General features: G+C 36.9%; 4 protein-coding genes across 11 annotated transcripts in view; all 4 read right to left on the minus strand.

The window, feature by feature from the left end:
* Positions 1–13,359: 13,359 nt before the first annotated feature.
* LOC122318526 (calcium-transporting ATPase 12, plasma membrane-type-like) lies at positions 13,360–35,994 on the minus strand. Of its 4 annotated transcripts, none has more exons than XM_043135955.1 (5): positions 35,181–35,994; positions 34,475–34,570; positions 20,720–20,807; positions 14,629–17,986; positions 13,360–14,127 (listed from the first exon to the last, which is right to left on the minus strand). In XM_043135955.1, the coding sequence occupies exons 3-5, from the start codon at positions 20,784–20,786 to the stop codon at positions 14,103–14,105; spliced, it is 3,450 nt and encodes a 1,149-aa protein (XP_042991889.1). In that variant the 5' UTR covers positions 20,787–20,807; positions 34,475–34,570; positions 35,181–35,994; the 3' UTR covers positions 13,360–14,102. The 4 variants fall into 4 exon arrangements, with proteins under 4 accessions (XP_042991889.1, XP_042991891.1, XP_042991890.1 ...); XM_043135958.1 differs by lacking the exon at positions 13,360–14,127 and having other exon boundaries at positions 14,811–14,836; positions 15,027–17,986; XM_043135957.1 differs by lacking the exon at positions 34,475–34,570.
* Positions 35,995–43,201: 7,207 nt separating this feature from the next.
* On the minus strand, positions 43,202–46,572 carry LOC122318527 (calmodulin-like protein 11). Its single transcript, XM_043135959.1, has 4 exons — positions 46,346–46,572; positions 45,741–45,898; positions 45,511–45,588; positions 43,202–43,632 (listed from the first exon to the last, which is right to left on the minus strand). Exons 1-4 carry the CDS (start codon positions 46,419–46,421, stop codon positions 43,498–43,500), a joined length of 447 nt encoding a protein of 148 aa, XP_042991893.1. The 5' UTR covers positions 46,422–46,572; the 3' UTR covers positions 43,202–43,497.
* Positions 46,573–48,153: 1,581 nt separating this feature from the next.
* Positions 48,154–97,523, minus strand: LOC122318706 (2-methyl-6-phytyl-1,4-hydroquinone methyltransferase, chloroplastic-like). 3 transcript variants are annotated; one of them, XM_043136278.1, is made up of 5 exons: positions 95,000–97,512; positions 94,198–94,737; positions 93,194–93,500; positions 91,896–92,098; positions 91,473–91,817 (listed from the first exon to the last, which is right to left on the minus strand). In XM_043136278.1, exons 1-4 carry the CDS (start codon positions 95,053–95,055, stop codon positions 92,009–92,011), a joined length of 993 nt encoding a protein of 330 aa, XP_042992212.1. In that variant the 5' UTR covers positions 95,056–97,512; the 3' UTR covers positions 91,473–91,817; positions 91,896–92,008. The 3 variants fall into 3 exon arrangements, with proteins under 3 accessions (XP_042992214.1, XP_042992212.1, XP_042992213.1); XM_043136279.1 differs by having other exon boundaries at positions 94,198–97,510; XM_043136280.1 differs by lacking the exons at positions 91,473–91,817; positions 91,896–92,098; positions 93,194–93,500 and adding an exon at positions 48,154–48,563 and having other exon boundaries at positions 95,000–97,523.
* Positions 97,524–143,484: 45,961 nt separating this feature from the next.
* LOC122317889 (receptor like protein 22-like) overlaps positions 143,485–144,179 on the minus strand; it is a 4,135-nt gene continuing 3,440 nt past the window's right edge. For 2 of the 3 annotated variants that reach the window (XM_043134941.1, XM_043134939.1), the window contains exons 2-3: positions 143,980–144,179; positions 143,486–143,831 (exon numbers count right to left, since the gene is read on the minus strand). The exon at positions 143,980–144,179 is cut by the window's right edge. In XM_043134941.1, the coding sequence (XP_042990875.1) occupies positions 144,020–144,179 (160 nt within the window). In that variant the 3' untranslated portion in view covers positions 143,486–143,831; positions 143,980–144,019. Of the gene's footprint in view, positions 143,840–143,979 lie in introns of all 3 variants that reach the window. The other variant, XM_043134940.1, reaches the window with a different exon arrangement.

The raw sequence follows: 144,179 nt of genomic DNA on the forward strand, positions 1-144,179 counted from the left end.
TTGTATTGTTAACTCTTTAAAATAAAATATTCATTATAGAAACAAAGTAAATGATGGTTAGAAACGATGTAATATGTCTATTTTATGATCTTAATTGAAACAATATGACTATTAGATCTTTATCTTGTTCTGTAGAGTCAATCTCTAGTGGTGAGTTAGACGGAGAGCTAGGAACAAGTAGAGATGAGATGCAAACTTTCTTCCTATTCGGTGACATAATTTCGAAATACTGATACATTCTTTACATAAAATTTTTGTCATAAAATGTAATATGAATACATAACTAATCAATCATCTATATTAGTTTCATTTAACTATTCGCCCTAATCATTTGTAGATGCTTTAGATCACTTAATATTTTGCTCAATTGTCACATCAACAATTTCAACCTCAATATCTTCAATTATATAATGGAATCATCACATATTGACTCAAATCAAAAACAATTAAAGATGGGCTGACTCTTTTTGTATGCTTATTGAATAGAAGAATCATCTTCTTCATCATCTTGTCCTTCAAGCCCAAGGATAACATCATATATATTTCTTGAAAAAGAAATTTGTACTACTTGCCATTGATTTTCTAACTCCAATTCATCTAACTAGAATAATAGAGATGCTTGGGAAGCCAAAATAAAATGATCATCTTCATACTATTTTTTTTATGTATTAATACTCAAAAAATAGTTATCACTGAAGAATCCTACTCGAGGACTGCTTAAATCCCACCAATCACACCTAAATAGATACACCACAAGCTCCCTCAAATATCTAATTTCAATTATATCGACAATAACCTCATAGAAATTAATATTTTCTCTGTCATGACTTCTTTCGACTAGGAAATCACTATTTTGTATTTTCCTATAACATTCTTGATCCATTTTGTGATACTTACTTCCCTGAGAAATACATACAGAATATTGAGCAGCCTGTCTCAAGGGACCACGCGCCAATGCATACAATTCATTCGATATATTGTTTAGACTATTCGCATATATTTGTACAACCTATATATTGAATAAAGAATATATTATATGAAAAATAAATAATCAATATTATTGTTTTGGCAATTTAGTCTCGCATTTGTAATTTCATTACCGGTTGTTCAAATCATTTCGTGAACTTCTCTCATGTTTCTTGTTTATATCATTTACTTCCAATTCTTTGAACACATTAATATGGTCACTAAAATTGATGATTACCACAAATCTTTTATATTCTTATAATTTGTTTAAATAAATCACAATATTAATTAATAAAAAATCACAACTTACTTCAAATAGTTCTCTATCTCAAAGCAATTCTTCAACATGTACAATTGAACTTTCTTGAACTCTCTTCCACACAAATCATAACCTTGCATTGCACCAAGTGGATGTAGTTGTTGGAAAAATACAGAAAATTCATTTCATTGTCTTGCTTGGTCAATATCAAAGTTTCTTTTCTGCTAATCAAATCTCGTGTCAACCCAGTGGAAGTATTTGGAACAGAAGGTATGCCATTCATCGTCAATATATGTTTATGCAATTGAACCTTTTGGGCGAGCTACCCTTTGTGCATTTCAACTTCCCAATAAATCGTTCAATGGGATACATCCATCTAAACTAGACTAGTTCTGCAAGTCAAGCCTCACGTGACAAATAAACAGCTTGGTGAACTATGACGTCGAATGACGATAGATAAATACTCTCCAGTTTACACAATATTATAGCAATTTCACATTTCATATGATCTAAAACTTCTACATTCAACATCTTAACACATAAGCTTTTAAAAAATACACCCAACTCAGTCAAAACCATGCGTACATCTCTCCTCAAGTACCCATGAGTACCAACAGGTAAGATACGTTGTAAAAATACATGACAATCATGATTTTTTAATATAATAATTTTCCAATCATTTGTTCACACACATATTGTTAGATATGAGATATAACCATCTGGCAATTCAATCTTCATTAGCCACTCACAAAATGTAGCCATTTCGTTCCTTAACAATATATACCACCCAATCGACATGTAGATAGACGAATCATTTTGTTGCAAGTGCATTTTCGGTCTTATTCCCAATCGTTTCAAATCATTTCTTGAGTTTAATGTATAATTTGTTTTGCCTTCAATTGACATCAATGTTTTCAACACGGACTCGCATATATTTTTTTCAATATGCATAACATTGAAACTATGCTACAATTTTAACCTCGACTAGTATGGGAGTTTGAAAAATATACTCTTCTTTATCCAATTCAACTCATTCGTAGTTCATTTTCTCTTTCGTTGCTTTTTAACAAATACATTACAACCGACATCTACAAATTGAGTAAGTATATATTTGCTAGACAAATATAGTGGATGGTGCCTCCATTCAACAATGCCATCAAACATCCTAGAATTTCCACGCCATTTATGGTCACCAGGTAAAAATCGACGATAACCCATAAAACATAATTTCCTTCCATATGTAAGCCATTCAAATTTGGTATATTTGTTATAAGTTGGATATATCATTTTCTCCTTAGTACTCCAACTTAACAAGTTTCCGTAAGTAGGAAAATCATTTATTGTCCATAACACGGTACGTGCATCTTGAACGACTTGTCTATTGATGAATCAAATGTGACAATCCAAATTTTCTACAAATCTTTCAATTCTACAATCAATGGCTATAAGTGTACGTCTATATTATTTCCCAGTGATCTCAAACATGGAATGAGCAAACCCATAATAAAATATGGATCTTTCATACACTTCCACGGTGGTAGATTATATAACATAAGTACAATTGACCAAGTACTATGACTAGTACTCATGTTCCCAAATGGATTAAATCCATCTGTTGCCAACTTAAGTCGCATATTACGACGTTCTTCAGTAAACCAAGAGTGTTCTAAATCAAATTCCTTCCGAACTTGGGAGTCAGTAGGATGTGACAAGACACCATCATTCTTGACTTTGGACAATGAGTACCATGTCATGTCTACAACCGTTGTGCATGACATAAATAATCATTGTAATCTAAGTATCAATAGAAAGTGGCGTACAACCTTTCGCGGCACATTCTACTTATCAGATATCCATTTTGATTCATGACAAATGAGACACTTGTTCAATTGCTTATTCTCTCGTCAAAATAATATACAGTTATTCTTACATGCATGTATTACATTATAATCAAATCCACGTGGTAATCAAACTCGAGTCCTCGTCTCAATTGTTTTGATTCAAAGAATTTAGGAAGTAAAGTATTAACTAATTAATTTATTTTTATCACATTTTATATTTAATAATAATAAATCGAACTAAATTTTTAAATTACAAAAAACACCTATATATTTGGTGAGAGAAGTGAGAAATGAGTATTATAGTGTTTGGCTAAGTACTGTACACCCACATATTTGGTGAGTTACTGCAGTTAATGTCTAAATTTATAAAAACATGCCTAATTCAATGTGGGGTGTTTGAAGTGTCTTGTTAGTTAAATTTGATTAAAGTTGTATTTTAGCCAAGCCTATGAGAGTGCTCTTAGTATATATTTTTGTAAATATTCATTTATTATATTTTATAACTAATGTTGCATATATATTTTATTTTTTAAATTTTAGGTTGATAATGCCTTATAGGGGAAGTAAGTGTTGCAGATCAGGCTAATCTTCCATCCAAACAGTTCGAGATAGGACTATTTTAGCAGTGTCAGGTAAAGATTTTTGACTTCCCGACTCTTATCTGGGAAGGTTATTCCTTGTCATCAGTCTTCAACAATCGTAATTGAGCACTAATCCTAGATTAGAAGGACGAAACATGGGACCTCATGTCTTATATTGACATCATCTCTGAGTTCTATAAAAAGCTAGGTGGTGCCAGCCCAAATGACAGAGGTGCATACATGATCTTTATCCTGAGGAGCTTCAGTTATATTTCCAATAGACGGACTCGCTGATTTTATCGATATTCCTAGACTATGTACTACAAATCTGAACATGGTGCTTAGAGAGTCTCTAGCTTCGGGTGATGGGGAGACGTCTGAGGATGAGAGATATGTTTATACTGATGAGCTCAATGTGCACACTGATCATGAGGAGAGGGACTTGGTTGTTAGTCCTGATGCTCCTCTATATAATAGGACAAAGAGTATCAAGTAGGCAAATCTATCTGCTTTCTTTAAGATCATAAATTTGATCATCGCCAACAATATTGACCCTCGGCAGCACAAGACATAAGTTGGCATGGATCGGACGAAATTTATGATACGCATCACTTGTTGCGTTCCTATCAACCTTGTAAGGTATATCTTTGATAGGATTCAATCAGAGACCCGGTACATTACGATGAATATATTGTCATTCGGGATCTTGATCACACAATTTCTGCTACATGTCGAGGTCATGCCAAATATTGCCAAGCTTGTTTGGGAGCCAATGGGACTAATCAACAACTCCACCCTGTTACGAAGCACGGGATACTTGAGACTTTGTTCTCGCAGACCTATTCCAGACCCGATTGATACTTAGAGAGATGCATAACTGGGAGATCGTGGAATATCAGCTAATGAGACATCCACGCAAACCAAGGCATCACACACAACTACACGTGAGGAGATGGCTGATATAGTGTGTGCAGAGATTAGCGTACAGACATTAGTAGTGATCGATATAGTGCATACAGAGATTCGTATTGTCATGTCTAAGTTACGTACAGAGATTAATGCTAGCATCCCTGACTTACGTACAAAGATTGAAGCCATTTCTACGACTTAGTTCATGATCAGTACTTGACTGACATAGCTAAAGACACGGTTAGCTGCAGTCGAGGATGTGTGCAAAGAGTTGGGATCTTAGTAGTTTCTATCTTTTATTTACATTTCTTTTATTTATTGGTATGGACAATATTTGATGTTTTGTAAATATGATTTAATCATGAATTAATTCTTTTTTGTCTTTTCTAAATTAATTATTGATTTATATTATTTCTATTATTTAATTTATAACTTTATCCATAAGAATAATTATACTTGTTATTCCTACACATTACACATATTTTATTTTACTTTTTCATTTTGTCTATACCAAGTATGTGGTATATGAATGATAAGTAGAACAATTTAATTAGTTTTAAAAAATAAAATTAAATTAAAATTAAAATTAATAAAAAAAATAAATTTAAAATATGTAAAGTAGCATTCCTCTAATCACATTTCGAACACTTTATTTTACATTTGAGTATTGATTAACGTACCATTCAAACAATATAGCAATATGTTCGAACGGTAAGTCAGTGTCTCGCTAAATTTATTGACTTAACCAACTAATTTCCCATTCGATCATATATAATGTTTGTTCGAACCTTGTTTAACCTTGGCATTCGAATGTTATTGTATATTGTTTGAACAATAAGTCAATATCTTACTAAATTTTTTCACTTAACGCGCCAAATTGTCATTCGACCATATATAATTTTTGTTCAAATATTTATTTTATTTTATTCAAATGTTTTTTTGTGGATGTTCAAATGAGAATTTTATTAGGGAAGTCCCTACATATACCATTTGAACATGTTTGAATGGTAAACACCTTTCGTCATTTTCTAGGAATGAAATTTAAATTTTGTCCTATATCTCATTTTTTGGAACGATTTTCATTTCATCCCAAACAAAAATCGTCCCAAAAATGAATTTTTGTTATAGTGTTATGATTCAAGCAAGATGACTTAGTGGTGCCATGCATATTGTAATTCCATAAACATAAAACTCCTATATATTACGAACACGTTAAAACTATAGTTAGAAACATAGCATATGCCTCCTGTTATGCCTCAAGACTTGATGAATATATAGGGTTAGAATAGAAACTGAGTAAAAGATAATTAGCTTTTAACATTCAGACCATAGGACATAATATTCAAACGTTGATAGCAAAGAGTTGGCCAAATCTTATAAATTAAGCAAACACATTGGTATCTTATGGTCTCACAATTGATACAAGAGTATCTCTATAAGGAGAGTTCCAGTCCTTGTTTAGGAGAGTTCAAAGTGAAGCTTGATGGAAGAAATAGAAGATCGGTGGACCAACCTGAGGCTTACGGAGGAAGAAGAAGAAGTTATTGAATTCCCTTAAGGATGTGAAGAAGAAATACATCATAAGGGAGAGAGAAGTCTTATCGGAAATATATGTTCAGACCGAGCGGTGGGAAAGGAAGTTATAGCTAATGCAATGGGGAAGATATGGAGAATAAGCAAACGAGCTGTGTTCCAAGAGGTAGAAAAAAATATCTTTGATATCACGTTTGCCAATCATGCTGATAGACAGAGGGTTTTGGATGAAAAACCATGGCTCTTTGCCAATGTATTATTTATGATTCTGCCTTACAACGGGAATTTACAACTCGGGAAAATGCATGCTGATAAAGAAGTGTTCTGGCTACAAATCCATAACCTACCATTAGGATTTATGACGGAAGAATGGGGAAAGCGCATAGGAGCATCGGTAGGGAATGTGTTAGACGTAGACGTAGATGAGAACGGGATAGGATGGGGCAAATGCCTGAGGGTGAAGGCCGAAATGAACCTACAGAAGCCCATAGCCAAAGGTAGAACCATAATGGCAAATGTAAAAAAGGTATGGCTTAGTTTCAAATACGAGAAGCTCCCTAAGATATGCCTTAGCTGCGGGTGGATTTTACATGGTGAAAATAGCTGCCTGAAGGAAGTGGGAGGCAACCAAGTTTCCATCTCCCAGTTTGGTTCATGGCTACGAGCAGAGGACAATTACAGACGGCGTCCATTCTTTATTCCCTCAAATGGCAACTTAAACAGAGGGGAGGATGGACGGCAGGATCCTACAAAGGAAGCTGGATGTAGCGAAACAAAGGGGTCTATCAGAAGTAATGCAAGCAGGAGACAAACAAAGGATCTAGGCCATGAGCAAAATAGAGAAAGAGCTAACGGCAGTGAGAACTACGGCCTCAGAGGAGGGATGGCGTCAGTGGATACTCAGCAAAGGAATTTGGCGGGAGATGGAGGAAAGATTGCTGTAGAGGTCGAGGCTGATGGGACATGGTATAGGGCGACTCAAAGAGTAGGTAAGAACCTACACAATGAAGGCAACATGCATAAGGATGAGGTACATGCAGGGCGGGAAACAATTGAAAGACCAAGGGGCTTGATTGTAACGGGCTCGGCAAATGAGGCCTTGGAAAAGCCCAATGACAAAAACGGGCCCATCAACCAGACACAAGAAAGGCTACATGATGAAGGGGAAAGGCCTGTGCGGGAAATGACTATATTCAATAGCCAGCTTATAGCAAGTGATCAAACAGAAGGAGTAAGAAATTCTAACCCAGGTAGTCGTAGGTGGAAACGTCAAGCAAGAGGCCAAGGATCAACTTCAATGGAGGGAGGCTTGTGACCGGGGATTAAGAGACTAGCAGTGATCAATGAGGAGGCCCATGTTGCACCAGTGAAGAAGAGAAGAGGTAAGAATTATGGTTTTAGAAGCAATGTGATCATCACTACTGAATCGGTGAAGGCTGGTGACCAACCCCACCGAATGCCATGAAAATACTAAGCTGGAACTGTCGGGGGCTTGGGAACCCCCGAACAGTTCGTAGCCTTTTTTTTCAAATAAAGGAAAAAGCTCCCGATTTGGTTTTCCTGATGGAAACCAAACTATCTCAAGTTAGACCCACTAAGGTGGTTAGGAAGGCCAGGTATGAGTGTTGTGTAGCAATAAATGCAGTAGGGAGGAGTGGTGGGTTGATGCTCATGTGGAAGCAAGAAGTTCAATTGGAGTTAGTTAACTATTCTCAAAGACACATTAACGTGTTAATGAAGAATGAATAGGACAACTTAAGTTGGCTACTAACATGTTTTTATGGACACCCCGAAACAAACAAGTGGAAGGAAGCATGGCAGCTACTGCAGTCCTTTAATCCTAATGATATGGGGTGGGGACTAATAGGAGACTTTAATGAGATTTTGTCCCATGATGAAAAGGTAGGAGGAAGGGTTAGATCAGAAAACCAAATGAGGTTATTTAGAGAGATGGTCGAAAATAGTAATTTATTTGATCTAGGATGGAAGGGGGCCAAATATACATGGTGTAACAGACATGAGAATGAAACCTTCACTAAGGAGAGACTAGATAGAGGTTTGGCAAACAAAAGATGGATGGAGATCTTTCTAGATACTAAAGTCAGTACCATGATGGCATTATATTCAGATCATAGGCCTATTCTACTTGAGGGCACTAGTGGAAGGGGGAAGGGGACACAATTTCATTACCGCTTCAAGTATGAGATGAACTGGACTAAGGAGGAAGGTTGCAAAGATACAGTAGCTGAAGTATGGCAAAGAGAAGTTCACCAATTAAGGCAAACCAGCAGGTTGCAAAGAAACTTGGAGATGTGTAGCAAAAAGCTTTAGAAATGGAGTAGAGATCTAAGAAGAAATAGACTAGCAACCATAAAACAGAAAATAGATGAAATCAAACAGTTGTGAGAGGAAGAGAGCAGATAATATGAGTGATCTCAAAAGACTACAATCTGAGGTTGGCTTTTTACTAGACCAGGAGGATGCAAGATGGAAACAAAGGGCCAAAGTCCATTAGCTGACACAAGGGGATAGAAATACTAAGTTCTATCATGCTTGTGTCAACCAAAGGAGAAAAAAGAACTCAATAAAACAGATTATGGATCGAGATGGAAGAGTGTTGTGCTCAAAGGAGGAGGTGGCAACAGGGTTCAGGCTTCATTTCAACCCGGTGTACCAATCCTCTAATCCAACTGAAAGGGCTATACAACAATGTCTGAATGGTGTAGAACACAAGATTTCTCGGAGTAAGAGGGAACAAATGGATAAAGAATTTACTTCAGATGAAGTTGTTGCTGCTCTTAAACAAATGTCTCCATTTAAATCCCAGGGCCAAATGGATTCAGTGCAGGCTTTTACCAAGATCATTGGGATATAATTGGTTCTGATGTGGTGCAAGCTACTCTAGACTTTTTCAGAACTGGTGAGATGCCAATAGGGCTGAATCATACACTCATAGCTCTAATTCCCAAGACAAATGCCCCCAGATCAATAAATGACTACAGGCCTATCCGTCTTTGCAATGTTTGGTATAAACTAATTTCGAAGGTCTTGGAAAATAGATTGAAATCAGTGCTACATGATGTCATTTCTTGGAACCAAAGTGCATTCTTACCTGGCAGACTAATCATTGATAACATTATGGTTGCTTATGAGCTCTTGCATACTATGCAAGCTAGGAAAAAAGGAAGAGAAGGCAGCATGGCCATCAAATTGGATATGTCAAAGCCATATGATAGAGTGGAATAGAATTTTCTGCAAACAATGCTCTCTAAGCTAGTATTCAGTGACAATTGGAGGAAATTAATCATGGCTTGTGTAAACTTTGTTTCCTACTTAGTAGTAGTGAATGGGATCCCAGGAGACATCATTTGGCCAACAAGAGGATTAAGGCAAGGGGACCCTCTTTCCCCTTACCTTTTCCTTCTATGTGCAGAAGGATTGAGCACCCTTCTAAAGCAAGCTAAAGCAAAAGGCCACATTAAAGGTGTAGCTGCTACAAGGGGAGGCAAAAGAATCAACCACCTTTTGTTTGCTAAAGATTGTGTGATGTTTTGCAGGTCAAAGATAGAGGAATGGACCATCATTGTCCATTTGTTAAAAATCTATGAGAAAGCATCTAGACAGACCTTGAACAGGCAGAAAACTTCCATTCTATTCAGCTCAAACACTAACAATGATGCAAAAGAGTGCATTTCCCAACATGCTGAAGGTGTAATTTGTGATAGCTATAACAAATACTTGGGTTTGCCCACCATGGTAGAAAAATCCAAGTATAACACGTTCAGAGACCTAAAAGAAAAGATTTGGAAAAGGATCAATAGTTGGAAGACCTCATTTTTGTCTTCTGTAGGGAAGGAAATCATGATCAAAAGTGTACTGCAAGCCATATCAACTTACACAATGAGTGTATTTAAGTTGCCAAAGATGCTTCTCAAAGAAATTGAAACTATGATTGCTAAATTCTGGTGGAACCACAAAAAGGAAGGCAGGGGTATTCATTGGAAAAGCTGGAACAAACTTGGAGCAGCAAAGGGCAAGGGGGGACTAGGATTCCATGATCTCATCTGTTTCAATAGAACTATTTTAGCCAAGCAAGGGTGGAGAATCTTACAAGAACCCTCTTCATTGATGGCTCAAATATTCAAAGAAAAGTACTTCAAATCAGGCAACTTGATGGAGCCACAAGTAGGCTACTGCCCATCTCAAATCTGGAGGAGCTTGATGTCAGTGATGGATTTGATAAAGGCTGGGTTTGTATGGAGAGTTGACAATGGAAAGAGCATTAGAGTTTGGAAAGACAAATGGGTGCCTATACCTTCCACATTTTAGATTCAATCACCTATCAAGATATTGGACTATAATGCAACTGTCAATGAGCTTATTGAATGTGAAAGCAAGACCTAGAAAAAAGAGTTGGTGCAAGCCATTTTCAATCAAGAAGAAGCCCAAAGTATTTGCAGTATACTTATTAGTATAAAAGGGATGGATGATAAAGTAATATGAGGGCTATCGGAGAAAGGGATATTTTCAGTAAAGAGTGCTTATTATACAGATTTGGAGAAAAAGAAACAGAAGACAGGAGAAACATCAAATGGTGATCAAAATGAAAGGTTATGAGGGAAAGTATGGAAATTAACAAACTCGGGCAAGGTAAAACAGTTTTTGTGGAAAGTTCTCAATGGAATATTACCCACAAGGAGCAATCTCTTCAAGAGAAGGATAATTGATAACTCAACATGCCCTATCTGTAACAAAGAAAAAAAAAACAGCCTTACATGTGCTTTGGGTCTGCCCTGCTTTAGTAGATGTGTGGAGTGAGGATTGCAGCCCAGTCAAAAAGTGGAGAAGGAACTATGCTGATTTCATGTCACTATGATCAGATTTACATTCTAAGTTAGAAGAAGGACAGCTCCACATAATAGCTAAGGTGCTTCATGGCTTATGGAGGAGAAGAAACGACATGGTTTTTGAAGGAAAGTTCAAAGGTCCTTTTGTTTTGTTTCAGCAGGCAATATAAGAAGTAGAGGCAATCACTTTGGCTCAAGAAAAGCCTAGAGAGAGTCAAGCAAGTCCAACAGAATTGATAAGAACAATGTGGAGACCCCCAAGACCTGATTATATGAAGCTAAATGTGGATGCAGTCATGGATACAAAAAAGGGAAAGATGGGAATCGGTGTTGTAGTGAGGGACTTCAGAGGAGAGGTTCATGTGGTAGTAGCTGCTCCCAAACAAATAGTTAAGAATGCTAGTGTAGCTGAGAGTTTGGTCATGCTTCGTGCTATTCTTTTGTGCAACTTGGACTCAAACAAGTACAATTGGAAGGAGATGCAAATATGGTAGTGGAAGTAATCAACTCTAATTCATACAACTCTTCATGGGATGGGCAAGTGAGAGAGGACATCAAATCTATAGTGCATACCTAGCCAAGGTGGTCAGTATCCTTTACAGGGAGAGGTGGTAACAAAGCAGCACATGTAGCTTCGAAATTAGCTCTATCCTTAAGTATTGAATGTGTATGGATGGAGAAGGTACCAACATCCTCCCTGATGTTATTTCGGACAAGTCTAGTATTGTATTATCAGTTTAATGAAGTAAAGTTCCATTTCAATTAAAAAAAAAAAAAAAAAAAAGCAAACACATTGGTATTCAGATAGAAACGCTTATTATATACACATTGACCAAAAAAGATATGAGGTCTTCTACAATTACTTAAGAAATCATCCGAAAAAGTTTCCTGACGGTGTTTTTTATTTTTTTATTTTTTTTATTTTTATGCAGTTTTTAATCATTACAAATATTAAAAAAAATAAAAAATACAATATTATTTAAAAGCAGTTCCTCAATCATTAAGTTAAAAAAAAAAAACTCGAAACACATATTCTAGACAAATAGCATTCCTGAAAGTAAAATACTAAATTCCCACTTCCAACTCCCGGAGCTACCACTGTCAAAAAAATTATTTTTAATTTTTTTTTAACGCATAATAATTGAAGAATTTTTTTTTCTAATGATGTTGTAATTTTTTTAAAATAAAATTTAAAAATGTCAGAAAGATAAACAATTTTTTTTTAAATATATAATTTTAGCCGGTAGCAGTATCTGTAGTGTCATCCTTTCTGAAAAGATATTGCATGTTGCAGACTGCGACGAGGCGCAACTGATGCGTGTGTTAAATTCTGACATGTCTGGAAACATGTGCTTAGCATATATGGTCATTGTTTAATCGTCGGTAGTACATGCCTTTCAAATATCGAATCAGTCTCTGGGGCGGAAAATATCTCCATATCACTTGGCATGAGAGGCAGATTCACTTTGGAATGCAACCTGTGACACGCCCATCTGTCTAACACTACCTGATGTATGGGCATGCCAATCACATGATAAATGTTCCCTACTTACTATATGATAGTTAAGCTATTCATGTTAAATAGATAATATATTGGACTAGAGAAAAAGATTTGAATGATATACTAGAGAAAAAGATTTGCTACAATTTTTTTTTTTTTTTATAGAAGTCATCATTGTGCTCCATTGCCATATATCACATAGGTGATGGGCACACACCTGTATCGGATTTGCTTGGCACCCCTACCCACTTTCCATCGTGTATACATATACCCACACATATAGATATATATTTTTAGTATGTGAACTTAAAAAACCAGAGTCCAGACTCCTACTCTTCCTATTTCTTCCTTTACCCTCTTTTCCTCGTCTTCTCCTTCTCTTCCTATTTCTTCCTCCTTTATCTTTTTTCGTCATCATTTTTCTCTTATTTTTTACTTCTTCCTCCTTTTCCTTGGCCATCATCACTTGCCTTTGATACGGTGAATTTGAGACACATGGCTATAAGGTCCATTATCGAGCTTCTTGGTAGCACAATCAATATCACCTGCACTATCAACAGTGACCCCAAGATGGTATTGCAGGTGGGAGTTCTACATGAGAAGTACTTGTGTACAGTCACTTGTCCCTTTACCCTTAGGCTATTAAACTCATTTTAACTTATCTCATCTAATCATTATAATTTTTTCAACTTCTAACATAAAATATAATAAACAATTCAATTTTTCAAATTCTAAAATAATAATAATATTAAAAAAATAATATTTTATTCAACTTTCATCTTAACTCAACTCATTATCCAAACCAACTTATCATTATAAGAATTCTTCTAAGAATTTGAGACTATTTTAAACCAAGTTAATTCTTCTTATCTTAGTCACAAAGTTCTTCAAAAAACTCAATAAAATCCCCTGGAAACGACAATGCAAAAAATACATGGTAAAACAATCATATAATCTAAGTCAACACACGTACAAATTACAAACCACACCAAACTTGCTACTCACGAATCCACAAGAACTTGATAATGTAGATACCATAGAAGAGTAACTTCAAAACTCGAAACATTCACACATTACAGCCACAAACACCGTACTCATTCTCTCTAAATTACACACAAGCATCACTCATGTTGTTCGCCTGAGTGATGAGCAAATTCGAAAAATTGGTCATCATCACTAACTTGCTGCACTTGGACAAACTTAGTAGTTTTCTTATCACCAATCATGTGGTTGAAACACCTTGGTGGATCATCAACTTAGTAATGCTGTCTGTGCTGGGTCCCCGACCAGTGTGGCAGCTGTGTATAACCGCAGTTTGTATAAAGAATTGGAGAGAAACTTTTTATATAGATAATGAATTCGATATAATCTCAATCCATCATAGTTGACTTGTCTATAGTCGGTCATTGTTCGAGTAATTTCGTCCACCTAAACTGCTTCAAGACTTGATGTTTCACAAACAATAAAGAGAGGTTGCTCTCGCACTTATGGTCGAAATTTAGCTCTACTTCTGATCACGTATGTGGTTTTGGGTGCTTGAAAGTCTACTCGTCTTTACCATATACTAACCATCTGGACATGCATAAATATTTTTTATTCCGTCACTAAGTTTGTGTCAATTGTCAACTCAATGCTTGGGATCAGCTGTCTGGAGCTCAATTTAGGTCATCGATCTGGAGCTTGAAACCGGCTGTATAAAAGCATTAGGACACCAAGCAGTCACATGAGCAAAGTTACATTCCCAGTGGCTTTAGAGCGGATATTAAGACTTTGAAAAATATTACATGCTACACCATCTTCTCACTACTATCCTCCTATGTTGGAGTGTTATTATCCATCAACTCTTGAATTTGTTATTTGCAAAAACAAAAATTGATTTAATGATTGATGGAAAATAACACATCAAGACGGTGGAATGAGAGTGGGATGAAAGTGTAAAGCATATCTCAAATATTATCACTGCAAGAAAAAAAGGCTTTTTGCGTCCTTTAAATTCGTTGCAAAAAAACACACAAAATACATCGCAAGCATTTGTTAGCAATGCATTTTGTGTTTTTTACGACAAATTTAAGTGACGCAAAAAACCATTTTCCTTGTAGTGTATACCCACTAAGTTAAAGAAGAAAAATGTTGAAATTCTATAAAGCCACCTAAAGAAGCTACTTGCGCATGTTGTGCTTTAGGTCCTTACCTTTCCCCACATCCAATTCCAAGCCTAGAGGAAGAGGGTCCCATTTGATTAAACAACCGCAATATCCTCTTCATTCTAGCTGCTGCTCTCTTAACGTAATTGAGGAACGGTTTATCTGGAACAGTTATTAACTTCACCATCCAACCAATTGGCCAAGATAGAGCTCCAATTGCAATGCAAACTCCCCACTGCAACCCATTCAATCTTACTGTATTTGCAAACTTCTTTAGAAATTCCACCATAACAACTTGAAGAATAATTGTAATTCCCACAATTCCAAGAAATAAACGGTTTTTATGAATTCCCTTGAAAACATTTTGCTTTTCCATGCTTCTTGAATTGAACTCGTTAAAAACTTGGCAGAGAACAAATGTATTGAAAATAAGTGTATCCTTTACCTCCTCGTTAACATTGAATATAGACTCACCCTTGAACTGTAAAGTCAAGAGGACTGATATTTGGAACAAGGCTTGCGCTAAGAGGTTTCTCCACATGATATTTGTTATTAGAGGTGCTGTTCGACCGACAGGGGACCTCTGCATTAACTCATCAGTAGGCCGTTCTGTAGCAAGAGCCAAAGCTCCTAGTGTGTCCATGATGAGATTTACCCACAACAACTGGACTGCTGTTAGGGGAACCTTTCCTGCAGAAACTGCTGCAATAAAGTTTATAACAAGAGCTGCCACATTCACTGTCAATTGAAACTGGATAAACTTCTGGATGTTATTATAAACACAACGTCCCCAACGTAAAACTGTGGCAACAGAAGTGAAGTCATCATCCAAGATAACAATATCCGAGCTCTCCTTCGCCACTTCGGTACCTTGAATGCCCATGGAAAGCCCTATATCAGCTTCTTTCAATGCAGGCGCATCATTCGTGCCATCTCCAGTGACTGCAACCACATGGCCTTTTTGTTTCAAGCACTGTACCATCAGAAGCTTGTCAAATGGGGACGACCTTGCCATCACACGGATCATCTCGACTTTCTCCATTCTCTCTTCGTGCGTATAATTTCGAAAGTCAGCACCACTTACCACTTCGTTACCATTTACTTGGTGATTAGGGTCTAGTATACCGCATTCTGTAGCTATAGCTTTTGCTGTGAAAACATTGTCTCCTGTGATCATTTTGATGTCCACTCCAGCGAGTCTGCAAGTTTCCACCGCCTTCTTGACACCTGGTCGGCATGGATCCTTGAGACCAACAATCCCTAGCAAGGTTAAGCCTTCTTTTCGTAGTTGGTGCTTGCTTTCATCCTTGTGGCATCCCATCTCTTCTTCTGATATTTCCTTATGAGCAAAAGCAATACATCGGAGGCTGCTAGCAGCCATGCCTTGGATTATTTTCTCAATCTTAAACCTATCTCCATCTAGGGACTTCGTGATCCCACTACTTTCACAATAGCTTGAACACATTGCTAGGATTATCTCAGCAGCTCCTTTCCAGTGCACATGGATGGTGTTATCAGCACTTTTCCTTATTGCAACCCCACTCCGTTTCTTGTCAGAGTTGAAGGTTTCGACGTGAAGAATTCTATACCCTTGCTTTAGCTTTTCCACATCCATACCCAATTGCAAAATCGCCCAAGAGAGAAGTGCTTTCTCAGTTGGACTGCCAGAAATTTCAGGTCCAGATCCTGATGCAGGTATGTAGACAGTTCCAGTTGTGTTCAAACCGACTCCTTGGTGTAATAATGAAACAACATTTGCTGCATCTACAAGTGTAGAATCTTCTTCGATGGAATCTTGACCAAGCCAAAACTTGGACACTTTCATCTCATTCAATGTCAAAGTACCAGTTTTATCTGTGCAGATAATTGTTGCTGAACCCATTGTTTCGCAGGCAGAAAGTTTTCTGACCATTGCCTGATCAGCCATCATTCTCTTCATGGAGTAAGCAAGTGTTAGCGTGACAGCCAATGGCAAACCTTCAGGAATTGCCACTACCACAATGGTGACTGCAGCAGCAACAATGCGCACAACCGCATTGAATACATCATCTAAATCTGTTTGGCTACCATTGTATTCTTTTTTTCCATTCTTATCTTGTGTGTTCCCGGTAAAATAACGGATTAACAAGACTACAAGAACTAAAAAAGCAACTACAAGGCCTATCTTGCCAATAGAAGAGGTTAATTTGTCTAACCTTGCTTGTAATGGAGTCCTTTCATTGGAATCACCAGATATTGAGCTCATCATTTCACCCCATGCAGTGTTCATGCCAACAGATGTAACCAGCATTCGGCCATACCCATCTGCCACCTTAGAACCGGAGAACAAGAATGGGTTCTCAGTGGAGTTTACTTCAACAGGATCACTCTCACCTGTCATGCTTGACTCATTTATCAGCAAAGAATGTCCGTCTAAAAACAATCCGTCAGCTGGAATCTGATCGCCTATATTCAGGAAGATGACATCTCCAACCACAATGTCAAAGATGGAGATCTTGTGGCGACGTGCATCTCTAAGAACATCAACTTTTATGTTGTTGCTTAGTTTTGATAATTTATCAAATTGCCTCTCCTGTCTGAAGTTACTGAGGGCAGAGACAACCACCACTAGAAAGACTGCTACGAAAATGCTTCCCCCTTCATACCAGCCATCCTGCACTCCATGTGTTTTGATGCCAAAACCAAGGGACAGGGTTGCACAGACCAGTAGGATGAGAATGGTGGTGTCTTTGAAAGCCTCCAGCACAAAAAATAAGAACCCTTTTGGAGGAGGCCTGCGGTAAGTGTTTGTACCAAACATTTCATGCCGCCTGCTGATTTCATGATCATTGCCATATATTCCATTCTCAGGGTCAGTATAGAGAGCAGCAGCGATCTTTCCTACGCCTCCAAGCCTGAGAAGCGCTGTTAAATCTTTTTCTTTCACAATTTCAGTGAGAGCCAATTGATCAATGGTGGGGTACAAGGAATCTGGCAAACATTCATTTTCACCATGGTTGGAGCTGCTAGGTTCAACTTTGGGGGCGGTGTGAAAGGGAGACTTCAAAATCACAGAATCATGACTGTTCTGTTCAGTTTGGATCTCTCTAGTAAGGGAAACCATGAACCGGATAGAACCGATCACAAGACAAGCAATGCGCCACCGCTTTTGAGCTTTGGTTATATCTGTAGAAGTGATCAGGTCTTGGTGCAATTCACAACTAGTTCCACCGTACTGGGAGCAGCTTGGTTGAATGGCAAGGGTAGAGTAAAATTGAGAATTGATTTCTCTGGCAAGGGACACCACAAAGCGGATGGAACAGATTGCTATGCGCCACCGCTTCTGGGCTCTAATTATGATGGTAGAAGTATTGATGGTATCGAGCAGCAACGAGCCATAATTAGCATAATTCGAACGATTGCTTCCTGTCATGGTATCGGGAAAAGATATGAATTTGGAGCAGATAGGAAAGAAATTCATTCTTTCACATAGCTAACTGCGTTCTTATAATAAGGAGAAATACTTGCTGTCGTCGATAAACAATTTCTGTCGTCAGTAAAAGTCGTGAAATCATTTTTAAAAAATAAATAAATAAAAAATTTATATAAAAAATTATTATTATTTAATAATAAACTCTTTTCTTTTTCAAAACAATTACACTAACAAATTTCACGACCAACTGTACCTAACTAAACAAAAAGAAAAATGAAATACTTCTAATTAATAATTTGTACAATTATTTAATAAAATAATATTATTTTAAATTTTATTTTGACTTTTTTTTTTTATTTGTTGTGTTTAAATATTATAAAAAACTATTATCATATTTAAAATAGTTTCACTACCCAACCATGGGCATGGGAAACGTGTGCGGCACTCCTCGAGTTATTTTTGTCCTTTGACACGGTATAATTTCTTTACAGAATTATTGAATCATTCATCGGTTATTTACCCACTTTTGTGCTACAGCGGGCTGCCTTTTACGCATCATTCCTCACTCACTCCTTGCCCCGATGAGTTTTCCACTAAGGGAGAAGCTCCAGCAGGCGGGTGGGATTCTAACTTCAACATCAGCCTATACAAATCTTCCATATCAGACCTGTACCAAATTAAAATTTACACTCACATGCACGTGATTTTATTTTATTTTTCATCTCCTCTTCTCTCTCCCCCAATAACCCCGACGCCTGAAACCCCCTTTCTCATTCTCTCTATCTCTAAAATACGCTCTTTTTCTCTCTAAAATACACCTGCCACATTCTCTTGCTTGAAACTTCTATCTACCCAATGCCTCTTTTCTGTGTCTAAATATTTTTAGATCATTTTCTGCGTGCGGGAGAAGTAGTAGAAAATCATCTATGTAATGTTTCATAGCAGAAAATTATCTAAATGTAAACGCTGTAAATATATAGCAAAAAATCATCACTTAATCCATAACAGAAAATCATCTAAATATAAACGCTTTGTGAAAAGATGAACTCTTCTTTGAAATAAAACCCATTGGTGCTTCTCTCTTAGTCCAATATATATCTTAAGCTTCTCTGTCATTGTTCCAGACCAGTTTTGGGGGGATGGGTGCTACCACTTTTGTTTACATTGGTCTGGGGCTTATTTGGTTCGCTGTTCTTTCTAATTGCAATTAGAAAGCTGTTTGGATTAATCGCTATTTTAATTTTCCCATGTGAAGATGTAAAATTGCTAGACAATCTCAAATTATTCTTGAGAGAGAGGGGATTGCAGCGTCGGGGGTGGGGGGAGGGAAGGGAAAATATGGAAAAGTAAAATGATCATGTGCACAAGGGTGTAAATTTTAGGTTGGTCCACGTACTACGTATCAAATTTATGTTGGCTGGTATTAAAATTGGATCCACACCAGACCGTTTTGGAGCTTTTTCCTTCCAATAATTCTTCATGTATTCCTTTTTTTTTTTTTTTAACTTGACGAAGAGCCGTTTGTTTTATTGGTCGGTAGCCGAATTAAAATAGAAGGGTTGAAGTTTGAACCTAATATTATCTTTTGTTTCGGACATTTTAGAATCAGAAAAGAGAAATGTTGGGGCCCCGAATTTCAAAGTGTTTACCGAATGTTTTTTTTTTTTTTTCCATTTAGTGACTAAGTAAATTTTTTTAAGTGATGTTGTAATTTTTTCTTAAATATTTAAGAATATAAAAAAATAAATCAAAAAAATCAAAAATCAAAAAGAATATTTGATGAGAATTCGGACTACAACTTTCAGTAAAATTTTTCAGTAAATGTAGCACCGCTAGTTGAAAAATGCTAATATACCTCTTATATATATCTTCTTCTTTTAACCGTTTATATATTTAATTTAAAAAAAAATATTAATCATTAAAAAAATGATTTTAATATTGTTTTTATTTTTAAAAAATATTTAAATATGTTAAAAAATATAATAAATAAATAAATTTGTGCCAGTGGGCACAGCGGTCAAAGCTGGCGTGCCTTACAACCACCCTTTAGAATTTGGGCAAGAGACAAGAGTCACATGGCAGGCCTGTGTTCCGTGCTGGATGCATGCAGCCTTACTTTGTTGACTGAACAAAAAATGACAATTTTGTCTTTCAGGGTGGCTCCTCTCTGGTGGATGCTTTTCGAAGTCTTTATCAAATTTGGAAATGAGTGGAAAAAAAAATCCAGTTTTGGACAATTGCCCCATAACCAAAAATATATATATATATATTCTACGCTTCCAAACAGTCCTATCGTGAATTTGTTATCCGAGAAAATAAACAGTGAGTACCCATTTTTTTTCCATTTGGTCGTCGTGGTTTAGGTTGGATTTAGATATTGGGTTGGGTTGAGTTGAATAAAATATTGTTAAAATATATTTTTTAAATATTATAAGTGTTAGAATTTGAAAAAGTTAAATTTTTTATTATATTTTATATAAAAATTTAAAAAATGTGTATGGAAATTTAAAAAAAGTATGGAAATTTGAAAAAGTTAAATTTTTTATTATATTTTATATAGAAATTTTAAAAAGTATATAGAGATTTAAAAAAAGTGTAATGATTAGATGAAGTGAGTTGAAGAGACTGCAGAAAATCGTGTTCCATGAGCTGGAAAAGGCCTATGACAGCCAGAGTTTCCATCGTAATAAAAGCTCTCAGCTCATTTATCAATGAAAGACACATACCTTGTAATTTCCGTTGCTGGTAGACCGAGTCCAAGGGGGGCCGGAATCTGTGGATTGCATGTCCCATCAACTTCCTGGCACCTTCCTCCTACATTGATAATTAGAATTTCTTAGAACAAGTGGGATCCATGATCGACAACGTGCATCGTCCTTCTTGTTTGAATATGGGTGAAGATTACTAGTATGCATCGAGGATGACAAAAACAATGTCCTTTATCAGTTCGGTGGCCAATTAAAATACTGTTTGGATTTAAAGACTTCCACTTGTAAACTTCTCAGAAATTTCCCATCCATGGAATGGAAAAACTTGCTGACCAAGAAGCTTGTGTTTTAAAACCAATAATATGGGTACCCTTGAGCTCAATGACTTGTGTTTTTAAACCAATAGTTCCACCTTCGTGCTTTCTACATCATGTGCTCAATAACTCAACACCATTTGTCACGTTCAGGAACGGTGAAGGATTCTAGGTCATCACATTTATTTTTTGGGGGGGTTTGGTTACATTTCAATGATTTCATAGCTGTGGAATGCAGCAAAGAGGGCAAAAGACAAATTAAACAAAAGGGCTTTCGGCTCCTACTCCCACTCAATCACGCTGGCATCAAATGGCAGACCAATAATCCTTAACCGTTGATCATCTTATCAGAAGTTAGAAACTAGAATGACAGGGAGGCTTGAGCTACCAACCAACCAACCTTCTTATTAAAATATCAGTGGGTATCAACAACTATATAGAAATCTTTGTACCTAACCCGCTTCATGAGGTAAAACTAAAAGCCAACTAAAAGTCTGGAATCACACTCAAATTCCTATTTTATATTTTTATCTACTTCTTTATTACATGACCTTTCAGCTAGGGCACTACTACATTTAATAATATGCATCGTTTTTCTTGCATAATCCGTACACGTCACTAAATACCAAATAGCTATAAATTATCACGGAGTTGAGACAGTTGGCAAATATCACTTTCCAGGGGAAAAGTTAGACCCTTTTAATTGACAAACGAAACTGCCGAGAAACTTCAGGAGGGACTGACTTATTATTAAGGGTCACTATTGTATTGTGGCAGATGTCTGACAGGAGATAGGAAAAAGAAAGAAGCGACATACACCCACCTTACCCATCATTTAAGAATGAGCAAGTCCCTATTTATTTTAACTTCCCCAGACAAGACAAGATTTGAATATAAACATAGCGAGAAAACGAATGAACCTGAATTCAGTTTTTAACACAGAAAGATAATCTGACTTTCAAATGGAACATCAAGATACTTTAAGAGTTCAGATAAATGCAGATGTTTGCATTTCAACATGTTATCCTTCAAACTATTAGCAGCCTAAGTGAGGCAGAACCATTGCCCCATCCCTTGTTCGTGAAACAATAAATAAAAAACTGCACCTAAAACCAGTTGGCTCATGCTACCCCATCATTAAAACAACACAATCTCCACAAACTGCACCACAAAATCTCCATTACAAAATCTCCACAAAAATCAATCAATGAAGTAAAATCTCAGCTGTCATGTGCATAGCAGATTGCATTAAGTAATGATTATCACTGTGATTAGACACAAAATCCAAATTGATGTTTCCAACTAAACTTAACTTGATTAAAGTGATCAAAATCGAAGGAATGCATTGTAAGGAAAATACCCCACTAAATCAAATTAATCAGGTTGAGGTTTGCTTTCCAAAGCACACCAAAAAGCCACACCAAATGCCATTAAAACCCAAACAAGCCAAGCAAAAAGTTTTTTGATAGGTAAGAGAAATCAAGCCATAACACCAGACTTAGTGATATTAATACTACATTTATTTATAGTGATATTAATACTAATGTATATACTAATATATTAAGTTAACTATACTACTATACATTAGTATTAGTATACATTAGTATTAACACATTGGTATTAATATTAGTATAAATATTAGTTAAAGTTATGCTGATTACTGATTAGTATAACTATATAATAGTATTAGTATTACTATATCACTGATTCACTATAGTATCATATAGACTTATAGTGTTACAGTATTAGTATAACTATTAATACTATAATGATTTATATAGCTATTTATATATAGACTTAAAGTGAATTACTAATACTAATAGACATAAAATGTAATTAATATACTAATATACATTAGTATGTATTTATCAAATATTCAAAAGGAATATGTTGATAATTTTAATTTATTAGGCCATAAAACGTTATTAATATATATTTTATATAGAAAGCATATGATCAATTAAATTTTCATGCTTAAGATTAAACTTTTATTTTATAAACCATAATAATATTATCTTATAAATAATTATAATTTATATTATAATTTTTATTATTATATATATTATATATAAATAGAGGGTCCAATAAAATAAAAATGGTACAATAAAATAAATACAAGACAATTAAAAATACTACAACTAAATATTAATAAAAGAAAATGATTAAACCCGACAACAATTATATTATTAAATACAAAGCAATTTAAATACAAAACAATAACTAATACCATTATAGTATTAGTGTTACTACTACATATAGTGATATTAATACTATAATTCTATATTAGACTACTAGTATTAGTATATATATATTAGTATTAGTTATAGCTATATAATATATCAGACTATATAATAGTATTAATATTAGACTATTAGTATAGCTATATATTAGTATTAGTGTATACGTGATTATTTAGTATAGTGATTTATATACTAATTTATAAATAGACTTAAAAGTATATTACCAATAGTAATATTGTATTAGACTATTAGTATCATTATAAATATTAGTATTAATTATAGTGATTATAATAACTATATATTAGTATTTGTTAATATTTAATTGTTATAGTGAGTTTAGTTTATTATAACTATATTATTGATAGACTATAGTGATTATTTTATACATGATTATTTAGTATAGTGATTTATAAACTATATAGATATTAGTATTAATTATAGTGTTTAGAATAATTATATATTAGTATTTGTTAATTGTTATAGTGAGTTCAGTTTATTATAACTATATTATTGATAGACTATATTGATAGTATTAGTATAGTAATTTATTATTAGTATTACTATATCATTATTTTATATGTGATTATTTAGTATAATGATTTATATACTAATTTATACATAGACTTAAAGTATAATTCTAATAGTAATATAGTATTAGACTATTAGTATTTAGTATTAGGTCATAAAATGTAAATTGTATTAATATAAATTATATATATTACTATATAATTTATATTAATACTATATAGTCTTATGTACTTATCAAAAAAAATATCAAGAGTTTTAAGTTTATTAGATCATCAAAATTTAGTAATAATATTTGAGTTATTTTCTTTCTTTTTTGATTCTTACTTCTTATGATAAAATGTTATTAATAAATAATATATAGTTAAAGCATATGATCAATTAAATTTTCATGTTTAAGATTCAACTTTCATTTTATAAATTATAATAACATTATCTTATATATAATTATAATTTATATTATATATAAAAATTATATATAATATAAAACATATTATATATAATATTTAAAAAATAAATAAATAATATATTAAACAATACTGGTCTGGTCTGGTCAAAAAATAGCCAAAATCGAAACCTGACTGATTCTGGCCAATTTTCCATTTCCAGAAACCAGGACCTGACCCAACCAGACCAGTCCAAAACCAGCACAACAGAGCCGGTCCGGACCCCTTTTTTAGGTTTTTCTTACATCCCTATTTAAGATAGAAATTACTTAATTGATAGAAACGAATAATTTTACGTATAGTCATGAAATATGTATCATATAGTCATTTTGAAAAAGAGTGAAGTCTATTATTAAAAAATTAATTTTTTTATGTAAGTCAACATTTATTCACTTTTTTCAAAATAATTACACAATGCTTGCAACTATCATTTCTCAATAGAAATTTAACAATAATAAAACATGATAAATAACGTTGAAAAAAACTTTAAAATAATATAAGTAATTAATGTTTGATGGTTAAAAAAGGATTGAAATAGCAATAAAATAGTCATTTACAATAATAAAAGCATTAACCAAACAAAATAAATTAAAAAGCAAGTAAAATCATTGATTTAGTATAAAACGAAAAAGAAATCTCCCACTAAGAATAAAATGTTCAAATAAATGAAGAAAAAAAGTAATACTTTAACTTTGCTACGGTTTGGGAAGCCAACTGTAGTAAAGTTGAAGTTGGCCTCTAAAATGAGAAGCGAGATGCAAGATGGGTTTACTCGTTTTTCTTCAAAATTTGGCTAAAAAGGTAATATAGGAAGCCGGATGCAAATGCTCATACAGCTGAATTTGAAGATGCAAATGCTCATGAGTGAGGGTATGTCAAAGTCTCAACCCAACAAAAAAACCGAACCAGGATCTAAAGGTTTCATCTAATTCATGTTGGATCAATGTGCAGGACAAAATTAATGTTCAAAAACATTGAGCAAAACTCTCAACAATCTTCAAATCTTGGTTTTTCTTTTGGTCTCAGACTCTCACAGGCTAATGACTCAAGTTAAATGGAAAATACCAAAATAAATTTCACCGTCATATGTGAGTTTTTTTCTCTCTAGATAGACAATTTCTAGATCCATCCCCCTGCGGTTTCAACCTCTGCCCACAAATCTGCTGTCGGCAGGGTCATCTAAGATGGCTGGAAATAATAGTTAAGCATAGACTTTGAAGACATTGGTGGTTAATGCAGCAAAAGTAGCGGTTATAGCATGGTCCAAAGGATTCCAGCAGACAATATATACAAAAGAGTCCAGGTTTCCTGCTCATTATGTAGGCACCAAGGAGACCTCCTGGTGTTTGTAGGATGGCCTCAAAAGGCAAAGGAAAAAAGAACTTTAGGTCGAACCAGAGATCAAAGGACAACGGATTGAATGCTCAAAGTCTAACAGGGTAGGTGGGAAATCAAACAGAGAGAGCTGACAAATTGAACAAGGATAAAGGTCTAGCAGGCCCTTCCAACAGTCAAGATATTGAAGTAGGCAAAGGGACTTCTAAGGGAGTTCCTAATCTGAGTCTGAACCCAGAGAAGGGTTATAACAATTAGGAGCAAGCAATCCAAGAAAATGTTTGTGGTATGGAGGGGAAGGTGGCATAAAATGGGGTTTTGATTGTAATTAGGATAACGCAAGAAACCAAAACAGAGGAAGGGGAAATATGCACAAATTGAAAGGAGACATTAAAAAGGGGACAAATTGTAACACGAGTTCCATTCAATCCAAAAGTAGCCCAATTATGGTTGAGGTGGCGTCTCCGAAGGACGATACGGAGGGGCAGCTTGAGGTTCAAGTTTCACATGAGAACACAGTTAAGGGTCTTAGCTACTCAAAACTCTTTTATCTTCTAGACAAGATTAAGCTGACGAGCAAGATTAATTATGAAAATCCTTTATGTGCCTTTAAGAAGGAAATCAGGTTAAAGAAGAGGAAGAATACTGGCTCAGGCCAAACAACCTCCAACCACGTAACTCCCATCATTCCTGATATCATAATTTGGAAAATTAGAGGTGGAGGTAATTTGGCTCCTACTGGTAGACAGAAAGCTGGCCAGGCAATACTTGGCAAACCACAAAATTTCCAAAAAAAATTATTTGACAAGTAATAAGAAACTTTATTCCCAAGAATAGGCAAAGCCCAAGTACATGGGACGTATACAAAGGAAATACCTACATCTCTCTAAAAACAAAAGAAAATCTAAAACAAATTCTGAAAGTTAACATCACATATACAAAGGAAATACCTGCATCTCTCTAAAAACAAAAGAAAATCTAAAACAAATTCTGAAAGTTAACATCATCCATTACAAGAGAATTAGCCCACAAACACAAAGTACCAAAGAAAAAATCCCTAAGTTCTCCCATTGAACGTTATTTGTCTTCAAAACATTTCCTATTCCTTTCAAGCCATAGACACCACATGAGACATGAAGGAATCATCTTCCAAATATCAACAACATACTTTCCTCCCTTTGATCCATACCAACCTGCCAATAGCTCCACCACATCCTTAGGCATCACTAGAGAAAACCTGTCCGATTAAAAACCTCATTCCACAAAAACATGGCCACTTCACAAGTGAAGAAAAAGATGATTAGCAGATTCTCCATCCTTCTTGCACATGACACACCAATCAGCTATGTACATGCCTCTCCTCCTAAGATTATCAGTTGTCAAAACTTTGCCAAGGGATGCCACCCAACTGAAAAAAGCCACTTTGGAAGGAACCTTCACTCTCCAAATATTTTTCCAAGGAAACTCACAGCTCCTGTGACAGGTTAATATGCTGCAAAAAGAAGAAACAAAGAACTTGGAATTTCCTGTATGAACCCACAGCATGCTGTCCTCCCTTCCTCACAATAAACTCTTTCCAAAAAAGCAGTAACATCATCTACTTCCCAATCATCGGCATCCCTAATAAAATCAACATTCTACTGAATATTATTATCAATGCATGAGACAGAATGTTCCACAGCCCCAGTTTGATCCCTTGCAATCCTAAAAAGAGAGGGAAAGTCCGACTTAAGCATAGAATCCCCACACCAAATGTCATGTCAAAAAATAATTATCTTCCCATCACCTTCAATTTAATATGATTAGAAAATTCCCCCCAACCTTTTCAAATGAACTTCCACAAACTCACCCCATACGCACATCTACTTCTTTTGAGCACCAACCTCCCCACATACGTCCATATTTTACATCAATAACATTTTTCCATAAGGCATTCTCTCCAAGTGATATCTCCAAAGCCATTTCCCAAGTAGTGCTCTATTAAACAATCTCAAGTTTTTTATTTCCAACCAACCACAATTAATCGGTTGACAAACCTTTTTCCAACTAACGAAATGGAATTTTTTTTTCTTCTCCTTTACCACTCCCACCCCACAAAAAATTCCAATATAAACTCTCAATTCTTCTTTCTACCATTGCTGGCAAATTAACAAAAAAAAAAAAAAAAGGTAGGAAGATTAGACAAAGTACTTTTTATCAAAGTTAATCTTCCCCCTTTAGACAAGTAAATCATTTTCCAACCAGCTAACCTTTCTTCAATTTTCTCTATCACCCCATCCCAAATGGTAACTGATTTATATGAAGCCCCCAATGGAAGACCGAGATATCTCATAGGAAGCGAAGAAATTCTACACCCAATATATTGGCCAGGTTTGAAATATTCTGAATGGAACACACAGGAACTATTTCAGATTTGGATAAATTAACTCTTAACACCAAGACAGTTTCAAAACACAGCAGAGCTCTTAAAGCACAAAGATGATCAGAATTGGGCTCCCTAAATTTCCAAAATTTCTCATTATGTCATTCCCAAACATCACTTAAACACAAAAAACTTTTCTAATTCAAATTTTAATCTTTTCATCTAATCATTACTCAAACACAAAAATAATACAAATTTTACAAACTTCAAAACGAAAATAATATTATAAAATATATTCAAACAACTTTTTAACTTTATCTATCCACTTTCACCAACTTCAATACAATACTTATTTTAAAAAATATTTGTATTCAACTTTTTCTCACTCCTTTCCCAAAAACCTAATCTCAAACATATTCTCACAATTTTCAAATATTTCCAAACATTCCAAAGAAAAATATTTCTTATAAAAAAAATGTTTTTTTTCTTATAAAAAAAAAAAATATTTCCAAACATTTTTGGCAAACAAACATGCCCTGTTTTACAGAAATTCCAAACTTAGCTAGTGTCTTTACAAATGGGATTAGCTCTAATTTCATCTTATGAGATTACCTTCAGTTTTTAAGACTTCATACGTTATGGTTTATGATTTCAATAATATGAGGCAATTTATTATGTGAAGTCTCGTACCAAGTCGCGAAAGTACATAACATTCCTAATCTACAAGAAGGGGTGTTACAAGAACATACTACACCACAGTATTTCAAGTCAAATGGCCATCATGTGGATAGCCAGCCACCCTATTTGGCCATGCTTGCGCAATAAAAAGTCAATTATATTGAGATGAAGCCCCAACAATAGAGAAGCAGCTCAAAGCATCACAGATGCCTTCAGTCCAATTCTATTCAACCAAACCCCCTCATGTATGACAAAGCACAAGGGAGCTTGGTGGTAAAGGAAAATTGGAGAGACAAAGGATCACTCAAAATGTCCACCTCAAAAGCGTCTAAAACGTTTATGAGGTTGAGAATAATTAGGACCTTGAGGGCAAGGATCCTTAAAGGGTCCTGGATGTTAGGACAAGTTTTCCTTTAACCTAGGTTGGAGAAACTTTCCTCCAACCCATCTATAAATATGGCAAATCTTCATTAAGCATGTGAGACACATGATTTTCTAAAAGTCTAACTAAAAAAGATGTCATGTGTCCGTTCATTAAAAAAGTATGATTTCATATGTTCAAGGGCCACGTGAGAATTCTTTAAATGGGTTGGAGAAATTTCCTCCAATCCAATTTGGAGGAAAGCTTTGTCTGAGGCTCTTGAGTTGTTATATCTATAGGCGTGATATTTCAGCTGCATGGTTATCATGGAATGCCTGGCCATAGAAGTGTGATTTAATTAGAAGCCTTTTAATATTTGAATAAGGAGATACTTCTCCATTGTTGATTTAGTTTCCTACAGAGTTTCAAACCTTATCTTGATGCTAATTTGTTATTTATAAGAAGTAGGAGTCTAAATTCTTGTGCTATTCAGATTGGATTCTTCAATAAAATCAAGCAAAACATATTGTAAAGCAATTCTTTGCTTTGGAAGGTTGACGAGTCCTCCACCTTAATATTCCTAAACCCAACCCATACCATCACTCGCATAGTATAAAATCCAATAAATAGAGTCCCATGCACTGTACATGCACCTATCTCTTCAAGCCTAGGCTTTTTTGTTTTTAGCTCTCTTTTTACCTTCAGCATGCCGCAGCCTCATCTTCCACCATGAGACATAGCAAGGCCACCATCATCTCTTCCTTCCTCCTAGTCACAACCACCGTCATCCCTCCATTGCATCGTGATCAATTTTGTGTCAGAAATTTTAGGAAACAACACTACGAGGTAAATAGCTTGATCATTAATTAGGATTAACATAAGTTAGCTAGTTATATATATTATTATTAAAGCCAGTTCTTTGAAAACCAGTATTTATGTACCACGCATGTCATGATATTTGCAAACATGTCATTCATCATATTTCATTTCACATATTATAATTATGTATGTATTATACATCTCATGCATCTTACGTTGCATAAGACGCATAAGCTTTCATAAGATCAAGTGTAAGATACGCTTAGAACAGTTAGTCAGATGGTCATTTAGATGCGTGATACCAATGCAATTTATGGATGGATGTGCAAGCCACGGAACTAAGCATGGTCCAATGGAATACTATTAGCGGCTCCCCTTGCGGCCGAAGGATGTGGGGCCGGTGCACAGCCTTGCACACAGGGTTAAGTGTGTGGGCCAATATGACAAGTAAGATAAGTCATGCATATCATAACATACGTATGAACAGTCATATTTTAAGTTCTCAATCTGAAATATTTTATGAAAAAACTTATGTTTAAGTATTTTTACGTTATGATAGGATTTTTCCTAAGTCATCAACTAATTTTAGTTGTTTTATGTTTTTAAACCACCATAGGTCTTCTTAATATTTATAAAGGTTGAGCTGCAAGATAGAACTTAGTCTAGGGACGCATGACAATAGCCTAGATCATGTACATAGATTGTTATGGTACGGACTTTCATAAATTTTAATAAATGCTTCCATGCACTCTGGTTTATGATTCAGTTTTTTAATACAAAACGACTCTATTTATTATAAGGAATCTTTGTACTTGGTGCTTCCTTTAGAATTGAAAATATATATATATTTTTAAGTCAGGTTCAGTAGTAGCACTGTGGCTCCCGTGATTTTCTAAAAAAAATAATGTCTTTCTTAACGGTGGGGAGTGAGGCGTTGCAGTTTTGCTAGAAACTCACAAATGGCCTAGAATCCCTAGCCCTAGCAAATTCTTGCTAGCAGCCGCTCACCCCAAGAAGGCCTTGCCTGCCACCCCTTATACCATCAACAAACCCTAAATCTTCTTTCTTTTTAAACAAATTTTATTGATCAAAGAATAGGCATAGCCAGGTACAATGCAAAGAATGCCCTAACTATGTAGGCACAATAGAGACAAGAAAGTCATGTAGATCCAGACCATTAAAATCGACGACAATGGCCCAAGTACATAGGGTTCTAATAAAAAAAGCTTTTAGTTCCTCTAGCGATCTCTCCTTGTCTTCGAACGTCCAATCATTGCTCTCCTGCCACAACCACCACATGATGCCTATAGGGACCATCCTCCACATAGCTTTAACCTGTTGTTGAATGGCTCTTAGATTTGTCTAGCTGGCCAAAATTGTCACCACTGTCTTAGGCATAACCCAAGCAAAGTCTAGTCTACTGAACACCTCATTCCATAGCCCTCTAGCTGTCTCACAGTATAGTAGAAGATGGTCCACAGATTCACCTCCGTTCCTACACATGCAACACCAATCTGCAATGATCACCCTACGTTTCCTCAAATTGTCGTTTGTGAGGATCTTACACAAAGTCCCAAGGAAGCTATCCACACAAAGAATGCTACTTTGGGAGTCGCCTTATGTCTAAGTCTTCTCCATGTAAATTGAATATTGGGCTCTTGTGTGAGGGACTTATAAAAAGAGCAAATTGAGAAAGAGCCTTTACTTGCAGGTATCCACCATAACATATCTTCTTGCAAGTTGCTCGGTTTTATGGAGTACAAAAGGCTTCAAAACGGCTCATTTCCCAATCTTGTGCCGCTCAACTAAAATTGATATTTCACTGGATTTGCTCCCCCGATATCACCATGACTTCAGCCACTGAAACATCTTTGGCACTTGCAACCGGGAAAAGTGAAGGAAACAAATCCTTTAGAGCACTGTTACCATACCAAATATCACTCCAGAATTTAATCTTCGAACCCTCACCCAAACAAAATCTTGTGTGTCAAGTAAAGACCCCCCATCCTCTTCTTATGTGTTTTCATAACCCCACTCCATATGCCCCTCTCACTTCTTTAGTACACCATCAATAAGCCTCCATATTTGCTCTCAATCACCAACTTCCATAGGACTCTTGATTCCTTATTGTATCTCCACAACCATTTTCCAAATAATGCCTGATTAAAGATTCTCATATTTCTAATGCCCAAAAAACCATTGGAGATATGGCTACATACCTTCTCCCACCTAACTAGGTGGAATTTGACCTCCTCACCCACTCCACTCCACTCCACAAGAAATCACGATCAGCAAACCCTAAATCTTCCAAGAAACAACACCATATCAGCCGGCACACATATATTCAAGAAAGACCCAAACTTTTTGAAAGCCCTAATCACTAGTAAAGCTGCAGCACACTCCCTAAAAATTATCCAATGGCTGTCACTTAAGCTATGTTCCTTAGAGTCCTCAATTCAGAAAAAACAACCCCGCAGAAACCCTATCACTCTGCCACTCACAAGAAGCCTTGAGATTTTAAACTATAGCAAACCCTAGCATCTATATCTTGGTCAATAGGAGCTGCCACCCCTTCTCCCTCATCCAACCCCAATTTTCTTTCAACAAAATTAACCCCAAGATTCTGTGTTGTGTGACCCCTTTTTCTCCTTGCAAAACCCTACAGTTTCCAATCTTCGAGAACCAAGAACAGCCAAGAAAACAATCCTCAGACTCTGCCATCCCTTTCCATCTATTCTTTCTTGAGTTTCAACAATCAAGGACTTCAAGATTCGAAGAATACTTATTGATCGTGTAGTAACTAATACTTTCAGTTACTTTTCTTCATTGGATCGACTATACTCATCAAACTCACCAAGTTATGGATTGACCAATAAATCTGTCAGTTTCCAAAGCCTAGGAGAGCCAACTGGTCATGTTTATACCATGATTTCAAAAGGGAATCACACAGTATACACACATGCTTTACCACATCAAAAAGGCCATCTGAATGCTGTTACTAGACTGGAGATACCGGGGAGGGGGGGTGGGGGTAAATTCCTCAAAAAGCACCTAAAATAGGATGTCATGCAAATTACACATGCCATAATACAAATACGTGCATAGGCATACCATAACAGTGAAACTCAAAGCAAGCTATGGCCACATGATACTGTCCATGTTAACAGCATAAAGGGAAACCAGAAAAAGAAAAGCTTTGGCAGCAAAACGTACTTACCTGAGACCTAGAACCTGATTTTTATTAATTCCTCTCATTAGAGTTAAACCTAAAACAACCCTCCCGACCATATGTTAGTATGCATGTTTACATCACATCACTGGATCAAAATTTAGAGCTTTTACCTGCTGTGCAACTGAGAACCTTAGCGAACGGACAAAATAGAATTAAACCATAGAACAGGCACTTTGACAGTCACCATTGAGCATATTATAGCACACCATGTGTTTCTTTTACATGTCAAGGGCATGATCTGTCTTCTAGGTTAAAGGATCAATGTTTAGATAGAAATTGATATTATGATATATATGTGATTTATATAGGTGCATGTTGATGTGATTGTTGATTGTTTGCACAAAACTAAGTGGTAAGCAACTATGATCATACCCTTCTAGCTAATTTTGTAAACAAAAATGCTCTTTTAGCGAAGCTATATGATATGTACCTGCTTTGAAAGATATACTATGCATAGACTGTTCATTAGAAGCCCATGTTACATGTACCCTATCATTTTTTTTTTTTTTTGATAAGTAAGAAGTAAATGTACCCTATCATTATTATATAACATGATGAATACAATGGAATAAATTGTATGCTTTTACTTGCCATCATATACTTATTGTATCATTATATATTAAAGGAATGAAAGATGGAAAAATGAAGGGAAAAGGGGAAAGGAAAAGGAAAGATTTGAAAGAATAAGGAAAGGATAAGATTAAGATCGGACAGAAAATGAATGCAAGAGATAAATGTTTTTCGAAAAGGGGCTATAACAATGATTATTTACGGTACCAGAGATAAAGGGTGGACTGCAATGCCTGGAATGGCTCACCAGCAGCGCACCTAGTTATGCCCATGACAGAGGATGATCAAGTTCTGGCCATCAGTGGATTAAAGGAAAAAAAATGTATATGTAACTATATAAATGAACTAAAAGTGATTGAAAATGCTCTTTTATAACTTACTTATACAAAAAAAGGGCCTAGACTATTAGAACAGTTTTAATTTAGGTTTTAATATGTGATTTTGTGAATTAACACAAGATTTGAAAAAAAATTTATATGCTACCTATAACTCTCTTTTATTTAATAAAGTTTGGTTGTTTTCGTTTTATGGAATCTTTTATACCCGGCTTGTAAGAAAATTGTTTTAAAAGTGAGAAGCATTCCTAACCAGGGAGGGGGTATTACATAACATGTCGCAATAATCTATCAAAGAAGAATGAAGCTTATAGACAAGCAGTTTATTGTAGAAAAAAACAACAGTACATTGGGCCTACAGTTTCATGTGCCCAATGATTGGCTAGCTAAAACTCAACCAAGAAATGCAACAAGCTGTAACACAATACACGTGCTCATTTCAAGTGAACATTTTTTTTTTTTTTGATAAGTTCATTTCAAGTGAACATTGTAACAGAATAAAGGAATGGTATACAATTGATGTGCAACCAAAATAGGAAATATTGATGTTCCTTACCAACACCTTCTGGAATCTAATGCCGCAAAAAAGTGGAGAACTATAGAGGCAACAAGCTTCGTGCTTATAGGTTGGCTGCTAATTCATTTTCAGTTCCTGGCATTAGTTAGATGGTATGAAGCAAAACGCACTTATCAAAAGAATAAAGCAAAACGCAATTATCAAAAGAATGAAGCAAAACGCTAAAAGTAATAGCCTCAAAGAACATCCATAGCTACGGACTCCCAAAGAGTAGTTAACAACCTCAACAAATCAAAATGAGACTCCAAAGGGAGATAGAAAGGTTGCGAAGGAGATTATTCCTATAGATCTAATATTTTCTCCCAAAAAATTCACGTGCTAGCCATAGCTGTCCAAGAGTATCCGGGTGCCAGATTACCCAATGAGCTTTTTTAAAATACAACGTAAAAAGTAATTCCTACGATGGATGAGTATTTTTGTATTAAAAACAAAAAGAAAATCACACAACTTATCATCAAAATCATTCCTATGGCCTCAAGTTTCTGTACAATTGAACAAGAAGTTCATCTGCACAACAATCCAAGTTATGCCATGGTAAACGCCAATAAATACTCATCAAACATGGCGACCAATTAATCCGTCTTACCACCACAAAACACTAATGTTCTTCACTCGAACACGCTTTAAATCTTTCCTACTCTTTTTCATGCTAAATCAGGGAAAACAAAATTTCAACCAAACTTACCTTTGCGGCAGACCAGCTTCAAGAGCAGCGTTTCTGATTTTTCCGCCACCACCTACTTCAAAACATTCAGGATCAGAGCCGAGCAATTCGCTCGCCCTATAATTCGTTGGAGCTAAAGCCCGCGAATTCAATTGATCCAATAGAATCAGATCAACCCACGTACTCCTATCCAGGACCGACGCCAAATAAATTAACTTCCTAAGGTCCTTCGGAATCACCCGCCTTTCCCTGACGGCAATCCGCGCATCTCGGAAAGGCGTCGCGCACTTGTCCCTGGCGAACCCGATGCACTTGTCCTTCGCCATCACGAAACAACCCTCCATTTCTCGCTCTTCGCACCGATCTCGTTCTCTTAGATCCGTCGGTTTCCGGCCGATCACTGCGTGCCACCAGGGGGGTTTGCATTTGTCGGACGCCGCGAGGGCGCACCCGACTCTTGCCCCGCTTTCGCACTGCTGGACGATTTTGGACTGGCAGGCTTGGAGCGCGGAGGTCCAGGCTCGGGAGTCCCGGAATGCGAGGAGGTAGGGCCCGGCAGTGGGATCGTCGGCGGGGCCGGCATGGATGGGACCACGGAGCAAGGGGAGCGGGCGCTCGAACGTGATGACTGTAGAAGCGGCTGAGTAGTCGTCGAGATTTGGTGACGCAGGAGTACCCATAAGTTCGATTAAAGGATCGACTGGATTAGAAATTGTGTGTAGAGGTTCGAGGAACTGAGGAAGAACTCACTGAGGAAAGCTCAGAAACGTCGAGGAAAGTCCAGAAACCCCGGCTATCGATTGCCCATCCGGATTCCGAGCACAGCATCTCCGCGCTGCGTATGGTAATAAAGTATTAAAGTTATAAACCTCGATCTTTTACATAATTAGTGAACTTATTAACGTATCTTTTAAATTAAAATATAAAAATTAAAAGATTTTTCCTCTAACCGTATCCATACATTCTTCACTCATTCACTTTACTTTCTCTCTATAAAACATATATTTGAACTCCAGCAACATCTAGGATTATTCATCCGGGTTCCAACCCGGAAACTTAGGTACACCCGAACTGCAATCCGAATTTCAAATCTGGACCGAAACCCGGATCGGGTTAAGCCGGGTCAGATCCGGTCCGGAATCCAGATGTATCCAGATTTTGAAAAAACCAGATTCCGAGTTCCGGATTGAACCCGATTTTTTTTTCCTGTTAGCAAATTACAAGCACAACAGAGCCATAATCTTCACTCTTCAGTGCCAACATTTTTTTTTTACTCGAATGTAAACATCTTTGAAAAATGCGTGAAGCAGTGCTGTCACAATAATGACATTATACGAACTTCTACAATTGTTCTTGTAGCTTTTGTGGATAAACATAAGAGGGTGATCAACATTTGAGTTAACCATCTTTACCAGAGAGAAGCATTTCTAAATTGCATTCTCTGTTTGGATGCTTCCACTGTTAAATTGGTAAGTTAAATCATACTCTCCCCATCACCTATAAGTACATAGAGGTTAAAGGGGTAAATTTTAAACCCCCCTTCCCAAAAAAAAAAAAAAAAAGAAGAAAAAAGAAAAAAATGGATCTAAAACTATCAGCTATTAGCTCAAATCAAGTAACTCAAATTAAGCCAAAAACCTGTGCTACTTGCTTACTCCTTACAATCATAAACTACCAAAAAATACAAGAAAGAAAAGGTCAATGCCACCATTGGCCCACAAAATTGCCGCTGTTGGCGCTTCGCAGATATGTAAGCTCACTCTTTTTTCTGGGTTGTCTTGCACCCAAAGCAGGGGAAGTACTAAATCCCATCTAACCTCTCAACATGAGAACATGAGCTTCTTTTTCATCAACATGCTTTTCCTTTCTTAGTACTTAATTCGACTAACAGATAAGACTTCAAGTCTCTGCAATCACATATACAGAATACATTATATCACCAACCATACCAAAAAAGGAAAAAAAAAAAAACTAAAAATTACCCCTTTAAAGTCAACGCCATCACCACATTAGTGTTAATTGGCCAATGAACAAAATTTGCACACGTATTTTACTAATTTGTCCATACCCTAGCATCACACAAATACTCTACATATATATATTTTTTAAATGAGTGATGTTTGCAAAAGGTTAAACTCATTCCAAAAAATCTTATGTCTCCATGGCTCACTTGATTTTGCATGACCCCAATCAAAATTTCTTACAACTCAATATTAACCAACTTCAGTGGATGCATACTCAATATTAACCAACTCAATATATGTTGGCATGGGAAGTGAAAAGTGAGCAAGTATATTCCTGCAATGTAATGGTTTCTCCCTAAAGTTTTCATCTTTCATGCTTAGAAACCCAAGAAATTCTCCCAAAATCAATAATCTGAAATACTTGCTAAACCCAGATTGGGAAAAAAAAACAATTATAATATTAAGTGAGCATAAGTTTTCATGCATGGGTCATCAATAATTTGAACTACTTATTAACCCAAATTCAAAATCACACAAATATTTAGAAAAAAAGAAAATGCAGATCTGAACTAAGAAAAAAGATTTCCTTTAGATGACTCGAGACACAGATATATTCAGATCTAAAAAAAACATTGTTTGTTCCTGAGTGGAAAAATAGAGAGGACATCTAAAATTGTTCAGATATAAGGAAAAACAGAGGCAACATTTCGACTCCGATCTGTACCCAAAAAATAAAAAATAAAAACTGTTCAAAATTTTTAGACAGATATTTGTAAGAAATTTCGACTCAGAAAGCAAAACACTTAGACAAAAATACTCATGTAAAACAGAAACCAAAATGACTCAGATCTAAACAAAATCTCTAGTTCATGTGTACTTTCTATAAAAATGTAATGATACTATAAAACTTCCCGTGTACTTTCTAGTTCATTTGTTATAATTAGGTATGTTCTTGTATATACTTTTTGTGTACGAGGACAACCTTTTCATTATGTTTCAACAAACTTTACTTTTACCAATTAAAAACGTAATACCATAAAACTTTTACTAATGTTTTGAGACAAAGGTAGCAAAATGCTACCACAGCTAGCCCTGCAAACGATGAACCATGTAAAGCTGCTAAAGTTATATATTGAAAATCTGATCCTGATTTCATTTTCTAAGTGATGATACAAAAACATACCTAGAACACCTCCAGCAAATACATCTTGCCAATGGTGCCAATAGTCATTTAAAAAGCAATAAAGAACAAGAACCAAATGATAAAAAAAAAAAAAAAAAAAAAAAAAAAAAAAAAAAAACCCCACTAAGATAGAAAAAGAGAAATCCCAAAAAAAAACCTTAAAACTCCCATTCGGCAAATCACTAGATCTATCCAAGCACAGAGAGACCCAGTTCACCAAATCACTAGATCTATCACATTTAAATTCATTGTTCACAGATCAGGAGAGAGACTTACCGAGAGGGAGAGAGAGAGGGTTTTTCTGCATCGACACTAGATTGAAGACTCTCAGACTGCGGGATCCCAAGCTCAAGCTCGACGACAGAGAGATTGTGGTCACTAGTGGGGGAGTTGGGGAGTGAAGAACGAAGGAGATTAAGAGGGTGGCTAGGGTTTTGTGTGTTAGAGAGAGAGAGAGAGAGAGAGAGAGAGAGAGGACTTGGGAAGTTGGGAGACCGGGTCACAGGAGACGAGGCTTTACGGTTTTTTGAAGCTTTTATACAAACCCGGGTTTCATACCCAGGTCCGGACCGGATGTATCCGGTTTTGCAAATGCGGAGTCCGACCCGGATTTCATCCGGGCCGAAAACCGCAACCGGAAATCCGATTTTCCGGGTTCCGGGCCAGATCGGATAAAAACCAGCCCGGATGAACAGCCCTAGCAACATCTACACAACTCTTCCTCCGACGATTAGTTGGAAATAATTTGTGTTTTGGGAAGAAAAACGAGTGAGAATGGAGAAAGATGATCGACGATGAAGGCCACGTTGTTGTTCTGGTCATTGCCGCGTTAGGAAGTTTTGGATATTGGATTTAGATAGAAATTAACAGTTAAGTAAAATATTATTATATTATTATTTTTTAATATTATTATTATTATTATGAGATTTAACAATATTAATTAATAGTGAATTTGTGTGTCAATGAAATGGAAAGATAAAATTAAACAGCAATACAAAGTGGAACAAATTTGATTGAAGACCTTTCATTCAACACATAATATTCAATCATATGAATTTACTTTGCTTAATAACCAATGGTTTGTAAATTTCAAAGGAGTGGAGGCTGTGTTTATTTCAGTATATTTGCATAACCAATCACTTTTATAAAGTCTAAATATAACATTAAATTTATTTCAATATATTTGAATAACTTTATTTCAATATAAAGTTTACTTCAGTGGAAGTTCTTAGAACTCGTTTGAATTCAGAGAGTGTTTTATCTCATCTCATTTCATATTTCTCATCTCATATTACTTAATTATTATAATTTTTTTAAACTCTTATACAAAATATAATAAACAATATAATTTTTTTAAATCTCTATTCAACTTTTTCAAATACCAAAATAATAATAATATTAAAAAATGATATTCTAACAATATTTTATTCAACTTTTAACTTTTATCTAAAACCATTATATCTTATCTCTGAATCCAAACGAACCCAAAAATCTCTCTCTAGATCTCTATGAATTCTTCTATGTAATTCTAATGGTGGCATAATTTGCTGTCTTTTATTCAAATTGAAGCCTAGTTGAATATAATTGCATTGTAGTGGGTTGTGTTTTTATGTATATCAATTAGGGTAGGATTTTTTTCACACGTGTTTGTGCCCGCAGTTATATGAGAATCTATTTAAGGCATAGACAACTTAAATCTAGAAGTTTGCCTAATGAGGCAACTCATGACCATTTAGGGCTTGTTTAGAAACACGACTATTCTCATGTATTCTTAAATATTTCTTTTTCAAATATCACTGGAATAAAAAGTACTTTCAATTTTTAATTTTTAATTTTTAATTTTTTTATCTAATCATTACAACTTTATAATATTTTTATTTATTTTTCTTTCTTATTTCTTAAAACCTTATAAAACATCTTAAATCAAACTATTTGATTGTTATTCACAATTTTATTACTATTTAAAATATTATGATATATTTGTAGTATCTAAACAACCCATTAATCCTTCACTTTCCTTCATCATGTTCTCACTTAGAGCCTTTTAACATAAAAGTACCTTAACGAGTCCATAAACAATAATAGCCTATAATTATGACTCCACAGTAATCATTTTAATCATTCCTCTACCGCCATGTCACTTCACGCAATCTCACATTACCCATTTTCCTTGAACTATCAATATCGTTATAAAGCCTAACTTACATGTACTCTAGCCGACTTGACTCCTCAAGCTAGCTAACATGATAAAATCCTATCATATATATTACATCCATCCATCACTAATACTAATGCACTCCCAAAATCAGCAAGCCTATGTTCATCTTAGAGATCAAACCATGGCATGTATGTAGCCAATGCCTTGATCTTCTGATCATTGCATAATCATCTATACTCCCGAACTATCTCTTATTGATACTCATGAAATTTGTAACCTTTCTCACATACCACCTTATTGCATGCAATTATATGTTGCCATTTAGTGAATATATCATTCTACGTTCAAACCTAGCTACAAGGCATGCTCAATTTGTGACTATTCATTTAATCCATATGATCAACTAGTCTTTAAAGTTCATAACTTACCACACCTTGCCTTTGCCAATCTAATTCATATCATTCTTAACCTGCATATGATCAACCTAAAGTCATCTACGTAGAGCATCAAGGGGGAGATCGAGATGAGTTCGACTTGGTGCTTCCCCTTCTAATGACTATCATTCTATATATATACTATATATATGCTGCCCGAAATACCAATGATCACTTGGTACAAGCTTGTCCATGCAATTAAAACATCTTAGCCGTGGGTCGCGTGGAATGATCTCTAACATACATTGAATCACTCACTGCATCAATTAACACATATTCTTTGTACAACCCGTGCATATCCATGCAATATAGTACAATAAGATCAACCACAACAAGCACACACTCTATTCGTTCATAAAACTGAATCTTAATTTAAGTATCACAACTATGAATTCATGGCATTATCACCTATCCTTCTTTCCCTCCCTTAAGCTATAATAACAACAACCAAATCCCTTAACAAAAGAGAAAGAGAAGGGCGTTACCGAGGGCGGAAGCTTGCTCCAATGAGTGGTGGAGGTGCATTGCTTAATTACTAGGGTTGAATTGGCTTGACTTCAGTGCTTAACAGGTTTGTGTATTGAGGTAAGGTGCGTGAGGGCTAGGGATTCAGTTTAGGGGGAAAAGAATGAGGCTTATTTGGTTTTATAATGTGGGGAAACTAGGGATATAGGGGTGGCAAGCCTAGGGATTCTTAGTTGAGGATAGAGTTTGAAATAGGTAGGAGTTATAGTTGCTCATTTGTCTGTTAAATTAAACTCAACTCATCTCAAATTAATTATTGATGAAACTTACTATTGTTTTAACTTCACATAAAAAAGTTAAGACTTATTTCAACCTAAAAAATTAAACACATCTCAATAAAATCCACAAAATACTATTATTCATAACTCAATTCAACTCATTTAACATCTAAACTTAGCATTAAGAGTTGTGTTTTGAGCAGAGTTGAAATTTGAATGTGACTTGGAATTGGACTATGCAGGGGGATTTGGCTAGGGCTTTAGTGGGTTTGGCTTTATGGGCTATTTGTGGGTTTTGGCAAAGAAATCTTTGAGCTTGCCCAGCTCCTAATGGGCCGGCGAACACTCCTCCCTAAATCAAAATCTAATTCTAGGTCCAATTCTATCTACCGACTAATAAATCTCCAACCAATAGACACAATTAGCCTCATAGCCTAAGTTCTACTTCTTACCCTAATTAACTACCTTCAATAAATAAAAACCCTAAATAGAGTGATATCCTAGCTTTCCTAAAACTTAAGCCTCAAGAAGCCTGAGGCTAATGATGCTACCCTCCGGTCATGTACAAATGGTGCACATTGCCCTGGTCCTTAGAGTCAATGCCATCCAATTTGCGCTGTTCCACGGACTAGTCATGACTCATTGGCATCACCTGTATCACCTGACTAGCGATAACACAATCACCTATACTCATCAATAGACTAGTGCAGTACGTCGTCTGGCGTTGTCGATGTAGGGAGGAGCTCAGATCCAAGGACCATGCTCATGGTGCACTGGATTGAGGAGCAGTGCGTGTGACAAATGACAGTGATTCGGGGAGCAGTGCGTGTGACAAATGACAGTGATTCGGGGACTAGTGCGTACATCGAGAGCATTGGTCCAGGGACCAGTGCTTTGCAAAATGGACCAATCCTAAGGACTAGAGCTTTGCTTTAAGGACCACTGGTTGAAGTGAAGCTGGCCTGATCGAGGACCATTGGTTGAAACTGAGCTGGCCAAAGGATGTGTCAGGGTTCGTGAAATCAAGCATTTGGCTCGCGCATGCCGTCCACAATAGTTCTAGTAGAAAGGGCTAAAGACCTTTTTCTTTTTACAAAAGATATTTTTTCTTTTTCATGTACTATATGTATGAGTACCAAGGCTAGCTCTCCAAGCCATGAACTTTGAATTAGCGAACTGTTTTTTTCTTTTGTTCTTCTATTTGCATGTGGATGCATGAAAAGAACTTTATTTTATTTTTATTTTTTGTTTTCCAACGACTAAGGAGCACACACTCCTTATAAGCTCATTACAAATGGATTGAGGACTAGAAGATTTAGTGATAAATGAGTATCAAATTTGAAATTTTCGAATCTCTAATACATTTTTTCTTTACCAATTTTTATATTTATTATGCATTAATCACATGAGGAGTGCTACATTTAAAAAAATAAAAAAATTATACAATAGTAATCTCACAAACTGACGTAATTTTATTTAATCTGTTAGATTTCACTTTATAATAAAATTAACTTTATAATTTGACAAATCACGTTAAACCACATTAGTTTGTAGAATTGCTTTTATGTAATCACATAGACTTGATTGATCCATCTAAAACCATTCATAAGTTTATGCAAATTACAATGCTTGCACAGATTGTAATCTTCCTAGCTTCTTAATACGCCTCTGCATGAAAACATTGAGGGAGGTTTACACAAACTCTACTTTTTATCAAGTTTACTTACTAAATTTTCATTCAAACTAATTCTAAAACATGTGGCAAGCGTACTTTCAAATTGAAATCACTAGCATTAACGAAAGGAAAGGCATGGGGGCATTAAACATTCATGACTCTATTTTTATTACGTTTTAAATCAACTGAGCATCATCATCCTTGCAAACTCTTCATAGCTGACTTGACCATCACCATCTAAATCAGCCTCTTTAATCATCTGCTCAGCCTCTTCGTCTGTCAATCTCTCCCCCAAATTTATCATTACATGTCTCAGCTACATAACAAAAAGTGTCTTTGTTTAGTCAAGGTAGGTATATATGGTAATAACTGATTATGGCAGCCATGTTCAAATTCATAATTTGAAGCTGAAATAAAAGCCCGAACAAATTAATCATTATTAATGGAGATACTTTTATGTCATGTTCACATTGACATTCATTTGAAAATATCTAAAACTACTTAAGAACAGTATATTCCCAAACAGGCTAAACTCAATATGGCCGGGTGAATGTTATAGAAATGTGAAACTGTACGTGCGTGCTAGGAGAGGGTTTGCTAGAAATGAACGGGGGAAGCTTGTTGTGGTCTTTTCTCATTACCATGGAGAATGAACCAATACTTGAAGGGCACAACTTAGAGTAGGCCTGTGCAAAAATGAGCCTGGCCCGCTCAAACCGATAGGCCTGACCCTACCAGTGCGATAAAAGCGGGTTAAAATCAGAAGCGGGTCATCCAATTATTATAACGGGCGAAACCGAAGCATTTAACCATACCCGTAGGCCGTATCTCCCTTCAGAAAACGTAGACCTCTCTCTCTTTCTCTCTCCCTCCTCGATCACGCCTGCAGAAACCGAGTCTCTCTCTCTCCTTGATCACGCCTCAAGCAACAGAGTCTCTCTCTCTCCTCGATCGTGTCTCCAAGCAATCGAGTACTCCAAGCAAACACTTCAGCTGCCTACAGAAACCCTAGCTAGTGGCATTCTCCATCACTATTCTCTGTCGTAGTCTCCATCAGCATTCTCCTTTGCTGTTCACCATCATCGTTCGGCCAAAGCTCCAAGATCAAGTCGATTTGCTGAGGCATGTTTCGTTTCTCATGCTCCAAATTTCTCTGTCAAAACTATGGAGAAGAACCACTGGACTTTTCTTGCTCCGTATCAATGGCTTCATACAACTACTCATTATACAATTATCCGATAAGTTGACCTGAAATTATCGGCATCTTTGGGGAGAAAAGAAGGGAACCCAGGGGTGAAGTAGACTCCGAGACATTTTGGGGCTCTGCGCTTGGTGTGCTTTGGGGGTGGTGCCAGTGCCAAGATGGGTGAGAGGGCGAGCATCTTTGTGGGTGTACCGGATTGGAGCACAAGCAATGCGCAGTTGTGGTAAGGCAGTAGGCGGCTCTACGTGAGAAAGGGAGAAGCAGGGAGATGAGGAAAAATATAAATCTAAAAACCGATAGTTTTACCCGACCCGAACCATTACGGGTCTAGTCGGATTGTTTCTGATGCGTCTGGGTCACGGGTCACCTCAGGTCGGGCCAATATATTACTTGGGTGGGTCATTGCACTGGCCTAACTTAGAGGAATTTTGGGTGAACTGCAGCTGTACTAAGGTTTTTTTTTAATATTTTGGTTGAATTGAATTCCAAGTTGAGAGTTAAGTGATTATATATGTGGGAAAGGTTACACATGTCCCATGGTTCGTGATCAGGAATTCTTATGACGTGAAAAGCCATAATATACGTCAAAGAACATAAAAATAAATCTAAAAAAATAACTCAATAATATTTTTAATATCATTGTGTCAGCTTCATGACCTAAGTTTTCAAGATAAGAAACAAATTGAGTACATACAGAGGAAAGGCAGATAAGAGAGGAGTGTGAGAGGCGTAAAGGTTAATAAAAATGTGGAAGTCATTTGCAGACAACTTTTGTTGTCTTTCATATTTTATCTTTGGGTAAATTTGTTCCTAATCATAAGTGAGGATTAACAATAAAATTATGAAATATTGCTAGCTAGCGTACGTTAGTACGCTCGAACGCGTGAGGACTGTTGGTGGATTTTGGATTGATACACCCAAGAGATCAAAGTGTAAGAGAAAACAGAGAGATCAAGAGCGTTTTATATGTTCAACGCAGGCAAGCCTTACCTCATTAGCTGAAATATATCCATCTTGATCCCTGTCAAAAACTTTGAAGGCTTCTTTTAGCTCATCGGCAACATTTTCCTAGTAGAATCATATCCTCATCAACATCATCTAACAAATATTTAAGAAGCTATAAAGATAAGACAAACCTCCAAATTAAAATTAATAATTTCCCTTGTAAAATATTTATATAACATGGACATCTATATATTATAATATTGCAACGTACATACCTTCATTTTTCTTGCCATAATATTCAAGAATTCCTCAAAGTCTATGGTCCCATTTCCATCAGCATCAACTTCACCAATCATGTCTCGAACTTCTTCTTTTGTGGGGTTTTCATTCAATGACTGAATGATCGTTGCCAATTCCTCCATAGTAATGTACCCTACAGCATATATATACAAATCAGAATAAGTCAAACAGAGCCTATGAACCAAACAAAACGTATGTATTGTTTCTGGTGCATGAAGTGACTAGTCATACAGCGTCATTTCTGGTGCATGCATGCCCGCGTTTTTTAATAATATCAAATACTCAATAAATATTGTGGAACTCATTTCATATATTTATCTCTTTCCAATTGAGAATATCGGTAAGGAATTTAAGGGGATTTTCATTATGGGTATTTTTGAAGTATTCGCTTGAAGATTTCATTCTATGAATTTTGCTGGGCGTGCGTGCATACGTGCTATTGAAAATTCAAAGGCCAAAATCGCCTATCTCAAATATAGAATTCCTAAAGTACTGCCAAATATTGATCGTAAAACGATGAACCATGCATTACACACAATATCAAGAACTAATAACAGAGAGATGATTGGTAGAAACACACCGTCCGAGTCCTTGTCAATGAGACAAAAGGCTTCTCGGAACTCTGCCACCTGATCTTCTGTCAATTTGTCTGCCATGCTAGCTGGGTTTAAAGCTTTGATACTGTACGTAATCAACTGAGAGACACAGAGCTGCTGCTTAATTTCCAAGGGGAGGAAACTGCTGGGGTTTTCAAGAAAGAATGGTTTATTAAAACTGGGTTTTGGAGTATATATAAGATATAAGTTTCTCCATTCAAAGCATGCAGTATGAAATATATAATATTGTAATGGTCAAACACGCGTGCGAGAAATTCCCATTCAGCCTTGGAGTCTTGGAGATTTTCTAGAAGAAGTACTGAGTCTTGGATCAATGGCTCAACAATAGAAATTTCTATATTATATTTATGGCTGGCCTCCTATCGACCATGAGCCTTAATCTTATTGTCAACACGACCATGACTTTGATTTGCATCTTTTTATTTGAACTCGGAAAAAGGATACGCTCTAGTACTTAATAATTCTTGGGGTTGAATATACTCATTGGTTTGAATATAAATGAGTAATTATTTTATTCTGGAGTCAATCTAGAAAATATACAATCTACATTAGTATTAATGTGGCACGATTTAATTTACAAGATTTAAATTTGTAACTTTAAAAAAAGAAAAATTAAATCTTGCTACATTAACGGTATATGCATCCCATGTGTGTACTCCACACCGACTTATAAATTGAATTTAAGAATATAAAAAACCCATTTGAAAGATGAATGGTCGTGTTGAAAAATGATAAAAGTTAATTATGTGGATCAAACATGCAGTAGTTGGGGTCATATTTTAGTGAAAATATCATTGAATAAGTTGGGTTAAAAATTGGAAGGACGTGATTTACTCATTTAATCATCTCAATAGATCTCGTCCATTCATTTTCATAATATAACACATACAAGTGATTTTTTTCATAGGATCTAAGCGCCCTAAACTATTTGAATCATATGATTCGGTAAAAAAATATACTTACAATAATATAAATGAAAGTGAAAGATCATAGATTTCTTGCATAAATGAAAGTGACGATCTAGGAAAAAAAAAAAAATGAAAGTGACGATAATAGACCATTTATTCAATATTAAATGGTCACGTGAACTCGTCGTTTTCGAGCGATTCTAATTTTTCAAACGAAGCAGGCTACCGAGAAAAAGTCTCAACATAACGCTGCACTAAATAGATATTGAAAGCAGTACTAGCCTTGAAGTTTGATAATGTATTTAAATGATTGACTGAAATACTCATTTAGTATTAGGTTTTGGAATTTTTTTGCCGAAAAAATTTCTGGTTATAAAAACAGTATAAATAGATTAAGGCCCAGTTTAAATAGTGAGTTGAGTTGAGATGAAAATTTAAAATATTATTTTTTAATATTATTATTATTTTAAAATTTAAAAAAGTTGAATTGGAATTTAAAAATTTTGAATTTTTTATTATATTTTGTGTTGGAAGTTGAAAAAATTATAATAATTAGATGAGTTGAGTTGAGTTGGACTAGACTTGGTAACCAAACAATGCCGAAATCCTCAATTTTTTTTTATTGTTAAATTTACTAGTAGGAGGCGAACATCCCAGACTCCCTTTTATATAAAGATGATTTGAAATTAAAAAAATAAAAAATAAAAGAAGAAGTGATGATTTCAAAACATCACCATAGAAGACAAGTCCTCGGACCTCGGGATGAGCAAAACTGCTTGAACCCAAAGGTGAGCAAAGAGCGCTTGGAACTTGGGGCAAGCAAAGAGCGTTTGGACTTAGGGCAATCAACAACATCTCGGACATAAGGCAAATAAAAGTGTTTGCACTCGCGAGCAAAGAATGCTCACACTCCAAGGCAAGCAAAACTACTAAAACTCAGGGGTACTCAGCAAAGAGTGTTCAAACCTAAGGGAGAGCAATGAGTGCTCACACCTCAGGGTGAGTAAAGACAACTTGAACCCTTGGACGAACAACAACAGATCACACACAAGGAAAGCAAAAGTTTGTGAAAAGCTGTAGTGCTCGCCACAATGAGCACCATTAACAAGCATAAAGATTTAGAAAGGGCAACCAAAAGAGCTCGAGGTGATGGATGAGTGAGAAAAAGCACCCACAGCCAAAAAGGTGAGCAAAACTATTCACCGCCTCAAATATTGGGGCAAGCAAAGAGAGCTTGTACCCCAAGTGAGCAAATTTTACTCGAACTTGGGGGCAAGTAACATTAGCTTGAACCCAAGCAAGTGCTATAAAGAGTAATGGTGCTCGCTACCAAGGCAAGTACAAGATGGCAAAGTGTTCTTCTGATGCGAGCACCGTAGGGGGGCAAGCAAAAGTGACCAACCTGGGGGGTCGTACCCGAGGTGAGCATCATGAGGAGAAACAAAGCTAGCCCCCTTGAAGAGCAAAAATGCTTGACTCCTCGACGTGCACCATGACAGAGCATGAGGGCTTGACCAAGGGCGAGCAAAAGTGCTCCTTTGGGTGGAGGGGCCAATAAAAGTGCCAAGAACCAAAAGTGCTCTCACCCTAGAGCAAGCAAAAAGAGCTCCTCACCCTGGGCGAGCAAAGAATGCTCAAACCTCAGGGCGAGCAGCAATAACTCAAACCTTGGGGCCAGCAATAATAGATCAAACTTGAGGCGAACACTGGTGAAGGAAATGCCTCGTGGATGAGCATGAAGGTTCGTCTAGGGGCAAGCAAAAGTGTAGCACACGTTGGAAAATGCTACCCCCAGTGCAAGCACAATGGAGGGGCTAACAAAGTGTTTGACCTGGAGGTCGACCAAAAAGTACTCATCACCTAGGAACTTGGCAAGCACAATAGGCAACAAAAGTGCTCAGGGGGTCACGTTGACGCAGTTCAATATCGCAATGTCCATCTCTAATGTGGATTGCTACATGGTCCATCCTTTATATGCTTGTGGGTGCCGTTATCCATCTTTACCATGGCTGTGAGTTGCATCGTGGTTTTGGGATCTCTTAACTTTGCCATGGATCATTGGGTTGATGCTACCATGGTCTAGGGGTCCCGTGGGTCACTAGGTCAAGTTTGTCTTGGGATCTCTTAACTGTCTCGTGGGTCATTGGGTCCACGATGTCATGGGTTGGGTTGGGTGTAACGTAGTTCACACTAAGCTCCTGGGATCTCTAAACTTTGTCTTAGGTCATTGGGTTGACTCCACCATGGGATCTCTTAGATGCTTCCGTTGGTAAGTTTTTCAAGAGATTTATGGTTTTTGCTTGTGGAGATTTCTTGTATGGTTCTGGAGATTTTTAGTTGTCGATAGTTCTAGAGATTCCAACTTGATTTGGGTCAACATTGTTTCAATCTAATTTAATTTGTTGTAGGGGTATTTTAGTCCATTTGGATATGTAGCTAGGGGTCTCTTGCAGGGGCATTTTGGTTGGATTAGCATTTGTAGAAAGGGTGTTTCAGTCTAACATTGAATTTGTAAAGGGGCATTTTGGTCCATGTTCACATAAAATTTTAAACTAACTCTTTTATTGTAAATAGAGATAGTTTAACAGAAATGGTCACTCTATATATTTATTGCCAATAACCATGATGGGCACGAACTTAGAGATCGTTTGATTTCTTAGAATATCTCAATATATATATATATATTTATGAATAGTGATAAAATATTTTAAGTTAAAATATTTGATTGTGTTGAAATGAGAAAGAAAAAGTTGAATAAAAAATTATAAAATAAAAAAATTGTTTGAATATTATGATTTTTTAATTTTTTTCCTGACATTTTTAAAAATAGTATTATTTTTAATGTTTGTTTGGGAGTTTGAGAAATTTATGATAATTAGGTAATGATTAGATAAAAAAGTTAAAAATTTAAAATTGAAAAATATTTTATGTTTGAGTAATATTTGGAAAGGAAATATTTGAAAATATATGAGAATAATTGTATTACCAAATAGACCCTTAATTAGCACTAGAATTGCAACACTTCTCCAGATAGTTCGTGTATGTTTGGGGCACAGAGGAAAACTTTATATATTACACTCATTCTGTGTTTATAGTTTTTATCCATTAGGTGACATTACAAATAAATTTTTTAATTTTTTATTAAAAACAATTAATAATCTAAGTTTGGATTGAGAGGAGCTCTCAACCCATCTCATCTCATCTCATCATAATAATTTTCATAAATTTCTACACAAAATATAATAAATAATTTAATTTTTTCAAATTTTAAAATTATAATATTAAAAAATAATATTATAATAATATTTTATTCAACTTTTAACTTTCATCTCAACTAATCTTATCTTATCTCAACTCACTATCCAAATATAACTTAAGAGTGATGAAAAGTGTGATTTTACATAGTGAGATATTATATAGGGTGCAGAGTGCTAGCATGCAGGTAGTATTGCTCTTAATTGACAAATCCCCAAGATTCTTTGCAGTTTCATCTCGCCAATTTTATTTTTCTTTATCAAAATTCTTGACATTCTTGTATTCTCTATTTCTTAAAATAACATAAGAACTTTATTTTGCTTTCCCGACGACGAATTTCGTCCTTCCAATCCATATCGTCTGTAATCCAATACAAGATAAATGGGTTATTTGCAGCGAAAAATCCTGGATCAGATACTTGAAAATCCCCACAAAATGTTCTTCATGAATAGCGACAAAATATAAAAATCCAATTCATGGAAAATAATTGTACCCTTTTGGTCGAGCCATTTATAAATTACACAGCATGACAATTTCACAAGCAAATTAAGAAAACTCTAGTAACATAACAGTTTCGTAAGGAAATCAAATTAAGATGCCATTTGGATGTTTAGTTAAGATAAAGTGAGATGAAAGTTAAAAATTTAATAAAATATTGTTAAAAATAAATAAAAAAATAAAAAAGAAAATAAATAAAAAAATAAAAAAGAAAATAAATAAATAAATGAAAAACAAAAAAAACTTTTTGTTCTTGTCGGGATTGGTCCCGTGTTACATCCACCAATATATACCTAGCTAGCTACCATGTTCTCAAAATAAAGAAAAAATCTTCACAACTTCTCAACACCCCACATTTTATATTTTTTTTTAATTTTTATTATTTTATTTTTTATTAAATATTTAATATATAAATAATGAATAAAAGAATTAAATTAATTTAAAAAGAATAAATTAAAAAAATATATTAAAAAAAAATTAAAAAATTAAAAAAAAGTGGAGTGTAGTATGTTGGGAGGTTGTGTAACATTTCCCCTCAGGGTAAGAAGTCAACTAAATTGCCCTAGTACTTCACCTGTGGCGCAGCCTAGTCCTTTTTATCTGCTATCGGCCTCAATATCATACGCATTACAAGAAAATTAAATTTTTGTAATTAAATTATTTATAACTATAAGATTATTTATGATTAATTTTAATTAAAAATAATTATTTCGTTAGAATTAACTAATTGTAAATAATTAATTTTCTTATAATAAGAGTTATATTTAGATGTTGAGTTAAGTTGATATGAGTTTAATTTTTTATAAATAGTAATAAGTTGAAATAGTAGAGTAAATTTTATGAAATCTATCTAAAATAAATTTATATGTATTTATGAAAAATTAAAAAAATACGAGTCTCACTAATAATTGAAAAGTTATTATAATAATTAGATAATTAACTTATTAAATCTTTTAGTAATAAATAGCAAAAATCAAACATAAATTCCCGTAAAATATAATTTTTTGTTGTGAGTGAATGACTATGAGGCCCTTGTCCATGTGACGGTCAGTTTCACACTCAATGAATTATTTTAGTATGCGTAATTTATTCACAACGGATAGCTCAACCTCTTTTTTAGATGTTGCTAATAGGAGAGGTTTTCTCAACCATGTTAAATTCTTGTTGCTAATTTTGTTTTTAGTTTTACAATATTTTCTACTACATTTTATATGCAAACTTTTTCTTATTAGAAATTTATAAAAAAAATTAAAAAAATTGAAAATAAAAAGACAACACTATCATGCCCACATTTTATTCCATTATTTATGTACATATTATTTAATAAGTACTACAAAGATATTGTGCAGGAGAAAAATAAAAAATATACTCACCCACCTTCATTGTTCCATCATATAGAAGGAAAAACACGAGAAAGAGAGAGAGGAAGTCAGGAATCTTTGACATTTTGTCACTGACATGTTCCATAATACAATAGTGTAAGCCTAGTTGAGTTATTTCCATATAAGATAAGTTTGTGTGTTTTGATGTTAAAATAAATTTAAAATAAAATCCAACTGAGAGGAGCTGATCTCATTCAAGGATCCAAACGTAGCCTAAAAGTTTTACAGGTATGATTACTATAAAAGTTTTATACTTGTACACACAGGACCATTCAATACAACTAAGCGATTACACAATAAGTTTGTACTCTCCAAAATTTTCAACACATTATTTGTTGGTAAACTAGTTACACTACAACAAATAAGCTTATTTCTGGCGACTTATGTTCGCTGAAAATATGTATTTATGACTAAAAATATTTTACTATTTCAGTATAAAAAATCGTCACAAATACTTCTGACCACCTCTATTCACAATTTTTTTTTCTTTTTTGTTGCATTTTTTTAAATTGTATTGGCTTTTTTCTACTTATATCAAATGAGCTTCTTTTCCTTCTTCATAATAAATAAAATGTGTCTTTTTCTCACAAGCATTGAAGAATTAATTGAAATTTTATAGATTTCATTCCCAGCAAGTAAAATTTTTCTTGGCCAATAGTAAATTTTTCAATAAGTCAAATGTTGAATTCCTCATCTAAAATTTATATACACTTCATTTTTTAAGTTTATAAAATCTATAAACGATAAGCATTATTGTTGAAGTTTGCTAATGTCATTAAGAAAAGCAGAAGGTCCAAAAGAACCCACCAAACTATTTCTTTCAATTGTATATAAGATACACAATGCCTCATATTTCTAGAAGGTGTTGATTTTACTTCCTATAGCTTTGTAGAACCAAGACTATTTGATGAATCCAAGCCATTATTGTCACCATTTCCCCATTTGTTAGACCACAGGCAAATCATTCTCATCCCGAAATGAAAAACGAATCACATGTACAAGAAAATCGAGGTAAATCCAGCAACTCCACAACCATAAGCATTCCACAACATGACCACTGTTGCGCCTAAATTCTGACTCAAATTAATGAACCAAAAATTTAGTGCAGTTTTACCTGCAAGTATACAGGTGTTGTAGTATCTTACAGGATCGAATCCACAGGGATTGACTTTTGTGATAAAGAAAATAAATTCAGACAATGAAACGAAATTACTAAAAGAAACGTGCAATCAGATGAAGATTGATAAAATAACTAAATCAAACTAAAATGATAAAATGAATTAATATGGAGAAAGACTAAGGTTTTGAGGATTCGTTTAATAATTTATGATATTGTTTCCGATCGATTTATTTCAATTAAACTAGAATAATGATTCCGTTTAATTGGAAGATTTAGCATTTAAGATCAAGAAAAAATAGTCGCTTATGATTGAGCGTGAACGATTGATGATTAAAACATTTACAAATCTATTTGAATACCACAGGGATTCCTCAAGCATTCACTGTATTCGGAAATCATAATGAATCAAGATGAGTATATAGATAATTAAAATATCCAATAATAAAATTCTTCAATCGATCAAGCTCACAGAATAAATTTTACGTGGATCCGAAAACAATATTTAAATCATTAAACTTTACCTTTAACCTTAGTATGAAAATTTAGCCAAATATATTTATTACAAGTACGATAGAAATCACATAAATATTCTTCATTACAAAATTAAAATAAAACACACCAATCAATACTAGAAAAAAAAATCCTCCAAAGAAAACAAAGATGCAGAGAAGATAGAGTTAAAAACTCCCTCCAGTCCGTAAAAATCCAGCTTCTGATGTTCCCGCCGACTGACTCCAAAATGTTTAATTCCCAGCTTGACACTTATACTCCTCCTCTTTACTTCTCTCAATACTTCCCTCTCTATGTCCCTCTGAAAAAGAAAATAAAATCCAGCTGTTGCCTCCAGAAAATTCAAGAATCAGCATATGTCAACTCCAACTCATGCACCGACTCTTCCTAGAGAATAAACCCACCGACTTTGCTTTCTTTCACTCACCCAATTTCCTTCCACGTACCCCTCACTCTCAGCACAACATCTCCTCACTTCCTTCTTTCTCTCACCGACTTCCTACCTCTCCAATTCTCTCAACTCCCCACGTACATCTCTATGTCCTTCTTTGAAAAATTAATCCCAGCTGACACTCACTATAGACTTCCACGTCTCACTCTCCCTCTCTCCAACCGACCTTACACAGCACCCACCAATTATGATCTCTCAACTTTTAACTCCAGCAAATCATGCACCGACTCTACTATCTCTTCTCTCTCTCTCTCTCTACTTATGACCAACATACCTCAACTCCTCTCTATCTCCCACGTAACCTGTCCCTCAACTCCTACACCCACCGATTGCCTTCTTTCTTTCTTTCCTTTTTTTTTTTTTTTTTTTTTTTTTTTTTAGCACCACACAACTCTCTCTTCTTTAGACTCCCACGTGAAGATGTATAACTCCCTTAATGCAATTTAAGCACGGCACGACACTTTCCTTTTTTTTTTTTTTTTTTTTTTTTTTTTTTTTTTTTTCTGCACGTCTCCCTTTCTACAAGTCAAGCACGGCTCCTTCTCTACTCACCCACTCTCTCGTACCTACTGCACCGTTCAGCAACATATATATATATAATAGCTGCCTCAAGTTGGTATCGATTCCTCCAATCCCAATTGCAGCCGACTTCTTATAAACAATAACCACCAACTTTCTAAAGTGTCCCTCTCCACAAGTCAAGCACGGCAATCTTCATTCCAATTCTGTCCACTTTAACTGCACCAACCGACATGAGAGCTTCCAAATATTTGATTGATCTGCTTACCACGTTTACAACACCGAAATGTAGCTTTCAGTCTTCACCTCTTATCAACATAAAAGTCAAGCTAAATAACAAGAAGTTGCCACCTCAAGCCTTATGTTCATACTCCACCAAAAGTCTTCGTCTTTTTTTTTTTTAACTGTTGAAGTACACCGCTTTCTTCATGTAAATTTTATTTGAACTGAAAATAAGAGATAAAAATAGCATTCAAATACAAATTAAAAGAAAAATAGATTATCAAAAATAGACTATATATGTGAGGAAATATTGTCCCATTAAATTATAGTTATAAAATTAAGCATAAACATGATATCAATCAATTAAAAATCACAACTCATATTTATGCTTATTAACTATTTTTCCATCTAAAACCAATAATAGTGTCATGAAGAATTTAAAATACATTGGTTTTAAATAGCTAAAACATGCAATATTTCAGCTCAATCAACCACAAACTACAGATAAGAAACATTAATAAAATAAGAGCCAACAGAGATCCCTTTAAAACATTGATAGACCATTCAATAATCAAATCATGCTTAGAAGATTATAAAAAAAATCTAAATAAAACCAGAGCAGTATCAACCTAGACAAAACAAGTATACAACATAATACCATAGTAACAAATTATTGTTTACATCTCAAGTAGCAGCATGTAACTTACTCACACCTAAAGAAGCTCTTCACTTCATTCAGAACATTGCAAGGATCAAAATAATGACATGATGCTCCTCTAGCTCCACTTTTGCCAAAAGAATCAGCAATACTATTGACTTTTCAAAATACATGGTAAACCCAAATAGAAAAGAATGCCACAAAACTTATTATGTCCTCCCAAACATCCAGAATAGACAAATATACGCCCCTTTTGAAGGTTAGCCAATTCACAATTAGTAAGGAATTAGGAAAAAATAAAGCAGTCATGATCTATTGAAGCAATCATGTCCTCCAAAAATAAATGTTACCTAAATTATTCATTCCTTCTCTCTCTCTCTCTCTCTCTCTCTCTCTCTCTCTGTGTGTTGATGCACTGGCAGGAATCTATTGAAGAAAGCCTCACAAATATTTAGAATTGAGTTACATAACAGAGTACAGAGCTCCAATGTTCGGATGTCATCCTTATGGGTAATACATCCGAATCCAAAATGTCATGACATGATCATCTATCTAACAAATTATTCTTAAGTTGATGAAGAAGAAATTGAAGAAAGCTCTTGGACCTGTCTTGTTGGGTGGAATAGAACCTCTGCTAAAATTTACCTGAGTTGCACTCTATGTAGTGCCAGATAAGCAACAAGTCGATAAACCACCAACATCAAGCCCATGATGGCCATTAGTAGCTAGCTTTCAAACAAAAGATACTATAGAGTCCATAAATCATGGGAGACAATTAAATTTGAAAGTTTGAAAGACGTTAATTACCATTAGTGTACTGATATTCAAGTGTTCTTGTTTCATCCTCCCAAACTTTCCATTTTCTCATCTGCAAGACGATCAAACAAAAATATATAATTTAGAGATTGATGATCCAGATCCAAGTAACCAACATATTCCCTAGATCCAAATCTATTAGTGATTTGCATCTAACTCTTGTCCATCTAGAAACCAAGAATCTTATCATTACAAACCAAAAACCAATGACCGATGTCATGAGTAATGTAACAGTCTGTTAGAAATTCAATGGTGGAATTTTAACAGATTTTAAGAATCTCATGAAAACCCCATAAGTTTTCACAAATCGTCCAATCGCACATGCTTTAGTCTGTCAACTCAGTTAGTGTTATAACTCACATGGTGATAGAATTGCGATTTTAATTATTTGAGGTAGTTATAAATGTTAGAATACGTTATGGTTTATGCCACTAGACTCAATTGATTATTTAGGATTTTATGGCGCAATAACTTATTTTGATAATTTTGGACGAAACGCCAATTTGAAACTATGAAATTATTTTTAGGGGCACTTTAGGGTTGAGTTTTGCTAAACTATTTTCATTGTAAGTTAATATGAATATTTAGGATTTTTCAGTACTAAGTTTATTATGCATTTTTTCGAAGTGAATTGTAATCTTAATAAGTGTACTAAGTGTAATGTTTTCAAAATTATAGTGTGAAATGTCCAAATTAGGTTAGAAAAGTTTTATTTGGACACTTGGCAAGATCTTAGCCACACAATGAATAAAATTAGACACTTGGCACAAAAATGAACTATTAGATGGATTTGTGAAATAAATCAAGATGTAAGATCATACCCCCTAAGCAATTCTTTTTTTCATCTGATCGAGCAGATTGTGTCAGACCAAAGGGGGTTTCAACCCTAGCGAGACCCTAAATAGTTGGAATCCAATTGAAACTTCAAAAACTTGGTTGAAAACTGAAATCCTAAAGTTGGCCTCCAAACCCATTTTTATCTGATTTCTAGCATTGTATTTAATCACTTGATTAAATCACTTTTACATACTATTAATTTATCAAATTTTTGTTATGACATCATTATCCAACCTTTTAAATCTTAAAAATTTTATTGGGTTAAGAAAAATTAGATTTGGACTTGATAGCATCTCAAACCCTAACCAAACCCCCACAAATTGAAGCCCACTTAGTTGATGCCCACCAACGCCCACGAAATTAGCCACCTTGGCAAAATTTCTTAATGAAGTTCCTCCCTCACATGCAAACTATCTACTGCCCTTGGCTGCACCCAATAGTGCCTTTATGTGAAGGAGAATCCACCTCATCTACCTCCATACCTCACAGCTTCTGTAGACAGTCCTTTGCTCCTCACTATTCTCTACTTTATGTCACATAGCCACCTCCAATAAAGGGTCATTCAAGCCCATATCTCCCACCTCCAGAAGTCTAAAGTCGTGCAAGACACATTTCTTTCTCTTTCATCACTTCTTCACCCCATTCTTAGAGAGAAATCCAAAAAAGCTCTCTCGTCCAGATTTCTGGATTTTTTACGTGGAGATTTTTGACCATTTATAAGTATTTTTACATTATGAATCCTTCATAAAAGTTATTCATGTTTGAGTATAGTTTCCATAAAAATATTATCAGTCTCATTCCATGGTCATTGGTCAGTCAAAAGTATTTTTAACCATGTAAAGGTCATTCTAGGCGTGAAACTAGAGAGTCTGTTATGTTGTGGAACTTTTGACCAAGCTAATGGATATATCTTGGTCCGAAACGTTTATGAAATGTTGTTAGCATGTGTTTATGAGTGTTAATTGAGGTTTTTTTGCATGAATAAAGCTTTTGATAATAGATTTTCTTAGATCTAGAAACTTGAAAATTGGAAGTAGAAAAACATTTTTTATTGTGAGAAAGTTTGAATATTTCGTGGTTTGATCCTACTCAAGACTTTGATATTTTTATATGATGATCCTAAGTCTCTTATTTTCATTTTAGGATGTTATTTTGAAGATATTTATTATTAGTTTCAAAGATATGATTTTTGTATGCAAGAGGATTTCGATTAGGCCCAAGATTTGATTTTTTGGGTTAAATCCATGTTTTATTGATTTTTAGCCATGTGATTTTAAGTTTGATGACTGTATCTTCTTTAGAACACATTTTTAAACCATGTGATGTTTTAGTTTAAAGATCTCATCTTTTTAAGCCTAGATTAAGAGATTGATCAAAGCTAGTAAAGAAAAAAGTTTCTGTTTTTGGACTAAGTGTAAAACCAAAAACTCCAAGTATTATTTTGTGCTTTTGGTGACTTTAGTTTGATTTAAAGCATGGTTGATCTTAGGATGATGTTATGAATATATTAGAAGTAAGATTGTAAAGGCAAAAATTAGCTAGGATTAGGTGACTAAATGATAAGGTTTATCTTATCATTATTTGATAAAATTTAGATGAATGATAAGGTTTATCTTATCATTCTTTGATTAAATTTGGATGAATGTAAAATAAGTATTGATTTGTATTTAAACAATATTGAGTTTATCTAGAAGTCTTAGGTGTTGTTTAGATAAGTCTTTGAGGTTAAAATTGAGTTCTGAAAGATTGGTATTTATTAAGAAGAAAGCTGAATAGAGTTTGGTCAATAACAAAAGATATTATCGCGAAATGTTAGCAGTCCATCGGAACACATTTTCGCGTCTGTTGCTAACCGTCAGCAGAGTCCTACTGCGACTAGAACTCTTTCCAGACTTTCTATTTAAAGGGATTCGGTTTTGTATCTTTTTAAGGACTTTGAGTCACGAATTTCAGAGAGGATATTCTGAGCATTTATGAGAGAAAATTCACTTGAGAATTTTCATGGCTTTTTTCATATCTTCTTGAGTGTGATCATGCTTTGAGTGTGAAGGAACATCGATTGGATTTCAGCCTCTGAAGTTCTAGAAGGGAAGTCAACATTTGAAGATCGCTAGAGGTTCTGGCTGCTACTGCGGTAGAAGACAAACTGGTCGTTTGTTTAGGCAAGTAAGAGAGTCGAATTGCAAAGATTTTATAATTGATTATTGCTTGTAATTGTTCTTCAAATAATAAGATTGACTTTTCTGGGTTTAGCTGCCTCATAGGGTTTTACCTTTAAAGAGTTCTTTAAAAGGTTTTCCTTTGTAACCAATCGTTGTGTCTTGTAAGTTTGATTATTTATTTTAAAGTATTTGATTCGTTTCATAATCTTGATAATTGAGATCTAACTTATTTGTTCAAGGAAATTGGTAGACAATTTCGTGGTTTTACAGGAGTACATTGGAAATTTCAATTGGCATCAGAGCATGGTTCACTCATTCGAGTGTGATCCGTGCCCTTGTAGATCATGTCGACGTCATTATACGTTCCACCATACTTTGATGGGGAAAACTATGCTTATTGGAAAGTTCGTATGAGAGCTTTTTTCAAGTCTTTGGATGAACGTGTATGCATTTGGTTGAACGAGGATGGACTAAACCCGAGACATCTATAGATACTTGGACAAAAGATGAAATCAACAATTGCAATTTGAATAGCAAAGGACTTAACGCTATTTTCATGGCGGTATCCTCCGAAGAATTTAAAAGAATCTCCATGTGTGAAATTGTTAAAGAAGTTTGAGATATTTTGGATGTTACACATGAAGGCACAAGAATAGTAAAAAATTCGAAATTGCAAATGCTAACCTCAAAATTTGAAAAGATTAAAATGTTGAACGACGAAAATTTTAATGATTTTTATGCCAAACTGAATGATATTGTGAATTCCAAGTTTAATCTCGGCGAGAAGGTGGAGGATTCAAGGATTGTGAGGAAAATTCTAAGGTCTTTACTTGAAAGATTTCGACCCAAAGTTATCGCTATTGAAGAAAGTAAAGATCTTGATGCAATAAGGGTAGAAGAACCAGTAGGTTCTTTACAAACGTATGAATCTTCGCTTCCTCAAGCAAGAAAATATAAGTTTATTGCCTTAAAAACTATAGAAGAAAATTAAGATGATTTTTCTAATGAAGAAAATATTAACAATGATGATATAGATCTCATAGTAAGAAAGTTCAAAAAATTCATGTTTAATAAAAAGTATAGTGGAAAGAAAGAAAGAGGTAAAGAATTTTCTACAAAGAAAAATTATTTTGAAAAATGGAATAAAGCTGATAAAGTAAAGTGTCATGAATATTCTAGTTATGGTCATATAAGAATTGAATGTCCAAATTTTAAGAAAAGTAAAGGAAAAACATTGAATGTCACACTTAGTGATAGTTCAGAATCTAAAATTTCAAGTTCATTATCTGATTATGACAATACTTTTGTGGCTTTTTTTACTGTTGTTAATAATTTTTCTGATATTGAGCTAACAAAATCTAAAAATGATGATGACAATAGTGATTTGGAGGTTGCTCTAGTTGTGCATGATCATGAGTTGAGTTTACAATAAACTTACAATGATGTGTGTGAAGAAGTGATCAAATTAAAGAAACTCAACAAGAAGCTGTACAAGAAATTCACTAATATAGAGAGTGAGAAAAATAACTTGTCCGAGGCATTCAAAATTTCTGATATTGAAATAGCAAGATTAAGGAATCAAAAAATTGCATTAGAAAAGGAATTGGAAAAGGTTCAAGAAAAAACAACAACACAGAAACTAGAAGAGATGTTGAGTTTTCAAAAATCTAGTTGTGATCGCACGGGTTTGGGGTATATGACTTCCCAAGGTATGGAACTTAAAGACTCATCATCCTTTACCACCTCATCAAAAGATATCATTTTTGTTAAAGGAAGTCAAGATGAGGAAACTCTAAAGAAGGCTGTGTCTACAACTCATGTTCCAAAAGCCTCACATGATAGATTAATGACAAAGAAGCCCAACCATGGTAAGTCCAAAGGTAAGTTTATTCCTATTTGTCATTATTGTGGTGTTGTTGGTCATATAAGACCAAACTGCTTTAACTTGAATAAAGTGAAGAAAAATGTATGTGAAAGAAATCCAAAAGGGAAAGGAAATAGTCTAGAGAATCAAGTTTGTGATACGAGTCAACAAATCAATTTTTTAAGTCTCAAAATTGGTAAAATAGCAGATTTTTGCTTTCAAAATAAAGAAAAGATCATATAAAGTGATGTTGATAAAAAGAATAGACCAAAATTTAAACCAAAGTAGGTGGTCAAAGAGGATGCCATGTCACATTAATGGAGAGGACTACTTGCATGTTCTTGCATCATTTATATTATTGCATTAGCCTAGGACATGCATTTTATTTTTCTGTTTTGTTTTATGTTTTTGTTTTTCAGTTTTAAATAAGAAAAATATAATATAAAAAAGAAAAACAATTCTGGTTTGGTTCAAATCTTTTCTTTAAGGAAAGTGCATGCTTGATTTGTCAAAATTTGAGCATTTGTGTTCTCACATAATAAATTCCTGAACATATGCATCCTTGTTTTTTGTGCGATTCACTTTGTGCATACTAACCCTATAAATTATCTTGGCAAAGTTCATTTTCAATGCACAGTGAGAAACTTATATGTATGTCTTTTATAATTAAAATTCACATCATTTAATGAGATGCTCATCAAAGAGAGAGTTCATACCTTGAATTGACTAATACTAGTTGAATCTAGTACATCAATAAAGAGCTCTCCTCTTACCAAATACAAAGAGTTGATCCATATAGAAAAAGTCGGTGTTAATTCATTACGGAAAAAGACAAATACCCTACATGGATCTATCTTCATAAGTCTTTATAGAAAGAATCGTTGCTCTAATCATTGTGGAAAAAGATGAGCAACAAAAATGGACATAAAAAAGGGATTGTGCAAACTAGTGTTTGGAGGAGATGCTCATGTATCTAGGCCTTAGCATAAAGTTTGACTTTTAAGGTGAAGCAACAAACTCTTATGAGCATCTATAAGAAGCAATCTTTCATGAATAAAGGTATCAAAAAAATATATATTGAAGAAAGGAGTTCATAAAATGCTATGTTATAAGTATACTCACTCACACAATCACATGAACTTTGAAATTGATGATCTTATGAGGAGTGAACATCTATAGTGATTGTTGCAAATAAAAGGGTGTATTTTATTGAATTTGTTTTGTGAGTTACACTATGTTTGAACCAAGATGAATTTAGGCATGTTACTTGCCCTATTGCTTTATATAAAAAATTAAAAAAAAAAGTTTTTTTTTGGTTTGTTTGATATATGAGCCTAAATATGTATTTTTGGTCTCTTATGCTGGTGTTGCAGTAGTCCCAGTGGGACTCTTTTTCCTCGGGCACGTGCCTAGGCACACGGCACTTATGTGCCTTATGTTTTTTTCTTTCTTGTGTCTCATACATGGGCCAACCTCCTACCCCCTTTCTCTCTTATTTTGCATGGCATCCAGCTCTCTCACACATTTCCTCCCCTTTTGAGACCCAACCAAATCATTCATTCACTCATATCACTAGTTAGACTTTTGAAATTCTGAAGATCATCCAGTGCTATTCATCTTTGCATCCTAATCAAGGTAAGGCTTATGTGATTTTCGGACTTCTGAAATTTCTAGGGTTGATATGTTTTTGAGCCGATTTATGAGGGGTTATTCATTATATGTGATTTATTTGGTTGGGTTGCGTTGAAATCACTATGGTTGCTCAGTTGAGCATTTTGTTTGCATGAATTGAGGACCTTTTTTGAGTGGGTTCTTGATCTTTGTCATTCGGTTTTCATGGTATGCCCACCAAGTGTTTGTTTTTTTGTCTCAACCAAATTGTCTCAATCTTTTGCTCATTGTTTAACATCCATTCATGCTCATACATCATGTACATTTAATCCATGAAAAATTGGCACATGAGAGTTGGTCATTAAGTCCTTCTTAGTGTCTTCATCTTGGCACACATAAGTGATATTTACTCTATTTTCTATCTTGTCAGATTAGTGATAAAAAGGGAGAGTATTGGAAGAGCAAATTGGAATATCTTGATATTGTGAAATTTAGGGAGAGTTTGAGTAAGTGGGAGTTTAATGAATTTGCTGAAAATAAAAAAGGGGTGAACTATATACTTTAGGGGGAGCAGAAGAATATTGAGGGGGAGAACTAAATATTGAACATGGTTATTGATGATGACTAGAACACTTTCTTTTTGTAGGTTTACATTACATCTAACATTTGATTATTATTGAAACTAGTTTCAAGGAATGTTCTATGTCATTTCTTATCATTACTGTATTAAGATATTTTTCACGAGATCTTGGTCTGCTGGTTGTTTTTGTCTTAGGTACACACTACATTCATCAAGTTGGTTTTGTGACCGATCCTCCAAAGGGAAGATTATATATGCAAAACATTCATCAAGTTGGTTTTCCCACCAATCCGCCAAAGGAGGAGATTGTAAAGGCAAAAATTGGCTAAGATTAGATGATTAAATGATAAGGTTTATCTTATTATTATTTGATTAAATTTGGATGAATGATAAGGTTTATCTTATCATTATTTGATTAAATTTGGATGAATGTAAAATAAGTATTGATTTGTATCTAAACAATATTGATTCTATCTATAAGTCTTAGGTGTTGTTTAGATAAGTCTTTGAGGTTAAAATCGAGTTCTGGAAGATTGGTATTTATCAAGAAGAAAGCTAAACAGAGTTTAGTCAATAACAGAAGATATTATCGTGAAATGTTAGCAGTCCGTCGGAACACATTTTCACGTTTGTTGCTAACCGTTAGCAAAGTCCTATTGCAACTAGAACTCTTTCCAGACTTTATATTTAAAGGGATTCGGTTTTGTATCTTTTCAAGGACTTTGAGCCATGAATTTCAGAGAGGATATTCTGAGCATTTATGAGAGAAAATTCACTTGAGAATTGTGATGACCCGCTTTTACGTGTATTTTCACTGAAGGGTTGTTTTTAATTTAATTAATATATTAGTTTATTTATTTTGAATTAATGTGTTTTAAATTGGTTTTTAATTTATTTGATGTGTTTATTTTATTTAGTCGTTTTACGGTTTTTAAAATCGTTTTCGGCGGATCAGTTTTGGTTTCCGGAGTGAGGACTGGACCTCATTTCTTTTCCCTCATCTTTTCTTTTCTTTTCTCTTTTTCCTTTTTCTTTTTCCTTTTCCTTCTTTTTCTTTCTTTTTCTTTTTTTTCTTCTTCTTTCTTCTTCCTCCTCTCCCGCGTACGCAGCAGCCCCCTTTTCTCTCCATCCCGTCACTGCCCCTTTGACCGGCCGGTTCTCCGCCGTCCGGCCACCGTTTGATGCACCGTCACCACCATTCTCTTCCCCTTCCACCATAGATCATCCCCACCAATTTTCAGAGCCATCGGACCAGCCGTTTGCTTTCGAGAGCCGCCGGAAGTGGCTGCACCTGCTCTGTTTTTGCCCCTGTCGCCGGAACTGTTTTCTGCCCAGACCGCCGCCGTCCGGTCACCATTTGGCTCGCCGCCGGTGTCGTTCGAACCCCCTCCCTCCGGCGCACCTTCCCACCAAATATCTCCCCCATCCGGCCGGCCGTTTGGCCGGAAGAGCCATTTCTTTCCCCACGGATTTTACTCCGATCCGCCGCCGTCTCTCCACCTCCGGCCACCATTTCTTCACCACTTCATCACCGACTCCTTGCCGTCCTAACCCACCTATTTCCGGCCTCCAACGACCACCGGAACAGCTCCTACGAGCTTGCTTTCCGATTTGAGTTTTCCGGCCTATTTCCGGCGTTTTCGCCGCCACCCACGGCCAACCACTACTTCCAATAGCTTCACAATCATCCCTAAACCATTCCCTATCAATCCTAAGCCCTGGTTTGTCCCCGTTCAAAAATGGGTAATTTATTACCCACGGACACAGTGTAAATTACACTGTTACGTTGCTTTTCCTCCGCCGTTTGCAACGCCGCGAGCTTTCTAAAAATACCGTATAGCGCTGTAAGTATTTTCCAAACCCTATTTACAGATTTAAATATATATTGCTCATTCAATAAATATTTGTTGTTGGTTGTTGATTCCGGACTGAGTCCGAGGAGTTTCGGGGGTCGGATGGATGGAGGACGGAGTTGTCTGTTTTATTGATTTATGTTGTTGGATTATTTTATTATGCATTGATATGGCATTTCATGGTGCATGCACATGTGTTTGTGGGATTTGTGTGAAAAGCCTGTGTATTGGCGTGAGTGGTTTTACGGGTGCGTGTGTATCACGAGCCCAAGCCGGGATGGGTTATTATCTCGGTGGAGCTCCTCTGGTCACTCGGGAGCGGAATAAACTGAGTGATGTCCCCTGAGTTGTCGAGAGCGATGACGGGAGCGGGGCTAGGGGATGCTTGGCTACGAACGCGCCGGGCGCGGAACCGGGCATCGCCCTACTCACCGACTCCGTGGCCCTTTGCTGGCGAGGGCTAGAGGATGCTTGGCTACGCACGCGCGGGGCGCGGAACTGGGCATCGCTTGTTAGGTGTCACATGCGTGGTGGTACTCTGCGGTGTGACACTGGAGCCAGGGTGTGCGGATGACCCCTAGGGGAGGTCATGGTGCATACGGTTAAAAATTGGATAATGGTTTGTGAGGCCAAATGGGACTTTTGGCGTGGGCCAGATGGACTTCTGGCGAGATATTGGGCCGGATGGACTTCCGGCGAGATATTGGGCCAAATGTGACTTTTGGCGTGTTTTTTGGAAAGGATGTGTTTTTGGGCCAAATGGGTTTTTTTTGGCGTGTGTGAAAAACTTGGGTTTTTGTGGGCTTTGTGCATTGGGCATGTTTCATGCATCTTGTATGAGTTTTATGTGTTTTTATCTGGTAGTGTTTGGGTTTTACTTACCTGCGGTACCATTCGTGGTTCCGTAGCTTTTGGTGCAGAGTTAGAGGACGAAGAGGAGGAGGCTGAGCCCGAGGATGCGGCTCCGCCGGGTTGCTAATGCTATCTTTATATTTGTTTAAAACTGTATTTGTGTTTTGTAATATTTTATCTATGTACGTTTTAAACAGCTTGTATTACGTTAAGAAAAATTCTGGTACTTAGTTATGACTTTCTTTATCCGCTGCGAGTTTCTCTGTACACATCTGTTGCCTTGCACACACTCGGCACCCGACGATGGGATGGTGACCCGGGTTGTCACCATCCGGACGTCTCAATTTTCCCGTGTTCGGGCGTGGGGATTTTGGGGGCGTCACAAGAATTTTCATGGGGCTTTTCATATCTTCTTGAGTGTGATCATGCTTTGAGTGTGAAGGAATATCGATTGGATTTCAGCCTCTGGAGTTCCAGAAGGAAAGTCAATATTTGAAAATCGCCAGAGGTTCTAGCTGTTACTGCGGTAGAAGACAAACGGGTCATTTGTCTACGCAAGTAAGAGAATCGAATTGCAAAGATTTTGTAATTAATTATTGCTTGTAATTGTTCTTCAAATAATGAAATTGAATTTCTTGGATTTGGCTGCCCCGTAGGGTTTTACCTTTAAAGAGTTCTTTAAAGGGTTTTCCTTCGTAATCAATTGTTGTGTCTTGCAAGTTTGATTATTTATTTTAAAGTATTTGATTCGTTTCATAATCTTGATAATTGAGATCTAACTTATTTGTTCAAAGAAATTGGTAGACAATTTCGTGGTTTTACAGGGGTATGTTGGGAATTTCAAAGATTTGGTTTTTTAAAATTTTTGGAGATGTTTTGATTTATATTTAAAACTTGTAATTCAAGGGTTAGGATCTTTTTACAAAAAGTTTGTTGTTGATTATTAGATTTTTCTAAATAGATGTTTTAAGTATGGTTTTGAACTTAGGATAGGAAGATTTTTGTTGCAAAATTTTGATTTAAGCATGAGTTTTGAAGTTGGTAAGAATTGCAACAAAAAAGATAAATGGCCTATGGATGTTTCGGCCATAGTGTATTTTTTATAGTTGTGATTTGTTTCAAACTTTTCTGAGTTGGTATTTGAGTTTATGGCAAAATTTACATGAGGAATATAAATTTTGAAAATTTTTGGAGTTAGGATGTAAAATCCTTAAGTTATGGGTAAAATAATATTTTTTTCACATGTAGAGGGTAAAATGGTAATTTTACTCTAAGTTAGTTTGTTTTCATATTTCTAATGGTTTGTGATTAAATTTATAATTTTTTTAGAATCACTATTTTTAGTTCCTCATGTTTCGCGCTTTATTCTTGTAGAACGCGAAGATCGAGGTAAGTTAACTCTTAACTTACTATTAGTTTGCTATGTATGTGTGATGGATAAGGGAACTACAGTTTATATATGTATATTACCATATATTTCATGCCATGACACATCATTACATGTTTATCTGCTATGCATGATTTATTCTGTCATGAATATTTACTTGTTACACAATCTATTTTGTCATGTATTGTTGTATGTTATAAGTATGCCAAGTTAAGTATGTCATATGTTACATGTATGTCATATCATGTAATATTCATTATTGCAAGTATGTCATGTTAAGTATGATATCTGTTACATGTTAGGTCATGTTATGAAATGTTTCCATCTCAAATAAGTTATGTCTTTTGAGTTACATTTAAGTCAGTTATGTCTAGGATACTTGCGATGTAATCATTATGATTGTCCGAGCATCTCCATTTTTAATTCACATGAGGTACTTTTGGCGAAATTATTTTAATTGTCAGAATGTAGTTCAAATTCAGTTATGCAGATATTCCTGGCGTAATCATTCTGATTGTTAGAGCATCTTATTTAAAATACTCGTGATGTAATCATTCTGTTTGTCAGAGTATTACTATGTACTCTTGGTGTAATCATTCTGATTGCTAGGGTATGTGATTTAAAATACTCATGATGTAATCATTCTGATTGTCAGAGTATTACTAGGTACTCCTTATGTAATCATTCTGATTGCTAAGGTACATGATTTAAAATACTCGTGATGTAATCATTTTGATTATAAGAGCATTACTATGTACTCTTAGTGTAATCATTCTGATTGTTAGGGTAAGCAATTTAAAATACTCATGATGGAATCATTCTGATTATCTGAATATCTCTAATGGAATATGTTGGGCAGAATCATTCTGATTGTTCACTATTCCTGACGAAATGACTGGCAAAATCATTTTGATTGTCAGAATTAAAGTCTAAATTCATGTTAAGAAGTTGAGTTTAAGTAGTTAATGAAGCAAGATTCCAAGTTTATATTAAGTCAAGTTTCACACCAAGTGCATGTTAAGTCAAGTTTCATTTCAAGTTCATGTTAAGTCAAGTTTCAGATCAAGTCGTGTTATGTTATGTTATATTCATGTTCATGTTAAGTTTTAAGTTCATGTTCATATCATGTTATGTTCATGTTTATGTTATGTTTAAGCTCATGTTCATGCTATGTTATGTTCATGTTCACATTAAGTTTCAAGCTCATGTTCATATCATGTTATGTTCACGTTTATATTATGTTCAAGTTCACGTTCATGTCATGTTATGTTTACGTATATGTTATGTTTCAAGTTCACATTCATGTTATGTTGCTAGTCCATGTTATGTTTTAAATTCAAGTTCATGTCATTTCAAGTCAAGTTTAGTTCATTTCAGTTCAGGTTATGTCAATTATGCCATGCTATATGTCAAGTTATGCTATGCTTACTTAAAACTTTAATTATACATTCATGCTTTTACTACCATGCATGCATAATTAACTTGTGTGGGAGTTTCCTGTTAACTTACTGAGATTTGTAATTAAATCTCACTATGATAGTCCTAACTACCATTCCCCCCAATGGTAGGCGATATGTCAGGATCAAAGTAGGGAGTAGACATTGGTAGACTGGAGAAGGTTTACTAGACGCCACAGACACGATGCGGAGCTTACAACTTCCATAGTTAGTCTTTGGATAGTATTCTAGCCTCGTTAGTCGAGTTACTCGACGAACTTCCTCAATAGTATATTTTGGTAATGTAAATATGGAGTGTGATCTCCCATGTTTCTGAGATTATAGTCTTCTGAGATTCGTACTGAAATCATGAATGTTTATTTTGTTAAGTATGCTTGGATTACGATTTAACTATTTGGGATATTATAAGTTTGGTGCATAGTATTGCTCAAAAAGAAATTATCTACTGCGAATATTGCATAATGCTAGATGCATGTTAGGAATATTGCATGTTATATGTTATGAACGGGAGCAGGTAATCTTGCGTTTTGATGCTTCAGATGTCCGTTCTATCCCAAGCAGAATCTGAGGACGTCACAAGTAAGCGAGCAAATATGGTAACCAACACAGCAAAATCCACCAACCAAAAAGAAAGCAATATGGAGATCCTCATCTCAAACCTTCAAAAAACACAGCAACCGTTCCTCCAAAAACAAAGCCTAGAAATACTAGTACTAGAGGTGTGTCGCCTCTAGTATGATCAAGAATTCCAGCTCAAATTCCAGACTTTTCCAATGAGACACCTCCTAATATAAGAACAGATAATGCCACCTGTTTTATAAGTGTGACCTAAACATTCCTGAAAAATGAAAAGCACTCTGTAAACACATTGTCTGACATTTTAGGCCATCCTTAAATTCATAATTTTAGTAGATTTTTAGCCCAAAAAGATGGAGCTTGTTCTCTAAGGGAACTGTTTGCAGTCAATGGATTCCTGTATGCTTGAGATATCAGAAGTTGAGGGAGGAGCAGTGGGGTTAAGAGAGGAAATGGGTAAGGAGGGAGAAGTGAGAGCAGGAAGGGTTGAAGGTAAGGTAGGTAGTTCACTATCATACTCTAGAGAGGAAGAGTTTGTAGCTTGAAAAGGAGTAGGGAGCCTTACATTGATGTAAAATGGAGGATTGGACGAGACACTGATCTTGGAGGGTAGGTTGGATTGAGAATGCTCCTTAGTAGGAAAATATTTCTCATCAAAGATCACATGTCAAGAGAGGTAGACTCTGTTGGTGTTGCTGTCAAGATATCGATACCTTGCATGATTATACCCAAGGAAGATACAAACTTTGGACCTGAATTCAAGTTTATGATTGGAGTAAGGGCAAAGAAGAGGACAACATTTACAGCCGAACACATGGAACACAGTGTAGTTGGGAGCGTGATCGAACAATTTCTCATGGGGAGATATGTGATTTAGGACTGCAGTGGGGATTCTTTTAATGGTGCATATTGCAATGAGGAAAGCATCTACCTAGCACTTGTTGGAAAGACCAAAACGAGCAAGAAGTGTCAAACCAACTTCAAGGATGTGTCTAAGTTTCCTTTAAGCAAGACCATTCTATTGTGAGGTGTGTGGGCAAGATTTACGATGAAGAATGCCATTAGACTAGAGCCCTTTAATTTTGTAAGGGAATTGATTTCCCACAAAGAGTTTGAATTTAACAAAGGACTCAAAGGCATTAGCTTTGGACTTCCGAGGGTAAAACCAAACATATTGGAAAAATTCATCAACAAAGATGATATAATATTTGCAGCCGCTAACTGAAGTGATGGGTGAAGTCCAAATGTCAAAGTGAATTATTCAAATGGAGCATGAGAAATAAGTGTAGATGCTGTGAATGGTAATTGCTTACTTTTTTCAAGAGGACAAGAATTACAAAAGAAGTCCATATAGTGAGAAGTGCTTGAGACAAGCAAATTGTGATATTTTATTTCTGACCCCTACCCCCCCAGATTCCACTTTGGATCAAACGGATATCTAAAGCGCCGAGACATGCAACACAAATTTACCTGCATGAGATATAAGATGCAATATTACTATCATGCATCTAGCATTATGCAATATTCGTAGTGGATAATTTTTTTTTGAGCAATACTATGCACCGAACTTATAATATCTCAAATAGTTAAATTATAATTCAAGCATACTTAACAAAATAAACATCCATAATTTCAGTACGAGTCTCAGAAGACTGTAATATCAAAAATATGGGAAACCAGACTTCATATTTATATGACCAAAATACACTATTGAGGAAGTTCATTGAGTAACTCGACTAACGAGGCCATAATACTATTCAAAAACTACCTATGGAAGTCGTAAGTTTCGCATAGTGTTTGCGTCGTCTAGTCAACCTCCTCCAGTCTACCAGTGTCTGCTCCCTGCTCTGATCCTGACACATCGCCTACCGTTAGGGGAGAATGGTAGTTGGGACTACCACGGTGAGATTTGATTACAAATAGCAGTAATTTAATAGAAAACTCCCACATAGGTTAATGATGCATGCATGGCAGTAAAAGCATAAATGCATAATTAAAGTCGTAAGTAAGCATAACATAACTTGATATATAGTATGACATAACTGACATAACCTGAACTGAAACGTGAACTGAACTTGACTTGACATTACATGAACTTGAATTTAAAACATAACATAGACTAGCAACATAACAAGAATGTAAACTTGAAACATAACATGAACTTGAAACATAGCATGAGCGTGAACATACATAATATAAACATGAACTTGAACTTAACATAAACCTGAGCATAACATGACATAAATGTGAACTTGAGATATAATGTGAACATGAACATGAATTTGAACATAACATGTACGTGAATATAACATGACATGAACATGAACTTGAAACATAACGTGAACATGAACATAACATGAACATGAGTTTGGATATAACATAAACATGAACATAACATGATATGAACATGAACTTGAAACTTAACGTGAACATAAACATAACATAACATGAACGTGAACTTGAGCATAACATAAACATGAACATAACATGATATGAACATGAACTTGAAACTTAAATGTAAACATGAACATAACATGTATGTGAACATGACATAACCTAACGGCAGATTATACTCCTTCACCGTAGTACTCGGCAGTAAATAACCTTGACCACAGTACCAGTCAGTGCGTAACATACTGCTGTAGTATGACAAATTATACTCCTTCACCACAGTACTTGGTAGCGCATAGCCTTGACCACAGTACCAGGCAGCAAGTATTATCCTTGACCGTAACATAACTTAACATAAGGTAGATCATACTCATTCACCGTAGTATTCGGCAGCGCATAGCCTTGACCGCAGTACCAGGTAGTGCTTATTATTCTTGACCATAACATAACTTAACATAACGGTAGATTATACTCTTTCACCGTAGTATTAGGCAGCAAATAGCCTTGACCACAGTACCAAGTAGTGTGTCACATCCTTCTGTTGTATGGCAGATTATACTCATTCACCATAGTACTTGGCAGTGCAGAGCCTTGACCATAGTACTAGGCAGCACATATTATCCTTGACCGTAACATAATTTAACATAACAGTAGATTATACTCCTTCATCGTAGTACTTGGCAGCGCATAGCCTTGACCGCAGTACCATGCAACGTGTATTATCCTTGACTGTAACATAACTTAACTGATTTAACCATCTGTAGTACGGTAGATTATACTCCTTCACCTTAATACTCAGCATTGCATAGTCTTGACTGCAATACCAGGCAGCGTGTATCATCCTTGACCATAGTACAAATTAACTGATAACTGAAACTTAATTGTTCTCAAAATACACAACTGTATTCGAGATGAAACGTGACTGAAATATGAAAGAACAGAAGTCCTGATGTCACATAACATGACTTGAACGTAACTTGAGAGATATGACTTACTTGAGATAGAAATATTTTGTAGTATGACATAACATGTAACAGACAATATTCATAACATGACATAACATATAATAGAAATATTATGTGAAATGACATACATGTAATAGATGGCATAACATAATATGACATACTTGTAATATATAGCAATACGTGACATAATAGATTGTGTAACAGATAAGCAATCGTGACATAATAAATCATGCATGACAGATAAACATGTAATGATGTGGCATGGCATGGCATATATGATAACATACATACATAAATTACAGTTCCCTTACCCATCATACATACACAGTAAATTGATAGTAAGTTAGAAGCTAACTTACCTCGATTGTCGCGTTCTACGAGAATAAAGTACGAAATACGAGAAACTATAAGAGGCTATTCTAAAAGTTAAAAATTTAATTACTAACAATTAGAAATATGTAAAAGAGACAACTTAGAGTAAAATTACCATTTTACCCTCTACATATAGAAAAATGACCATTTTACCCCTAACATAAGGACTTCACATCCTAACTCCAAAAATTTTTAAAATTTACATTCCTCATGTAAATTTTGTCATAAACTCAAATATTAAGTTAAAAAAATTTAAAATAAATCACAACTATGGAAAACACACTATGACCGAAATATTCATAGTTCATTTCTCTTGATTTTTGTTGCAATTCCTTCCAACTTCAAAACTCATGCTTAGTCCAAAATTTTGCAACAAGGATCTTCCTATCCTAAGTTTAAAACCATACTTAAAACATCCATTTAGGAAAAACTAATAATCAACATCAAACTTTTTTTTAAAAAGATCCAAGATTCAAGCTTTGACCCTAAATCCAAACATCTCCAAGACTTCCAAAAACTCAAATCTTACTTCTAACATATTCCTAACATCATCATAAGATCAACAATGCTTTAAATTATCAAATTAAAGTCATCAAAATCACAAAATAATACTTGGATTTTTTGATTTTACACTTAGTCCAAAAATAGAAACTTTTTCCTCAACTAGCTTTGATAAATCTCCTGATTAATGGTTTAAGAATGTGAGATCTTCGAAATAAAGCATCAAATGGTTTAAAAATGTGTCCTAAAGAATATCCAATCATCAAACTTAAAATCACATGGCTACAAATCAATAAAACATGGATTTAATCCAAAAAATCAAATCTTAGGCCTAACCGAAATCTTCTTGCATAGAAAAATCATATCTTTGAAACTAAGACTAAATATATTTAAAATAACATTCTAACATGAAAATAGGAGACTTAATATCAAAACCTTTAGAGTAAGATCAAATCTCGAAATATTCAAACTTTCTCCAAACAAAAATTGTTTTTCCACTTCCATCTTTCAAGTTTCTAGATCTAAGAAAATCTTCATCAAAAACTTTATTCATGGAATAAAAACTCAATGGAAACTCATAAATATATGCTAACACTCCATAAAATTTTCAGACCAAAATATATTCATTAGCTTGGTCAAAAACTCTAAAACATAACATACTCTCCAGTTTTTTGCCTAGAATGACCTTTCCATGGTTAAAAATACTTTTGACCAAACAAATGACAATGGAATGAGACGAATAATATATCTACGGAAACTAAAATCAAATAAGAATAACTTTTATGAAGGTTTTATGGTATGAAGATACTTACAGAGGGTCAAAAAGCTTCACGCAAAAAGACCCAGAAATCTGTCTGAGAGAGCTCTTTTGGGTTTCTCTCTAAGAATGGAGTGAAGAAGTGATGAAAAGGAAGGAAGTGTGTCTTTCACGACTCAAGACTTCTGGAGGGGGAAGATATGGCCTTGAATGACCCTTGATTGGAGGTGGCTATGTGACATAAAGTGGAGAATATTGAGGGGCAAAAGACTTCCTGCGAAAGCTTTGAGGAATAGAGGTTGATGAGGTGGATTCTCCTTCACATCAAGGCACTATTGGGTGCAGCCAAAGGTAGTGGATGGTCTGCCATGTGGGATAGGAAATTTCTTCAAGAAGCTTTGCCAAGGTGGCCAAATTTGTGGGCCTTGGTGAGCTCTCAATCAAGTGGAGTTCAATTTGGGGTTTAAAGGGGGTTTGGTTAGGGTTTGAGATGCTATCAAGCCCAAATCCAATTTTTCTTAGCCCAATCAAATTTCAAAGGTTTAAAAGGTTGGATAATGATGTCATAACAAGGATTTGATGAATTAATAGCATGTGGAAGTGATTTAATCAAGTAATTGAACACAAAGCTAGAAATCAGATAAAAAGCTATTTCAAGGCCAATTTTAGGGTTTAGGGAAATTGTTTAGGGTTTCTGTTTCAACCAAGATTTTGGGGTTTCAATTGGATTCCAACTATTTAGGATTTCACTAGGGTTGAAACCCTCTTTGATCTAGCTTGATTCGGTTGATCAGATAAAAAAAAGTTTTGCTTAAATGACATGATCTCACACATTGATTTCCTTCACAAATCTACCTAATGGTTCCTCTTTTTGCCAAATGTCTAATACTATTCACTATGTGTGGCTAATATTTTTCCAAGTGTTCAAATAAGACTTCTCTAACATAATTTGGATATTCTACACTATGATTTTGAAAACACTGCACTTAGTATGCTTATCAAGGTTACTATTCACTCCAAAAAATGCATAATAAACTTAGTACTGAAAAATTATAAATATTCATATTAACCTACAATGAAATTTTTTTTACCAAAACTCAACCTCGAAGTGTCCCTAAAAATAATTTCACAGTTTTAAATATGCATTTCGTCTGAAATGATGAAAATAAGTTATTGCGCCATAAAATCCTAAATAATCAACTGAATCTAGTCTCGCAGACCATAACTTATTTTGATACTTCTAACTACCTCAAACAATTAAAATCGTATTTCTGGCACCATAGTGAGTGATAACACGACTATGTTGACAGACTAAAACTTTTGCGATTAGTCGATTCGTGAAAACTTATAGAGTTTTTACGAGGTTCCTAAAGTTCATAAAAATTCTACCATTGAATTTTTAGCGGGCTGTTACATCTTTATTAATTGAGAAGTGAGTACAAAGGAAGTGCTACGACTTTAACAATGCTCCCAAGTGTAGGATTGTCATGAACTAATAATTTAGTGAGTCCGAGATCGAATCCACTGGGAAGGGTGTAGAATTGCAATCCAAAGCAAGAAAACAAAATAGAACAAGAAGACTTAATAGGAAAAATTATCAATGGTTGATTGAGTTGCTGGAAAAAAAAAATTGTGGAGAAAAATATCGATATCTTAATACACTAAGGCTTCGGGATTCACACAACACATCTAATGATAGTTTCAACAATCTATTTTATAACTCAACTAAACTTCATACGAATGATGATCTTAGCGGATGATTTACCAATTAAAGAACATATTACTTTTCAAAGATAGTTTCATGAATTGGATAGATTTTAGGCAAAATAGATCTAGAGAATTTACGCGCAATGGATTCTAAGCATTCACCGTGCCCAGAGTCTACGATAAATCAGAGAATTATACAGAATAAATCTCTTTTCTAGAATGGTAAATCAATCTGAAAATATTAAAACTTAAACATAAAAACCATAAACAGATTGTTAAGAATATACCAAAAGATCATTGGGCTTTACCCTACACCTTAGCGAGGTGTTTAGCAATCCATAAAAAAGTAAAATAATAAACTAGGGTTCTTTTTTTCTTCCCTCTCCCTCCAATTTCTTTCTTATGATATGCTTCCCCCCAGTATAAAAGAAACCCTAACGTTTTTGTGATTCTCGCCTAAAACATTACCTAACTTTTAGTACTTATATTGGAAGCCTCGTACTCACTTCAGGAGTTAGAATTTAGAAATCCTTATTATGATAAAAGTCGTAGTCCTTTAAGATATCTTTCTAATCTATTAAGAATCGCATCAACTGGATATGTGAGTAAAAAGTTATGATAAAAAAACTAAAGTATGTTCGAACTTGGACTTCTTGTAGATTCCTTTTGTGATTTATTTCTCTTTTTCTTGTTCCAAATTATTCTCAAACCCTACAAAAAATATATTTATGGATTAAGACTCATTTTAAATACAAACTTAAGAAAACAACATTATTCTAAAACAACCTAAAATATGCATGAATTAACCTAAACTAAATGTGATAAAGCTATCTACTAATTAGATAAATGTGCAAAACTAAGCTATTATTAGGAAGGATGGCCTAATCGAAAATGCCATACAAGAAAAATAGTCTTAAGTCCTAAAAGAGTAGTAAAACCATTAACATCTTTATTGGGAGCCACATGAGAATCTTTATTGAGAAACCTTTGTAGCCTAAGAGGATATAGCCCATTTTCAACATTGCCTGCCAAGAGAGTTGTCCTTGTCGAATTGTCCTTCGCAAGAAAGTAAGTGGACTTGAGTATAAAGTAACAATCATTGTCAGTACAAAATCTTTGGAAAAAAAAGAGATTAGTTGAAGGTTTTGGAGAATGGAGAATATTTTTAAGTAAAAACTGAGAATGTGGAGATGAGAGGATACTAGAACCAGTGTTTTGAATGGAAAGACTTGCACCATCACCAACTTGGACTATTTTGGAGCTTTGGACAAAGAGGAGATTAGTTGAAGCTTTTGGAGAATGGAGAATATTTTTAAGTAAAAACTGAGAATGTGGAGATGAGAGGATACTAGAACCAGTGTTTTGAATGGAAAGACTTGCACCATCACCAACTTGGACCGTTTTGGAGCTTTGGTGATGGGCACCAAGATCGATGGACCTAGTCATAAAGATCCGTTGCAAATTTCAAATGAGCCAATTACAAGATCAAGAGCTTAGATGATCAAGAAAGCAATACAAGGATTTGTGCAATCCATTTGGGATGAAACTAGTAAGAGCCCAATACTCAAGATGGACTTGAAAGAATGAGATCTAGTTTTGATCCACGTGATATAAGTTACAGAATGACTTAGGATTACTCATTTGGACTTAATATTATGTTTATTATTTTGACACTGTGGATTTGTTGAATAATTGGGCTTGCGAATGGTTGGCTCACATGTTTTATTTTTGTTAAACTGGCATTTAGGGAAGGCTTTGTATTTCGCTCAAGGGGATTTTGGGGAATACATTTTCAGCCTAGGGTTTTGTTTAGGGAAAGGGTACTGTAGTATGACACTATTTACGATAATGTAGCACGGCACTATTCACCAAGGGTAATTTTGAGAGAGAGGGACTCTATTTTAGCCTAGGGTTTTAATTAAGTTTCAATTTAAATACTCTTTGTTGTCTCATTTTAAGAATTTTATGAAATTTTATAAAATTTTGTTATTATTTCATTGTGAGTTGAGTTTTATCTCCTTTTGTTCTTTATTGAACTTTTGAATTTATTAAAGGTAAATCACAATCTTTGTGACGTTCTTCCTTTGTAATCTGGGTTCTTGAGATAGGTTTTTCAACGAGTCAAGATTTTAATATAAGCTAGGTTCTTGAAACAAGTTCCTCAATGGATCTAGATTCTTCCATCTATTGACTTGATTTTCACTTTTTTAGGTGAGTTTTCAAATTAATTGTGGGTTCAACGGATTCCAATTCCACGGATTCACATCATTTAGAGTCAAGTTGATTGGTGATGTGAGCATTAGCCCCACTGTCAGTATACCATTGTTATTTTCCAATATATGATTAGTTTGAACAATCAGTGCATGAAGTTGGGAAGGAGGATGTCGACCCTGGAAGGAGTAATCCATCCAATGGAAATAGTATAAAGCCTGGTAGTTTGTTTTTCCACATATTTAACAAGGGATCTTGCTAATCGCTAAAGGATTCTATCTAGAAGAGGGTTGCTGTGTTTGAGGTTGAGTTCCAGATGGTCCTGAATGTGATTTAGTGCGAGAGGAAAGTTTGTTATTGTTATATTGCTTCCCCTTTTTGTAGAACTGCTGGGAACTAGGATGGGAATTAGACTAAGGATCCCCATGTTTATGCTTAAAGAGAGCAAATGTAATGGGGTCTGGGGCAGAACTTTGTTGGTGCTGCAATAGCATCTCATGGTTGAGAAATTCAGCTTGAAAATTGGAGAAAGAGAGTGAGGTGTCTCGAGTAAGTAAAGAGAAAGATGTAACAAAGGAATTAAAGGAGGGAGAGACACCACTCATAATAAAGGAGATTAAATCTTCATCCTTTGTAGGCTTACCTATGGCTGCAAGTTGGTCTACTAGGAGTTTGGCATAGTGAAGATATTCAGTACAAGTCTTGGAGCCCTAGTGAAGACATTGGAGTTGCCTCTTCAAATTAGAGACTCTTGACCTGGATTGGGATGCAAATTGAGTGGCTAAAAAGCATTCTATGTGATGCTCCCAAATCCCCATGCACGGACACGGGAAAATTGAGACGTCCGGATGATGACATCACGGGTCATCACCCTATCGACGTGTGCCAAGTGTGTGTATAAGCGACGAATGTGCACGAGAAATACGCAGCGAAAAGCAAGTCAATAACTAAGTACCAGAATTTTTTCTTGTTTAATACAAAGCTGTTCAAAACATACATAAATAAACATTACAAGACACGAATATAATTTAATATCAAATACAAATACATAACATCAGCATCCCGGCGGAGCCGCATCCTCGGGCTCAGCCTCCTCCTCCTCATCCTCGATCTCTGCACCAAAATCTACGGTACCAAAAATGGTGCTGCAGGTAAGTAAACTCCAAACACCACTAGATAAAAACATATAAAACTCAAACAACATGGATGCAAGAAAAGCCAATGCACATGTCCCGTAAAACCACATTTTTACCATGCACGCCAAAAACCCATTTGACCCATAAAAACATATCCTTAAAACCAAGCCTCGCCATTATCCCAGATAATGGCCTAAACCACCATTTTCCCAGAAAATGGATCAAGCCTCGAAAACCAACATCACCATATTCCCAGAAAATGGCCCACATCCGAAAACCATAAAAACAATCCGGTTATGCATGCACCATGATCTCCCCTATGGATCACCCGCACACCCTGGCTCTGTGCCACACCGCAGGTAACGACTACGCATGTGACACCTAAACGAGCGATGCCCAGACTCGCGCCCCGCGCATACCTGGTCAGGCCATCCTCTAGCCCTCGCCAGCGAAGGGCCATGGAGTCGGTGAGTAGAGCGATACCCAGACTCGCGCCCCGCGCGTACCTGACCAGGCCATCCTCTAGCCCCGCTCCCGTCGTCGCCCAGCGACAACTCAGGGGACGTCACTCAGTATTATCCACTCCCGAGTGACTAGAGGAGCTCCACCGAGATAATAACCCATCCCGGCTTGGGCTCGTGAGACACACGCACCCGAAAATTCATTCACGCCAACAAAACAGGATTTCTCAAATAAAATAAAATACACGTGCATGCACCATGCTAATGCAATTTCAATGCACAAAACAATCAACCGACCACAACTCAAATAAATCAAGCAACTCCGTCCTCCATCCATTCGACCCCCGAACTCCTCGGACTCAGTCCGGAATCAACCAACCAGCAGCAATAATTTATTGTAAGAGTAAAATATATTTAAATCTAAAAGTAGGGTTTGGAAAATACTTACAACGCTATACGGTATTTTTTGAAAGCTTGTGGCGTTGCAAACGGCGGAGAAAAAGCAACGTAACAGTAAAAATTCACTGTGGCCGTGGGTTGTAAAATACCCACTTTTGAACGGGGACAAACCAGGGCTTGGGATTGATAGGGAATGGTCTAAGGATGATTATGAAGCTAGTGGAAGTGAAGTTTGGCCGTGGGTGGCGGTGAAAACGGTGGTTGATGGCCGGATTTCCCAAAATGGAAAGCTAGCTCGTGGGAGCTATTCCGGTGGCTTTTAGAGGCCGGAAATGGGTGGGTTAGGACGGCAATGAACCGGTGATGAAGTGGTGAAGAGGTGGTGGCCGGAGGTTGAGCGACGGCGGCGGATCGAGGCAAAAACCGTGGGGCTTTGTTGGGCGTTTTCCGGCCAAACGGCTGGCCGGATGGGGCTGAGATTCGGTGGGGTGGTGCGCCGGAGGGAGGGGGTTCGACCGGTGGGGGTGGTGTCACCCACGATGGCCGGACGGCGGTGGGTCGGGGCTAAAGGTGATTCCGGCATGGGAGAGGAGAGAGAGAGAGAGAGACGATCGGGAGAGGAAGAAAGAAGAAAAATAAAAGAAAGAAAAAAAAGAAAAAAGAAAGAAGAAAAAGAAAAGAGAAAAAAGGGAAAAAGGAAAAAGGAAAAAAAAGAGATGTAGGAGGAAATGAGGTCCAATCCTCACTCCGGACAACAAAACAAATCCGTCGAAAATGAGATTAAAAACCGTAAAACAAATAAATAAACAAATAAATAAAACACAACATCCAACAAATAAAAACTAAATTTAAAACGCAATAATTTAAAATAAATAAAGCAATATATTAATTAAATTAAAAACAACCCTTCAGTAAAAAAATACGTGAAAGCGGGTCATCACATCCTCCCCCCTTAAAACAAATTTCGTCCTCGAAATTTGCAAGATCAACTACCAACTTAAAGCAAGCCACATAAAATCACCTAAACCAACCGTGACCAAGATTAAGATACATACTTTCATTACTCAAACAAGTATGGGTATTGCTCCCTCATGTCCGCTACTCGCTCCCAAGAGAAGTCTTGAGCTAATGGATCTCCCTACGCCACCTTAACCAAAGGTATCGTCTTGGACCTCAACTGTTGCTCCTTCCAATCTATGATCTGCGACGGAACAACCTCATAAGTGAGATCCGGTTGCAACTGAATACCCTCTGGGTCGACGAAGCGTGGCTCTTGCTGTACAAAGCTCTTCTTCAAGGACGATACGTGGAAGACATCATGAATATCCCCAAAATACTCTGGCAAAGCAACTCTATAGGCGACGGACCCTACCTTCTCCAGAATCTGAAAAGGTCCGACATACCTCGGATCTAGTTTCCTCTTCTTACCAAAACGCTTAACACCCCTCATGGGAGAGACTTTGAGATAAACCCAATCACCAACTTCAAAAGACAACTCTCTCCTCCTGGTATCAGCGTAGCTTTTCTGACGACTCTGAGCTGCCGCCATTTTATCACTGATGATCCGGACTTGGCGTTGCATCTCTTGAATTATTTCGGGTCCAATAATCTTACTCTCCCCGACTTCGTCCCAACACAAGGGTGATCTACACTTCCTCCCGTAAAGAGCTTCATAGGGAGCCATCTGAATGGTCGCATGGAAGCTGTTATTATATGCGAACTCTATGAGCGGCAAATGGTTTTCCCAACTCCCCTGAAATTCCATGACACACGCTTGCAACATGTCTTCAAGAGTCTGAATGGTGCGCTCCGATTGGCCGTCTGTCTGAGGGTGGTAAGCAGTACTGAACTTCAACTTAGTACCCAAAGCTGCCTGCAAACTTTTCCAGAACTGCGACGTGAACCTTGGGTCTCGATCCGACACTATACTCTTTGGTATGCTGTGCAGTCGCACTATTTCTTTCACATACAAGCGTGTCAACTTACCCAAGGAATCGGTGTTATTAACAGGCAGGAAATGAGCACTCTTCCTTAACCGGTCAACAATCACCCAAACATAATTTTTCCCACTAGGCGTTCTCGGCAAACCCACTACAAAGTCCATCGTGATGTCATCCCATTTCCACTTAGGAATAGGGAGGGGTTGGAGCATACCTGCAGGTCTTTGATGCTCGGCCTTCACTTGATGGCATGTGTGGCATTTCTCAACATATAAGGCAATATCCCTCTTCATTCCATCCCACCAATAATTTTTCTTCAAGTCCCGATACATCTTTGTACTGCCGGGATGAACTGAATAAGGGGCCGCATGAGCTTCTGCCATGATCCGCTCCTTGAATTCCGAATCTTTGGGGACCACTCTGCGATCTCGGAACCGAAGTATCCCATCTTTATCCATGCTATAATGCAACGGCCCTCGAGATTTTGACCCTTTTTCTGATATTCAACAGCTTTGGATCCTTCCTTTGAAGAGTCTTCAACTCCTCAAAATCAGTTACCCGAATATCAAGAACTGAAGATAAAATCTCTTCTTGCTGCGAACTCTCAATAAGGAGCCTTCTCATCCCACAAAGCAATGAATTCAATTCCGATGGCTCAGCTTCATCTTCCAAGTGCGATTTTTGGCTCAAAGCATCAGCAACTATATTAGCCTTCCCCGGATGGTATTTGATCTCACACTGGTAGTCACTGATTAGCTCTAGCCATCACCTCTACCTCATGTTCAGATTTTTCTAGGAAAACAAATGCTTCAAGCTCTTGTGATTAGTGTATACCTCGCATGCTTTCCCATACAAAAGTGCCGCCAGATCTTGAGTGCAAAAACAATCGCAGCCAATTCCAAATCGTGTGTCGGATAATTTTTCTCATGGTCCTTTAGCTGACGAGATGCATAGGCAACAACCCGTCCTTCCTGCATAAGGATACAACCCAAATCAAACTTAGACGCATCACTGAAGACTACAAATGGCTTATGCGGTTCTGGAAGCGCTAACACTAGTGCCGTCGTCAACCTGTTCTTTAATTCTTGGAAGCTTCTCTCACATTTATCTGACCACACAAATTCTGTATTCTTCCGAGTCAGAGCTGTGAGAGGTCCGGATAGGCGAGTAAATTCCTCCACAAATCTTCGGTAATAACCAGCAAGCCCCAAGAAACTCCGGATCTCGCGCACTGTAGTCGGACGCGGCCATGACAAAATGGCTTTTACCTTACTAGGATCAACAGCCACTCCGTCTCGGGAAATCACATGCCCAAGAAATCTGACTTCCTCCAGCCAGAATTCACACTTGCTAAGCTTGGCATAAAGCTGGTGTTCTCTCAATTTCCCAAGTACCAGACGAAGATGATACACATGTTCTTCAATATCTCGGGAATAAATCAGAATATCATCAATAAACACTACCACAAAGGAATCCAGATAAGGTCGAAATACTCGATTCATCAAATCCATGAAAGCGGCAGGGGCATTAGCTAACCCAAACGGCATCACCTTAAATTCATAATGCCCATACCTCGACTTGAAAGCAGTTTTAGGCACATCCTTGTCTCTGATCCTCAGCTGGTAGTATCCTGACCTCAAATGAATCTTCGAGAACACGGCTGCTCCTTGAAGCTGATCAAATAAATCATCTATCCGTGGGAGAGGATATTTATTTTTGATGGTCACCTTGTTTAATTCCTGATAATCTATGCACATACGGAGGGTTCCATCTTTCTTTTTAACGAACAATACTGGCGCACCCCACGGCGAAGTACTAGGCTGAATAAATCCCTTATCTACCAGTTCTTGCAACTGAGTCTTCAACTCTTTTAATTCAGCAGGTGCCATGCGATAAGGAGCTTTATGTACAGGAGCCGCTCCAGGTTCCAAGTCGATAACAAACTCCATTTCCCGAACAGGAGGTAGTCTGGGCAAGTCATCTACAAACACATCGGGAAATTCTTCTACAATTGGAATGTCTACCAAAGACTTCTCCTCGGACGGCGCGGACACCATCTGAACTAAGAATGCATCCGCTCCCCATGCAACCTCTCTTCTTGCTTGAATTGCCGATATAATTATCGGCTTTTCTTTCAACTTACTCCCCGCAAATTCCAGACAATCACCATCTGGAAGCTGAAAGGTAATTACCCGACTTCTGCAATTAATACTCGCAGAATATCGGTATAGCCAATCTATCCCGAGGATGATATCAAAACCCAACAGCTTAAACACAACTAAATTAGCATCCAAGAACCTTCCATCAAAATTTAACGGGCATCCCAACGCAACCTTGGAGCACCATACCATTTTACCATCGGGTAAAGCTACCACCAATGACTTTGGCAAAGGTTCCGTGACCAAATTACACATCCGCGCAAACGTGGAAGATACAAATGACTGTGAAGCACCGGAATCAAACAAAGTGCAAGCATAAAACTCATACAAACGGACTCTCCCTGAACCAAATACACAACTCATGAAATCCAAAAAAAAAAAAGAAGAAACCAAATACACCAAAATTTAATCCAACATAGAATCAAATTAATCCATACCTGTAATTACCCCAGTATCATGGGTCGCTGGTGCCTCATCATCCACATCTCCGGGTGTGACAGCATAAACCCGGGCTTGCACTGCTTGCCTTGGATTTGTTCTTCCACCGCGTTTACCTCCACGGCTTCCTTGAACTGTTCTTGGACATTCTCGGGCAAAGTGACCCTGCTGGCCACAATTATAACATCGAGCCCCACCAGAAGGGCACTCACCCACATGGGCTCCATTGCAAACTCCACAAACAGGCACACGTCCTCCCATGCGAACACCTGAGGATGCTTGCGGTCGAGTTCTGGTCCGCTGAACAAATTTCTGAGGCGAACCCGAGCTGCTTCCTTCACTAGAAAAACTCCGCCTCTTATGACCCGGAGGGGAGCCCATACTCAGATTATTTTCTCGCTCCACAAGGGTGGCCACATCCACTAATTCCTGAAAAGTGGATATCCGATGGCTGACCACCATACGGCGTATATCAGGGCGTAGTCCCTCCTGAAAAAGATCAGCTTGCATCTCCTCTGTGGCAATAAGGTGGGGAGCAAATCGCCCAAGTTCTATAAACCTTCGGGCGTACTGTTCCACTGTCATGCCTCATTGGACCAAATTTGAGAACTCTCTTGCCTTTTACTTCCTTACCGATGTGGGAAAGAAGCGGTCATTAAATTCTTTCTTGAAGCGTTGCCAGGTTACAGCGGCGAATGAACCCAACTCTGCTTCTAGCATCACCCTCTTAGTATCCCACCAATCAGAAGTAGTGCCTTGCAAGAGATAGCTAGCGTAGAGTACCTGTTGCGCCTCGGTGCAACCACACACCTCAAAAGTTCTTTCCAGGTCTTTGATCCACTTTCCAGCTTGAAGCGGATCCTCTTCTCCAGTGAAGTGTGGGGTCCTATGCGCTAGAAAGCGCTCATAGGTGTATCCGGCTTGCACCATGCTACTAGATCCTCCCGGGTAAAGCCAAGCCCCTCCCTGATATGGCCAAGGACCTCCTGGTTGCGGCCAAAGTCCTTCTTGTTGCGGACAAGGCCCTCCTTGTGGCGGCCAGGGACCCCCTTGTTGTGGCCAAGGTCCCCCTGGTTGTGGCCAAGGCCCTATCTGCTGTGGCCTAAAATTTTGCTGCATAAACTCCATCATCTGCCGTATGGCTTGGGCTATGGAGTCATCTCTTGATGTATTGTCCCGTGGCTCCTGAGTAGATTTCTTTGGCCTTCCCATTTTCCTGCCACCACAACCTTTGACCCCCTTTCAGAAAACAAAAACAAATAAAACCAACAACAAACAAACAAAACAGAACCAAAGACCAACACCACATCACACAAAACGAAAGAAACCAACTTGCAAAAACATAACTAAATAAATAAAAACAAACAAACAAGTTCAAACAAATAAAACAAATAAAACAATTTAAATAACTTTACTTAACATAAATTTTAAAACACAACTTTAAAAGCATTCTGGTACTACCTACGGGACATGTGGTTTTACCCAGAGCCAAACCGCTCTGATACCACCTGTAACGCCTCCAAATCCCCATGCACGGACACGGAAAAATCGAGACGTCCGGATGATGACATCACGGGTCATCACCCTATCGACGTGTGCCAAGTGTTTGTATAAGCGACGAATATGCACGAGAAATACGCAGCGAAAAGCAAGTCAATAACTAAGTACCAGAATTTTTTCTTGTTTAATACAAAGCTATTCAAAACATACATAAATAAATATTACAAGACACGAATATAATTTAATATCAAATACAAATACATAACATCAGCATCTCGGCGGAGCCGCATCCTCGGACTCAGCCTCCTCCTCTTCATCCTCGATCTCTGCACCAAAATCTACGGTACCAAAAATGGTGCTGCAGGTAAGTAAACTCCAAATACCACTAGATAAAAACATATAAAACTCAACTAACATGGATGCAAGAAAAGCCAATGCACATGTCCCGCAAAACCACATTTTTACCACGCATGCCAAAAACCCATTTGACCCATAAAAACATATCCTTAAAACTAAGCCTCGCCATTATCCCAGATAATAGCCCAAACCGCCATTTTCCCAGAAAATGGATCAAGCCTCGAAAACCAACATCGCCATATTCCTAGAAAATGGCACACTTTCGAAAACCATAAAAACAATCCGGTTATGCATGCACCATGATCTCCTTTATGGATCACCTGCACACCCTGGCTCTGTGCTACACCGCAGGTAACGACTACGCATGTGACACCTAAACGAGCGATGCCCAGACTCGCGCCCCGCGCGTACCTGGCCAGGCCATCCTCTAGCCCTCGCCAGCGAAGCGCCACAGAGTCGGTGAGTAGAGCGATGCCCAGACTCACGCCCCGCGCGTACCTGGCCAGGCCATCATCTAGCCCCGCTCCCGTCGTCGCCCAGCGACAACTCAGGGGACGTCACTCAGTATTATCCACTCCCGAGTGACTAGAGGAGCTCCACCGAGATAATAACCCATCCCGGCTTGGGCTCGTGAGACACACGCACCCGAAAGTCCATTCACGCCAACAAAACAGGATTTCTCAAATAAAATAAAATACACGTGCATGTACCATGCTAATGCAATTTCAATGCATAAAACAATCAACCGACCACAACTCAAATAAATCAAGCAACTCCATCCTCCATCCATCCGACCCCCGAACTCCTCGGACTCAGTCCGGAATCAACCAACCAGCAGCAATAATTTATTGTAAGAGCAAAATATATTTAAATCTAAAAGTAGGGTTTGGAAAATACTTACAGTGCTATACGGTATTTTTTGAAAGCTTGCGGCGTTGCAAACGACGGAGAAAAAGTAACGTAACAGTGAAAATTCACTGTGGTCATGGGTTGTAAAATACCCACTTTTGAACGGGGACAAACCAGGGCTTGGGATTGATAGAGAATGGTCTAAGGATGATTATGAAGCTAGTGGAAGTGAAGTTTGGCCGTGGGTGGCGGCAAAAACGGTGGTTGATGGCCGGATTTCCCAAAATGGAAAGCTAGCTCGTGGGAGCTATTCCGGTGGCTATTAGAGGCCGGAAATGGGTGGGTTAGGACGGCAAGGAACCGGTGATGAAGTGGTGAAGAGGTGGTGGCCGGAGGTGGAGCGACGGCGGCGGATCGAGGCAAAAACCGTGGGGCTTTGTTGGGCGTTTTCTGGCCAAACGGCTGGCCGGATGGGGCTGGGATTCGGTGGGGTGGTGCGCCAGAGGGAGGGGGTTCGACCGGTGGGGGTGGTGTCGCCCACGGTGGCCGGACGGCGGTGGGTCGGGGCTAAAGGTGATTCTGGCGTGGGAGAGGAGAGAGAGAGAGAGAGACGATCGGGAGAGGAAGCAAGAAGAAAAAGAAAAGAAAGAAAAAAAAGAAAAAAGAAAGAAGAAAAGGAAAAGAGAACAAAGGGAAAAAGGAAAAAGGAAAAAAAAGAGATGTAGGAGGAAATGAGGTCCAATCCTCACTCCGGACAACAAAACAAATCCGCCGAGAATGAGATTAAAAACCGTAAAATAAATAAATAAATAAAACACAATATCCAACAAATAAAAACTAAATTTAAAACGCAATAATTTAAAATAAATAAAGCAATATATTAATTAAATTAAAAACAACCCTTCAGTGAAAAAACACGTGAAAGCGGGTCATCACATTCTAAACTTGGCAAGATGTATTCATGCCAAATATGGTGGAAAGTACTGTCGCATAAAGAGTCATATTGATCCACCCAAGCAAATATTGGTCTTTCTTGACCCATAGTTCATAGGTAGGATTTGGAGTATACTTCTTATTAGCAACAATGAGAACTGGTAATGGGCAATGTAGTTCGTGTTGTTAAGTTTAACACCACTGAACTGAAAAAAGGTTGGAAAAATAAGTGATGCAAATGCAGCCGTAAGTGGGGAAGGATCCATGATAAAGAAAGACAAGTAAGGGAAAAAATTGGATCGATTGATGAATTGAACCTATAAACGCTCTAGTACCATGAAAGAGAATTTGCATAAAATAGTTTAGATCAAGACAACCAAAACCATCCAGTACATTTCAAATATATAGAGTTGTACAAGGTAAGCTAGAAAGGAAATAAACTAAAAAGGAAAGATCGAACTTAACAAATGTACAATATTTGACAAATATTTTAGTTTCCTATATAGCAATTGAGAATCCTGAATTAGTGGGATTCAAATGTTGGTGCCAAGATTGATCTCTATTATACAAGTGTATCATATCTTTGAGTACTAAAGTTACTGTACAATTTCCTTTGCTGATGTGGCTGAAGTGGTGGTAGGAGAATTTATGCAGTTTGTTGAATGGTATGGTTTAACAATTGCAACTCCAATGTCTTTGGCCCATTCTCTCAAATTGTTTAATAGTGATCCTTTTCAAGATCTTACACTATGTTGCAGCGTAGTTGGTGCTTTCCAATATGTTTTGTTTATGAACTTAGCCTCTGTAGTCAATTGAATTTGCCAATACATGCATCATCAACCCATTGTCAACCATTGGATTGTTGTTGAAAGAATACTCAATAGCTTAATGCCACTCCTCAACATGGCTTACTCATCACTCCCTCTCGCTTCTTTGCTTTGCAAGCTTACACGGATGTTGACTAGGCCAGTCTAGGTGTCTAGGTGATTGTCGATCAACTAGTGACTCTTAGGTGGAACTAGATTTTATAATAATTTTACTGAATTTTAATTTTAATTTTATCCAATCCTTTTCTAGTTAAACTGAAATTTTATTTAATCTTGAGCCGTTACAATAATATCAAAGCTAGCTTAGTAACGATTTGTGGCATTGAAGCACTCATAATGATGTGAAGGTTCTAACGAAGAAGTCAAACTTTGAGGGAGCAATGTCTTAATAGGTGCCTTTTGGAAGTTAGACTGAACTGAGATCAACTCAGTTTTATATAATTTTAAGTTGAGTCTAACATATAAATCCGTAACTTACAAATTATTAAACTCATTTAAATTCAAAACTTCTTTACATATAGGATCCATAATTTTTTCCAATTCAATACATCTTTATATGCTGGACCCACAACCTTTTTTAGCTTCTCATAAATACATATAAACTCATATTAACATTCAAACACATTTTAAGTGGATTCCACAAAACTCACTTCATTATCTCAACTCATTATTATTCATAAAGAACTTAACTTAACTCAACATCATCTCAACTCACTACTATGCATAAGGTTCTACCCAAAGATTGTAATACTTTGTTAAATCCCCTCTAACCTCCATAATTTTTTTTTTGAGAAAATTTTATACATTATACTACTATTTTACTTTCATCCCACTAAGTAAGATGTGATACATTTACTATCATTGAATGACCATTTATTGCATACTTCTTTATTATCAAATGGTGATAAATGCACCACATCATATATAGTGGGATGCAAGTGAGATGATGGTGTAGTGTATAGTATTACTTTTTTTTTTTTTTTTTCAAATTTCTTGTAAACAATTCCATGCTAAAGATATTTCACAAAAAGATTTACCAAACACTTATAAATGCTACATTGTAAAAGATACTCAAAACACTTTTAAATCATGGACCATAAAAATACTTTGTTTTACCAAAAAATAAAAATAAAAGAGAATTGAAAGAGTTACAACCTCTTTATGATTTTTCTACAATCTTCAAATAAAATAATATTTTTTGAAATATTTATTTTGATTTTGATTTGATGTATTCGAATTTAAAAATAAAATACTATTTTCTTAATAAGTTGTAAATAAAATGTAAATGAGTTGTAACTCTTATCATTGCTCTAAAAAAAAATCTCCTTTCAATTCCAGACTATCATATAAAAGACATGATATTCCAAAAATTTTATATTATTTTCTTATTTATTATGAAAATTCTTGTAATTAGGTAATATGAAAAAGTTATTATAAAAATTTTAGTACGATAAATAAATATCATCATTTAAAAAATATTTACATAAAATATTGTGTGCACCAAACAATAAAAAATATTTTTACGAAAATATTTTTCAGTCCACAACTAAACACGAGAATTATATACATTTTAGTAAAAGTAATTGCTGAAACAGTTTTCGGGAAAACATATTTTTATTGAAAAAGAAAAGCACCCGTAATTGAAAAAATAAATATTTATATTACATAGTTGTGCAAATGTTGTCTATTAAAAAGTTGTGTAAAAATTATATAGTAATTGTATTTATACATCAGAGGAAACTATTCCATTACAAACTAAAAGCATAGCCTCTTCACTAAAGAATAGAAAAAATTTACCCTTGAATCATTTTTGATAAATAATCATCCACACTAGAAAACATCCACACTTGAATCATATTCCTTAATAAATAATGATAAATGAAGAAACAGAGAAATAGATAACAAACCAGGGTGGTTGTCCACCCTCCATGGGATGATCCAGCCACCCTATGAGAAGTGGCTGAGGTGGGCCAACGAAGTAGTTCCTGGTTAAGCAGAATAACCATGATATACCCTGTAAAGGAAACATAACAACGAAATTAGGGATATGAGAGGCCAGGGAGCTGCAAATTGTGTTATGAGAAAAATCTACCCATATAGAAGAGTGTCACAATTAGCTGCAACTGCCAACCAGAAATCTCAGATTGGCTGTCCTTTAGGAACGATTTGATCTTTGAGCCACATGTAAATAGGAACCAGAACATACTATGTTGCTGCCATGACACCCAAAATGAAGCGCATGAAGAACGCAAAAGGATTTACAGGTTTTGCTACATCCTCTGCCTTTGGACCAAGCTGCATTTAAGACAACCTCATAAGTCTGGACAGAACATGTAGAAAGAGAAGGAGATAGAGACAGAAAGAGAAGAAGAAGATGTCATTAGTTGGGAAATCATATGGCTGCAAAGCAAGATCTATCTGTTATGGCACGAGCATACAGGTACTCAAGCCTCCATCTGTCAAACTCTTTGAACCAAACTTCTGGAACCTCCGAGCATGCAGAAGTGTTACAAATGATTATGTAAACTTGCAATAAAGGAAAGAGGTCATTCCATTCTTCCTAGTGCAGCATACTCATGATTTGAATAACATGCATTCCTAGTGTATCATGGTCTTGTAAATTACCGGTAGTTAGATTTGTTATTGGTATAGTTCTTTGTTCTTTTTTCTTTTTGTCTTTTTTCTTGGTATCTGAGCACTTATGCTATTTTATACATTGTAATATCACATTTTTGGTTCTACAGAATGCCTCAGTTTGTAACTTAGCAACATTATAAATTTCAAAGCAACAGATCCACAACTAATATCAAGTCGATAGGTGTATGATCTGATTAGGGAAAAATAGAAAAAACAATAGGTTTTTGGTCTAACCAATTTGGCAGAAATTTGCCCAAACCAACCAGTAGATATGCAAAGGGATCATTACTACAAAATGAAACATAGGTAAATATATAAGCTGGATATGCAACAGAATACAGTTAGCCAAAGCATCAAGCATGAAACACGTTGACAGACACAAACATACTTCTAAGAAGACTGTCGGCACAAACATCCATACTTAAGTAGACCAATGAAGCAGAACCTTCAGACAAACCAAAATAGACTTGTTACAAATTATAAGGGAAAGGGTACAAACAACTGAACACTTCAGTTAACGTTTCTAAGAATCTCACCAACTGCATCCATCAACAAGAAATCCTAAACGTGAATTACTAAGTCACAACGCTGTCATAGATTCAATATGTGATAACCCTTCAAAGATGGTGGTACGTAAAGCACCTACAAATATATACACCACTCCAGATACTTAAACACTCAAAGGAACATAATCCTCATGAATGGGCCCACTGGTAATGTTATAAGGACTGAAAAGTTGAAAAGAACAATTACCTGCAAAGGAGACTGCCCAGATGTGGGTTTTACTCCTGTAACAGAACATCCCATGATCAACCCATGGCGCCGAACCCCACGATACCATTTTGGGCCAATCCTTTTGAACATGATATCTTTAAATCCAGCCTTTTTGAACCACTCAATGTACTCTTCCTCCTTTGGAAAGAGCATCCACACATCTGCGAAGAAGCGAGACAGCCAAAATGTTGGATAAACAGGACCAATTATACATGCTTTTCCTCCAAGTTTCAACACCCTGTATGCTTCCTTGATCCCTCGCTGTGGGTCTGGCCAGTACTCGATGCTGAAAAGTGAGCAATGCAATCGAATAATCCCCATAAGAGGCCCTACCACAATTAATCCCTCTCTCCCTCCATAAGAGGCACTACCACAAACTTATTATCTTTCTCCCTAAGCAAACAACTTTATCTTCTGTTCTATGCATATCATACTTTTATCATTCGTGATACATACCCCATGCAAGTATAAACACATTTATAAATTATCTACATGTATCAATTGGTAATTAAAATTCCAATAAGAATTTGGCAAGCTTTTTTCCTTTCTTGATAGGTAAATTTTGGAAAGCTTGTTATTGATGGAGAAAATATATTTTCACATCCTTTATATTTCTTTTGCTCTAAATTAAAAAACTAGAGCACAACTTTGATCCCTTAGTCTTCTGACTAAGCATTTCCCTTTTTATTTGTTATTTGGGTGAGTAAGCTTGGCCCAAAGCGAAGAGGAAGAAGAAGAAGAAGATTAAAATGTTTATGCATGTGAACAGAGGGATATTTACCTCATAACAACCCACGGCGTTATCAAACATGACCATCTGACCAAATAAAGTATCATCCACAACCAAGACTACTATTCCACTCATAAAAACCAGGATATGATTAAGACTGAAATTATGGACAGCCAACAATCAAAACATACACAACATGGTACGCTATAAAGGTCAGGTAGACTAAGACCTAATAAAGAATTGCACAATGTACCTTCCAGCAGATACATATCTATCAGCATAATCAGTAGGGAAGGGAAGATCTTCAGCATCACCCTCGATTATTTTGCACTCCTTCAAGGGCTCCTTCTGCTTAGCCTTAGCAAGCTGATGAGGTGACTGGTCTAAAATCGTAACATTCTTGGCGTCCACATGCTTAACTATCCCCAAAGTGGTAAACCCAGTTCCCCCACCCACATCTACCACTATCATATTCCGGTCACTGAGATCAGCAGGCTCAAGCGCATCTTCCCTCATGTCCTCAGTCCAGTGCCCAGGGTTTATGACATGGTCATAAACAATCGAGAGGAATCTATAGAACCAAAATGCCTCTTTCTTGTGCTGTATGAACCTAGGCTGTGAAGTTGGCCTTGGAGCCGAAACACTACACTTGGGGACTATTCTTCTAGTCTTGAAAATCCTACTACTAGACACCAAACCCATGCTGGTAAAATGCCTCCCACGAAAATCCGGCCCAATAAAACTGGACCTATTTGGGGTTATTCCTCTGATGATTGTGAGACTTTCAGCTCCACTGAGTATTGCAGAAGCCATGAATATATCAGAACACAAAAACCCTAGATTGAAAGCAAGTGATATCTCACCTGGGTTCACTGATTTAGTGAGTATAGAGAAAACCCAAAAGGAAATTTAATCTAAGCAAATTATGGGTTCTAGTTGGTCACTCAATGAGAAGCATGTGCTTCATGTATGGCGTTATAATTGTTCACTACGAGAACCCTGAAAGGCTGAAAGAATGTCTCGAAACCGAGAGAATTAAGAGAAAAGAGCCTTACTGGTTCAGTGGCTTTGTGGCAGAGGGAGAAAATGAGCACCACAGGCATGGGGTCATCGATTGGTTGGAAACGACGACAAAATTTATGTGATTAGTTGCCGTGCTGCGGTTAGTGGTTGGTGGTTGTATTACGGTCCGAGAGCCATAAATTATCACGTTTAGTTACTTGTCACGTTTATCAAGGAGGGTGACACAAATCAAGAATAACGGTTCAGTGGCTTTGTGGCAGGGGCAGAAAACGAGCACCACAGGCATGGGGTCATCGATTAGTTGGAAACGACGACAAAATTTATGTGGTTAGTTGCCGTGCGGCCGTTAGTGGTTGGTATTACGGTTCGAGAGCCATAAATTATCACGTTACTTGTCACGTTTATTAAGGAATGTGACATAAATCAAGAATAATGATCAAGATCACAAGAATTTTGAAAATATCTTCTACAGAAATATTCTAGCCAAGATTCACGCATATATGTTTCTTTGTATCAATACTCTGTAATTGATGTAATAGCTGTATATTTCCTTAGATAGAATCTCTATTATAATGGCTGTATATTTCCTTGGATAGATTGATAGCCTCGTATAAAAAGTCTTTGATGAATGATACAGAAACCATGTGTTAAATTTCCATTGAGAGCTCTTGAAATATTTTCTTTTCTATATGGTATTAGGATTCCATTCCTCTAACGAGTTTGTTGGCTTCCAAACTGTTACTCCCAAGTGTAGACGTGTACTGGTTGTAATAACAGGCAGCACCCGAGGTCATTTCCACACGGACAAGAGGGTTTCCAACAAATTGATTATGTAGTGCGACATGTCCAGCCTTGTTGCACACTCGACAAGTTGGGCATTGAGCATTGTATTGTTGAGATGAATTTGAGGGATAGGGAGGTTTGCCACCGCGACCATTGTAAGGGCAACATCCCCTACTAGGCCCTTGTCATCCTCCTTGATTGGGTCCACGGCCATGCTGATCTCTTGTAGAAGAGGTGTAGTTTGCCAATGGTTCTAGAGAAGAAGTAATGGGTCAGTTGGTATGAGTAAGTCTAGATTCATGGATGAGAAGAAGTTGATAGAGTTCATGGGAGGAAACAGGGGTGGTTCTAGTGGTGATGGAGGTAACAAACAGCTCGTAAGATGGACCAAGTCCATTTATTAGATAAGGACCTTGATAGATAGGTAAAAAGATCCTTATCTGATAATGGACTACCAGTAGCGGCAAGAGAGTCTGCAAGGAGACGGACTTTGCCAAAATAGTCAGATATTGATTGGTCACCTCAGGAAATATTAATGAGTTGAAAACGAATTTGACAATCTTTGGCATGAGATTGAGACGAGTACATGGATGAGAGGGAAATCCATAATTGATGAGTGGTTTTGGAAGAGAGGACGTGACCTAGAATAGAGTCTGAAAGACAGGAGAAAAGGATGCTAAGAACTAGTTGGTCGGTGCGCCTCCAAGAATGAAAATCAGGGTTGGGTTTTGGGTTAGATTAAGAGGAATCGGAAAGAAAATCTGATGGAGGTTTGGAAGAACCATCAACGAAAGAGAAAATATCCTATCCATGTAGATAGGCAGAGATTTGAACATTCCATAAAAGGTAGTTATCAGTCGAAAGTTTTGTGGAGACAATGTGAGAAGAAGGAGTGGTGGAAGAGTGAGGGGAATGGGAGGAAGGCAGATTGACTGCCATTGATGCAGAATCGGAAGGACTATTGGTTTGTTGGCTCTAATGACTTGTTAGATGCAGCATGAATGAATAGAATTCACCTCCATAATTTTACTATATTTATGTACCAGTATATATACAAGAGAGAGAATAAAAAAGGAAGAAGTTTGTTACATGTAACCGTAGAGAATAACATAATTTTATTACTCTACAGTTCCTTTCTAATCTGCACATTATGTGCTTGTGACAAGTTCTCCTCATGTGTAGCAGAGTCTGAAACAGAGGTATATATCTTAATAAAGACTCTGTAAAAATACATCACTAAACATCAACCAAATTTTGCTTTAACACTCAATTGAGAGACAGCTTGATTGATTCAAGGTTCTGCTGTGCCTAGTGTCTACAACAGAACAAGAGCAATAGCGAAAGAATCTTTCAGAAACCCATTTTCAAAATCTGATTCTCGATGCAGTGAAGTGAAAAGTTCAAGAGCTATAGAAATCTAGCAAATAAAGTAAGCAAAAGAGAGCATTACCGCAACCCAGGCTATGAAATTAGCCTAAGTTTACCATCATCAACACCATATCTCACCAAAATGAATAACCCTAGAAATTCTTGAAAGTTGCTGGAATGTAAACACAGAGAAAAATGAAATCGTATCTAACTGCCCTTCTCTCTGGTCTCCAACTCTCCTTTTATGCGTGAATTTCCCTCTCGCACTCTCTTTCCTTGCCATTGACTTCTGTGTGTGCCTCATCCTTCCATAACCATTTCTCCCCTCTCTCTCTCTATCTCTCTCTTTCTTTCCTTCTATTTCCCCTTTGCCTCTCGGCCTTGAAATTTTTCCTCTTCTTTCTCTTTCACTTACATGGACTCCCATCTGCAATACAAACAAAATGTAAGCCCATATTTGCCTAAGTAAAACTGAGCCCAATCTTATTTTTGATGGGTAAACAGTCTTTACCCATGCCAATAGCCCATTTGCTATGCATTGTTTATAAAATACTCTTTTTGCCAATAAACTTAATTAATCAAGTATAGTAAGAGCATTTAAAACAACATAATTTCCTTTTTGTCAGAGTTTTCGATCCCCTTTTCCTAAATGTCTTCCGTAACTTAGACTATCTCTTCCACTGAAAATTCCATTGTTATTTTCAATATTACAGTCCAGATAAATGAAAAATACACACTCTCAACCTTTCCACGATGACATGCTCAATTTGAAACACTCTTAATTGGCTATGATCTAATGGATTATATCAATGGTGTCTCTCAATGTCCCTCCTCTGATGGCCACCCATTGTCTATCTAAAAAAAAAAACGACTGGATTAGGCAAGATAAGCTCATTCTTAGCACTATCCTTACCTTTACATCCCTCACCATCACACCACTCATTTCCATAGCCAAAACCTTTCATGAGGCATGGAAAAAGCTATCAACTATATATGCAAGTAGATCGCATAGATGGACAATGCAATTAAAGGAAGAACTAACCTTGATTTAGCGTTGAAATCGTCCGATCCTAGATTATTTTCATGTAGTTAAAGGATTGGCTGATGAGATAGCTCTCATTGATCACCCAATTTTCGATGATGACTTAACCCTATATGTTCTCAATGGATTGGGTCCTTAGTTTCGGGAGAGGGCCGCACCAATTCGGGCAAAGGAAAAATCACTTGCCTTTGAAGAGCTCCATGGCTTATTTGTTGGGCATGAGAGCTACTTGAGGGGGATGGAAGTTGCTACACAACAGCTTGTTGCTGCTGCAAACTTTACAACCAGACAACCTGGTTGCTCTAGAGCTCAACAACGGAAAGGCAATTACGAGGGGACAGGGCCTTCACGCCAACAATGTAATACCCAAACCCGTAGCTTGGCCCAGGCTGTTTTAGTGAACGACGCCGTTGAGATAAGGCATTCTTTTTTTTTTTTTTTTTTTCATGTTTTTCCCTCCCTCCCTCGATGGTTTCTACTCCCTGTTCCCTTCCCTAATGTTTTCACCCCCGTCTCACGCTATTTCAGATCTGCACCCCCAAGATTTCCCCAACTGTTTTTCCCTTTCATTACCCACGTCCTCATTTCTCTCAAATACTCCCCCATATTTTTATCCCTTTCCCTATTCTCAGATCAACTTTGTTGCTCCTCAAGTTCCTATAGCCAACCACCCAGCCCGTGTGCAAACAACTCGGCACCGAGAGAAGGGAACCAACCACGCAACCTCTTATCACGGCCAAAACTCCCCAAGCCGCTTGCCTCATGAAAACACCTCCCAACACAAACACAGAAACCACGGCTCCTCCATCCATAGTGGAGAACCACCACAGGAAGTCCTCGCTGATAAACTGCGAACCACCCTTCACCTACCGTTCTCCATCACATCACCGCACACGTTGGAGACCACCAATCCCACCGAAGGACCCCTATTTTTGCATCTCAAAATAGAGTACCACTCAACCCGTTCGGTGCCACTAGCCACAACAAGTGAAGTCCAACGACGCCGATGCCCCAACCACTCTGAGAGCTACTGCCGCCCAAAGCCACCACACGTGAATTCCTCCAAGCACGGCAACCCCAACCTCCTTGCAAGGCCCTGCTTCGTGTCAGAGACTCCTTGAAAACAACCCAATCCAATCCAGCCTCTGTTTTCTTACCCCTGAAACAGAGCACCCCAAAGCCATCCACAACCCTCCCCAAACGGACATCTCAGCCACCAGCCACGGCACGGTGATGTCGAGCGGTGCCGACGTCGTCATTACCTGCCCAGAAAAAGCTGGCCGTTGCCACCCCTGGTCCATTGTTCGTTGCCCCTCTCGTGCTTCTCAACTGCGCCTTACACCGTCAATCTTGTCCAGCCACTGCTTCCGTCATCCCTGGCCTTTTCTCTCGGTGAGTTCGCCGCACAACCCGTTGGTTTTGTATCTTACGTAAAACTCATGCATGTCTTTTAAGTTGTTAAAATAAAGTTGTGTTTACATTTTTACACTTATTTTTAATCTATGGCAGATATCATATTTTGGACTTACTATTTTATCTGCTGCATGCCCGTAGTAGCCTCGTTGTACCTTGTTTCAAAAATTATATTTTCAAATGTGCTGATTTCACATTTATATTCTGTGAAATCAAGTTTATAGCTAATGTTTTTATAATTTGATTTTTGGTAGTAAATTGGAAGTGTTTAAACTTTTATTTTTAAACACTTTAAGCCTATTATATGGAATAAATCTTGGATAGTTTAAATTAGATATGATTAGTATTTTACGATGATTTTTAATTTTAATAAGCATGATTAAATATATTTTATGAACTACTATTGTTTTAGAAACTTATGATTTCCTACTACGTTATATGTTAATAGTATTAAATTATCTTTTTAATAATAGTTTATAGAGATATGAGTTTTAAATATGATTAAATTAATTTTCAAAATGAATTTAAGTTGTTTCACCATATTTTGATAAAAATTATATTATAGTAAGTTAAGATTATTTTTAATGATAACCATATTTATTAGATTTCATATCTATTTCCGTGGTATGATTTTTTTTTTTTTTAAAAAAAAAAAAAAGTAGATGGAGAGTTTTAGCATTCTTTTTAGAAGTTCAGTAATCTTTAGTATTCCGTATTGGTGTCGATTGGTTTTCATTAGGCTTGATTGTGGAAAGATTCAGAAAGGTAAAAAATCCAGGTAAGTGGAGTTCCTATGTTAGATTTACATAAAAAGAAATGAATTGAGTTTAGTTTGTAAAAATGTTCATGTTATGTTTTGAAAAGAAAATGTGAAAACAACCTTAGTTATGTGTTCTGCATTCAATCACGAAATCTGTATGAAAGAGAAAATGTATTTTTTGACATGAAAAGTGTAGACTGAGCAATATTTGACATGTTCTGAAATATAAAAAAGAGCGAATATGATATTTGATTTTTGTTCATGTGATATGAAATGTTTCAGATTTATTATTGATCAGTTGAAAATGATATGAATGTGTTCTGTATGTGATTTGATATGATATAAATATGAAAAAAAAAAACCTTTGGCATACTTATCTGTTTTTATTTTGATTCTGAATATGATTCTAATATGATGATATTGGTTCACATGATATGGTTGGTACCAACATGATATGATATGATATGAGTGCACCCACTTTGGAAGCAAAGTGGTCTTTTAATGTGTTCTTTCGTGTATGTACACTCAAGGCTCCGAGATTGAAAAATGAAAATTTTCACAATATGATACTACCTGGTTTGGCTACCGGGAAAAGCACAACCTTACCACAGGGGCTAAAAATGGTACATGATATGATAAGATGAGAATGTTCAGTTATGTTAAGCCAAAATGCTTTTGAATATGAATAGTTGTTTTATTTTGAATATAAAAAGATTGAAATGTTGCTCTATGTTTTTCTTTCCTGATAATATGTTTTGAGATCTGCATATGAAAATGAAATGTTTCTGTTTCCTACATATGAAACTTGATGAAAAGGCTCATATTGTACATACTAGTATATGTGTTTTGCTTACTGAGTTGTTGATAACTCACACTTTATCTTCACAATATTTTTTAGATAGTTGGATATATCAGTTGAGGTTCAGATTATGAAGCATTGGGTGAGATGATTTATGAATGGTGGATTAAGCATAGAGAATTTCTATATGAGTATTGGCGAAGTTTATTAAGAAATTTTCTTGTGTTATAATGACTTTAACATTTTGGAAAATTAATTATATTGAGGAAATTAGTTTGAATCACAAATTCTATATGATAATTTGGAGTTTGTAATTATATGGTTGAAATATGAGCTTAAGTGATAGGAAATAACTCTCTAACACCTGTGGGATTAGGGCATTACAAACAAGGCCAAAATTGTTCCCCCAGTGGCCCATCCAGAGACCAGTGACGTAACAACAACTTGGGCTGCTCCAATTCTAATCAATGGTGCTTCCAGCCCAAGTGCCAATTATGTGACCAAGTGGGCCACACGGCTAAGGCCTATCCTCAATTGCAGTCTCAAGAAATGATTGTAAATTCCATAGCAACATCTGATGCTCAAGAAAATAAGTGGCTCATCGACTCTGCAGCTTCTCATAACATCACTGGTGATATATCAAATTTATCCATTCACTCTGAATATGATAGTACTGATGAAGTTGTTCTTGGTGATGGTACAGGTTTGGCTGTCTCACATATTGGTTCCTTAGCCTTATCCACACCTAAAAAAAAAAAAAATTCATTTACATGGTATATTATGTGTTCCCAATCTTCATAAGAATCTCATTTCAGTTCATCACTTCACTAAACATAATAATGTTTTTGTTGAGTTTTATCAATTTCATTTTCTTGTGAAGGAACAAACAACATGGGTGATACTTCTAAGAGATGCATGTGAAAATTGCGTCTACATGTTTCTGAACTCAATGGTGGCTTCCTCTTCTCCAAAAATAGTTGCTAATGTGCATGAAAGGACCTCGATTGATGGGTGGCACAAGCGTCTTGCACACCCATTGATTAAACTTGTTCAAAATCTTATCAATCTTTTTTCTCTTCCGCTTACAACAAATAAATTACAATCTTTATGTACTTCTTGCTCAATAAATAAAGCACATTAACAACCATTTGGTTCTACAAGTTTTCAAAGTCATTCTCTACTTGAACTTATTTACATTGATGTTTGGGGCCCCCTCACAACACTGGTTTGGATGGATCACGCTATTATCTTATTCTTGTTGATCATTACACCAAATACATATGGTTTTATCCAATGGCTACAAAATCAGTTGTCTCTGGCACTTTTTCTCAATTAAAAAATCTTGTTGAAACAAGATTTAAATCAAAAATCAAAAGTTTGTACTCGGACAATGGTGGAGAATTTCTGAGTCTAAAAAAATACTTGTCCACTCATGGTATAAGCCACTACACCACTGCTCCCTACACACCTCAACAAATGGTGTTTCTGAACGTCATCGTCATCTTGTGGAAACATGTCTCACTTTACTTTATGATGCTTCTTTACCTCTCTCTTATTGGCCTCATGCATTTCAAACTGCCCCATATCTCATAAATTGTCAACCAACTCCACTTCTTCAAAATAAGTCCCCTTTTGAGGTACTTTTTGGTCAGCGTCTCAATTATCTCAAATTGAGAAAATTTGGATGTCTTTACTATGCACTCACAAAGCTATACAATACCCACAAATTACAACCCCAAACTCAGAATGCAAATAAATGCATGGATCCAACAACCCATCGGCTTTACATATCAAGGCATGTTCTTTTTGATGAAATGCATAGCCGAAGGCCTACAATCAGCATACCTAGCCTAATACAGAGAGAAAATCCTTCAGCAAAAAGTCATTCACTCCTCTCATCTCCTTCGCAAAACTCGTACCCTATCATTCTACCTGCTGCTCCACTAGCTCCAGTGCGATCGCCTCTCTCCCCTTCTCATTTGTAGCCACTAACAAGCTCGGAACCTGTTCCCGTGATCATTGCGCCACCTCTAGGTAACAACCCCTCTTCCTCCTCCCCTATTTCCATTACATCACATGATGCCCTAGGTGTAGAAACTTTGCATTCGAATTCTGATTTAAATGTCATTGCATCACTTGCACCATCATCACATCCACATGCATCTACTTCTAATTTTAATTCCATGTGTTCTGTGCAACATGAAAATCACCCATCCCGAACCCATTCCATGACCACTTGGTCCATGAATAATATTTTCAAACTGAAATAGCTCCACACTGTTTCAAAACATCCCTTCCCATTATCTCTCAAACCAACATGTATGAGCCAAGCAGTATCTCACCCTCAATGGCATGAGGCTATGTCCAGTGAGCTCACAACTCTTATGTGGCATGGTAAATGGGATTTGGTTCCCCCACCCAAAAACTGTAAACCAGTGGGCCCTAAGTGGGTGTTTTGAGTGAAACGGAAAGTTGATAGCTTAGTAGATAGATTCAAAGCCCGACTTGTTGCAAAGGGGTATAATCGATGCCTTGGACTTGATTATAAGAAAACTTTCAGCCCCGTAGTTAAACCAACCACAATATGCAGCAATTATGAATGGATGGGATTTGAGACAAATAGATGTAAACAATGCTTTTTTACATGGGAAATTGACTGAAACTGTTTACATGATGCAACCTCTGGGTTTCAAAGACATGTCCAAAACTACATGTGCAGGTTGAGGAAAGTCATCTATGGTCTCAAACAAGCCCCTCGAGCATGGTACTCAACTTTGAGCAATGCACTAGTAGAGCTTGGGTTTCACAATTCTAAAGCTGATTCTTCGTTATTTGTTTATCAACATGATTCCATTACATGCTATTTTCTTGTTTATGTCGATGATCTTTTCATTACGAGAAATGATAAAAACTTTGTAGCATCTGTTATTAACAAACTTGGTGATCAGTTTTCATTGAAAGATATGGGCTATCTCCACTACTTTCTAGGAGTGGAAGTAATAACAACTCATGCCGGTTTATTCTTATCACAACATAAATATGTGCATGATATTATGAAAAATACAAACATGGTTTGTAACAGTCTGCTAGAAATTTAATGATGGAATTTCTATAGATTTTAGGAATCTCGTGAAAACTCCATAATTTTCACGAATTGACTAATCGCAAAAGTTTTGGTCTGTTAATATAATTAGTGTTATAACTCAGTATGGTGCCAAAAATGCGATTTTAATTGTTTGAGGTAGTTAGAAGTATCAAAATGAGTTATGGTCTGCACCACTAGACTCAGTTGATTATTTAGGATTTTATGACACAATAACTCATTTTCATAATTTTGAATGAAACTGCTGTTTAAAACTGTGAAATTATTTTTAGGAGTACTTCGAGGTTGAGTTTTGGTAAACAATTTTTCCTATAGGTTAATATGAATATTTATGATTTTTTAGTACTAAGTTTATTATACATTTTTTAGAGTGAATAGTAACCTCGATAAGCATACTAAGTGTAGTGTTTTCAAAATTATAGTGTGGAATGTCAAAGTTAGGTTAGAGAAGTTTTATTTCGACACTTGACAAAATCTTAGCCACATATAGTGAATAGTATTAGACACTTGGCACCAATAGGAACCATTAGATGGATTTGTGAAGGAAATTAAGGTGTGAAATCATGTCACTTAAGCAAAACTTTTTTTTTATCTAATAAACCAAGTTGAGCCAGATCAAAGAGGGTGTCAACTCTAGTGAAATCCTATATGGTTGGAATTCAATTGAAATCCCAAAATTTTGATTGAAACCGAAACTCTAAACAGTTTCCCCAAACTCTAAAGTTAGCCTTCAAATCCTTTTTGATCCAATTTCTAGCATTGTGTTTAATCACTTAATTAAATCGCTTCCACATGCTACTAATTTCTCAAACTTTTGTTATGACATCATTATCCAACCTTTTAAATCTTGAAAATTTGATTGGGCAAAGAAAAATTGGATTTGAGCTTGATAGCATCTCAAACCCTAACCAAACCCCCTTTAAACCCTAAATTGAAGTCCACTTGGTTGAGGCCCACCAAGGCTCACGAATTTGGCCACCTTGGCAAAGTTTCTTGAAGAAGTTTCCTCCCCCACATAAAAGACCATCTACTACCCTTGGCTGCACCCAATAGTGCCTTGATGTGAAGGAGAATTCACCTCATCAACCTCCATTCCTCACAGCTTCTGTAGGCAGTCTTTTGCCTCTCACTATTCTCCACTTTATTTTACATAGCCACATCCAATTAAGGTTCATTCAAGTCCATATCTTCCCCCTCCATAAGTCTTGAGTCGTGCAAGACACACTTCCTTCCCTTTCATCACTTCTTCACCCCGTTCTTAGAGAGAAACCCAAAAGAGCTCTCTCGGGTAGATTTCTGGGTTTTTTTGCATGGAGCTTTTCGACCATTCGTAAGCATTTTCATATGATGATTCCTTCATAAAATTTGTTCCTATTTGAGTTTAGTTTCTGTATATATATTATTCGTCTTATTTCATGCTCATTTGATTGGTCAAAAGTATTTTTAACCATGCAAAGATCATTCTAGGCGTAAAACAAGAGAGTATGTTATGTTTTGGAGTTTTTGACCAAGCTAATAGACATATCTTGGTCCGAAAATTTTATGGAGTGTTTTTAGCATATGTTTATGAGTTTCTATTGAGGTTTTGTTGCATGAATAAAGCTTTTTATGATAGAGTTTCTTAGATCAAGAAACTTGAAAACTGGAAGTGGAAAAACAGTTTTTGTTTGGAGAAAGTTTTAATATTTCGTGGTTTGATCTTACTTCAAAGGCTTTGATATTTTTATATATTGATACCAAGTATATTATTTTGATGTTAGGATATTATTTTGAAGATATTTAGTATTATGTTTAAAGATATAATTTTTCTATGCGAGAGGATTTCAATTAGGCCTAAGATTTGACATTTCTAGGTTAGATCCCTGCTTTATTGAGTTTTAGTCATGTGGTTTTAAGTTTGATGGTTGTATATTATTTAGGACACATTTTTAAACGATGTGATATTTTGGTTTGAAGATTTCATCTTTTTAAGCCATGGATCAAGAGATTGATCAAAGCTAGTTAAGAAAAATGTTTCTGTTTTTGGACTAAGTGTAAAACCAAAAACTCCAAGTGTTATTTTGTGATTTTGGTGATTTTATTTTGATGATTTAAAGCATGGTTGATCTTAGGATGATGTTATGAATATGTTAGAAGTAACATTTTATTTTTTTGAAATTCTTGGAGATGTTTTGATTCATGGTCAAAGCTTGTGATTCAAGTGTGATTCAAGTGTTTGGATTTTTTTACAAAACGTTTGGTGTAGATTATTAGCTTTTTCTAAATGGATGTTTTAAGTATGGTTTTAAACTTAGGATATGAATATCTTTGTTCCAAAATTTTGGTTTAAACATGAATTTTGAATTTGGAAGGAATTGCGACAAAAATCAAGAGAGATGACCTATGGATGTTTCGGCCATAGTGTGTTTTCCATAGTTGTGATTTGTTTTAAATTTTTCTGAGTTGATATTTCAGTTTAGGACAAAATTTAAATGTGGAATATAAATTTTGAAAATTTTTGGAGTTAGGATTTGAAATCTTTAAGCTAGGGGTAAAATGGTCATTTTTTCATTGTAGAGGGTAAAATGGTAATTTTACTCTAAGTTAGCTTGTTTTCATGCTTTTAATATTTATTGATTAAATTTCTAACTTTTAGAATACCCTCTTACAGTTTCTCGTATTTTGCACTTTTTTCTTATAGAACATGACGATCGAGATAAATTAGCTTCTAACTTACTACCAGTTTACTATGCATATATGTCATGTATTGCTATATGTTATAAGTATGCCATATTAAGTATGCCATATGTTACATATATGTCATATCATATAATATTCACCATTGCAAGTATGTCATGTTAAGTAAAGAAGTCAAATCAAATTTATGTTAAGTCAAGTTTTTGATTATGTTCATGTTAAGTTATTCATGTCAATTACGACCCTAAGTGTTAGGATGGGGTAATATCCTAGTGGAACTCATTTGTTCATGCTGGAGTGTTTAAATAGGTGTGAAATCCCATGGGTTGACGAAGTACAGTCAACAGGTTGCGAATGGGGCCTAACTAGCTGGTCGCGGGAGCGCGCCAAACACTAATGCTAATGGAGCCATATTTTATTTTACGTGTGTTCACAACAAGTGTGACACAAACAATTCATGGGGCTACAACAACTGTGGATCATACACTACGTGAGACATAGCAATTGTGACATGTAGAATATGTGGGGTCACAACAACTGTGGAGTACATATTAATGCATTCACAGCTAGTATAGATACCTGTGTTGTGATGCGGTAATCGGCAGAGGCACCTGGCTTAAGAGGACCTGTGTAGCACCCATATGGTCACGTTATTAATTAAGTCTATCGAACAAGATTCCAAATTCATGTCAAGAAATTAAGAATAAGCAATCATGGTGACCCCATGAGATAAGAATAAGTTTCAAATAAGTTCATGTTATGTTATGTTATGTTCACGTACATGTTATGTTCATGTTCACGTTTACGTTATGTTCAAGTTCACGTTCATGTTTTGTTATATTCATGTTCACGTTATGTTTCAAGTTCGCGTTTATATCATGTTATATTCACGTACATGTTATGTTCAAATTCACATTCATGTTATGTTATGTTCATGTTTACATTATGTCTCAAGTTCACGTTTATGTCATGTTATGCTGAGGTTTATATTAAATTTAAGTTCATGTTTATGTTATGTATGTTCACGTTCATGCTATGATTTAAGTCTATGTTATGTTTCAAGTTCACGTTCATGTTATGTTGTTAGCCCATGTTATATTTTAAGTTCAAGTTATGTCAGTTATACCATGCTATATGTTAAGTTATGTTATGCTTACTTACGACTTTAATTATGCATTCATGCTTTTACTGCCATGTATGCATCATTAACTTGTGTGGGAGTTTCCTATTAATTTACGGAGATTTGTAATCAAATCTCACCGTGGTAGTCCCATCTACCATTCTCCCTAAATGGTAGGCGATGTGTCAGGATCAAAGCAGGGAATGGATATTGGTAGACTGAAGGAGATTGATTAGACGTCGTAGATATGATGCGGAGCTTACAGCTTCCATAGTTAGTTTTTGGACAGTATTTTAGTCTCGTTAGTTGAGTTACACGAGTTACTCGACGAACTTCCTCAATAGTATATTTTGGTAATGTAAATATGGAGTTTAGCCTCCCATGTTTTTGAGATTATAGTCTCCTGAGACTCTTACTGAAATCGTGGATGTTTATTTTTGTTAAGTATGTTTGGATTATGATTTAACTATTTGGGATATTATAAGTTTGATGCATAGTATTGCTAAAAAAAAATTATCTGTTGTGAATATTACATAATGCTATATACATGTTATGAATATTGCGTCTTATATGTTATGAACGGGAACATGTAACTTTGTGTTGCATGTCCCAATGTTTCGGATGTCTGTCTAATCTCAAACAGAATCTAGGGGCGTCAAATGATTGGTGCAAAGGACATCTCCACACCTCTATCAACTAGTACATTACTTCATTTGGTGGATGGAACTGCTGCAGTTGACAGCATAGAGTATCAACATGTCATTGTCAACTTACAATACCACTCCTTGACTCGTCCAGACATTTCCTTTGCACTGAACAAGCTGTCTCAGTTTATGCACAAGCCAACGGTCAGTCATAGCGACTAAGCAGCTTCGTCGGTATCTCAAAAAAACCATTTTTCATGGCATTCAATTAGAAAAAGCAGCAGTCCCATGTTTAGCAACATACAGTGATGCTGACTGGGCTAGAAATATTGATGATAGGACATCTACATCGGCATATATTACATTTCTAGGCTATAATCCAATCTCCCGAAGTTAGGAAAAACAATGAGCTATTTCTCGCTCATCTACGAAAGCTGAATACCGAGTTCTTGCCAATGCAGTGTCTGAAACCATGTGGTTACTTGCTTTCTTTCAAGAACTTGGCTTTCCATTAAAGGTGCCACCTTCTCTTCTCTATGATAATCTTGGAGTAACCCATATAAGTTTCAATCCAGTTCAACATTCAAGGATGAAGCATATCCAAATTGATCTTCACTTCGTGCGTGACTTAGTTTAGAAAGGCACACTCAATGTTCGTCATGTACACACTTAAGATCAACTGGCCAATTTAATGACCAAACCATTGTCCCGGGAACGTACAGAATTCTTAAGAAACAAGATTGGTCTTGCCAATGGAAGCTCAATCGAGCGGAGGAGTATTAAGGAAGGTGACACAAATCAAGAATAACTATCAAGATCACAAGAATTCTGGAAATATCTTCTACAGGAGTATTCTAGCCTAAATTCATGCATATATGTTTCTTTGTATCAATACTCTATAACTGATGTAATAGTTGTATATTTCCTTAGATAGAATCTTTGTTATAATGGCTGTATATTTCCTTGGATAGATTGATAGTCTTGTATAAAAAGTCTTTGATGAATAATACAGAAATCATGTGTTAATGTTTCCATTGAGAGCTCTTGAAATATTTCCTTTTCTATAATGTTAATCCTTACAATGGCACGTGCTAAAGCAGCATACTTTTGATTTTATATGAAAGTTTAAAATATTGTTTTTTAACGTTATTATTGTTTTAAAATTTGAAAAAATTGAATTAGGATTTGAAAAAGTTGAATTGTTTATTATATTTTGTATGGAAATTTGAAAAAATTGTAATGATGAGATAAGATAAAATAAAAATTTTATATCTCAACTCATGCCCCAAACTTGCCATAATGCCCAAACTTTTCATCTCATCCCAAAATAGATCGGATCCCAAGATTTTCATTTGATCTCATCTCATCTCTAGGGGTGTAAAAATAAACTGAAAAACCATAAAACTGGCCCGGACCGGACGAGAACGGTTGGTTTGGTCTGACTTTCTACTAGTTCGGTCTTCAATCGGTTCCTTCATTTTAAAAACCGATTAAAATCCCATCCGGAATTGGTTTTACATTGGAAAATGCCAAACCTGACCAGTTCATATATTATATATATTATTAATTTTTAATATTATATATAATATATTTTTTATTATAAATAATATTTTATATATAATATATTGTGACACCCCGTTTTTACGTGTATTTTCACTGAAGGGTTGTTTTTAATTTAATTAATATATTAGTTTATTCATTTTAAATTAATGTGTTTTAAATTGGTTTTTAATTTATTTGATGTTGTGTTTGTTTTATTTAGTCGTTTTACGGTTTTTAAAATCGTTTTCGGCGGATCAGTTTTGGTTTCCGGAGTGAGGATTGGACCTCATTTCTTTTCCCTCATCTTTTCTTTTTCTTTTCTCTTTTTCCTTTTTCTTTTTCCTTTTCCTTCTTTTTCTTTCTTTTTTTTTTTTTTTTTTCTTCTTCTTCTTTCTTCTTCCTCCTCTCCCGCGTACGCTCATCAGCCCATTTTCTCTCATTTCGTCGCCGCCCCTTTGACCGGCCGGTTCTCCGCCGTCCGGCCACCGTTTGATGCACCGTCACCACCATTCTCTTCCCCTTCCACCATAGATCATCCCCACCAATTTTCAGAGCCATCGGACCAGCCGTTTGCTTTCGAGAGCCGCCGGAAGTCGCTGCACCTGCTCTGTTTTCATCCCTGTCGCCGGAATCTTCTTCAGCCCAGACCGCTGCCGTCCGGCCACCGTTTGGCTCGCCGCCGGTCTTGTTCGAACCCCCTCCCTCCGGCGCACCTTCCCACCAAATATCTCCCCCATCCGGCCAGCCGTTAGCCACCTAGAGCCATTTCTTTCCCCACGGTTTTTGGCTCGATCCACCGCCGTCGCTCCACCTCCGGCCACCATTTCTTCACCACTTCATCACCGACTCCTTGCCGTCCTAACCCACCTATTTCCGGCCTCCAACGACCACCGGAACAGCTCCTACGAGCTTGCTTTTCGATTTGAGTTTTCCGGCCTATTTCCGGCGTTTTCGCCGCCACCCACGGCCAACCACCACTTCTAATAGCTTCACAATCATCCCTAGACCATTCCCTATCAATCCTAAGCTCTAGTTTGTCCCCGTTCAAAAGTGGGTAATTTATTACCCACGGACACAGTGTAAAATACACTGTTACGTTGCTTTTCTTCCGCCGTTTGCAACGCCGCAAGCTTTCTAAAAATACCATATAGCGCTGTAAGTATTTTCCAAACCCTATTTTCAGATTTTAATATATATTGCTCATTCAATTATTTACTGTTGTTGATTGTTGGTTCCGGACTGAGTCCGAGGAGTTTCGGGGGTCGGATGGATGGAGGACGGAGTTGTCTGTTTAATTGTTTTATGTTGTTTGATTATGTTGTTATGAATTGTTGTGGCATTTCATGGTGCATGCACGTGTGTTTGTGGATTTACGTGAAAAGCCTGTGTATTGGCGTGAGTGGTATTGCGGGTGCGTGTGTATCACGAGCCCAAGCCGGGATGGGTTATTATCTCGGTGGAGCTCCTCTGGTCACTCGGGAGCGGAATAAACTGAGTGATGTCTCCTGAGTTGTCGAGAGAGATGACGGGAGCGGGACTAGGGGGTGCTTGGCTACGAACGCGCCGGGCGCGGAACCGGGCATCGCCCTACTCACCGACTCCGTGGCCCTTCGCTGGCGAGGGCTAGAGGATGCTTGGCTACGCACGCGCGGGAGGCGCGGAACTGGGCATCGCTCGTTAGGTGTCACATGCGTGGTGGTACTCTACGGTGTGACACTGGAGCCAGGGTGTGCGGATGACCCCTAGGGGAGGTCATGGTGCATACGGTTAAAATTGGATAATGGTTTATGAGGCCAAATGGGACTTTTGGCGTGAGCCAGATGGACTTCTGGCGAGATATTGGGCCGGATGGACTTCTGGCGAGATATTGGGCCAAATGGACTTTTGGCGGCCAAATGTGACCTTTGGCGTGTTTTTCAGAAAGGATATGCTTTTGGGCCAAATGGGTTTTTGGCGTGTGTGGAAAACTTAGGTTTTATGGGCTTTGTGCATTGGGCATGTTTCATGCATCTTGTTTGAGTTTTATGTGTTTTTATCTGGTAGTGTTTGGGTTTTACTTATCTGCGGTACCATTCGTGGTTCCGTAGCTTTTGGTGCAGGTGATGAGGATGAGGAGGAGGAGGCTGAGCCCGAGGATGCGGCTCCGCCGGGTTGCTGATGATATGTTTTATATTTGTTTAAAACTGTATTTGTGGTTTTTGTAATATTTTATTTAGGTATGTTTTAAACAGCTTGTATTATGTTAAGAAAAAAATTCTGGTACTTAGTTATATGACTTTCGTTATCCGCTGCGTTTTTCTTGTGCACACTTGTTGCCTTTGCACACACTTGGCACCCGTCGATGGGATGGTGACCCGGGTTGTCACCATCCGGACGTCTCGATTTTCCCGTGTTCGGGCGTGGGGAATTGGGGGCGTCACATATATAATTATGTATGAAATAATATATTATAATTTATAACATAATATTTTAATCTTAAACATGAATATTTATTTGATCATATGTTTTAAATATAAAATATATCTATTAATACATTTTATTGTCTAATAAATTCTCAACATATTTTTTTTGATAAATACATTAGTAACACTAATATACTTAATATATTAAAACTGAAAAACTGGACCAAAACTTGTAAAACTAAAAATATCGGTTTAAGGGAGTAACCCGTGAGTAATCGGTTTAAAAAAAATGCAAAATTGGTACTACCTGTTCTGTCCTAGATTTTGTCCACAATCGAACCAGTTACACCCCTACTCACCTCATCTCATCTTATTTTAAAACATAATTCAAATACAATATTTTTAAACTAATCATTATGACTTTTTTCAAACTAATCATTATAACTTTCCCAAATTTTTAAACAAAAAATAACAAACAATTGAACTTTATCAAATTTGCAAACACAAATAATATTATAAAACTCTATTCTAACAATATGTTAATTTTATAATATTTTTTATTTAACTTTTTTTCTCTCATTTTCCAAAATCTAAAAAATACTCAACTCAAACTATTTAACTGTTATTCACAAACTATCTTATTACCATTTACAAAATTCTTATCTTATCTCATCTCCAAATGAACCCTAAGATAGAAGAGTACAATATGCTTGTACGTAGGCTTGGGTGCCAGGTGGTCTGCACTCAGCTTACTCGTACAAAATGTGCCACCCGCATGGGCAACAACGAATCTATTACCATGATGGATGGCTTTTGAAAAGTGAATTGATATTATAGTTATATAGTACATACGCTCTGCACAATTTTTTTTTTGAAAAAATGAGTAAATATGAAACTTACATGAAAAAATTAACTTTTAATAATAGACCCTACTATTTTCAAAACTAGGGCTGAGCACCGACCAAGTCAGAGTTGGAGTTTGGAGTCAGTATGCCCAGCCTCAGACTCCGATTCCAACTTCAACTTTGTTAGAGATCGAATCCAACCTCTGACTCCAACTTCGAGATGTACATCCTTCAATCTGACGCAACTTCGATTTGTTAGAGCGAAGTTGGATTTTGGATTTTTTTGGACTTTTTTTAACTTCATGTTTGCTTGACTTCTTTAAAAAATAATTTTTGTGTGAGCTTTCAAATTTCAATTTTTCTAAAAAATTACAATCTAAACTAAATAATTCACTTTTGTTTCAATTTTACTAAAAACATAACAAAAAATACAACTAGAGCTTGTTTGGAAAAAGTTTCTATCTCAAAATTCCCATCACATCTTCTTCCCAAACATCACTCAAACATAAATACTTTCAAACTAAGTCTTACTACTTTTTCAAATTAATCATTACAACATTTCTAAACATTCAAATTAAAAATAAAAAATAATTCAATTTTTTCAAATGTCCAAACAAAAATAATATTAAAAAACTATATTTTAAAAATATTATAACTTTACATTATTTTTTATTCAAGCTTTTCTCTCTCCTTTATCAAAATCCCATAAAACATTATCTCAAACTATTTTACTACTAAAGTTGAAGACTTGAAATTTAAAAGTGTTTGCGTTTGTGGTATTTGGATATTAAGATGAGATGTAATGAGAGGATCTTGCAATCCAAACAGGACCTAAGTTTTGGTCAAATAGAGCAAACCCTCGATGTTCTTGGTTTAACACAACTCCAAGGACTCCAAAAGTATATAAAAACACTCTTAACATATTTATAAATCCAACCTAAATGATAACCATGCTTGAACAACAACCAAAACCACAAAACTTATAATCAAACCAATCAGCATGCATACTAAATCCAAACCCCGAACCGCATATTTTTGACTTATATGAAACATACTAAATATGAAATTTTCATGAATAAACTTTCAAGAAATAAAATCATATACCTCATATTTAAGTTTTAAACTTGATCTAAATATTTGATCTATATATGTTCATAGCTTTGACTCTATATATCATAGAGCAGATGCGAGAGTTGATTTGATTATTTAGTTTTAGTATTATGGGATTCTATCTCTCACGCTATGTTGAACTTATGTGAACCTCTTAAGTGAGGAAGTACCTTTCTATGGTTAATTAATATTTTGAGATGTTTAGTTCATTCTGGCATCAATTATTTTAAGATGTATTGCATATTAATTGTAATGAACGGGGGTATGTAACCATATGTTGCATATCTCGATACTCAAAATCTCCATTCCATCCCAAGCGATGACTTGGGGGAGTCACAAGCATTGAATTGTGATAAAACATTTTCATGTTATGCTTTATGACAATATTTCATGACATGTGATCATTTTGTAACATGTAGTAATCTTTATGCAAAAATAATTTTTTTATGCATCATGCTAAAAAGAGAGTATTCTTTCATGCTTGTGAAAGAGTAGCACAGCACATTTAATATATGCAAGTAGACAATGCTCAATGATGTATCATATAATAATTCATGATCAAAATAATATTTATAACATGAATGTGATGTTTATATAAGAATCATAAATAAATTATCTAAGAGTAAGTTAGAAGTTAACTTAAAAAAATTTTGAGTATTATGGATTGTTGTACTCTGAAATAAAAATATGTACTGGGGCTAGAATTCTAGGTTCAAATTTTTTGTAATTGCACATCTGCCCCCTAATTTTCTAAAATTTCCATTTTGGCCCAAAACTTTCATTATTTACAAATTGACCCCATATTTCACCAAATTGTACAAACATCACATTTTTCATGTTATAAATCCATATATGATCCTAGAATTACAATAATCAAACATCTATCATGCTAAATTCAACCAACCCGTGGCATGTATTATGACATGATTTACACCTTATGTTATTCTGAACCTATAGTTTCCATGAATGCATATGTGACCAAAATTTATTATGTAACAAATAATGGATTAAATTCTAAGGACATGTTAACAACTTAAATTCAGGTCATATGAGATCATATCAACATTTATGCCTTGATCATCAGCAAAGCATCACTTAGGCTTCAAATCGAGTATATGCATGATGAGTTTAGCTTCTCTTTGGCATATGAACACTTAAGGCATAAATAAATCATACAATCTAATTCTTTTCTTGATGAAAATGTATTTCTAGATGTTTATCACTCATGTTTTGGAAAACCTAATTAAGATATCACAAGATAACTTCACACAAGTGGAAGCCAAAATGTTCTAGAGGATCAACCCAAGATTGATTTATAAACCTATCATGACATGCTGTTTTCTTAAAATATGAAACTTAGATCAATCAAAAAATACATTAGAAAAGCATATAAGATCATATCAAGACATTTCACGGCTAAAATTTTATTTCAAAACAATTTATACAAGCAAGACTCCAAATCTGAACCGAAATGCACTTCTTCAAGTTCAATCTCATATAACTCAATCAAATCTTTATTATCTTACCATAAATCAGAGCCTAACATGTCAATCTATCACCCAAAAAAAAGTAAGGTTAATCCCCAAACCGAAGCCTTTGAGATACTCAAAGATCAACTCCTCTGAGGTATTCACTCAACCCCCACTATTTCACTCTTTTCTCACACTAAGGGTGTTTTGCTCTCAAAAACACTATAGAGATGCTTGAGGAAGGTGTGGGATAAATGAGGGATGAAGAGGGGTATTTATAGGCTTCAATGGAAGAGGTAAGAGATGAGGGAGTGCATGGTTTACTAAAGTGAGGTGAGTGTGAATGGTGAGTGTGTGCAGTGGAGTGCATGCTTGGTGTTTTTAGGTGAATAGTTGAACAACTCTCTTGATTATGTCTTGGAAAATGACTTGATGAAGGCCATTGGTGTAGAAGTTAAATGATTTTAGGAGTTGGAACAAGAATCACATGGTTTCTTTAAGAGAAATTGAAAGCATGGCTGGCGGGTTTGGCTTTCCAAAGCTGTCCAGTTTTGATCCTCCTTTGTCCCACCCTTGTGGTTTGATTTGATCAAATAGTAAAAACCAATCGAGTAGCTTTTCCAGGTGTCTATTGAGGTATGAATGGCTACCATTTGGTTAAGCCTGAGTAGAAAATGAAAAAGAGGTTTGAATGGACATGGTTCAGCCAAAATTATCACATGTTTCATCACCAAGGTGCCAATAGATTATGATCATTGAGTGGGCTGAGTTCAAAGTTGTCATGAGGGTGATTGCATGACATGTTTCAGGAGCTAGAGGGGATACTAATGGCATGTGAAGAGGGTTTAGTTTATGTGATGCCCCCAACCTTAGCTTAGGATGGAATGAAAGCTTCGGGACATGCAACACAAGGTTACGTATCCTCGTTTATGACAGTTAACATACAATGCACCCTACTATGCAACTAGAGTATGCAATAATCGCATTGAAAAATAGGTTGACTTATAAAAATTTATAACATCACAATAATATTAATAACCATAAGTTCAAACTTAAGTAAAGCATTTCTTTAATACAAAATGTGACGCCCCCAAATCCCCATGCACGGACACTGGGAAATCGAGACGTCCGGATGATGACATCACGGGTCATCATCCTAACGACGAGTGTCAAGTGTGTAAAAGCAACAAATGTGCAAAAAGAAATACGCAGCAGATAACGAAAGTGATGACTAGGTACCAGAAATTTTTTCTTGTTTAATACAAAACTGTTCAAAACATACATAAATAAATATTACAAAACACAAACATAATTTTAAATCAAACAACAAAGCTTAAACTTTAACTTCAGCACCTCGGCGGAGCCGCATCCTCGGGCTCTGCCTTCTCCTCTTCCTCGAACTCTGCACCAAAATCTACAGTACCAAAAATGGTGCCGCAGGTAAGTAAAATCCAAACACCACTAGATAAAAACATATAAAATTCAAACAATATGCATGAAAGGATGCCAATGCTCAAAACCCATAAAATCATATTTTTCCACACACGCCAAAAATTCCATTTGGCCCAAAAATAAATCTTTTCCAAATATCACGCCAAAAGTCACATTTGGCCCATATCAAACTCAATCTGTTAACCAATTAATCCGTATGCACCATGACCTCCCCTAGGGGTCATCCGCACACCCTGGCTCTAGTGTCACACCGCAGGTAACGACCACGCATGTGACACCTAAACGAGCGATGCCCAGTTCAGCGCCCCGCGCGTTCGTAGCCAAGCATTCTCTACCCCTCGCTAGCGAAGGACCACAGAGTCGGTGCGTAGAGCGATGTTGGGTTCCGCGCCTGGTGCGTTCGTAGCCAAGCATCCTCTAGCCCCCGCTCCTGTCGTCGCCCAGCGACAACTCAGGGGACGTCACTCAGTTTATTACGCTCTCGAGTGACCAGAGGAGCTCTACCGGAATAATACCTCATCCCGGCTTGGGATCGTGATATACATGCACCCGAAAATCCACTTATGCCAATAAAACAGGATTTTCTCAAATTAAATAAAATGCACGTGCATGCACCATATAAATGCAATTTCCATGCACAAAACGATCAACCAACCATAAATCAATAAATCAAGCAATTCCGTCCTCCATCCATCCGACCCCTTAACTCCTCGGACTCAGTCCGGAATCAGCCAACCAACAGATAAATATTTATTGAATAAGAAAAATATATTTAAATCTAAAAGTAGAGTTTGAAAAATACTTACAGCGCTATATGGTATTTTTTGAAAGCTCGCGGCATTGCAAACGGCGGAGGAAAAGCAATGTAACAGTGTAATTTACACTGTTGCCATGGGTAATAAATTACCCACTTTCGAACGGGAACAAACAAAGGCACGAAATTGATAGGAAAATGTCTTGAGATATTTATGAAGCTAAAGGAAATGAGTTTTGGTGGTGGAAATGGCGGTTGAAGGCCAAAAAGGGGTTGAACGGAGTTGAGCTCGTGGGAGCTGCTCCAGCAACGGATCGAGGCCAGAAATGAGTGGTTTAGGTGGGCAAGAGGTAGGAGAAGAAGTTGTGAAGAGATGGTGGCCGGAGGTGGTGTGACGGCGCCGGAATCGGTGAAAAACCGTATGGCTTGGAGAAGAAGTTCGTGGTAGCTAACGGTGGTTCGGATGGAGGTGAAACTTGGTGGGGATGTTCACAGTTGAGCGGGGAAGAAAACTGGGTGGGTGGTGTAGGCCACGCCGCCGGCGAGCGGTGGTTCTGGGCTGCGAAAGCAACCGGCGACAGGGGGAAAAACAGAGCAGGTGCAGTGACTTCCAGGGGCTCGTGGGAGGGGAAGAGAATGGTGGGGGTGGTGTTCAACACAGCCACCGGACGGCGGCGCAATGGGCGGCCGAAGTGGCAGCGACGATAAGGGGAAAAAGAAGGGACAGCGCGCGGGAGGGAGGAAACGGGGAAGAAAGAAGAAGAAAAAGAAAGAAAAAAAGAAGAAAAGAAGAAAAAGAAAAGGAAAAAGGGAAAAAGAAAAAGAGAAAAGAAAAGACATAAGGTCCAATCCTCGCTCCGGAAACCAAAAACAGATCCGCCGAAAACGATATTAAAAACCGTAAAACGACTAAATAAATTAAACACAACATCAAATAAATTAAAACCAATTTAAAATACAATAATTTAAAATAAAAAACTATTATATTAAATAAATTAAAAAGCGTTTTCAGTGAAAATACATGTAAAAATGGGTCATCATACAAAATACTTAATCCAAGTTAGATCAACTCTTTTATACGCTCTGAAGTATGAAGAGTCAATGCTTATGAGCATCAAAATTATATCTAGTCTTCGTTCTAGGTCCAGCTCCTCTTCAACCATCTATATCCAGTGGTCCATCTTGTTCGTCCTCTTCTGATCTTGACACAACCTCTATCATTTTGGGGGGAATGATATATAGTGGGTCCACAAGAGTGAAATTTACTCGAAATTTTAGTAAGTTAAAAAAAAAATTGCACAAAGATAAGATATGCATGATTAATAATAAACATGAGATGCATGCAATGATATGCATAAAAGTCTATAATTTGTTGCCATCTAGATTCCTCAGCATTATTAAAAAAACTTTGATGCACTTTGTCTTCCAGAGAACATTTCACTTTCTCATTTTAAAAGCATGACATTTTGAAATAGGACATTTCATATCTCATTGCTTTTAAAAAATCAAAAAATTTCATTGTTATTAACATATGTATGGAAGCAACACGGTTCCCCATATGCACCATGAGCATTTGCTGGTGACCATAGCACAACTCACGTTGACACTACATTTTTGTTTGCAGTCATCATTCTCAATGCATTGGTATCATAATATTTCATCATAACATATCATTATCATAACATTTCATTATAACATATGCACTTATCAGCATTAGGTGCCATATATGACTTCTCTCCAGCCAGCATTCCTTAAAAAGAATCCATTTGAAACTTGTTGACTGTTCTTTATCAACCTAAGAGTTACTACTTCATTTTTACTCACTCTAGAGTGGACATAGGAGTTCCATTAGGATAATTCCTCATCCTAGCCTTTTGAGTTGTGACAAAATTGATTTTCATGTCATGCTTGAAAAATGTATTTTATGACATGTGTATATGTAGCAAGTCTTCATGTGAAAATGACATTTAGAGATGCAATATGCTAAAATGGTGAAAATTTCACATCATATAAGCAATTAATCAAATGTTCAATGATGTATCATATGACATTTCATGCTCAAAATGACATTTAATATGAATATGGCGTTTACACAAGAATCATAAATAAATTATTTAAAAGTAAGTTAGAAGCTAACCTACAAACTTCCAGAGTTTGAAAAGTCGTAGAAGCTTAAATAAAATTTGTATGAAGTTAGAATTTATACCACTACCGAAGATGTTCATAATCAAAATGCTTTAAAGATGATTATTTACAAAAATACCCCTAAACTCTTAAAAATTGCCTCTAAAGCCTTATTTTTTCACTATTTGCAAAAAAACCTCAAATTTAACTAAAATTCACAAACCTCATATTTTTCATATTATAAAACCATCTATACACTTACAATTTTGAAATTTAAAGTGGAACTAGCTCAACCATCCTCATATACTTTTAGCTATTGATTCCTATGAATGCATGCATATACAATTTTCTTAAATTATAAATAATCACTATAGTCCTTAATGACATGATAGAAGCAAATTATTGGGTGAGAAAGTTCATCCCAACACTTAAATCATGGCTAAAAGCCTTAATCTTCACTAATCCTTCATTAATCAAGCATGATGCTCTTAACCTAAATCATAAAGGCATGCTTTCAAAATTCACCCAAAACATGTATTTTTATTCTTATCCTAATCACAAGGTTTTCTAAATGCTTAATGATCAATCTTAGGTGAAGAAATTAAAACTTCATGCCTTAATCATAACTTAATTGAAAACCAAGCATGCTTGATGATCAACACAAGGTAGACTCAAAATTTATCATGGCATGTTTCTAATCTCAAAATAAAACCTTCAATGATCATTCTAAGACATTAATAAATCATACAAAAATATGCTAAGACATGCCATTGCTAAAATTTCCACTAAAAACAATTTAAACTCCTAAACCATTCTTAATGAACCCGGTTTTGAATCAAACATGGTAACCTTTTCTAAACTCAACCAAAATTCATTTCAACACTTGAAAACAAGACTTGACATGTAAAATAATATCTAAGGCAAGAAAAATCACAAATTTCCTGGCCCACTCAAGCTTCCAACACAAGAACACCAAGAACTTCAAGAACACTCAAGCTCCCACACACCTTTGGGTTTCTCTCAAGAACTAAGGGGGAGATGGCTCTCAAAGGCTGAAGAGGACCTGGATTTGAGGTGTGAAGGAAAGTAGGGGGTGGAGGGGATTTTTATAGGCAGCCAAAAGGAAGGGGATGGTGGCCTAAGCCATTGGAGATTGGTTGGTTTGGGTGGTGATGTAAGGAGCTAAAAATCCAGCTTTGCCTTCATCAGCTTGTTTCATCTTGTGCAGGGGGAATAGTGGCTTAAAATCACCATGAATTCATCAATTCGGGTGCTACATTGAGCCTAAAGAAGCTGGTCTGGTCGTAGTTGTGACGCCCCAAATCCCCACGCACGGGCACGGGGAAATCGAGACGTCCGGATAATGACAACCCGGGTCACCACCCTATCGACGAGTGCCAAGTGTGTGTATAAGCAACAAATGTGCACGAAGAAACACGCAGCGGATAGCAAAGTCATATAACTAAGTACCAGAATGTTTCTTAATTTAATACAAAACTATTTAAAACATACATAATAAAGTATTACAACACACAAATATAGTTTCAAAGCCGAATACAAAGCATAACCCAACTCAGAACCCCGGCGGAGCCGCATCCTCGGGCTCAGCCTCCTCCTCCTCCTTGAACTCTGCACTAAAATCTATGGAACCAAAAATGGTGTCGCAGGTAAGTAAAATTCAAACACCACTAGATAAAAACATATAAAACTCAAACAATATGCATGAAAAAAAAGCCAATGCACATGTCCCGTAAAACCATATTTTTCCACGCACGCCAAAAACCCATTTGGCCCAAAAACATGTCGTTTAAAACCAAGCCTCGCCATTATCCTAGATAATGGTCCAAACCACCATTTTTCCAGAAAATGGATCAAAAGCCTCAAAACCAAACCTCGTCATTTTCCCAGAAAATGACCCGCATCCGAAAACCATAAAAACGATCCAATTATGCATGCACCATGATCTCGCCTAGGGATCATCCGCACACCTAGGCTCTGTGCCACACCGCAGTTAACGACTACGCGTGTGATACCTAAACGAGCGATGCCCAAACTCGCGTCCAGTGCGTACCTGGCCAGGCCATCCTCTAGTCACCGCCACTCTAGGGACCACAAAGTCGACACGACAGCATTACCGTATCGTGCGATCCGGTCGTCGCCCTGCGACAACCCAGGGGATGTCACTCAGTATTATCCACTCCCGAGTGACCAGAGGAGCTCCACCGAGATAATAACCCACCCTGGCTTGGGCTCGTGAGACTCACACACCCGAAATCCATTTACGCTAACAAAACATGATTTTCTCACTTAAAATAAAATGCACATGTATGCAATATGTAATGCACACCTCATGGCAAAAATAACCAAGCAATCACAAACAGCCAAAATCAAGCACTCCGTCCTCAATCGATTCTGCCCCCGAACTCGTCGGACTCAGTCTGGAATCAACCAACCAACAGATAAATATTTATTGTATGAGCAAAATACATTTAAATCTAAAAGTAGAGTTTGAAAAATACTTATAACACTATATAGTATTTTTTGAAAGCTCGCGGCATTGCAAACGGCGGAGTAAAAGCAACGTAACAGTGTAATTTATACTGTGGCCATGGGTAATAAATTACCCACTTTCGAACGGGGACAAACCAAGGCATGAAATTGATAGGGAAAGGTTTTGAGATGTTTATGAACCTAAAGGAAAAGATTTTTGACCGTGGGTGGCGGTGGAAATGGCGGAGGAAGCGAAAAAAGCTCAAATCGGAGTTGAGCTCATGGGAGCTGCTCCAGCAATGGATCAAGGCCAGAAATGGGTGGTTTAGGTCGACAAGAGGTAGGGGAAGAAGTTATGAAGAGATGGTGGCATGAGGTGGTGCGACGGCACCGAAATCGGTGAAAAATCGTGTGGCTTGGAGGAGCTCGTGGTGGCTAACGGTGGCTCGGATGGAGGTGAGACTTGGTGGGGATGTTCACCGGTGAGAGGGGAAGAAAACTGGGTGGGTGGTTTGGGCCACGCTACCGGCGAGCGGTGGTTCTGGACTGCGAAAGCAACCGACGACAGGGGAGAAAAACAGGACAGGTGCTATGACTTCCAGGGGCTCGTGGTGGCTAACGGCTAGTCCAATGGCTCTGATAATTGTGGTGGGAGGGGAAGAGAATGGTGGGGGTGGTGCACTACACGGCGACCGGACGGCGGAGAACCAGGTTGCCAAACAGGCGGCGACGGGAAGGAGAAAGGGAAGAGGTAGCACACAGGGAGAGAGGAACCGGGGAAAAAGAAGAAGAAAAAGGAAGAAAGGAAAGAAAAATAGGAAAAGAAAAAAGGAAAATGGAAAAAGAAAAAGAGAAAAGAGAAGAAATGAGGTCCAATCCTCACTCTGAAAACCAAAAATAGATCTGCCGAAAATGATATTAAAAACCGTAAAACGACTAAATAAATTAAACACAACATCAAATAAATTAAAAACCAATTTAAATACATTAATTTAAAATAAATAAACCAATATATTAATTAAATTAAAAACAACCCTTCAGTGAAAATACACGTAAAAGCGGGTCATCACATCCTCCCCCCCTTAAAAACAAATTTTGTCCTCGAAATTTGCAAGATCAAACACCAACTTGAAACACGTCACATAATTCCACATAAAATCACCTGTGACTAAGATTAAGAAACGTACCGTCATTACTCAAACAAGTAGGGGTACTGCTCCCTCATGTTAGCTACTCTCTCCCAAGAGAAGTCTTGAGCTAACGGATCTCCCTATGCCACCTTAACCAAAGGTATCGTCTTAGACCTCAATTGTTGCTTTTTCCAATCCATGATCTGTGACGGAACAACCTCATAAGTAAGGTCCGGTTGCAACTGAATACTCTCTGGGTCGACAAAGCGCGGCTCTTGCTGTCCAAAGCTTTTCTTCAAGGATGATACATGAAAGACATCATGAATATCCCCAAAATATTCTGGCAAAGCAACTCTATAAGTGACGGACCCTACCTTCTCCAAAATCTGAAAAGGGCCGACATACCTCGGATCTAGCTTCCTCTTCTTACCAAAACGCTTAACTCCTTTCATGGGAGAGACTTTGAGATAAACCCAATCACTTTCTTCAAAAGATAACTCTCTCCTCCTGGTATCAGCGTAGCTTTTCTGACGACTCTGAGCTGCTGCCATTTTATCCTTGATGATCCGAACTTGGCTTTGCATCTCTTGAATTATTTCGGGTCCAATTATCTTACTCTCCCCGACTTCATCTCAACACAAAAGCGATCTGCACTTCCTTCTATAAAGAGCTTCATAAGGAGCCATCTGAATGGTCGCATGAAAGCTGTTATTATACGCAAACTCTATGAGCGGCAAGTGGTTTTCCTAGCTCCCTTGAAATTCCATGACATATGCTCGCAACATATCTTCAAGGGTCTGAATGGTGTGCTCTGATTGGCCGTCTATCTGTGGGTGATATGCAGTACTGAACTTCAATTTAGTACCCAATGCTGCCTACAAACTCTTCCAGAATTGTGACGTGAACCTTGGGTCTCGATCCGACACTATACTCTTCGGTATGCCGTGCAACCGTATTATCTCCTTGACGTACAAGCGTGTCAACTTACCCAAGGAATTAGTGTTATTAACAGGCAAGAAATGAGCACTCTTCGTTAACCGGTCAACAATCACCCAAACATAATTTTTCCCACTAGGCATCCTCGGCAAGCCCACTACAAAGTCCATCCTGATGTCATCCCACTTCCACTCAGGAATAGGGAGGGGTTGGAGCATACTAGCAGGTCTTTGATGCTCGACCTTGACTTGACGGCATGTGTGGCATTTCTCAACATACAAGGCAATATCCCTCTTCATTCCATCCCACCAATAATTTTTCTTCAAGTCCTGGTACATCTTCGTATTGCCGGAATGGATTGAATAAGGGGGCTGCATGAGCTTCTGCCATGATCCGCTCCTTGAATTCTGAATCTTTGGGGACCACCCTACGATTTCGGAACCGAAGAATTCCATCTTTATCCATACTATAGTGCAACGGCCCTCGAGATTTTTTGACTCTTTTTCTGATATCCAACAGCTTCGGATCTTTCATCTGAAAAGTCTTCAATTCCTCAAAATCAGTTACCCGAATATCAAGAACTGAAGATAAAATCTCTTCTTGCTGTGAACTCTCAATAAAGAGCCTTCTTATCCCACAAAGCAAAGAATCCAATTCTGACGGCTCGGTTTCATCTTCCAAGTGCAATTTTCTGCTCAAAGCATCAACAACTATATTTGCCTTCCTTGGATGGTACTTGATCTCGCAGTGGTAGTCACTAATTAACTCTAGCCATCGCCTCTGCCTCATGTTCAGATTCTTCTGGGAAAACAAGTGCTTCAAGCTCTTGTGATCAGTGTATACTTCACAAGCTTCCCCATACAAAAAGTGCCGCCAGATCTTAAGAGCAAAAACAATCGCAGCCAGTTCCAAATCGTGCATCGGATAATTCTTCTCATGGTCCTTTAGCTAACGGGATGCATGAGCAACAACCAGTCCCTCCTGCATAAGGACACAACCCAATTCAAATTTAGACGCATCGCTGAAGACTACGAATGGCTTATGCGGTTCTGGAAGCGCTAACACTGGTGTTGTCGTCAACCTGTTCTTCAATTTTTGGAAGCTTCTACCACACTTGTCTAACCAAACAAATTCTGCATTCTTTCTAGTCAATGCTGTGAGAGGTCCAGATAGGAGAGCAAATCCTTCTACAAATCTTCGGTAATATCCGGCAAGTCCCAAGAAACTCTGGATCTCGCGCACGGTAGTCGGACGCTGCCATGACAAAATGGCTCCCACCTTACAAGGATCAACAGCCACTCCGTCTCGGGAAATTACATGCCCAAGAAATCTAACTTCCTCCAACCAGAATTCACACTTGCTGAGCTTGGCATACAACTGGTGTTCTCTCAATTTCCCAAGAACTAAGATGATACACATGCTCTTCAATATCTCGGGAATAAATCAGAATATCATCAATGAATACTACCACAAAGGAATCCAGATAAGGTTGAAATACCCGATTCATTAAATCCATGAAAGCAGCAGGGGCATTGGCTAGCCCAAACGACATCACCTTAAATTCATAATGCCCATATCTCGACCTGAAAGCAGTTTTGGGCACATCCTTATCTCTTATCCTCAACTGGTAGTATCCTGACCCCAAATCAATCTTCGAGAACACAGCTGCTCCTTGAAGCTGATCAAATAAATCATCGATCCGTAGGAGAGGATATTTATTCTTGATGGTCACCTTATTTAATTCCCGATAATCAATGCACATACGGAGGGTTCCATCTTTCTTTTTAACAAACAGAACTGGCGCACCCCACGACGAAGTACTTGGTTGAATGAACCCGTTATCTACCAACTCTTGCAACTGAATCTTCAACTCTTTTAATTCAGCCGGTGCCATGCGGTAAGGAGCTTTATGTACAGGAGCCGCTCCAAGTTCCAAATCTATAACAAACTCCATTTCACGATGAGGGGGTAGCCCAGGCAAGTCTTCAACAAACACATCCGGAAATTCCTACACAATGGGAATGTCTACCAAAGACTTCTTCTCAGACGGTGTAGACACCATCTGGACTAAGAAGGCATCCGCTCCCCATGCAATCTCTCTTCTTGCTTGAATTGCCGATATAATTACCGGCTTTTCTTTTAGCTTACTCCCCGTAAATTCCAGACAATCACCATCTGGAAGCTGAAAGCTAATTACCCGACTTCTGCAATTAATACTCGCAGAATATCGGTATAGCCAATCCATCCCGAGGATGATATCAAAACCCAATAGCTTAAACACCACCAAATCAACATCCAAGAACCTTCCATCAAAATTTAATGGGCATCCCAAAGTGACCTTGGAACACCACATCATTTCACCATTGGGTAGAGCCACCACCAATGACTTCGGCAAAGGTTCCGTGACCAAATTACACATCCGAGCAAAAGTGGAAGATACAAACGACTGTGAAGCACTCGAATCAAATGAAGTGCAAGCATAAAACTCATATAAACAGACTGTCCCTAAACCTAACGCATAAACCCATGAAATCCAAATACACAAGGAAATCAAAGCACACCAAAAATAAATCCAACATAAAATTAAATTAAATCCAAATATCATTAATGAAGACTAGCACAAAGGAATCCAAATAAGACCGAAACACCTGATTCATCATGTCCATAAAAGCTATAGGTGCATTGGCCAGTCCAAAAGTAAATGCATTCAATCTTGCCCCTGTCCTTGACACTAATTTCTTAGGTGACCCCAAACTACTTCCCTCTCTTGCAAAGCTTTGCCTCTTCTAGTCTGGTGGGGAGCCTACACTCAGCTATGGAGGCCACCTCAACCAATTTTTGAAAATTCTGAATTTGCAGACAAGCAACTTGTCTGTGGATATGTTGATGCAACCCCTCCTGAAATCACTCGGCCTACATCTTTTTAGTGGCAATGAGATGAGTCACAAACCTACCGAGCTCCATGAATTTCCTAGCATACTGCTTCACTGTCATATCACCTTGCATGAGACTATTGAACTCCCTAACTTTCTAATGCTTCACAGTGCTAGAGAAAAAGCGATCATCAAACTTCTGCTTAAAGCTTTACCATGTCACTGCTAAAAGGAATTCTTGCTTAGTCTCCCACCAGGCGGCAACTTCTCTTTGCAGCATAAAGCACCTTCTGGGATTTGGTTCACCCGCAAATTTTGAACATCTGCTCCAGGTCCTTGATCTATCTCCCAACTTTGAGTGGGTATTCTTCACCTGTAAATTGAGGGTCCCTATTGGCCAAGAAAGTCTCATAGGAGCACCCTCTCTACTCCTCCCGGTGTTGGGGTAAAAGTTCTGCTAGAGGAATTATATCATGTGATTCAACGCCCTACCCATGGCGTAATCTCCATCACCACTCGATAGTTCATCCTCAGGAGCTTGACCAAAAGCGTAGTCACACGGAAACCTGGGTTGCATCATCTTCACCTACCAAAATGTCACCCATTAGTCCATCTCTTAACTTAAACAAAGTATTCTCAAAGATTAAAGCCTAAATTTATGGTACTGCACCAAGGTGACTTGTGGGTTTATCTAGAGCCGAACTACTCTGATACCACCTATAGCACCCTCGAACACCACGTGTGATTTGGTAGGAGTCATGACACTAGGTTGATGGCTATAACAGCCCACTAGGAACTCAAAAGTGAAATTTCTATAGGCTTTAGGAACCCTGTGAAAATCCCGTAAGTTTACACGAATCAACCAATTGCATAGGTTTTAGTCTATCAGCATAGTCAATGTTAACACTCACTATGGTGCTAAAAGCATGATTTTATTTATTTGAGGTAGTTAGAAATGTCAGAATGCATTATGGTCTATGCCATTAGACTTATTTGATTATTTAAGATTTTACAGTGCAATAATCCCAATGCATATTTTCAGATGAAACACCTGTTCGAAACTGTATTTTTATTTTTAAAAGCACTTTGGGGTTGAATTTTGATAAATGAATTGCACTCTTTGGTTTGAATATTTAAGATTTTACAATGCAAAGTTTATTGTTCACTTTCTCGAAGTGAATAGTAACTTCGATAAGCATACTAAGTGCAGTGTTTTCAAAATCACAATGTGGAATATCCAAACTAGGTTATAGAAGTTTTATTTGGACACTTGGCCAGATTTTAGCCTTACTTGGTAAATAGTATTAGATGAAATGTAAAGGAATTAAGGTGTGAGATCATGCCACCTAAGCAAAACCCTATTCTATCCGAGTAACCAAATTGTGCCAAATTAAATAAGGTTTCAACCCTAGTAAAATGCTAATTGGTTGAAATCCAACTAAAATCCCAAAATCATGGTTGAAGCCGAAATCCAAACCCTAAACGGTTTTGTCCAAACCCTAAAATTGACCTCCGAACCCTAACTAATTCGATTTCTAGTATTATGTTTAATTACTTGATTAAATCACTTTTGCATACTATTAATCCTTCAAATTCATTTATGACATCATTATCCAATCTTTTAAACCTTGGATATTTGATTGGGCCAAGAAAATTTAGATTTGGGCTTGATAGCCCTTTGCCTATATAGCCCCTAGCATGTACTTGAAGTGAAGGCTAGAGCCACCTCACTCTTTTCCTCTCACAAGGCACCTCTAGACAACAATACCATAGGCTGGTTTTGCCCACTATTTTGGGATGACAAAGCCATCACTCAAAGTCATTCACAGTCCTCTCATCATCTCTCATTTGCGTAAGAAGTCAGCCAGCCCATTTCACACTCATTCCATCCCATTCTCATATTTTTCTTGGAGAGAAAGCAAAAAGTTCTCTCAGATAGTTTTTCTAAGTCACATTGCACGCTCTTTTCATAGCTTTTGTAAATATTTTCTTACAAGGTTTCCTTCATAAATGTAGTTCCTGTTTGAGTCTTGTTTCTATGAGTATCTTGTTTGCTCCATTGTATGGTCATTTGTTTGGTTACAAGTTGTTTTAATCATAGAAATGTCATTCTAGGAAATAAGCTGGAGAGTGTGTTATATTTTGAAGTTTTTGACCAAGCTAATGGATAAATCTTGGTCCGAAATTTTTATGAAGTATTGTTAACATGTGTATATGATTACTAGTTGAGGATTTGTTACATGATTGAAGCTGTTGATGAAATAGTTTTTTAGATGTACAAACTTAGGGACTAGAGAAGGAAAAACAGTTTATGTTTTAAGAAAGTTTGAATCTTTTATGGTTTAATCTTACTGCGATGCTTTTGATATTTTTATTTGAGGATCATAAGCCAATTATATATATATTAGTATGTTATTTTGAATATTTGTGGTATTATTCTCAAAGATATGATTTGTATGCAAGAGGATACTCGGTTAGGCCATAGGTTTGATGTTTTTGGCTAGATCTATATTTTGGTTGATTTTTAACCATAGGATTTTAAGTTTAATACTTGGATTTGCCTTAGGACATATTTTTAGACCATATGATATTTAGGTTTGAAAATCTAATATTTTTAAACCATGGATCAAGTGGTTGATCAAAACTAGTTAAGAGAAAATTTTTGTTTTTGGACTAAGTATGGAGCTGAGTACTCCAAGTGATTTTTGGTGACTTTCGTTTGATGATTCAAAGTATGATTGTTCTTATGAATATGTTATGAATATGTTAGTAGTTGATTTTTTTTTTATTTTTTATTTTTTTAAGTCTTGGGGATGATTTGAAATAGATCAAACCGTAAGATTCCAGGGTTTGCCTTTTTAGTTAAAAACTTTGGATCTTTTTACTAAAAAGTTTGGTGTTGATGACAATCATATTTTTATTAGATGTGTTTTAAGTATGTTTTTAAACATAGAATAGGAAGATCTTTGTTTTAAAATTTTGGTTTGATCATGAGCTTTGGAATTGGAAGAATTGTAACAAAACTAAGAGTTTTAGCCTATGGATGTTTCGGCCCTATGAGATTTTTCATAGTTGTGAATTGTTTTAATTTTTTCTAAATTGATATTTGAGTTTAGGATAAAATTTTCATAAGGAATGTAAATTTTGTTAATATTTGGAGTTAGGATGCAAGTAAGTTAGGAGTAAAATAGTCGTTTACCCACATGTAGAGGGTAAAATGATAATTTTACTCTAAGTCAGCATTTTTCAATGTTTCAAATTGTTGGTGATGAAGTTTTTAACTTTTAGAATCACTATTTATAGTTCCTCGTGTTCGCACCTAAATTTTCGTAAAAGACAACAATCGAGATAAGTTAGCTTTTCACATTATCAGTTTACTGTGCATGTGTGATGAGTAAGGGAACTATAATTTACGTATATATGTAATCATATATGCCATACCATGATATGTTATTACATGTTTATCTGTTACAGATGATTTATTTTGTCACAAAATAATTATTTTTTACACAATCGATTTTGTCACATATTGATATATGTTGCAAGTATGTCATGTTACATTATCCCATTTGTTATACATATGCCATGTCACATAATATTTTCTATTACATGTTATGCCATGTTATAAAATATTGTATGTTACATATTATGTCATGCTATGAAATATTGTCTGTTACATGTTATGTCATGCTATGAATTGTTTTCTATCTCAAAGTATGTCATGTCTTCCGCCTTACGTTTATGTCATGTTACACTATGCCAAGACTTCTGTCCTTTCATTTCATGCCACGTTTCATCTCGAGTATAGTTTGTGTATCTCAGGAACAACCTTTCAAATCATGTCAAGTGCATGTACATCCTCATGCAGTTAAGTTATTATTTAGTTTGTTGTTGTTATTAAATCATGGCAACTCCATGAGACAAGAATACTCTACCATGGTAACCCCATGAGACAAGACTACTTTATCACGGTAACCCCATGATACAAGACTACATTATCATGGTTACCCCATGAGACAAGACTACTTTATCACCGTAACCCCATGTGACAAGACTACTCTATCATAGTAACCCTATGAGACAAGATTGCTCAATCCTTATAACCCTATGAGACAAGACTACGCTATCATGGTTACCCTTTGAGATAAGACTACTCTATCATGGTAATCCCATGAGACAAGACTACACTATTATGGTAACCCCACGAGACAAGAACAACATGGTAATTCCATGAGACAAGAATACGTTCCAAGTTCACATTTATGTTATGCTCAAGTTCACGTTCATGGTATATTTCAAGCTCACATTTATGTCATGTTTCAAGTTCACATTCATATCATGTTTCATGTTCACATCCATGCTATGTTCAAGTCCATGTTCAATCATATTTGAAGTTTAAGTTCATGCTCAAGTTCAGTTTATTGAACAAGATTGCAAGTTCATGTATTTCACGTTCATGTCATGTTCAAGTTCATGTTTAGTCATGTTTCAAGTTCATATCATGTCAAGTCAAGTCTCAAATCACGTTCTTATTATGTCAAGTTTCAAGTCCAGTTCACGTTTCAATTTAAGTTATGTCAGTTTTGCCATGTCATATGTCAAGTTATGTTATGCTTACTTATGAATTTGTTTATGCATTCATGCCTTTACTGCCATGCATGCATCATTACCTTGTGTGGAGATTTTCTATTAACTTGCTAAGATTTGTAATCAAATCTCACTAAGATAGTCCTAATTACCATTTTCCCCAAATGATAGACCATGTGTCAGGATCAGAAGGTCCACCAGAGGTCGAGCAACTGGAGATAGTCGATTAGACAACGACAATACGACATGGAGCTTATAGTCTCGATGCAACGATTTATAGATAATATTATGGCATCGCTATATGAGTTGCGTGAGCTACTCGATGGATAGCCTAATAGTTACTCTAGTTACCACTTGTACTTAAGAAGTTCAATCTCTAGTACTCTTATGATTACAATTATTTTGAACTCGTGTTGTAATCATGCATGTTTAGTATTTCCATAGGTATGATTTATGTTTAAGTATTTTGGATATTTTCAGTTTGTGCATAGTATTGTTTAAGAAAAGATTATCCGCTGAGAATATTACGTAATGCTAAATATATGTTAGGAACATTACATCTTATATATCATGAATGAGGGTTAGGTAACCTTGTGTTAAATGTCTTGATGCTTCAAATGTTCATCAAATCCTAAGTGAAGTTGGGGGCGTCCTAATGGCCACTCAGGTCACATGCCCCATCGCCACGTGCAAGTATGTGCAGACATGCAATATGTGAACAGTTTAATATACGCAATGGAGAAATACTAAGGCAGTCTAAAAACTAAATACTAGAAAATTTAAAGTTTACATCCCAACAAGGAATCCTCCATAAAGTTATTACAATCATCCAACTAATCAAAGTAAGAATAAAAGTAGATCTCTCAACTACAACCAAAAAAATAAACCCTGAGTCATCACTCCTCAGGTGGGGTTGATCCATCATGCTCAAACTTGTCATCTGCATTAAAGTCTACGAACCATAGGTGGGAAATACTAAGGCAGTCTAAAAACTAAATACTAGAAAATTTAAAGTTTACATCCCAACAAGAAATCCTCCATAAAGTTATTACAATCATCCAACTGATCAAAGTAAGAATAAAAGTAAATCTCTCAACTACAACCAAACAAATAAACCCTGAGTCGTCACTCCTCAGGTGGGGTTGATCCATGATGCTCAAACTTGTCATCTGCATTTAAGTCTATGAACCATAGGTGGGAACACCACAATGAGATCTCGCAATCTTAGCAAGTAAAAGCATAAATCAAGAACCTAGAGTTTTAAACATGGATGCATACAACAATCAATGACCGTACTACTATGAATAAAACCAAATTACCCTTCTTTGTAAATTTTTATGCAAAGAATTTCTTCAATTAAAAACCACTCACGACAAAAATCACATTTAAGCACATGGTTGACATTTATTTAATTACGGTGTGCACCATGGCCTCTACTAGGGATCATCTGCATACTCTGGATCTCTTCATTACACCACAAGTAATGACCGTACGTGTGATTTTGTAATGAGCGATGCCCAACTCCGTGCCGAGCATGTACATAACCAAACATCCTCTAACCTCTAACCCCCGCCTGCAGAGTGGCCATGGAGTTGTGCCGAGAGTGTTATCGTCTTGATTGAGCCTACTATCGCCCAACAACAGCCCAAGAGATATCACTCAATTTTACTTGCTCCTAAGTGATCAGAAGAGCTCCACTGAGATAATACCCCATTTTAGCTTGGGGTCGTGATTTGCAAGCACCCACAAAAAAATGCTTTTAATCTTTTGACCCCAAAAATGGTTTCATTTCGGTTTCATAGCATAATCATAGGACAGAGCACGATTAAAAAAATCATGACAAGCAATAATAATAAAAATGCAAATGCATGATAGACATTATTGGATGGCATGGCTTGCATAACATAGATTCACAAATCTTCCAATAGCGAGCATTTTAAAGTTTAGTTTGATGACCACTTACTAACACAAAGGAAATTTCTTGGATGAACGAAACTTTTGAGTTTTGCCTATTGGTCATGTTTGTTCTCGTGAGCATGTCATGGTGGTCCTTCAAGCAGTCTCTGGAGTCTCACAAGTTGCTACATCAAGGGACAAGGAATCAAATTTGAACATGAGAAAAAAATAAAAAGATGAGGTGAGACGTAGAGGGGCTTACTATGGTAGCATTTAGAGGGTGGAGCACAACAGAGGCAATGGGGAGCACCATGAACAACAGCGGATTTGTGCAGAAATCAAGAGATGCTACAATGAGGAAGCTTTGATGGAGGTAAGATCTGATGAAAAAGAGGTGCAAGAAATAGGAGCTCATTGTGGTTGATGGTATTTGGTAGTAGTGGAGAACCTAAGAGAGATTATGAAAGTGGGGGAGATCTGAAAGGGGAGAGGCCAAGACATATGGACGAGGTGGGTGGGTGGTGAAACGACCCTCGGTGGAGGGTGATGGATCAGAGCGATGGCGACTAAATCCTAAGAGGGAAAAAGAAAGAAAGAGGGAATCAAAGAGGGTGAGAAAGATGAGTCTCAGCGTGGAGGTTAGGATAAGAGGATGGGAGGTTGCAGTGTTTCAAAGAGAATGAGAGCCTTGGCCTATTTATAGGCCTAGCTACCAGTCACAGTGACACGAGGTAGGGCTTGGGTTGGTGGGATAAGCGGTAGTGAGACGTAGCAAAAGGGAGCTTGAGCTCTCTAATGTGTGGCTGCATTGGGCAAGGTTTGAATGTAAAGCATGCAAATACATGACTAAATCCTTGGGGAGGCAAAGAGAGAAGGCGACATAGATTGGGGGAGTAAGGATGATGGCCAAGTGTAGAGGGGCCAGGACAGTGATGACGCATGGAGGTGAGGTGGTGGTAGGCATGGATGGTAAAGCAGAGCTCACTGGTTACATAGGAAAAACAAGAAGGAGATAGGGGCTATGGTGGTGAGGTGCACTAGAGAGAAGAGAGGGGGAGAGAAGAAAAGAAGAAGAAGAAGAAAGTTAGGGTTTTAACCATAGATAAGAAACGATGCCATTTAAGGATATGGGCTAGGCTTCTTTTTTGTTTCCAACACGGCTCCTACACTGGTTGGGCCCATAGCACACATACATGCACTAAAACAAATACCCACTTAACTTCAAACTTTGGGCTTCACATCCTCCCATTCTTGAGAAAGAATTTTTTCCTTGAAATTGTGAAGTTTTATCCATTACGAACTTCAATACAATTTACAAGGTATAGTCCAACATTTGCTGGGAACAAACATAAAATCAATAACACTTATACAAGTATGGGTAATGCTCTCTCATATCAACTTCTCTCTCCCAGGTAAAATCTTGAGCTATTGGATCTCCCCATGAAACCTTTATTAGAGTATTGTCTTGGACCTCAGTTTCTGTTCCTTCCAATCCAAAATTTGTGTTATAGCTTCCTCATACTTAGGTTAGGCTGAAGTTGGATGTAAGGTTAGGCTGAAGTTGGAAGCTACCAGGATTGACTAAATGAGGTTCTTATTGTCCGAAGATCTTCCTAAAAAAGGAGACATGGAACACATCGTGCACTTCACCAGAATATTCTGGTAACGCAATAATCATGTATTCCGCAGGGAAAATCTTATCCATTATTTGGAATGATCCAACATATCTCAAACTAAGTTTCCCTTTCCTTCCAAACTATTTAACCCCTTTCATGGGCAATGTTTTTAGGTATACACATTCGCCTTCTTCAAATGACTAGTCTCTTCTACATGTATATGCGTAACTCTTCTGAAGGCTTGGAGCTATTTCCATCATATCTTGTATGATCTTGACCTATTCCTTCATCTCTTGAATTATTTCTGGCTTAATGAGCTTGCTTTCACCAACCTCATCCCCATTTAGAGGTGATCGGCACCTCCTCCCATATAGGGCCTTATAGGGTGTCATATGAATAGAATCTTGGATACAATTGTTGTAGGCAAACTCTATGAGGGGTAGGTGATTTTCCCAACTACCTATGACCTCCAAAGCATATGCTCTCAGCATATCCTCAAGAGTCTGAATAGTTTTTTCGAATTGGCCATCCGTCTATGAGCAATATGCGCTAGTGAACTTTAATTTTGTGCCCATCGCAGCTTACAAGCCCTTCAAAAAAGGCGTGTAAATCTTGGATCCCTGTCTGATATGATGGTCTTTAGTATTCTATGCAAACTAGGCCTGCAACCTGGCTTGGTAAAGCCAGTTTTGTACCCAACTTGACTCGTAAGCCCATATTTTAGGTGCCAACCCAAATCGACTCAATCCAAACAAAACCAAACCGGGTCGAACCCGTATGACCCAAGTTTAAAAACAAGGTCATTTTCAATTCTTCTAGAAACAAAAACTTATTCACAAACCATGGGAGAGGAAGAGAGAGAAGTGGTCTTGGCGAAGGAGAAGATCCCGAGTTGAGAAGGTAAGGCATCCCCTAGCCTCGATCTGCCCAGCACCAACTCGTCAATAAGAAGATGACACACTACAAAACCCAACCGCAGCAGTGGCGATAGTAGCTAAGTCTCCTCAAAACGCTCTTTAAAACGACTGTATCTAGATCTGTAAGCCTCTCGACTGGAAAACCTGAGCATGCTAGAGAGAGAGTGTAAGGAGACGGGGCATGGGGCTCCAAGGGACTGAGAGGGATTCAAGACCATAGGGACTTTCAATGGGTTGCAAATAACTCTCGTTGCTTGTTGTTAAGGTTGAGTCTTCAACGTAGATCCAATTGAAGATCAGACTGGATTTGCACTAATTTTGTGGGCTATTTAAGGAGTTCTATATTGAAGAACAGAAGTCAGTGAAGAAAGATTGTGACTGCAATAGTGAGACTCATCGCCCGAATCATAGCTCGAAACCGAAGGAACATTAATTTCGGGCTTTTCTTTCGATGGAGTAACAAAGTTGGTTAAAGCGTCAGGACCTTGAAACTTAATGGTTGCATTATCGTAAAACATGGCAGCCTCCTCAATGGTGTCGTTGGTACCCAGCCACAGTCGAACACGTCTTGTGGGATCTCAAATCTCGACTGCCCAATTTCCCCATGGCTGTTGCCGTACTCCTCAGAACTTCTTGCCATTCGACGGAGCCACCTTCAGTGGCCTTCAGTAGGCCGTGGCCTCTCTAGCAAGTCATTTTCAGGGTTTTGAAACAACATTGTTCTTGCAACCAGACTCGATGTTGATCTCCTCAACGTACCGACGGAGAGAGAAGGCGAAACGAGTGGCGGAGAGGGGGCAAATAGGGTTGATCTGCATTCCTCACGGGTTTTCTTGGCCTGGACAAAGAGAGGCGGGAGGGACGCATGGGGTGGGGGGTTAGGGATCGACAGGAGGGAAGGAGGGAGGGAGTGGTGGGACTCTGTGTGTGTGTGTGTGAGAGAGAGAGAGAGAGAGAGAGAGAGAGAGAGAGAGAGAGAGAGAGAGAGAGAGAGAGAGAGAGAGAGACGGAAAATGATGGAGTGTTCTTCTATAGTGCGGTCACAAGATAGTAGAATGAAGTGTCTACATGGCAGCTTACAATTCGATGCTTTTTTTTAGGGTGCACAGGTTACACCTGCGTGAAGATATTCTCATTTTAGAGTTCAAGAGAAACTAACTCTTCAAGAGAACTCACACTAGTATTTTGAATTCTCCAACCCTAAATAAGTTATGAAAAGTTTGGGTGAATACTCTTGCTTTATATACTCAAGCGAAGAATTGATGCACCATACATGTCACTAATTCCATTAAATCTGAAAGCACCAAGTATAACCAAAAACTATATGGTATTTCTAGGCAAAACTCCAACACAAACAACACATGCTAGCTGAAATTGTCATACCCATCATCACCAAGATTCAACCCTTTAACTCAAAGAAAAACATTCAACACCGAAGCCATCAAGTCCTTAACCTAGAGTACCACAAAATAAAAGGAGAGGTTAAGAAAAAGGGGCTTATCGAGCTAATCACCAAGATAATTTCCTAACTTTTGCTTGCTTTTCTCTCACTCTCATGGTTTGCTCTCAAAGGTGTTAAATGTGTTGTGTGAACTAGTGTGCATGTGAGGGGGACTAAAGTGGGCGTGGGAAATAAGGTAGAGGGTTGTTGGGTTCGGTGGAGTAAGGCATGCATGTGGATGATGGGAAGGTTGCTCGTTGAAGTGAACAAGTTCAAGGGTGATCCTTGTACACGATGGAGTGACGCTTGGTTTTTGGCTTTAGTGGAAGACTGTTTTAGGTGGCTGACATGGGAGGTCCATGGCAAGGCATAACTGGACAATTCAAAGGGTAGCTTGCTTGTAGAAAGGACTAGCTGAAGTTGTGAAATGATTGCTTGTTGCTTTTAAAAAATTATTTCATCACTATGGCCCTAAACCTTTTCGATTTCAAAACATGTGGTGCACACATGAGTCTTCTAAAGCCTTTGTGGCAAAAATCTGGAATGTGGGGACTCTGGATGTGGTTTAAGGCTGTTAGCAGCTAAACTTAAGCGCACAAAGTTGGCTCTTAGGGGCTGGAATTTATAGGTGTTTGGGCACGTGGATGTTAACATTAAAACATTGGAAGAGAGGGTGGTTCTTGATCTTGAGTCTCAACTTCAGGCGGGGTATAAGAGCACTCTCACTGAATTATTCATATCCAAATATAATCCTACTTTTTAACTATTAAAGAAAAAAGCCACTTGCATTGGATTATCTATAACCAAATTTCTTAACTTTCAGCTACAGTAAACAGAAGGGTAAAAGCAAATTTGATAGTTACTGTACACCAAGCAAATATTTATTTTATTATTTTTCTTTAACTCTCCCTCTCTCCTCTGGATATTTTCAGAACAACTACCATCGTTTTATTTCCCTCGAATTCTTTTTCCCATTTTCAGTTCTATTCTTCCTTTCATCATTCCACATAGTTTTTTCACTTCTCTTATTCCTTTTGTCAATCTTTCTCGTGAAAGTGGAGAAGGAGGTTCTTCTCCCTGGTTCTGTCCTCTGGCCCAACCATGGCTTCTACATCTAGCTCTCTGATTCCCTCAACTCACCTATGTCTCCCTCTCCGAGCGAGACAACGACCTCATATTGATCAACCGTTTGCAACTCGGCCAGTTCCTGTACCTGGACCGCTTTGAATTTGATTCACCCATTCTGCATGTCTGTGGGATCTGCCCAATTGCCGAGCACCACTCGTTCGTTGGAACCCTTGAACTGCTCATTGCACGGATTTCAGCCTCAAAACGTGAGTTTGTGATTCAACTTGTCGCGGACTCGAATCAATTGCTGACTCGATCGCTATTTATTTGTCTAGTAAGAAGTTAGAGGAAGCTCGAAGCGAAAATGGACTTCAGTGCCTTCAAAATGTGTGGTTTCAAGCTTAGTGGTAGAATGGACTTCTATGGTAGCATATTTTCTTTTTAGGCTACACTCTGCTTTTATTTTACAGTGAATGTTTTGCTCAAGGTTTCTTTCTCTATCTACATTCTTAAAATTAAATAAATTAATAATTAAAAAAATTAAATATTTTTTAATTATTTATTACTATATAATAAATAAATAGATAATGCAATGTAGAGATTTAATTTATTAATTATTAATTACTATATAAGATTTCAAATTAAGCTTTTATTATTTTATTGTTATATAATGAAAAAAATAGTTATTCCAATGTGGAGATCTATGTTAATGAAATAGCTAAAATTTAAATTCATCTTATAATCATCAAAATTGTCCTTTACATATACATAATCCAATAACAATGCTCTAATGTTGATCTGGAAACTGAATTTTTGGTGTCAAAAGCAGAGTTACAAGTTTGGGAGAATAGAGAAGAACTGAGATTAGCTCAACAAGCGAAAAAAAAAAAATGGTTTCTTGAAGGCAATTAAAATTTAAAATTCGAAATAATTTTGTCACGCATGTGTTAATCATGGGCGCAAGAACACGATCATTTCATCCATGACGTTAGTGGATGGAGTGGTTTTGCAATCGCCGGAGGACATACATGACACTGCGGTGAATTATTTTGAATCTTTAAATGACAGGTTTGGGAGCTGGGTTACATCCGGAACTTAGCCCCTTAATTTCCAGGTGGTTTCTGAATAGGAGAATCTTTTATCCATTATGACTCAAAGCAGCCCCGGTCCAGGGTGGGTTCGGCTTACCTCCAGTGCGTCGTTAACAGGATATCTCCTGTTCTAATAACTAAACATTGACATGTGTATTATATTCCAACAAACGGTACTGAAGATTCAAACTGAGTTTTAAAACTCTATTTTTCAAGCATCTTGCATAACTTTTACATTGACCAACAACTTGAACCGGTATAGATGGTTTGGGCACTGCTTTTTATATTACTTGTTGGGCATTGTTAAAAAGGAGTTGGTGGAAGCAGCGGTGGATTTCTTTCGGGGTCACCCTCTCCCAATATTTTATTCAGCATCATATATTGTTCTTATTCCTGAAGTGCAGGATCCTCAAGGCTTTGACAAGTTCAGACACATAAGTCTGTGCAGTATTGCTTACAAAATTTTTTCCGAGATCCTGGTTTCTCTCTTGACAGGTTTGCTACATAAATTGATTTCTCATGGGCAAGGAGCCTTCATTTCTGGGCATAGTATTTTTGAAAACATTACTCTTGCGCAAGAGATGGCTACTTCCTGGAATCATGCAGCTGTGGGTGGAAACGTGATGCTAAAAATAGACGTGGCTAAGGCCTATGATTGGGTCGATTGGAGTTTCTTACTTTTGGTTCTACAAGACTTTGGTTCTTCTACTCATTTCTGTATGCTGGTGAAAGAATGCATTAGTTCTCCTTGGTTTTGGTTAATGATGAATGGCACGTACAAAGGTTTTTTTCCAACCTTCAAGGAGCTTGAGACAAGGCGATTCCTTATCTCGCTATCTTTTCATTCTAATGGAAGAGGTGCTTTTTAGGCTGCTGAAGAAGAGGTTTGAGGATGGTTAGATTGGGACTTTTTATCATCCTCGTGGAGCTCCTTCGGTTTCCCATTTGCTTTACGCCAATGACATGCTGATTTTTTCAAATGGCAATATAAGGTCGATGAGAATGTTTTTTAAGACTTTGGAGACCTAGGAGGCAAAATAAGGCAAAATCCGCTCTCTTTCTCTCAAAGAAAATATTATTTGGTTGTAGTATTCGGATGACAGGTTTCATGGAAGGATCTTTTCCTATGACATATTTTGGAGTTCCTCTAGTCTCAGGGAGACTTACAGCACGTATGCTAGAGCCACTGGTTAGTAAATTCAGGAAGAAAGTGGCGGGTTGGAAGGTAAAATTGTTGTCGCAATGAGGCCGTTTAATCTTACTTCGGCATGTACTGTCGAGCATGGCCACGAATTTACTTGCTGTTTTGAAGGTGCCGAGAATCACTCTTGCCAAGATTAATTCTATTCTCTCTTCTTTCTTTTGGGGTGAATCTAATGGACAATCAAGGAAGAAATGGTCCAATTTGTGTAAGCCTGTCAAGGAGGAGGGTATTGGCCTTCGGGATTTCTCAGAAGTTTAACGAGCTTTACATAAGAACTTTGCCTGGAAATTGGTCTCGTCGGAATCTCTATGGACTAAATTTTTCAGAGCCAAGTATGTTAAAATTGATCATATTGCCTTATGTGTTCGCAAGGCTTCGGACTCCAGATTTTGGAAATCGATTTTGGTGGTTCTCCCAGATGTGTTATCTAATATGAAATTTTGTATTCGGGAGGAAAAAGATTCTTTTTGGTTTGATAGATGGATGTCAACTGGTCTGCTTTGTGAATCAGTTTCCATGCTGGTGAACCCGACTCTTAAAGTTCAAGATTGCTTTCGAGATGGAAATTGGGATGTTGAGCTTCTTCATGAGGTAGTTGGTTCTTCAAAAGCTTTGGAAATTGTTAGTGAGATAGGAGGAGTTTGTGGAGGTGTGGAAGCCTAGATCGTAATGGTTCTTTTACCACCTCTTTGGCTTGGGATGCCATCAGGGTGCGCAGGGTTGAGGTTCCGTGGATGGATTGGATATGGCATAAATACCTTCCCAAAAAAGTTTCTGTTTTTGGAAAGCCAAGTTTAATTGTTTACCTGTGGATGCTAGGATTTGTTCTGTAGGTATCCCTTTAGCATGTAAATGTGATTGCTGTGTCAATAGTTCGGTGGAAACCTTGGATCACATTTTTAGTATGAGCGAATTGGCGAGGAAGGTTTGGAAGAGAGCTGCTTTGGCATTTGGAGTCCAACACCAGGGGGCGAGCTCTTGGTGGTCAAAGGTCATTACTTGGTTAACTTATGATCGAAAGTCGTCACAAAGGGTTGTCTTAATTGGTTTGTTGCCTTGCTTAATTATTTGGAGACTATGTGTGAGATGATGCAAAGCCAATATAGAGGGTGTTCTGGGATCTGTGGATTTGGTATGACGCCCTATTAAATTCTGGTTGAGGCACATTTCAGCAAATATTGTGAAGGTGTCTTCTTTGACTCCTGCAGATAGAAGAGTTCTCGAGATTACGGAGATTCCAGTCTGGCCCCTCAAGCGTCTTTGGCCTAATGTGATTAAATGGAATCGGCTAGCAGCGGGCTGGGTGAAGCTTAATATGGATGGGAGTTGTAGAGGGAATCCCGGCAATAGTGGTGGGGGAGGAGTGATTCGAGATGCCGAGGGAAATTTTCTTGCTGGTTTTTGGAAGCTTATGGTTTTGGCACTAAATTGGAAGCAGAGATGCGAGCTTGGGCTAGTGGAGTGCGACTCTGTTCTTCTTTGGGGTACTCGTAGCTTGAGATTGAGAGTGATTCTGCTGTGCTTGTTAACTGGGTGAGTAGTAGTTCTTGCAATGCATGGTATTTGTGGGACTTTGGCTAGTGCCTGCATGAGATATGAATATATATATATATATATATATTCTTACAAATTCATCATGACCAATTGTACGTAATACCATGTATAAGATTTTGGATGGTAATCGTATGTTAATATATGTAAAAGAAATTAAAATGCTTAAATAACATCAGAATTCCCAAATTAGTATTGTCAAAGTTAGTTTTGCATCTTTGCTTATAACCATTCTTAATTTCTTTATAACTCAAATAAATGCATGGACTCTTAAACCACTTTTCATGTAGCATACAGGTAAGATACTACAAGCCATTACACCACTTTTTTCATCAACTATTTGCAAATCTAATACTATTTATATTTTTAAATAATCCACTCCATGAAAAGCCATTACAAGCCATTACAGCTCAAATTGGTATTACATTTCATATCCCTCAGTACATCTATTGCATATACCTTATGTTTATTGAGTCTATAGATTTATGCTTGGAAGTCCAGTAAAACTTAAAGCTAGCTATATATATATATATATATAAAAGTACATCCATTTATTGCCAATCTTACTTTAAAAAGTCGAGTGCCAAAATATAATAGCGACGCCGACAACATTAGTCAGTTTGCTTCCAAATCCGGTTCATGACCTTCCATAAATCACCTGCAAATCTACCATCAAAAGTATTATTTTAATAACATTTTTAGCTTTATAACAACAAGCAATATCATTTAAAGCAATATTCACATCCAATTGCTTGGAAAATTTTATTTTTCATTTTTTGTTATATTGAAACGTAGAAAAGTCTTGCCTGATAACATTACTCCTCATGGCACATGTCTATCAAGCTATCACTCATGGCTCCTTCCTTGATTTCTGCGAGCTCGTCGCCTATGGTTCATGTATGCTTGTCTTCGACGGTTTTCTAATGTAATATATAGCCGAGGGAAGATCTTAAAAAATATGTCATCAGCATGTTTGTAGTAGCACATCCTCCACCTTTTCCAAAAC

This window comes from Carya illinoinensis, chromosome 8 (assembly GCF_018687715.1).
Source record: "Carya illinoinensis cultivar Pawnee chromosome 8, C.illinoinensisPawnee_v1, whole genome shotgun sequence".
Taxonomy (NCBI): Eukaryota; Viridiplantae; Streptophyta; class Magnoliopsida; order Fagales; family Juglandaceae; genus Carya; species Carya illinoinensis.

Bases quoted from the DNA above. Each gene is read 5' to 3' on its own strand.
- LOC122318527 (XM_043135959.1), bottom strand. From the start codon at position 46,421: ATGGCAGACAAATTGACAGAAGATCAGGTGGCAGAGTTCCGAGAAGCC. The intron at 45,899-46,345 runs GTGTGTTTCTAC...TATATGCTGTAG, and splicing joins CATTGACAAGGACTCGGACG to GGTACATTACTATGGAGGAA. The intron at 45,589-45,740 runs GTATGTACGTTG...TGATTCTACTAG, and splicing joins TTATGGCAAGAAAAATGAAG to GAAAATGTTGCCGATGAGCT.
- LOC122318706 (XM_043136278.1), bottom strand. From the start codon at position 95,055: ATGACCCCATGCCTGTGGTGCTCATTTTCTCCCTCTGCCACAAAGCCA. The intron at 94,738-94,999 runs GTAAGGCTCTTT...TGCAATACTCAG, and splicing joins GCCACAAAGCCACTGAACCA to TGGAGCTGAAAGTCTCACAA. The intron at 93,501-94,197 runs GTACATTGTGCA...CTCACTTTTCAG, and splicing joins AGATATGTATCTGCTGGAAG to CATCGAGTACTGGCCAGACC.
- LOC122318526 (XM_043135957.1), bottom strand. From the start codon at position 20,786: ATGGGACATGCAATCCACAGATTCCGGCCCCCCTTGGACTCGGTCTAC. The intron at 17,987-20,719 runs GTATGTGTCTTT...ATACCATGACAG, and splicing joins CCAGCAACGGAAATTACAAG to GAAGCAATCGTTCGAATTAT. The intron at 14,128-14,628 runs GTAAGGACCTAA...GCTTTTATACAG, and splicing joins GGAATTGGATGTGGGGAAAG to CCGGTTTCAAGCTCCAGATC.